This window comes from Oncorhynchus gorbuscha, linkage group LG19 (genome assembly GCF_021184085.1).
Source record: "Oncorhynchus gorbuscha isolate QuinsamMale2020 ecotype Even-year linkage group LG19, OgorEven_v1.0, whole genome shotgun sequence".
Taxonomy (NCBI): Eukaryota; Metazoa; Chordata; class Actinopteri; order Salmoniformes; family Salmonidae; genus Oncorhynchus; species Oncorhynchus gorbuscha.
In genome coordinates, this window is record NC_060191.1 from 10,814,792 (window position 1) to 10,958,970 (window position 144,179).

General features: G+C 43.0%; 6 protein-coding genes across 7 annotated transcripts in view; 5 read left to right on the plus strand and 1 right to left on the minus strand.

Annotated features, from left to right (window-relative positions):
• Window positions 1-7,154: 7,154 nt before the first annotated feature.
• On the minus strand, window positions 7,155-10,250 carry LOC124006309 (uroplakin-1a-like). Its single transcript, XM_046316245.1, has 7 exons — window positions 10,074-10,250; window positions 9,593-9,793; window positions 9,343-9,417; window positions 9,102-9,209; window positions 8,198-8,374; window positions 7,824-7,907; window positions 7,155-7,626 (listed from the first exon to the last, which is right to left on the minus strand). Exons 1-7 carry the CDS (start codon window positions 10,137-10,139, stop codon window positions 7,582-7,584), a joined length of 756 nt encoding a protein of 251 aa, XP_046172201.1. The 5' UTR covers window positions 10,140-10,250; the 3' UTR covers window positions 7,155-7,581.
• A 5,004-nt stretch (window positions 10,251-15,254) lies between these two features.
• Window positions 15,255-17,393, plus strand: zmp:0000000951 (interferon-inducible GTPase 5). Its single transcript, XM_046316244.1, has 2 exons — window positions 15,255-15,898; window positions 16,119-17,393. Exons 1-2 carry the CDS (start codon window positions 15,426-15,428, stop codon window positions 16,927-16,929), a joined length of 1,284 nt encoding a protein of 427 aa, XP_046172200.1. The 5' UTR covers window positions 15,255-15,425; the 3' UTR covers window positions 16,930-17,393.
• Window positions 17,394-17,505: 112 nt separating this feature from the next.
• Window positions 17,506-26,400, plus strand: ppox (protoporphyrinogen oxidase). The gene is made up of 13 exons (XM_046316243.1): window positions 17,506-17,661; window positions 19,241-19,348; window positions 19,504-19,638; window positions 19,787-19,902; window positions 20,041-20,173; window positions 20,266-20,410; window positions 20,539-20,732; window positions 22,408-22,468; window positions 22,615-22,733; window positions 22,857-22,970; window positions 23,798-23,947; window positions 25,015-25,057; window positions 25,217-26,400. The coding sequence occupies exons 2-13, from the start codon at window positions 19,262-19,264 to the stop codon at window positions 25,348-25,350; spliced, it is 1,431 nt and encodes a 476-aa protein (XP_046172199.1). The 5' UTR covers window positions 17,506-17,661; window positions 19,241-19,261; the 3' UTR covers window positions 25,351-26,400.
• Window positions 26,401-53,069: 26,669 nt separating this feature from the next.
• On the plus strand, window positions 53,070-84,423 carry LOC124006239 (G protein-activated inward rectifier potassium channel 4-like). Of its 2 annotated transcripts, XM_046316126.1 has the most exons (5): window positions 53,070-53,226; window positions 53,358-53,490; window positions 69,665-69,812; window positions 75,320-76,199; window positions 83,337-84,423. In XM_046316126.1, the coding sequence occupies exons 3-5, from the start codon at window positions 69,723-69,725 to the stop codon at window positions 83,690-83,692; spliced, it is 1,326 nt and encodes a 441-aa protein (XP_046172082.1). In that variant the 5' UTR covers window positions 53,070-53,226; window positions 53,358-53,490; window positions 69,665-69,722; the 3' UTR covers window positions 83,693-84,423. The 2 variants fall into 2 exon arrangements, with proteins under 2 accessions (XP_046172082.1, XP_046172084.1); XM_046316128.1 differs by lacking the exon at window positions 53,358-53,490.
• A 15,589-nt stretch (window positions 84,424-100,012) lies between these two features.
• fbl (fibrillarin) lies at window positions 100,013-103,917 on the plus strand. The gene is made up of 8 exons (XM_046316129.1): window positions 100,013-100,167; window positions 101,036-101,167; window positions 101,396-101,533; window positions 101,712-101,977; window positions 102,107-102,239; window positions 102,326-102,438; window positions 102,658-102,803; window positions 103,420-103,917. The coding sequence occupies exons 1-8, from the start codon at window positions 100,158-100,160 to the stop codon at window positions 103,442-103,444; spliced, it is 963 nt and encodes a 320-aa protein (XP_046172085.1). The 5' UTR covers window positions 100,013-100,157; the 3' UTR covers window positions 103,445-103,917.
• Window positions 103,918-105,146: 1,229 nt separating this feature from the next.
• LOC124006238 (dual specificity tyrosine-phosphorylation-regulated kinase 1B-like) overlaps window positions 105,147-144,179 on the plus strand; it is an 80,886-nt gene continuing 41,853 nt past the window's right edge. The window contains exon 1 of the mRNA XM_046316125.1: window positions 105,147-105,886. The gene's annotated coding sequence lies outside the window, so the exon portion shown is untranslated. The remainder of the gene's footprint in view (window positions 105,887-144,179) is intronic.

The window sequence follows — 144,179 nt, forward strand, 5'->3', positions numbered from 1 at the left end:
CTCTACTGGGGCCCAAAACACGAAGAACTGGACCAGCACAGACCTGGATGGAGACTCTCCACAGGATTTTGAACCTCTTGCCTTGCCAAACGATCCCCCTCCCCCAGAGGACCAGAGACAGTCCTCCCCCCGCCTGGCCCCTGACCAGGCAGGCTCTACCAGCGTCAGCCTCACGCCCTCCACTCCAGACAGCCCAGCCGCCCACAATGACTCTCCAGCAACGACCCCAGGGAGCATCCAGGAGAGCGACTTCCTCCCAGCGCCCACAGCGTCTACATCGACAGGGATCCACTGCCGCAGCCGCTCAGACCCCCAGAGCTCCAGCTGTAGTACGGAGCCCATCCAGGGCCTGTCGGGGAAGGAGATTGCCTCCCTGCTGATAGAGAAGCTGGCTGAGGAGGAGAGGGCTGAGGGTCCCTCCACAGTCACCTCGTCCTCTGCCTCCACCAGCTCCTCCCCTGCCATGGAGCACCCTGCCAACCCCTACCCCAGCCAGCAGCACAACCAGTCCCCGCCTGCCTATAATGTCTACACCCCAGGCCCCTCACGGATCAGGGCTCCTCAGAGGGCTGGGGCAGGGGGCTTCCAACGCCAAGACCCGCTCCGGAGGTCCTCGCCCGGGGGCCAGTACAGGCAGGCCTTTGACGTCATGCCCTCAGGCGATCAGGTGCTCAAATACTACCGGACCCAAGACTTTACCCAGGGAGAGCACCAGAGCTCTGGCACTAACCCCTACCCCCCATGGCAGCACTACCAGGAGCCCCACTACCCCATCCAGAGCCCCCAGGACCCCTGCTCCTCCAGCTACCCCAGCCAGCCCCTCTTGGAGCCCTCAGACTCCCCGTCTGCAGCCTTCTCCAACCTGCCGCTGGGGGCCCCCAGGCCCTACCCCGGCCAGCCAGGAGGCCTCCAGTACAGCCGGTACCCATTCCATCCTGGCCCGATGCTGGGCCAATACCCCAACCCTCCCCCCCGCAGAGATGTGGTCCACGAGCCGGTGCTGCGGCCGCAGGGTCTGAGGAACCAGAGAGGGCTGGCACGGCAGGGCAGCTTACCTGGACCATCACCCAACTGGACCATCCATACTGAGGGTCAGACACGCAGCTACTGCTGAGGAGGAGCACAAAGTAGACTTTTACACACGGTACCCTATCAGACTGAATGTGAAAGAGAGGAAAGAGCTAGGAAGAGACCATGTAAAACTCTCATGGTCCACAGAGAAAGGGAACAGGACGATAGAAAGTCTTCCTGGAAGCGTGAGACAACAGGTCATGTCTAGAAATGGGACCAAGGGCAAGGCATTCTGGGGTAGCTAGACATACAGTCCAGTTTCTTGTTTGAACATTCCCTGGGGCCTATCACCACTTCCCACCTGCAACCACTGGACCAATGAGAAAGAAGGGAACAATGATGGAAGGTGATAAAGAGATGAACCGAAAAGTGGCTTAGATTTGAAAACATTCCAGAGCAGACTGTTGTTGTGAACATTGAGAAAGAATGGCGAATAGCTGCCAGGGTCTTTTCTGGATTAAAATGGGGCTTACGTGGTGGGCGTGGCCAATGGTGCGGTGGCCGAGCGACAATTTTAGAGGCCCTTCTGTTGGCCGCTGTGACAAAATGTAGCTGTTTTCAAGCAAATTTTGTGCAATTCTACTCATTTTGCCATGTGACAGAGATACAGTTTGACAGTTTAAAAAAATATTTTCTCCAATTCAAAAAAATCTGGTGGCCCCCATGCTATGATAAAAATTCCTGAATGCATAATTTTGGGAATTTTAAATTCTCCCTGATTGTCTAGCTTTTATTTAGGTGATGCTTAGTTCTCAAAGATGATCTTATTTTAAAAAAAATATATATATAGGTTCATTATCTTTTCTACGTACTTCACATCTCATTTTAGTAATTTAAGTTTACAAATTGAAAAATGTTTTCCATTCCGAAAATTATTTATTATATATATACACACACACAGTACCAGTCAAAAGTTTTGACACAGCTACTCATTCAAGGGTTTTTCTTATGTTCTACATTGTAGAATAATAGTGAAGACATTGAAACTTTGAAGAATCTTGAATCTGTTTAACATTTTTTGGTTCCTACATTATTCCATGTGTTATTTCAAAGTAACCACCCTTTCCCTTGATGACAGCTTTGGCATTCTCTCACCTGGAATGCTTTTCCAACAGTCTTGTCATTCTCTCAACCAGCTTCACCTGGAATGCTTTTCCAACGGTCTTGAAGGAGTTCCAACATATGCTGAGCACTTGTTGGCTGCTTTTCCTTCACTCTGCGGTCCAACTCATCCCAAATCATCTCAATTGGGTTGAGTTCGGGTGATTGTGGAGGCCAGGTCATCTGATGCATCACTCTCCTTCTTGGTCAAATAGCCTTTATACAGCCTGGAGGTGTGTTTGGGTCCTTGTCCTGTTGAAAAACAAAAGTATAGTCCCACTAAGCGCTTGAAGAAACGTTGAAAGTTCTTGACATTTTACGGATTGACTGACCTTCATGTCTGAAAGTAATAATGGACTGTTGTTTCTCTTTGCTTATTTGAGCTGTTCTTGCCATAATATGGTCTTTTACCAAATAGGCCTATCTTCTGTATACCACCCCTGCCTTGTCACAACACAACTGATTGGCTCAAATGCATTAAGAAGAAAATAAATTCCACAAATTAACATTTTAACAAGGCACACCTGTTAATTGAAATGCATTCCAGGTGACTACCTCATGAAGCTGGTTGATAGAATGCCAAGAGGCACAAAGCTGTCAAGGCAAAGGGTGGCTACTTTGAAGAATCTAAAATATTTTGATTTGATTAACACTTTTTTGGTTGCTACATGATATGTGTTATTTCATAGTTTGGATGTCTTCACTATTATTCTACAATGTAGAAAATAGTAAAAAATAAATAAAAACCCTTGAATGAGTAGGTGTCCAAACTTTTGACTGGTACTGTATATATCATCATTTTGAGTCTTTTTCTTTTTTTACATAAGTGGCCTGGAAAAGCACTTAGGCAGCCCGCCCAAGTCTTTTCTATGCAGAAAAAAAACCCTGGCTGCTGTACTTTTTAACGGAGTATTAGGTATTCTGCACAGTGGCTGTTAGACTGGCTGTGGGTTTGGTTTGATTGGGTTTGCCTTTATTTTTTACAATGTTGTAGTACTGAAAAAGGACTACACAGGGAAATAACCTCAGTCTGTCTCCTTTAAAAAAAATAAGAACCTCAAAAGCTGCTGAGTTGGTTTAGTGGTTTTCAGAAGCTTGATTTTACATGTTATATTTATTTTATTTTTAGTTTCGAGGAATGCATGTAATATAAATAATTTGTTTGAAATAATAAGTCTGTCGTTCCACCAATTCGGTGCCTTTTGAGATGTGTATTATTTGTTGATATCACCTACTTTAGACATAGTCATAAAGATCACATGTTCAACTTTCCCATCTCAAGGTTACATTTTAAAAAATGACTAGCAAGTGCCAAATATAGTAGCATGGTTGACAAGTTCATCTTAAATCGGCCATAAATCCCCTAGTGGCAGAGGAAATGTAAGCTTGTTGTGTGCAACAGGGAGGGGCAATTGAATGCACACTTCACAAAATAATACAATTATCTAGCCTAGTTATCTGTGGTTAACAGGGTTATGCTCGGCCTGCTCAGTTTTCCACCACAAAACACCAGAAATGTTTTCAGAAGAACCAGCTCAACTGCTCTTACTCAATTATTTGGACTAGTAGATGTTCAATGTTTATTAGTATTTAAAAAGGAATATTATTTTAAAAGTTTCACCATATGTTGGAACTCCAAGTTTCACCATAAAACGAGTTCAGTTCACATAACCGGGTTGCGCTTAAAATTAGGGAAAGGTTAATTTTTTTCTTAGATGAATGACTAATCACATTTTAAATGAATATGAATCAAAATGACTGTCAAAGCAACAGAATGACTAGGGCTTTACAATGATGGATACATTTTAATGTTCTTGGAAGTCACAGAGGGACACGTCAAATGCAGAATTTTGTCACTTTAGCAAGTCTTTATTCATATAAAAAAGATATATTTATTGAATTCTCCATGTGGTCTATATTAAAGGCCACTTCATTAAATATAACTCTTTTAAAATTCAGTATTGGTGCACAATTTTGTACTTAAAATATCAAAAGGACGCAAAAGGCACTTATTTCGTGGAACGACCCAAGTAGAATTTGATTGTTTTAATTTTTATCCCTGGACAGAATGTGAGTGTGTGAATGTATGTACGCATGTCTAAATGTGTCCATGTAACCAATGATGAGTGTCTCTTATGGTGAGCTAAAAAGCACATAATTCAGCAAATGAAAAACTGAATCAAAACATTGCCTTCTGTTTTTGGGGAATCTGTTTTTACAGACAGTACTTTGTTGTTTTCGGATTAGTGGTACTACACTAGTTTGCGCTTTCATTCTGAATGCTGTGTGTGTCTCTCTCTGTCTGCCTGTCTGACTGCAGAAAGTTTGTACTGTGTGTCTTATCTAATGTACTTATCCTTGAAGGATGTTTTTGTACATGTTAAGTTTAACAGATGCTTTTATCCAAAGCAATGTACTGCGCTGATAATACAATACCACTCACAGTGGTCCTCGGTTGTTTTTCTGTATCCGTGTTGGTTGAATACAACAGAAGCACCCCAGATGTCCTTACCTCCATTTTGGGAGTTATACTCACTGCCTGCCCCTATGCAACATATACCTGACATGTACAACACATTACTAAAGGTGTGATGTGATGATTCAGTGGAGGCAGAAACCAATTTCATTCCATTAACAAACCACCATGTCTTAATTCATGCATCTCCCCCATTCTGGTGTTGGGACTGCAATACTGTTATTGGACAGCAGGGGGAGACACTTCGTCTCTGTAGATCATTACCTATACTGTAATGGTTTTTGCACAGACTTCCACTATATTGAACTGGGTGTGTGCACATGTATATCACTTCACTTCTGTCCCTATGACTGTGTCGGTTACGAAACTGGTTCAATCCTTTCCCAGTCGTTGGTATGTCTCACTAATGTCTTTGTGGATACTTTTCCATCACAGATAGACAAATGTCCCAGTGTAGTTGTATTGTAGGAGAGATAAACAAAGGACAAGGTTCTATTAGGCTAGTTTAGCAGTGCTGTCCATTGAACATTGGGAACTATACATCTTTCAGGGGTGTTTCCTCAACTGTGTTTTAATGCTGTGATACCACTGTAGTGAAGTGCGAGGGAAGGAAGAGCTGTTTTGTAACGGGGGTGAGAATGTGAAAAATGGTGCCACTGCTGAGATGTACTTTGGTTTTTGTTTGACGTGCCTTTTTGATGAACAATCATTTGGTTCCATAAAGCATGTTAAGGCGGTAACTTTCTCTCTAGGTCCGGGCTGGAAACATTGTGAATGGTATCTTGCCACGTGCACTATAGCTCTTTACTATGACGGTACAAAGCAGCATACAGGACCTGGTACTCTTTGTGTCCCTAAACTCCTTAGATTAAAGAAAATTGCACATTTTTCATTGAACTCCCTAATGACTCTGGACTTGGGCTTTTTGAAGGATAATTGTTTGTGTGAACGCATGTGTGTTCTCTGTTACTGTGTGGGTGTGTGTGAGTATGGTCCTGTTGTGTGAGCAAGCATGCATCCCTCCCTCCCTCTTCTCTTTTATATCTATGCAGTGACCAAGTACATTGAAGTCCATATAAGTTGGAAATACTTCAAATGGCTATACTACCTATGTGTGTATTACAGGTGTGTGTGGGTGAACCTGAATTCAGTTAATACGATTCCTTTCAGCCTTATAGCACTTGGCAAAAGGCAGTTAATCTTATTTTGTAATATTTTCCAAGGTGTGAATTAAAAACCTGATGGTTACATCACAGATGAAACAATTTGTCCTTGTTTTTTTCCTAAACTGCAGATTGTCATTGAATAGAATACTAAAATAAGAATTGTATAAACATACAATAGACATTTTTGAAGATCAATACAAATATTAAATAATACATTAGAAATTCCCCAATAAAAACTGTTCTATCAGATCTTTCAGCACTCTGGCAAAGTTGATCTGATGCGTGGGACCGGTACAGGTGGCACCGGGCTGATGACACGCACCTCAGGGCGAGGGTGGAGAGGAGGCACAGGACGTACTGGACTGTGGAGGCGCACTGGAGGTCTGGTGCGTGGTGCCGACACTAGTGGTATCGGGCTGGTGACACGCACTTCAGGGCAAGTGCGGGGAGCAGGCACAGGACGTACTGGACTGTGGAGGCGCACTTGAGATCTGGAGCGTAGAGCTGGCACAATGGGTCCTGGCTGGATGCTCACTTGAGCCTGGGCTGGGCTGTGCAGACGCACCGGAGACAGTACGCAGAGCCGGCGCAGGATATCCTGGTCCAAGGAGGTGTACTAGAGACCAGGAGTGCTGAGCCGGCACCATCCGTCCTGGCTGGATACCCCCTCTAGCCCGGCAAATGCGAGGAGCTGGAATAGAACGCACCGGGCTATGAATGCGAAATGGAGACACCGTGCATACCGGTGTCTGACCAGTCACACGCTCCCTACGGTAAACAAGGAGTTGGCTCAAGTCGCCAACCTGACTCAACTAATCTCCCTGTGTGCTGCCTCATGCTTGTCTCGTTGGTACAACTCCTCGTAATATCGCCGTTCCGCTTTCGCTGCTTCTATCTCCTCCTTCGGACGGCAATACTCCCCCTCCTGCGTCCAGGGTCCTGCTTCATCCAGAATCTTCTCCCAGGTCCATTCCTCCTGAACACGCTGCTTGGTCCTTTGTTGGTGTGATCTTCTGTCACGTTCGTCGTATGAAGGAGACCAAGGCGCAGCGTGATATGCGTACATTCTTCTTTTTTTTTTAAATGAACACTGAACAAAATAACACAACTAACCGTGAAGCTATACAAACGAGTGCTGACAGGAAACTACACATAGACAAGATCCCACACCAGAAAGTGGGAAACAGGGCTGCCTAAATATGATCCCCAATCAGAGACAACGATAAACAGCTGTCTCTGATTGAAAACCATATCAGGCCAACATAGAAATACAAAAACCCCTAGACCTACAACAACCCTAGACATACAACACTACATACAACATATAGAATCATGTAGTAACCCAAAAGGTGTTTTTATGTTTATACATATGTGCTATTTCATAGTTTTGATGTCTTCACTATTATTCTACAATGTAGAAAATAGTACAAATAAATAAACAGCCTGTAATCAGTAGGTATGACTGGTACTATACAATTAATGACAAGAACTATATATATATCCCATTACCAAAGCAGTTAGGACATTGAAATTCTCAGGCCAATCCACATTTGTTCATCTAGCATTTACAGTACAATAAACCATATAGATATATATATACATTTGAATCCCTACACAGTGTTCATTCTCTACATATCAGAAAACATTTCTGTTATCATTCCCACAGTCATTTGTTATTTAAGAAATGAGGTAGTTGCTGAAGTGAGGGTTGGTGTTGCTTCAGCAGAAAGTATAAAACATGGTTAGAGACAGACACCTCCAGACTTCTCACAGCATCAGGTAGTACACCATGGCCAGGATCAACAGCCAGAACTGAATCAAATAAAGACAAGGGAACGTTAGACTTACAGCAAGAAAGTGCAAGTGTTGTTGGACTTTATGTTCTGATAATGTCTCTACTATATGTTGTGGAGTATACAAAAGTGTCCGATTTTTCATTTTCGGGTAATAAATCTTGCAACTGAATACAGAACTATTTACCAACCTAAGGAGACCAACTGAAAACTCACCATAAACATTAGCACAGAGAAACCATACCAGCTGATAGCCCATGTATATCGACTGAACACAGACTCAATGTGGTTGAAGCAGCCCTGGGTAGAAAGATAGAGGATATAAACAGGATAGCCTGTGCCAAGGTGGTTCAAGGACAAGCAACAATGTGCTTACTTCAAGTGGGAGGTATAAATGACCCCTAACCACTGATACTGTACAGGGTCAGATATTTTCCATACTGTTATTAGTTACAGTACAGTTATAATTCATGGCAGGTACTGTATAATCAGATCCTAAATCTGTGGTTATGAGCTACTTAAATCTTGAGCCTACAAGTGAGAACCAGAGAATCTCTTAGGTTTTAGGCAATGGGAATGTGTTTTCTCACCTTAGTGAACACGGTGGTGTTCTGGCCGTTCTTGCAGACCTCCACATTCACCACCTCGTAGTTGTTTTTCCTCTTGCAGCAGTGGGTGGGCCAGGGGTAGTCTGTACCAAACTTCTCCCTTAAGGTGGAGTTGTACTCTATCCAGTCCGCTGGGCCATCCGTTCCACAACACTCCACCTGAAATAGGAGAGGAGAGGATACAATACATGGGTGAGGAATACTCTTCAATCAAACAGGAATAGTTTAGTTAGTCAGTGGACAAACTGATGTTGTGACAGACTGAACTCACTTCACTCAAACTGAGCGAGCTACTGTATAAGTATTTGTAGAACGTGCAGCTCTACATTCTTTATCCTAGTTACATCAACACAGCCTGCAATGGTTGTTTCTGTCTCTGTGCAGCAAACTGATCCCATCCCTTGTCCTTCACACACTATGGGGCTGTCCAAACCGGTTCACACAGCAGAGACACATCGGGACTCTGGCATCGATGATGGAGAGAGAGGGACATGCTATGTCATGTCAGAGCTGACAACTCATCTGCTACTCCCAAGGGTGTGTGTGTGTGTGTGTGTGTGTGTGTGTGTGTGTGTGTGTGTGTGTGTGTGTGTGTGTGTGTGTGTGTGTGTGTGTGTGTGTGTGTGTGTGTGTGTGTGTGTGTGTGTGTGTGTGTGTGTGTGCCCGCGTGTGTGTGCGTGCCCGCGTGTGTGTGCGTGCCCGCGTGTGTGTGCGTGCGTGCGTGTGTGTATGTGTTAGTGGAATGTGATACCTTTCCCTAACAGATACTCCACACAATAACCTAGGTTTAGTTGGTCTTCGTGCTAGTCATCTGTTTGGAATGTGTGGTGTGACTCTGATTAGTCAGATTATCCTGACAGATTCCTTTGATTTGGTGACCAGTCACCTCTTTCATCACTTTGTTCCATGTCAGTGTGATCTGACTGCCAGAGTCACCATCGGCTGCATAGTACTTCAGCATCTGCTTCTTCACCAGATTACTGTTTCCAACCAGCTACAAACAGCACATAGCAGAGGATGAGAGAAAACAGGAGAATACGTTTCAAAGTGGAGTTTCTAGAATGGTGCTGTTCAAGCAATGTGAAGATCTGAAGGTATCCCAAGGTGCCCATTTCCCATGTACTCACATAGTCTCTGTGGGTGACTGCAGTGATACACGAGGCACACTCAAATATGTAGATGATCAACATCAGGATCAGATACTGTCAAAATTCCAAAATAAATATTATCCTTTACTTGAAAAGAACAACAGGGAAAGAGATATAGACATATCATATATTCCACTTGAATTATATATTTTGAATCAGTGTTCAGATGAACAAATGAAGAACTTCAGTGACCAAAGAGATTGTGATGAATTTAGTATCAAAGTCTTACTGTTAGCATTAAGGCACGGCTCTTCTTCGCAGCAGCCAAGATACCAAAGACACACATGCAGAAGAAGGCAAAGCCTGTGAAAATGGCAATCCAGGCCCCGGCAAAGATGTCATCTTTCCCCGACACACCAGATATAGGGTAGAGCTTGAATTGATCTACTGCAACCCAGATGGCCAGAGCGCAAAGGGCAAGACCTGCTGCCTATAATAAGGTAATAACATGTATATTAAAAGTTGTTATAACAAATTGTAAACATTATTATAACAGGATCCTACATTACAATTGAAAGTGTCAATAACCCGTACAGTGTAGTGCTGAAAAGGACCAGAAATCTAATGTACTGTAGTAAACTTCTGGATTTTAATGTTAAGGACAACACCATAGATCTACACACCATTTGTCTACTATATGATAACATATGATTAATCAAATACTTTTAAAATACAGCTACTATAGGAATCAAATCAAGTGCAACTCTTACAGCTCCAAATATATTCCCCAGGATGAGAATGACCATAAGACAGGAGAATCCCTTTCCATCAGCCATGGTAGCAGTCCTTCTGTCAGCTCCTTCTAAACCCACTGCTCCTGAGCAGAGAAGAAGAAGACCGTGAAGAAATAACAGTGTTCCTAACAGATCCAAGAGAATGTAGGGTCTGGCTGGATGTAATGAATTGTAGACATGTGTCCAGGGAGGGGCTTGATCTTATTCACACTAGCAGCAACAGAAGTGGTCCAACCAGTTAGGCTCAGCAAGAGATTGCATTGTGGTCCTTTTGAATGGCAACACTGAGATATTGACTACAAAATATGACAAAATAAATGAATTCATGATAAACCTAGACTACATCTGGCCCAGACAGAAAGTGAGCAGTTCTGCATGAAGCCATCAATCTTCAGTCTACCCCTAGGCTGTATAATGTTACACCTATAGCAACCAGTATTTAACCATTCTTGACCTTTTTAGGTTACAGCAGTCTCTTAAATTAGCAGGTTTAAAGACTGTCAGAGTCTTGGTTGAGGAAGTCTTAGAGCAATCATCACATCATCTATTTTTTCACACAACAAACATTACCTCCCCTGCAGTGATGTCAGGCCCTGAGCATCTTTTTCTGTTGACCAAACAGCTGTCGTTCTGTTGTGCCTGCTCAGCACCTGTCTCAGCTTGCTGTTAAATGTAGTCTACTTCCATGATGTCATGGGGCAAGTCTGCACATGTCTTGATCCCAAGTTCCTAAAAAAAATAATACAAATCTTTGTACAGTATGTTTACATGCATCTTCATTGTTTTGTATGTGTGTACTGTATATTTACTTATTGAGGTGTTTCCAACATTGAATTTATTGTCAACAGGCCTATTTGACATAGCTCAATAGTACACTATTCCAGTGGACTGAGTGGCGTTACTATTAGTACTCTGGCAGTCTCTATGGGGGTGCCACAGGGTTCAATTCTCAGGCCGACTCTTTTCTCTGTATATATCAATGATGTTGCTCTTGCTGCGGGCGATTCCCTGATCCAACTCTACGCAGACGACACCATTCTGTATACTTCTGGCCCTTCCTTGGACACTGTGCTATCTAACCTCCAAACGAGCTTCAATGCCATACAACACTCCTTCCGTGGCCTCCAACTGCTCTGGCCGGTTCCCCTCTTTCCACTAGGATTCTCTGCCTCTAACCCTATTACAGGGGCTGAGTCACTGGCTTACTGGGGCTCTCTCATGCCGTCCCTGGAAGGGGTGCGTCACCTGAGGGTGTTGATTCACTGATGTGGTCATCCTGTCTGGGTTGGCGCCCCCCCTTGGGTTGTGCCATGGCGGAGATCTTTGTGGGCTATACTCAGCCTTGTCTCAGGATGGTAAGTTGGTGGTTGAAGATATCCCTCTAGTGGTGTGGGGGCTGTGCTTTGGCAAAGTGGGTGGGGTTATATCCTTCCTGTTTGGCCCTGTCCGGGGGTGTCCTCGGATGGGGCCACAGTGTCTCCTGACCCCTCCTGTCTCAGCCTCCAGTATTTATGCTGCAGTAGTTTATGTGTCGGGGGCTAGGGTCAGTTTGTTATATCTGGAGTACTTCTCCTGTCCTATTCGGTGTCCTGTGTGAATCTAAGTGTGCGTTCTCTAATTCTCTCCTTCTCTCTTTCTTTCTCTCTCTCGGAGGACCTGAGCCCTAGGACCATGCCCCAGGACTACCTGACATGATGACTCCTTGCTGTCCCCAGTCCACCTGACCGTGCTGCTGCTCCAGTTTCAACTGTTCTGCCTTATTATTATTCGACCATGCTGGACATTTATGAACATTTGAACATCTTGGCCATGTTCTGTTATAATCTCCACCCGGCACAACCAGAAGAGGACTGGCCACCCCACATAGCCTGGTTCCTCTCTAGGTTTCTTCCTAGGTTTTGGCCTTTCTAGGGAGTTTTTCCTAGCCACCGTGCTTCTACACCTGCATTGCTTGCTGTTTGGGGTTTTTGGCTGGGTTTCTGTACAGCACTTTGAGATATCAGCTGATGTACGAAGCTATATAAATAAATTAGATTTTATTTTATTTTGTTTTGAAACGCTAGTAAAACCAAATGCATGCTTTTCAACCGTTCGCTGCCTGCACCAGCATGCCCGACTAGCATCACCACCCTGGATGGTGCCGACCTAGAATGTGGACATCTATAAGTACCTAGGTGTCTGGCTAGACTTTAAACTCTCCTTCCAGACTCATATCAAACATCTCCAATCTAAAATCAAATCTAGAGTCGGCTTTCTAATCCGCAACAAAGCCTCCTTCACTCACGCCGCCAAACTTACCCTAGTAAAACTGACTATCCTACCGATCCTCGACTTCGGCGATGTCATCTACAAAATAGCTTCCAATACTCTACTTAGCAAACTGGATGCAGTTTATCACAGTGCCATCCATTTTGTTACTAAAGCACCTTATACCACCCACCACTGCGATCTGTATGCTCTAGTCGGCTGGTCCTCGCTACATATTCGTCGCCAGACCCACTGGCTCCAGGTCATCTACAAGTCCATGCTAGGTAAAGCTCCGCCTTATCTCAGTTCACTGGTCACGATGGCAACACCCATCCGTAGCACGCGCTCCAGCAGGTGTATCTCACTGACCATCCCTAAAGCCAACACCTCATTTGGCCGCCTTTCCTTCCAGTTCTCTGCTGCCTGTGACTGGAAAGAATTGCAAAAATCGCTGAAGTTGGAGACTTTTATCTCCCTCACCAACTTTAAACATCTGCTATCTGGGCAGCTAACCAATCGCTGCAGCTGTACATAGTCCATCGGTAAATAGCCCACCCAATGTACCTACCTCATCCCCATACTATTTTTATTTATTTACCTTTCTGCTCTTTTGCACACCAGTATCTCTACCTGCACATGACCATTTGATCATTTCACTCCAGTGTTAATCTGCTAAATTGTAATTATTTGCCTACCTCCTCATGCCTTTTGCACACAATGTATATAGACTCTTTTTTATTTTTCTACTGTGTTATTGACTTGTTTATTGTTTACTCTATGTGTAACTCTGTGTTGTTGTCTGTTCACACTGCTATGCTTTATCTTGGCCAGGTCGCAGTTGTAAATGAGAACTTGTTCTCAACTAGCCTACCTGGTTAAATAAAGGTGAAATAAAAAAATATTTAAAAAAATAGTAGGTTGAAATGAAAAGCAATGAGGACATCTGCTGGGGAGAAGTGCCATTGCTCTTCTCAACTGTTCACACTCAAACAGGATACAGGACAGTTTTATTAGGTAGTAGGCTACATTGTTGAGAATGGTGTTTCTCATGAATGGATCATTAAAAACCTCTAGAAAGTCATTTCATTGCACACATGTCATAATAATGATTTTGTTTGGCTCTACATTACATTTGGCCTATGAAGGAAATCGTAGGTTATTGTCTTAAACGTACAGTGAAATAAGTGTCATTTGTAATTGTATTGTAATAATTATGATCTGAATATCAAACAACAAATTGAATATTGTTTCATACCAAGTAATATTATTCTCATGGTTTTTTTTCATGTTTCATATCAAGTAATATTCATGTCATAAAAGAAGAAGAAGAAGTTCTTGTGTTTTCCACACACCGTAGTCTTGCTAACAGCAGCCTCTCTAGCTCGTTGTGTTGTCCCGTGGGTCGTGGCCAGCCAGACTACACACACCTTGCTCCACCTGAAAAAAAATCTATATCCTGGAAGCAGGTTCTGTGGTTTATTTACAATGCAGCATGTGACTGACTTGGTCAACATTGAAGTGAATGGGGTTCAGATGTTATTCCTAAAGAACTTACCACCTCGGCAAACCTCCAGAAGACAAGGATTACACAATACAAGAGGACAAAACAGTGATATTAGCCTTAAAATCAAGTCTGCATAGAATTGTATTTTATCTCTGCAAGGTAAGTAGTCTGTCATTATTTATGCTTAAGTATTCTCCATCCTCCATCCAACTAAATCAGTATCTCTTTACATTACAGTAGATGGAATAAAGTGCTGTAATGTAAAATGCAACCCTCAAATCGGATTATTTCTTACTCCATTGTGTTATGTAGTAGGTAGTGTAGTGTAAGCACACAGTTAGGCAACACATTGACAGGATACACTTCCAAACTCCATTTCCCCAGGAGACAGCAGGTGCTGTCAATGAAGGTGATAGTCAGTTCAGTAGGTGTCAGGAATGGAACATAAAGTTGGATGCCAACCGCCAAAAAAGTATTGTTGGTGGTTGTGGTAATGCTAGATTAAAAAACATGAGCTGGCGCACACCCAGAAAAAAAGTTTGTGTGGAGGTGCTGACTAATGGCGAATAAACTATAAACTATCAAAATAAAGAAAGTCACACACAAATTGCTGGGAGTTTATATATGGAGTGTGCAAATACCCATGAAATTACTGGGAGTTTATGTATGGAGTGTGCGACTTTCTTTATTTTGATAGTTTATGTTGGTGGTATTGCAACCGCCGTTAAACCTCATTGAAGAAGAAGAAGAAGAATATGAAGAATGTGATCGTCAGTCAGTATCCCAGCTAGCAAGCCATAAAGGCTGTGGGTTTTGTTTGGTGGCCATGAGGCCTTTTGTTTGTTTTTAGCCTTTAGTTTGGGCACCTTTGGTATTTTTCCTTTTGGTACATATTTATGTTTAGTCACCAACTGAAAAAATATATAATACGCTTGGACTGGCTGACCAAGAGGTCAAGAGCCTAGGACCCCTAGACAAAGAAAGTGCAACAATATTCGTAGGCTAGTTATTGGTTTTGTAACAAGAGCATCTTGTACAATATTAAGTCTTAGGAACACATAATTGTGACAAATACCTTTATACTCGTTTGTTTTTTCTCAGGGAGATGAACTGAGCTCATGATGACTGGGAAACTGAGTGAAGAAATGGTAGAGCTGCTGCTTGCACCATGGCGATCGTCTCCACGGGTGACGGGACTGGAGGGCAAGCTGGTGGCGGCGTTGGAACTGTATGACCACTTCCCTTTAGATGTGGCTGTTACTGGGGGAACCCAGGAGGCCAACACTCAACTGGCCAGAGCACTGTGTGGGTTAGGAAATGAGGAGGAGGAGGAGGAGGAGGAGGAGGAGGAGGAGGAGGAGGAGGAGGAGGAGGAGGAGGAGGAGGAGGAGGAGGAGGAGGAGAAAAGTGAGGATGAGGAAGCTAGTGATGATGATGAAATTGAGATTTTGGAGACTCTGACTAAAGTGTTTGAGAGAGAAGGAAAAGGACAGGTTAAGGAAAGTGAGCAGGACGACAACAAGAGAGATGACCCTCCCACTGAGAACCAACCGATCGTCCTGCACCCCAAATCACCAATGGTCCTGCACCCTAAAATCCCCAACATTCGGATTTGGACAATTCCAAGCCTCGATGGCCAAAACCACCCTATTGAACACTTCGATGTGTTGGTGGTCCTCACGTCAGTGCAGCACCAGGACAACCTCCCAGGGCCTATCATGGAGCTCCGCGACAGGGACCAACCGCTGTTCTTAGTCAGAGCTGAACAGGAGTGGGACCTGGTCCAGGAGAAGCTCATAGGACCCTGTAAGACCTGTGCCTGGGAGAGAATGAGAGCCCGTCAGATGGAGATTGAGAGGAAGAGGCTGGCAGCCACAGCTGGAGATGCTGAAGTCCCAGAGGATGTGAAGCAAACGTTACTAGAGTTAAGGGAAATTGGAGCGACCATGACTACAGCTCTGCCTGAGCTGAGAAAGAAAGCCTTCTGTCAGTTCATGGTGGATGTTTTCAGAGAAAACAGTGTTCCAAAACTGCTGAGGAATAACGAACAGTGAGTGTGTGTTTAGTCTTATGTTATGGTTAATTGTGCAAACAGTGTGTGTACAGATAATTCATATTAATGAAGCTACATGGCAATTTTTCAGATTCAGAGTAAATAATCAAGTTTGTACCTTGAGGAGATACTGTAAAACAAACCATTATTATTATTTTTTACCCAAATCACACTTCTTTGTATCATTGCATCCTTTTGCTCGTATCCTTCCCTGCAGGTCTCTGCTGTCAGCTGGACTGAGAATGGATAAGGTGCGTCCGGGGGACATTGATCGGAATGGACACCTGTTCCAGTCCAGAGATCTGACCAACCCCCCATCCAGACTTCTCTCCGCCCTCACGGCCTTGGAGCACCTCCGACTGGACCTGGGGGTCCTGGGGCAGACGGGTTGCGGAAGCTCCAGCCTAGTCAACTCCCTCCTGGGCTTGAAGGACCAGGACGAGAGGGCGTCTCCCACTGGAGTCACTGAAACCACCATGGAGGCTCTGGGGTTCCCACACCCTGAGCTGCCTAATGTCTGGCTGTGGGATCTACCAGGCATGGGCAGGGTGGGGGAACTGGCTCCCTCATCGAACAAGACAGATCAGAAGGCTCTTTCATCTTCTCCGCAACCTCCATCTCCATTCCCTCTGATGTCGCTGACTCCTCTGCACCCACTATGTGATGTCTACATCCTGGTCTCGCCTCTCAGGCTTAGCCAGGTCTGTGTCCAGCTGCTGCAGAGTCTGTCAGCTCAGGGGAGGATGTGCTACCTGGTCCTCTCCAAGGCTGACCTAATGGGGGAAGGAGCTGTTGAAGAGGTTAGAAGGTGGAGTGAGGAGGCCCTAGGTCGACTAGGCCTCAAACATACCACTTTCCTGGTGTCAGCTTTCCACCCAGGGGAGCTGGACTTCCCCAGGCTGCAGGAGCTGTTGTGTAGTGCACTGGCTTCCCACAGAAAGGCTGCCCTTGTTCATTATGTTGTAGAACTTTTGGAATCAGAGGTGTGGGGGGGAAAGGACCAGGCAGACCCTTGTAAGCTTCAGTGACGTAATTTCAACAAACTGTATTTGTTTTGTTTTATTTAACCTTTAATTAACTAGCTATATAGCTAGGTACATTATTTTTTTTATCTGTCTCCTGTTGTATCAAAGCCATGATGTGAGACGTCAGAGGCTCTGGATAATCTGAATGACTGGGTCCATGTTCTATATTAAAATCTAAATCAAATCTAAGTTTATTGGTAGTCTACATGAATTTAAAATTAAATCAAATTGTATTTATCACATATGCTAAATACAACCTTACAGTGAAATGCTTACTTACAAGATTTGCAGGTGTTATGGCAGGTGCAGCAAAACACTTATGTTACTATCTCCAACAGTGCAGTAGAATGTCTCACAAATACAATACAAATGTACAAATAATCATTGTATGGTAATGTTGTATCCAGTTTATGAAGTTATGGGTCATTGTGGTTTTAAGCAAATAAAAATAAATACATTAAATACAATTACCGGTATTCAAATGAGTCATTGTATTTATGGACGGTTATGAACTCCACGTAGCAATAAAAGAAAGCAGCCATGTTGTAAAGTGCTTTCCCATACACTAGATGGCAGCCATACAGAAAACAGAAAGAACAAGCAAAGGATTCCCAGCAAAAAAGACGAAATCGGTGATTGTAATTGGTTGTTCAAAGCAGCGACGAAGTCCTCTGTCATCAACGTTATGTCACGGAGGTTCATATGAGTCGTGACTCCAACTTTTGATCGCAAAAGGTAAATTCTAGACATTTCTACATTTATTCCAATAAGCATATCGAAATGTCTGTTTACCTCTCGTGAAGTTGTGCCTTCCTTTGCAACGTATGCTACACTTTTTTCCCAGTTGTGTTGCTTGCTAACCGGCTAACAACGTTTACGTTTATTTTGAATGCATTGGATAACATCTGACAACAGGTGTTGTGAGCGAAGACTCCTTCAAAACAACTAACGTTACTTTGTTGAATTAGATATATTGCGGGTGTATTGTCATTTACAGTAAACCTGCCCACAACCGAATGACTGCCTTTGGCCAATCATGCCTTTGCACCGTTCACTGGCCTTACTTATCAAACTAGATAAATAGCTAGCAAATCAAACTTTGTCACATACGCCGAATACAAGTGTAGACCTTACCGTGAAATGCTTACTAACAAGCCCTAAACCAACAGTGCAGTTCAAGAAGAGTTTAAAAAATAAATATATTTACCAAATAAGCTAAAGTAAAACATTATTTTAAAAAGTGTTCACAATAAAAATATAATATTCAAGCTATCTGTATTTAGGCTATTGCTGTATCCAGCTACTGCTAGACATATGCTCAACTGTTTCCCGAGTGAAAACTGTCACTGACTGTACAAGAAAGTATTTATTTCAATAGTACATTTATTTTGTCTCTCTGAGTCTCCAGACAGCAGATTAAAAGGGGCTGTCGTTATGTCATCTTATCAGGGGCCACCACCCAGACCCAACCCTCCTTCTCCACTCAGATTAGTGGGAGACATGGGCTACAACTCTCTGTCAGTCATCTGTTTGATGAGTGAGAGACACCGTCATATTGTTTTAGTAACGGGCCCTTGTAGCTAACTAAACTCAACTCCGTGGTGAAGGAAGTTTCTGATTATCTCCACCAATGGAGTTGAGCAGGGACCAGGCTTTGTGGAAGTCAGTCACTGACTACATCGGCCAAAAATTTAAAATTATGAAACACTTACCTTGTACCTATGTTTGTCCTCTGTAGTTGGGTGCCTTTGTCCATACATTTTACCAAAACGTTTGTCAAATACAACCACTGACCATTTCCACATTTTCTATTGTTCAAAGATTGCTCTAAAAACGTACATTATCCTGCCTAATCTGAAATTCAATTGGCACATGACATACCATTTTAGAGCAACAGAAAATAGGAAACGGTTGGTGGTTGTATTTAATGAACGTTTTATTAAAAAGTATGGTTTTCAGCGAACAGGCACAGAACTACAGAGGACAAACATAGGTACAAGGTAAGTGTTTAACAATTACTTTTTAGAAGTATTGACCTTGAGCAAATCGATGTAGTCATAGCTGAATTCCACAAATCCTTGTCACTGCATCACCCTGTGGGGCTCATCTTCAAAAACACTTCCTCATGGGGTCAAGTAGGCTTGGCCAGGCCACTTGACAGTTACCGGTCTGATAGTGTGCAGCTGTCCTTGTTTCCCCCCTCGTTAACTTCACTGAAGTTTCTACTAACATGACTTGGCTTGCTCAGTTGCTCTTAATGCCATTTGTAGGGTACAGAATAGACACTACAGCCCTGTTCTGTCCCATTGCACAGAGCTGGGCATCGTAGGGCTAAATGCAGAAGACAGTGGCTGTCCTGGGAGGGGGGATCGGGGGCCTGTCAGCCTGCTTCCACCTCAGCAAGAGCCCCCAGGTCTCCAAGGTAAATATCATTACCACAACTATCTCCACATATGCTACATGCAGGTAGACTACATCTCTACTGTAAGACCAAACATACTGTAATTAAGCTGTTATTACACTATTATGAAATGCCCACTAGGCCCTGCACAGGTACAACATTCTCTGTCTGTGTAGATAGTGCTGCTGGAGAGGGCTGGACGGTTCGGAGGCTGGCTAAGCTCAACTCGTAGGGAGGATGGAGCTGTGTTTGAACATGGACCCAGAGGGATTCGACCTGCAGGAGCCGTGGGACGAAACACACTCAACATGGTAGGCACTGTGTGTGTGTGTGTGTGTGTGTGTGTGTGTGTGTGTGTGTGTGTGTGTGTGTGTGTGTGTGTGTGTGTGTGTGTGTGTGTGTGTGTGTGTGTGTGTGAGAGTGTGAGTGTGAGTAAAAATCGAAGTCTGTTTTCTACAGGTGGAAGAGTTGGGGCTGGAGAGTGAGGTCCTGCCAGTCACCTATGATCACGTGGCCTCTAAGAACCGTTACCTCTACGTGGGAGGCCAGCTACACAAGATGCCTTCTGGCTTAGGGTAAGGGGGGGTAAGGATGAGTGATAAAATAGTACCATGTTAGACACAAACAGCTATGTTCATGCATTCACAACATGGTGAAATGAATCAACTGTAGGTAGTCAGTCACCCTCTGTCCCTCTCTGTCCCTCCATCCAGTGGAGTAGTGCGTACAGTCCCTCCGTTCTCTCGTCCTCTGGTCCAGAGCGTACTGAAGGAGATACTGATCAGCAGAGGAAAGGAGGAGGATGAGTCTGTTCATTCCTTCGTGTCGAGAAGGCTGGGCACTGAGGTGTGATGGTGTTTAAAAAAAAGACCCTAAATGATGTCCACACAACTTCCACATCAGTTCAGAGTGACAGTATGCTCCTCTTCCCTCTGCAGCTTGCAGACATTGCCATCGACAGCCTGTGCAGGGGAGTGTTTGCAGGGGACTGCAGGAAGCTGAGTGTGCGCTCTTGTCTCCCGCCACTCTACAACGCAGAGAAGGCCAGAGGTTCCATCGTCCTGGGGATGTTGCTGGGCTCAGGTGAGAGAGAGTCCGCCACCACACCGAAGCTACATAGGAATTCTGAGAGTCTAAAAGGTCCCCATAACAGTCCTATTGCTGACCTGTCTAAATGAGTAGATGAATAACAAGTGTGACTGTCACCCCAGGCCCTGAACCAGACGTACCCCCCTCTACTCTGGCCAAGAGGGCCGCTCAGGAGAACTGGGCCCAGTGGTCACTGAAGAGGGGCTTACAGAACCTTCCAGAAGCCCTAGAGGAGAGGATGAGGAATGGGGGACATGTAGAGGTGCACAAAGACACCCCTGTGATGGGGCTAAGTACGAATGGCACCGGCTGGGAGGTGAGACTGCTGGAGACCTGGGGGTTGGGACACATGTATGTGTACTGCCATTGCACTGGAGTTGTGGTGGTACAGTGGGGCAAAACATTATTTAGTCAGCCACCGATTGTGCAAGTTCTCCCACTTAAAAATATGAGAGAGGCCTGTAATTATCATCATAGGTACACTTCAACTATGACAGACAAAATTAGGGGTAAAAAATCCAGAAAATCACATTGTAGGATTTTTAATGAATTTATTTGCAAATTATGGTGGAAAGTAAGTATTTGGTCACCTACAAACAAGCAAGATTTCTGGCTCTCACAGACCTGTAACGTCTTCTTTAATAAGAGGCTCCTCTGTCCTCCACTCGTTACCTGTATTAATGGCACCTGTTTTAACTTGTTATCAGTATAAAAGACACCTGTCCACAAACTCAAACAGTCACACTCCAAACTCCACTATGGCCAAGACCTGTCAAAGGACACCAGAAACAAAATTGTAGACCTGCACCAGGCTGGGAAGACTGAATCTGCAATAGGTAAGCAGCTTGGTTTGAAGAAATCAACTGTGGGAGCAATTATTAGGAAATGGAAGACATACAAGACCACTGATAATCTCCCTCGATCTGTGGCTCCACGCAAGATCTCACCCCGTGGGGTCAAAATGATCACAAGAACGGTGAGAAAAAATCCCAGAACCACACGGGGGGACCTAGTGAATGACCTGCAGAGAGCTCGGACCAAAGTAACAAAGCCTACCATCAGTAACACACTACGCCGCCAGGGACTCAAATCCTGCAGTGCCAGACGTGTCCCCCTGCTTAAGCCAGTACATGTCCAGGCCTGTCTGAAGTTTGCTAGAGAGCATTTGGATGATCCAGAAGAAGATTGGGAGAATGTAATGTGGTCAGATGAAACCAAAATATTACTTTTTGGTAAAAACTCAACTCGTTGTGTTTGGAGGACAAAGAATGCTGAGTTGCATTCAAAGAACACCATACCTACTGATCCGTGTAAAGGAAAGAATGAATGGGGCCATGTATCGTGAGATTTTGGGTGGAAACCTTCCATCAGCAAGGGCATTGAAGATGAAACGTGGCTTGGTCTTTCAGCATGACAAACACACCGCCCGGGCAACAAAGGAGTGGCTTCGTAAGAAGCATTTCAAGGTCCTGGAGTGGCCTAGCCAATCTCCAGATCTCAACCCCATAGAAAATCTTTGGAGGGAGTTGAAAGTCCGTGTTGCCCAGCAGCAGCCCCAAAACATCACTGCTCTAGAGGAGATCTGCATGGAGGAATGGGCCAAAATACCAGCAACAGTGTGTGAAAACCTTGTAAAGACTTACAGAAAATGTTTGACCTCTGTCATTGCCAACAAAGGGTATATAACAAAGTATTGATAAGACAGATAAGTCTAAGTTTGACCAAATACTTATTTTCCACCATAATTTGCAAATAAATTCATTAAAAATCCTACAATGTGATTTTCTGGATTTTTTTCCCTCATTTTGTCTGTCATAGTTGAAGTGTACCTATGATGAAAATTACAGGCCTCATCTTTTTAAGTGGGAGAACTTGCACAATTGGTGGCTGACTAAATACTTTTTTGCCCCACTGTATATGCATTTTTAAGTTGATTATTAAATTGAGTAAATTAATCAACTTATGTCTGTGGAATTGATTTTTTAACAAAGATTCAACTGGAGGTCGGCACCATCAAAGCTGATCATATCATTTCTGCTCTACCCGCAAAAGGTAAATTAACTTTTACTAAACTTGACCTCTGAACCTACATCTTTTAACTTCAAACAGTGATTCTAAATTCAGTCCCTGCCGTTCTGCCTGTGGACCTGGAAGCCTGTGTGGTGTTGGTCTTCAGTTGTGAGTGTGTGTTGTTTTAGCTCTGGCCTCAGCACTGCCTTCTGCTGCACAGCCCCTGTCACAGCAGCTACTGGAGATCGCCACAGTGACCGTTGCCGTGGTAAACCTGGAGTACGAGGGTTCCGTCCTGCCTGTCACTGTGAGAACACTCAATGAGAATGAAGCAATTTGTTTTAAAAGATTCTCTGTTATTTTGTATGGGTATGCGTGTGTTTCAGAATGTGTGTGTATCTAATATGAGTGTTGTCTTGTGTGGCCTCAGGGCTTTGGCCACCTGGTGCCATCCTCAGAAGACAGAGGTCTCCTAGGGGTGGTCTATGACTCTGTGCCCTTCCCCCAGCACAACCGCACTGGAGGACACACCACCAGACTAACAGTAAGAGACACACAATATATATGTACTATATTCTCTCTCATACACAAACAATTACATAATGTGTGTGTTATAGGAAAGTATTCTTGCAAGGCCTATGTTAATAATGCACAGCATGGCAGGGACCAACCTTCCATGTATAAACCAAAGTGGAACCCATCAAGATATACAGGATTACGCTCAGCGTAAATGATTCATGCTTTAGACGTGAGGATGACAGATCCCCATGTCCCTTACACAGTCCAGCCGCATCCTCATTTAGGCTTATTGGGTCATGTCACAGGAAGGTTGTGGAGGGAGTTTCTGTTTGGAATACCCTGGTGTGGAAGACATACTGTATAACTAACTGCAAATAGCCTCTGGTGCCATGTGACTTGACTTCTACAACATATGTCACTCCATTATTGATGTTCCTCCTCACCTTCTTAAGACATTATTTGTTTACTGGGCAGATGCCTGTTTCTCTAGACACGTCAGTTTATGCAAACAGACAAGCTGCTGGCCAAGGCAAATATGATGCAGCCATCCATGGGTCTTCAACTCAGTAGCCCTGAACAAGGCTGTTGTTGGAATGTAGTTCCATTTCTTCACTGATGGTCTTATAGGTCCTTTAGGACAAAGGATGTTTGATGTTTTATTTATTATTAAGCTGGCTGGCAGACAGACAGACAGTTTTCTAAATCAGGGCTTCCCAAACCCAGTCCTGGGGCCTCCCCTGGGTGTACGCTTTAGTTTTTGCCCTAGCATTACACAGCTGATTAAAATAATCAACTCATCATCAAGCTTTGATGATTTTAATCCGCTGTGTGTGTACTGTCTGTGTTCCCTAGGTGATGATGGGCGGGGCCTGGTTCCAGGAAGTGTTTGGGAATCCAGAGAAAGTGACTGAGCAGCTCCTCCTGGATAGGGCTACCCAGGCCGTGACATCACACCTGGGCGTTACCGCACCACCTATCTGGAGCATCGTTGCATTACTCAAGGTAAGGTGTGTGTGTGTGTGTGTGTGTGTGTGTGTGTGTGTGTGTGTGTGTGTGTGTGTGTGTGTGTGTGTGTGTGTGTGTGTGTGTGTGTGTGTGTGTGTGTGTGTCCGTGTGTGTCCGTGTGTCCGTCCAGGTGGGAGATATCCTGTCAAAGGCCTCTTCTTGTTCAATTTCATTCATTAATCACTATGTGTCACCAGAGGTCCTCATTGGGCCCTGGATTCAGTTAGTATTCGAACCAACCACCGATGTATTCAGTTGAGCTCCACTATGTCATAACTTAGCCCTGTGCCAGGGGAGCAAGACTGGAGCAAACAGATCAACAAGCCTGTTGATGATCACCATCTCACCAGATAGATGGCTCCTCTCTGTTTCTGTATTGGTTTTTTTCCCTCTTTGCTTCTATGGAACTAGATAGGCAGGATGGAGAGAGGGACTGGGATGTTAGATCCTCTTCCCCTACTCCTACACACACATCTTCACAGACACGCACTACCCCAAGTCAGCTACATCAGTATTCATAGTGCTGCGTCTCCCTGATTCTAGCTCAAATCCTGATGTTTCCCTTGCACCAAGTCATTCCCCCTGTTGTATGCTCAGATGGTCTTGTCATTTATTTCATCAGCACCAACAAGTCCTTTTCCATTTGTGTTATCTCTCTGCGCTCCCATGTCAACCAACAACCAAGCAGCAGAGATAGCAGGAAGTTTTGAGCAAGACAAAGAGTTGAATTTGAATGGTGTGGTCTGTATAGATAGACGACGCGATAATCACTTCCGAACTGACACTGTAGAGGAACAAATGTCCTATTTTTTAAAATTTGTTGACAGGATGGATTCATCTTTCACTGCTATCTTCCATAAATGTGTTCTGAGTGCCTGCTTTCCTGTCCAATCACTCTTAGTTTTAACGTCCTCCACCATTTGTCATCTGGTTCGAGGTCTGTATGTGCTTAGCCAACTCCTTGGCATTACGATGATAGTTAAGCGACGGCTTTAGCTCATACAGGTCTGGGATCAGGACAGCTAATATAATTGTTGTCTTAATATGTCATTTATCTTCTCTAGGACTGCATTCCTCAATATTACCTTGGACATTGGAAACGACTTGGTAAGATGAGGACAGTCTTCATTTAATAGATTTGACTTTTGCTTTTGTGCTGGGTATCTCTGATCTCTGTGCCCTGTATCGAAAAATAGGTTTAGTTTTTTAAATATACCTATCTACTGTGAATATCTGTTGATTTGGGCTTGGTTTTTCTATCAACAGAAAATATGAGACAGTACATCAGAGACCACAATCTACCCCTTAGTCTGGCTGGGTCCTCTTATGATGGCGTCTCGGTCAATGATGTCATCTTCAGTGGACGTATGGCAGCAGAGGGCCTTGTGGGAAAAGTCTAACCAGACGTTCAGGTTCCAACCATTGATATAAGCTTATATTGTTAAGAGATCTTGTTTTTTTCCCCAATCGCATTGCGTTCTACATTTAGTTTTGCTTTTACACAACTGTATCACAACCGGCCATGATTGGGAGTCCCATAGTGCGGCGCACAATTGGCCCAGCGTCGTCCGGGTTTGGCCGTCATTGTAAATAAGAATTTGTTCTTAACTGACTTGCCTAGTTAAATAAAAATACTAATAAAATGTACACACAACTTACTAGTCACCCTCTGCATTTAAGCCCTCTGCAAAGGGATGTCATTTTCATGCAATATCCTTGATTTATAAGCAGCATATTTATAAAGTTTTCCATTTCTATCTCATTTCGACAAAGTACAGCTTGAACCTCGAGATGATTCTATCAGAAACAATACTCTGTCTGAGACATCACCACTAGCCTGGAAATCACAGGTAACCCACAGAACAGTTCTCGCTCTAATAAAATATTGTTTTTGAAATAAAGGGCTGAATGAAGTCTTATGTAGTCACTACGTAAAAGGGAACCACGATCTGAACTGTTTTAGGGTGATCTGTCCCCATAAGCTTACTTCAAGGATTTAATTTTCAGAATGTAGAGGTAACATTTTAAATTCAGGATGAGATTTCATCTTTTAGTTATGGTGCCTTTTTGCTAACAGAAATCACCGCCCCTTCATGAATGTACAGGCATATTTGATGTGGGAGACATGTAAATGATGTGATAATCAGTGGTGTGTATATCCCTACTCTAACTGTACTTTGCAGCCATCTATTTTTTACCCTATCCTCTCTGAATATAGCAGACAAAAATCTATTATTAATATTATGGTAAAGTATGTGCGCTGATGTTTCATCACCGTGGTAACAACCACACACACGGATGTGATGATCTCGATAATGGAAACTTTTAATTTATAGAGTGCACGTACAGTGGCAAGTGGATGGCTTGATAATGTATTTTTATACACATTTGTTAAATAAAACTTTATTATTTGGAGAATGTTGCAGAGCAATAAATATGATGCTTTATCATCTTGTTGTCTATGTCATGGACTGTCTTAGTGAAGGTCAAAGTGTTTGTTAAAAAAAAGAAGAGATTTTTTGACTTGCTTCAGGTCCTTTTCAACTGACATTGAATACCAATATTGTTTACTGCCCATAGCCAGAGTCAGAGGAATGATCCTGCAGAGAAACAGCTTTACAACAGTGAGCTGATGACAGATTTAGGCCACACGTCACTTCCCTCTGTGATCTACTTCACAGAATTAAATAAGAAAGCAACTTGAGGCATTGAATGTCAGTCGCATAAACAAGAGAGCAAGCAGGAGAGAGAGAGAGAGAGAGCTTTTCTCACTGCTGCCTCTCCTTAAAGCTATCTTACGGACAGTTTAGGCGCCAAATTTATGGCGAGTTGAACTGAATAGAAATTAAGAGCGGCCTGGCACGGTGAAGACCTTTGCTTGACATACCAATTGGTTTTATACAACTGCTCTCAACACCCAAAAAAAGCCGGGCTCCGACTTGGAAAATAATTTCGGAAACTCTGGCGTCTTTCTAGAACTCCCGACATTCCGACCCGAAGATAACAAACATGATTTGACCTCGTTTTTTAAATTGAGTTCTCACCTTTCGATCTTTCTCACCAAGGCCAATCACATCGCACCGAATGTGGATCTAGCGTTCGTCTGCCGATCGTTCAGCGCGATGTAGACGTCTGAATGCTGACATTTTTCACGCGATTCTATGTATAAAAATCAGTGCTCAAATTACATTCTGAGGTGCTAAGTACTCTCGGCCAGCAAACGCTATTGGTGTGTCTAGGCTGATGCCCCAATGACTCAGTATTTATTGTACTCAAGTCATTATTCTTCCAATTCTACATTGTTGAACAACAATGATATATGAGTGTTCTTCCTGTAGCAGTAATAATGCATTTTAATAATGCAATTTAAATTATTGTATTTGATGATTATTGATAATTGAGTGATGGAAGGCCTTTGCTGCTATAGCAGCCAAACTCTTCTGGGAAGGCTTTCCACGAGATGTTGAAATATGGCTGCGGGGACTTGATTCCATTCATCCACAAGAGCATTAGTGAGGTCGGGTACTGCGGTTGGGCGATTATGCTTGGCTCGCAGTTGGCGTTCCAATTCATCCCAAAAGTGTTCGATGAAGTAAAGGTCAGGGCTCTGTGCAGGTCAGTCAAGTTCTTCCTCACCGATCATGACAAACCATTTCAATTTGGACCTCGCTCTGGGCATGAATGTCATTGTATGCTGTAGCGTTAATATTTCTCTTCACTGGAATTAAGGGGCCTCGCCCGAACTGTAAAAAACAGCCCCAGACCATTATTCCTCCTCCAACAAACTTTACAGTTGGTTTGAAACTCGATAGTGAGTGTTGCAACCAAGGACAGACGATTTTTACGAGCTTCAGCACTCGGGGGGTCCCGTTCTGTGAGCTTGTGTAGCTTACCACTTTGCAGCTGAGATGACGTTGCACCTAGACATTTCCACTTCACAAGAACAGCATTTACAGTTGACAGGGGCAGCTCTAGTAGGGCAGAAATTTGATGAACTGACTTGTTGGAAAGGTGGCATCCTGTTGTATGATGGTGCCATGTTGAAAGTCACAGCTCTTCAGTAAGGTCATTCTTCTGCCAGTGTTTGTCTATGGAAATTGCATGGCTTTGTGCTCAATTTTATACACCTGTCATACCCAAATTTACTCATTTGAAGGGGTGTCCACATACTTGTGTGTGTGTATATATACAGTTGAAGTCAGAAGATTACATACACTGTAGCCAAATAGATTTAAGCTCATTTTTTCACAATTCCTGACATCTAATCCTAGTACAAATTCCCTGTCTTAGGTCAATAAGGATCACCACTTTATTTTAAGAATGTGAAATGTCAGAATAATAGTAGAGAATTATTTATTTCAGCTTTTATTTATTTCAACACATTCCGAGTGGATCAGAAATTTACATACACTCAATTAGTATTTTGTAGCATTGCCTTTAAATTGTTTAACTTGGGTGAAATGTTTCTGGTAGCCTTCCACAAGCTTCCCACAATAAGTTGTGTGAATTTTGTCCCATTCCTCCTGACAGAGCTGGTGTAACTGAGTCAGGTTTGTAGACCTTCTTGCTTGACCACACTTTTTCAGTTCTGCCCACATATTTTCTATAGGATTGAGGTCAGGGCTTTGTGATGTCCACTCCAATACCTTGACTTTGTTGTCCTTAAGCCATTTTGCCACAACTTTGGAAGTATGCTTGGGGTCATTGTCCATTTGGAAGACCCATTTGCGACCAAACTTTAACTTCCTGACTGATGTCTTGAGATGTTGCTTCAATATATCCATATAATTTTCCTCCCTCATGATGCCATCTATTTTGTAAAGTGCACCATTCCCTCCAGCAGAAAAGCACACCCACAACATGATGCTGAAAACCTCCGTGCTTCATGGTTGGGATGATGTTCTTCGACTTGCAAGCCTCCCCCTTTTTCCTCCAAACAATAACGATGGTCATTATGGCCAATCAGTTCTATTTTTGTTTCATCAGACCAGAGGACATTTCTCCAAAAAGTACGATCTTTGTCCCCATGTGCAGTTGCAAACCATAGTCTGTTTTTTTTAATGGCGGTTTTGGAACAGTGGCTTCTTCCTTGCTAAGCGGCTTTTCAGGTTATGTCAATATAGGACTCGTTTTACTGTGGCTATAGATACTTTTGTACCTTTTTCCTCCAGCATCTTCACAAGGTCCTTTGTTGTTGTTCGGGCATTGATTTGCAGTTTTCGCACCAAAGTACGTTCATCTCGAGGAGACAGAACGCGTCTTCTTCCTGAGCGGTATGGCGGCTTTGTGGTCCCATGGTGTTTATACTTGCGTGCTATTGTTTGTACAGATGAACGTGGTACCTTCAGGCATTTGTAAATTGCTCCTAAGGATGAACCAGATTGTGGAGGTCTACAAAGAAAATTCTGAGGTCTTGGCTGTTCCTATGATGTCAAGCAAAGAGGCAGTGAGTTTGAAAGTAGGCCTTGAAATACATCCACAGGTACACCTCAAATTGACTCAAATTATGTTAATTAATCTATCAGAAGCTTCTAAAGCCATGACATCATTTTCTGGAATTTTCCATGCTTTTTAAAGGCAGTCAACTTCGTGTGTTAAACTTTTGACCCACAGGAATTGTGATACAGTGAATTTTAAGTGAAATAATCTGTCTGTAAACAATTGTTGGAAAATTTACTTGTGACATGCACAAAGTAGATGTATTAATCGACTTGCCAAAACTTTAGTTTGTTAACAAGAAATTTGTGGAGTGGTTGAAAAACAAAACAAGTTTTAATGACTCCAACCTAAGTGTATGTAAACAGGTCAGTGACACAATTTTCCAGTTCAATAATTCCTGCTTGTTTATCATCCCCGGGGCGCTGGCTTCTGAATGAAAATAGACAAGCATATTGCCACAGACAATTCACTGTTGGAATGTGACATGGCGGCGGGGTAGAACATGGAATGGCATGAAAGGTGCCCTACAATTGTTGTTGAGTCATTTCATGTTTGACGGTCTTCAAATTCCATCAGGACCGTTTGGCGGACCGATCGTCCTCTCTTGGATTCCAGACACAACCTGCTTAACTAGCCTACTACTTCTGGCATCTACTGTATGGAGAGCAGTGACAGATGCCGCTGCTGTTGAAAACTTTTGAATGGTGCTTGACACTGGCTTCCTCCACAGCAGATGGCCCTCATCTCAAAGAGGAGGAGAGAAGTTATTGTGCTTCTATTTGATTAAAAAATCTATTGAGGAGGAAGTCAAATCAAATTTTATTTGTCACATACACATGGTTAGCAGATGTTAATGCGAGTGTAGCGAAATGCTTGTGCTTCTAGTTCCGACAATGCAGTAATAACCAACAAGTAATCTAGCTAACAATTCCAAAACTACTACCTTATAGACACAAGTGTAAGGGGATAAAGAATATGTACATAAAGATATATGAATGAGTGATGGTACAGAGCGGCATGGGCAAGATACAGTAGATGGTATCGAGTACAGTATATACATATGAGATGAGTATGTAAACAAAGTGGCATAGTTAAAGTGGCTAGTGATACATGTATTACATAAGGATGCAGTCGATAATATAGAGTACAGTATATACATATACATATGAGATGAATAATGTAGGATATGTAAACATTATATTAGGTAGCATTGTTTAAAGTGGCTAGTGATATATTTTACATAATTTCCCATCAATTACCATTATTAAAGTGGCAGGATTTGAGTCAGTGTGTTGGCAGCAGCCACTCAATGTAAGTGGTGGCTGTTTAACAGTCAGATGGCCTTGAGATAGAAAATGTTTTTCAGTCTCTCGGTCCCAGCTTTGATGCACCTGTACTGACCTCGCCTTCTGGATGATAGCGGGGTGAACAGGCAGTGGCTCGGGTGGTTGTTGTCCTTGATGATCTTTATGGCCTTCCTGTGACATCGGGTGGTGTAGGTGTCCTGGAGGGCAGGTAGTTTGCCCCCGGTGATGCGTTGTGCAGACCTCACTACCCTCTGGAGAGCCTTACGGTTGTAGGCGGAGCAGTTGCCGTACCAGGCGGTGATACAGCCCGACGGGATGCTCTCGATTGTGCATCTGTAGAAGTTTGTGAGTGCTTTTGGTGACAAGCCAAATTTCTTCAGCCTCCTGAGGTTGAAGAGGCGCTGCTGCGCGTTCTTCACGATGCTGTTTGTGTGGGTGGACCAATTCAGTTTGTCTGTGATGTGTACGCCGAGGAACTTAACTTACTACCCTCTCCACTACTGTTCCATCGATGTGGATAGGGGGGTGTTCCCTCTGCTGTTTCCTGAAGTCCACAATCATCTCCTTAGTTTTGTTGATGTTGAATGTGAGGTTATTTTCCTGACACCACACTCCGAGGGCCCTCACCTCCTCCCTGTAGGCCGTCTCGTCGTTGTTGGTAATCAAGCCTACCACTGTTGTGTCGTCCGCAAACTTGATGATTGAGTTGGAGGCGTGCGTGGCCACACAGTCGTGGGTGAACAGGGAGTACAGGAGAGGGCTCAGAACACACCCTTGTGGGGCCCCAGTGTTGAGGATCAGCGGCGTGGAGATGTTGTTGCCTACCCTCACCACCTGGGGGCGGCCCGTCAGGAAGTCCAGTACCCAGTTGCACAGGGCGGGGTCGAGACCCAGGGTCTCGAGCTTGATGACGAGCTTGGAGGGCACTATGGTGTTAAATGCCGAGCTGTAGTCGATGAACAGCTTTCTCACATAGGTATTCCTCTTGTCCAGGTGGGTTAGGGCAGTGTGCAGTGTGGTTGAGATTGCATCGTCTGTGGACCTATTTGGGCGGTAAGCAAATTGGAGTGGGTCTAGGGTGTCAGGTAGGGTGGAGGTGATATGGTCCTTGACTAGTCTCTCAAAGCACTTCATGATGACGGAAGTGAGTGCTACGGGCGGTAGTCGTTTAGCTCAGTTACCTTAGCTTTCTTGGGAACAGGAACAATGGTGGCCCTCTTGAAGCATGTAGAAACAACAGACTGGGATAGGGATTGATTGAATATGTCCGTAAAAACACCAGCCAGCTGGTCTGCGCATGCTCTGAGGGCACGGCTGGGGATGCCGTCTGGGCCTGCAGCCTTGCGAGGGTTGACACGTTTAAATGTTTTCCTCACGTCGGCTGCAGTGAAGGAGAGTCCGCATGTTTTAGTTGCGGGCCTTGTCAGTGGCACTGTGTTGTCCTCAAAGCGGGCAAAAAGTTATTTAGTCTGCCTGGGAGCAAGACATCCTGGTCCGTGACGGGGCTGGTTTTCTTTTTGTAATCCGTGATTGACTGTAGACCCTGCCACATACCTCTTGTGTCTGAGCCGTTGAATTGAGATTCTACTTTGTCTCTATACTGACGCTTAGCTTGTTTGATTGCCTTGCGGAGGGAATAGTTACACTGTTTGTATTCGGTCATGTTTCCGGTCACCTTGCCCTGATTAAAAGCAGTTGTTCGCGCTTTCAGTTTCACGCGAATGCTGCCATCAATCCACGGTTTCTGGTTTGGGAATGTTTTAATCGTTGCTATGGGAATGACATCTTCAACGCACATTCTAATGAACTCGCTCACCAAATCAGCGTATTCGTCAATGTTGTTGTCTGACGCAATACGAAACATATCCCAGTCCATGTGATGGAAGCAGTCTTGGAGTGTGGAATCAGATTGGTCGGACCAGCGTTGAACAGACCTCAGCGCGGGAGCTTCTTGTTTTAGTTTCTGTCTGTAGGCAGGGATCAACAAAATGGAGTCGTGGTCAGCTTTTCCGAAAGGAGAGTGGGGCAGGGCCTTATATGCGTCGCAGAAGTTAGAATAGCAATGATCCAAGGTTTTTCCAGCCTTGGTTGCGCAATCGATATGCTGATAAAATTTAAGGAGTCTTGTTTTCAGATTAGCCTTGTTAAAATCCCCAACTACAATGAATGCAGCCTCCGGATATATGGATTCCAGTTTGCAAAGAGTCAAATAAAGTTCGTTCAGAGCCAACGATGTGTCTGCTTGGGGGGGAATATACACGGCTGTGATTATAATCGAAGATAATTCCCTTGGTAGATAATGCGGTCGACATTTGATTGTGAGGAATTCTAAATCAGGTGAACAGAAGGACTTGAGTTCCTGTATGTTGTTGTGGCCACACCACCTCACGTTAACCATGAAGCATACGCCCCCGCCCCTCTTCTTACCAGAAAGATGTTTGTTTCTGTCGGCGCGATGCGTGGAGAAACCAGCTGGCTGCACCGACCGATAGCGTCTCTCCAGTGAGCCATGTTTCCGTGAAGCAAAGAACGTTACAGTCTCTGATGTCCCTCTGGAATGCTACCCTTGCTCGGATTTCATCAACCTTTTTGTCAAGAGACTGGACATTGGCGAGAAGAATGCTAGGGAGTGGTGCACGATGTGCCCGTCTCCGGAGTCTGACCAGAAGACCGCTCCGTTTCCCCCTTTTACGAAGTCGTTTTTTTTTGGGTCGCTGGCTGGGATCCATTCCGTTGTCCTGGGTGAAAGGCAGAACGCAGGATCCGCTACACGAAAGTCATATTCTTGGTCGTACTGATAGTGAGTTGACGCTGCTCTTCTGTTCAGTAGTTCTTCTCGACTGTATGTAATGAAACCTAAGATGACCTGGGGTACCAATGTAAGAAATAACACATAAAAAAACAAAAAACTGCATAGTTTCCTAGGAGCGCGAAGTGAGGCGGCCATCTCTGTCGGCGCCGGAAGTCAGGAAGACGATGAGATTTTTCCATCTATCTGCTGTATTTCTCTCCAAGAACAGGCTGAAGGTAATTTCCTCGCTTTCTGTTCCCTGTCCATAAGTCTTAGGGCAGTGTGTCAGCATTTAGAATAATGTAGGCTATGAATATTTAAAATTATGTAGGCCATCAAGAAAGTAAGATTTCATTTTAGATTTGGGAAGAAAGTTTAAAGTTGGTGGCTTGATTTTTGTAGCCAGTGTTTGTCATAAGTTTCTACTCTTTCTTTACTCTTTCTCCCTCTGACCCCTCTTCTTCCGCCTCCTCTCCTTTTGAGTGCTCTGTAATTCACACGTTGGTGGAGTAGCGGGAAGCCAAGAGGGGAGAAGACTGAGAAACAGGGATAATTCTCTCCCCACCACCCTCCTCTTAAAGGAATATTCCACCCAAAACGATCATTTGGTATTTGTTTCATTAGTCCATGGTTGACATAGTCCCAAAATGTTTTGTTTGTCAGCAATCAAGTTTTCAAGATATGTAACTATCAAAATACGGGGACAATTTCTGTATTTTGAAAGTTACATATCTTGAACACTTGATTGCTGACAAGCAAAAACATTTTGGGACTACACTCTTAAAAGAAAAGGTGCTATCTAGAACCTAAAAGTGTTCTTTGGCTGTCCCCATAGGAGAACCATTTGAACAACTATTTTTGGGGGTTCCAGGTAGAACCCCTTACATGGAACCCAGAAGAGTTCTACCTGGAACCAAAAAGGGTTCTCATATTGGACAGCTGAAGAACCCTTTTGGAACCCTTCTTTCTAAGAGTATATGTCTCTCACCATTGCCACCTGCTATAGACCACCCTCTGCCCCCAGCTGTGCTCTGGATACCATATGTAAACTGATTGCCCCCCATCTATCTTCAGAGCTCGTGCTGCTAGGTGACCTGAACTGTGACATGCATAACACCCCGGCCATCCTACAATCTAAGCTTGATGCCCTCAATCTCACACAAATTATCAATGAACCGACCACGTACAACCCCAAAGCCGTAAACACGGGCACCCTCATAGATATCATCCTAACCAACTTGCCCTCTAAATACACCTCTGCTGTTTTCAACCAAGATCTCAGTGATCATTGCCTACATCCGTAATGGGTCAGCGGTCAAACGACCTCCACTCATCACTGTCAAACGCTCCCTGAAACACTTCAGCGAGCAGGCCTTTCTAATCGACCTGGCCTGGGTATCCTGGAAGGATATTGACCTCATCCCGTCAGTAGAGGATGCCTGGTTATTATTTAAAAGTGTCTTCCTCACCATCTTAAATAAACATGCCTCATTCAAAAAATTTAAAACCAGGAACCAATATAGCCCTTGGTTCTCTCCAGACCTGACTGCCCTTTCCCAATACAAAAACATCCTGTGGCGTTCTGCATTAGCATCGAACAGCCCCCGTGAAATGCAACTTTTCAGGGAAGTTAGAAACCAATATACACAGGCAGTTAGAAAAGCCAAGGCTAGCTTTTTCAAGAAGAAATTTGCATCCTGCAACACAAACTCAAAAAAGTTCTGGGACACTGTAAAGTCCATGGAGAATAAGAGCACCTCCTCCCAGTTGCACACTGCACTGAGGATAGGAAACTCTGTCACCACCAATAAATCCACTATAATTGAGAATTTCAATAAGCATTTTTCTACGGCTGGCCATGCTTTCCACCTGGCTACCCCTACCCCGGTCAACAGCACTGCACCCCCCACAGCAACTCGCCCAATCCTTCCCCATTTCTCCTTCTCCCAAATCCAGTCAGCTGATGTTCTGAAAGAGCTGCAAAATCTGGACCCCTAAAATCAGCCGGGCTAAACAATCTGGACCCTTTCTAAAATTATCTGCCGAAATTGTTGCAACCCCTATTACTAGCCTGTTCAACCTCTCTTTCATGTCATCTGAGATTCCCAAAGATTGGAAAGCAGTTGCGGTCATCCCCCTCTTCAAAGGGGGGGACATTCTTGACCCAAACTGCTACAGACCGATATCTATCCTACCCTGCCTTTCTAAGGTCTTCGAAAGCCAAGTTAACAAACAGATCACCGACCATTTCGAATCCTACCGTACCTTCTCCGCTATGCAATCTGGTTTAAGAGCTGGTCATGGGTGCACCTCAGCCACGCTCAAGGTACTAAATTATATCTTAACCGCCATCGATAAGAAACAATAGTGTGCAACCGTATTCATTGACCTGGCCAAGGCTTTCGACTCTGTCAATTACCACATCCTCATCGGTAGACTAAACAGCCTTGGTTTCTCAAATGATTGCCTCACCTGGTTCACCAACTACTTCTCAGATTGAGTTCAGTGTGTCAAATCAGAGAGCCTGTTGTCCGAGCCTCTGGCAGTCTCTATGGGGGTAATCTAGAAGAAAAAGAACACCTATTTAGGCAAGGTGCTGGCTAGCGGAGTAGAAAACTTGAAAATGAAAGAGCACCGCACACAAATTTAATTACCAAGGTTCCGACAGCCAAGCTGCCACGGTTCAATTCTTGGGCCGACTCTCTTCTCTGTATACATCAATTATGTCGCTCATGCTGCTGGTGAGTTTCTGATCCACCTACGTAGACGACACCATTCTGTATACTTCTGGCCCTTCTTTGGACACTGTTAACAACCCTCCAGGCAAGCTTCCATGCCATACAACTCTCCTTATGTGGCCTCCAATTGCTCTTAAATACAAGTAAATCTAAATGCATGCTCTTCAATCGATCGCTGCCTGCACCTGCCCGGCCGTCCAGCATTACTACTCTGGACGGTTCTGACTTAAAATATGTGGACAACTACAAACACCTAGGTATCTGGTTAGACTGTAAACTCTCCTTCCAGACTCACATAAAACATCTCCAACCCAAGTTAAATCTAGAATTGGCTTCCTATTTCGTAACAAGGCATCCTTCACTCATGCTGCCTAACATACCCTTGTAAAACTGACCATCTTTCCGATCCTCGACTTCGGCGATGTCATTTACAAAATCGCCTCCAACGCCCTACTCAACAAATTGGATCTAGTCTATCACAGTGCCATCCGTTTTGTCACCAAAGCCCCATATACTACCCACCACTGCGACCTGTACACTCTCGTTGGCTGGCCCTCGCTTCATACTCGTAGCCAAACCCACTGGCTCCAGGTTATCTACAAGACCCTGCTAGGTAAAGTCCTGCCTTATCTCTGCTCGTTGGTCACCATAGCAGCACCCACCCGTAGCACGAGTTCCAGCAGGTTTATCTCACGTGTCACCCCCAATGCCAATTCCTACTTTTGGAGCAGACACCGTCTATGTTAATCAACAGCCTCTTCAATGTTTGTCCTCCCTCATCTGAATGGTTATACTGAAATGAGAATACTTGAAAGGTTATACTTTATTAGTTGATTTCATCTTCAGACACTCTGCACAAGTTTTATGTCAACTTAATTGGTTGTTTTGCCTCCCTTTGAAGCGTTTTGTTTTCCATTATCACAATCTGGTGGTTAGGTGTTTTCTTTCGCCTCGAGGGGTTAACTGTTGTTTTTTTAGACGTTTTCAATACATTGAAGTGAAGCACCTGTTAATTAATTAGGCGCAAACCCTCTATCTTCAGAGGCGTTGGCTAAATGAGCAAAATGTAATGGTCTACTGTCTCTCCTCTGTGACTGTCAATCAAATATGTATCCTTTCACTTTGCCTGACTATATTCCCTTACTGTATCTCAATGAGAGAGATTTATACTGTATGTTTACTATTTCTTTACTAAAGCCTGTTGTAACACATTCAGCATGATGAGAGAATCATTGAGGTTCAAGATGATTGTCATCACGCTGTTAATTCTGACTCCCCACGTGAAGGTGAACATTTGAAATTTACTGCCTTTATCCAAAATGAGTTTTCCTTCCCTTTTATTTAGAATACAAATATTGATAGCAGTTGGCCAATGTTGTCGACCTCCAGGTTATTGCGCTCGAGTTGATATCATTATGAAGTCTGCGTAGGTGATTGATAGCTGGTGTATTTGCACTGTGTTCCTATGAAAGTCAAAGGTCATAAAACGGTCCTCAGGTGTTGTGCACTTAAGATTATCTGAGTACTACAGTAATTATGGGTGCAAAAATATTTTCAGGGTTATACACTGCTCAAAAAAATAAAGGGAACACTTAAACAACACAATGTAACTCCAAGTCAATCACACTTCTGTGAAATCAAACTGTCCACTTAGGAAGCAACACTGATTTACAATACATTTCACATGCTGTTGTGCAAATGGAATAGACAACAGTTGGAAATTATAGGCAATTAGCAAGACACCCCCAATAAAGGAGTGGTTCTGCAGGTGGGGACCACAGACCACTTCTCAGTTCCTTTGCTTCCTGGCTGATGTTTTGTCACTTTTGAATGCTGGCGGTGCTTTCACTTTAGTGGTAGCATGAGACGGAGTCTACAACCCACACAAGTGGCTCAGGTAGTGCAGCTCATCCAGGATGGCACATCAATGCGAGCTGTGGCAAGAAGGTTTGCTGTGTCTTTCAGCGTAGTGTCCAGAGCATGGAGGCGCTACCAGGAGACAGGCTAGTACATCAGGAGATATGGAGGATGCCGTGGAGAACGTTCTGCTGCCTGCAACATCCTCCAGCATGACCGGTTTGGCGGTGGGTTATTCATTATGTGGGGTGGAATCTCTTTGGGGGACTGCACAGCCCTCCATGTGCTCGCCAGAGGTAGCCTGAATGTCATTAGGTACCGAGATGAGATCCTCAGACCCCTCGTGAGACCATATGCTGGTGCGGTTGGCCCTGGGTTCCTCCTAATGCAAGACAATGCTAGACCTCATGTGGCTGGAGTGTGTCAGCAGTTCCTGCAAGAGGAAGGCATTGATGCCACGTTGCGCCACAGACTGTCCAGGAGTTGGCGGATGCTTTAGTCCAGGTCTGGGAGGAGATCCCTCAGGAGACCATCCCCCACCTCATCAGGAGTATGCCCAGGCATTGTAGGGAGGTCATACAGGCACGTGGAGGCCACACACACTACTGAGCCTCATTTTGACTTGTTTTAAGGACATCACATCAAAGTTGGATCAGCCTGTAGTGTGATTTTCCACTTTAATTTTGAGTGTGACTCCAAATCCAGACCTCCATGGGTTGATAAATTTGATTCCCATTAATAATTTTGTGTGATTTTTGTTGTCAGCACATTCAACTATGTAAAGAAAAAAGTATTTAATAAGAATATTTCATTCATTCAGATCTAAGATGTGTTATTTTAGTGTTCCCTTTATTTTTTTGAGCAGTGTATATCACTCTCCCTGTTTCCTTTCATGTTAGGGATCATATTAACACACTTATTACCACTGCATGCAATTACCCGGCTATCTGCGAGGAACATAAAAAAAACACAGCTGTCGAGTTTGCATCCAACCTCTTCATAAACATGATCCACAGGAGTCTAATTAATCAGCTAATTGCACTATCTCTGTCTGAGAGTGAGAGGTGCCATTCATATGTGACAATCTTTCTGCTTTTTAGCCAAGCTGCCAACACTCACTCTGGTAGATCTGAAATAATAATGGATTGCCCTCATCTTTAAAGCGTGGTTTTACATCCTGTTAATGAATGTGTTATCATCACCCTTCACCCTCTCATCCAGCGCCCCTCCCACCACGCGTTACTAATGGTCCCGAATCATTACTCCCTTTTCCCTCCTCCTCCACTCATCTTCTCCACTCACCTTTATCTATCTTTTAGAGGCCATAAGTGACTGATGGAAAGGGAGACTAATTGAAGGGATAGACATTCGGGATGTTTCCCTGGGTATTCAGATGGGAATATGGGGAAAAGATATGGACAGTTTCAATGAGACTGCCTAACACTCACCCTAGCCAACAGCCCCCATCAGGACTCATGGAGTTTAACACTGGTGTGGAGGTGAAGACCGTGATACCATACATTACTAACTCACTATCTCTCCTTTATGTCCTTTGAATCAGGATTCTGCCTGTAAGAGGGTCTATTGTGTGTGTGTGTGGCAGCGGTACTCAAGTACTATTTGAGAAGGTCTGGTCACACAAATGTCCTAAGTGGCAAAGATCCGAATGGATAGTCATTTATCAGCATAGTAACAAGCCTCCACCTCACAACCCATGCAACCTCAAATTGTTCACACCCACTTGTTTAAAAGCACATTTCCTGCAATTCTACACATTTTGCCATTCCTTATGTGTGTTCATATACCAGGAGTCGAAGCTCAACTGAGTTCCCCAAAAAATGACAAAAGTGTCCGCAGTCCAACTGTTGAGCATGGCTGTAATGGTCTTCATGTAAGACTCCATGGACTGTAGAGTAGTGCTTTTAACAGCCATATAATAACTCCAGCCGTGTGGTTGGAATATAGGAGCAGCTAGGACATCAATAGCAGGCATTATAGTTAATGAGTGGTGTATGTCTCTCACTTTAAATGAATCCTGAGACCCTGAGTATCCTACGTAATGCTGCTGTGGTAATCTTGCTCCACACCGTACGAAATGGATACTGTACTGAGTGTACAAAACATTAGGAACACCGTCCTAATATTGAATTGCACCCCATTTTGCCCTCAGAACAGCCTCAATTTGTCAGGGCATGGACTCTACAAGGTGTCAAGCATTCCATAGGGAAGCTGGCCCATGTTTACTCCAATGCTTCCAATAGTTGTGCCATGTTGGCTGAATGTCCTTTGGGTGGTGGATCATTCTTGATACACATAGGAAACTGTTGAGTGTGAAAAACCCAGCCGCATTGCAGTTCTTGACACACTCAAACCGGTGCACCTTGCACCTACTATCATACGCCGTTCAAAGGCACTTAAATGTTTTGTCTTGCCCATTCACTCTCTGAATGGCACACATGCACAATCAATGTCTCAGGGCTTAAAAATATTTTGTTAACCTGTCTCTTTCCCTTCATCTACACTGATTGAAGTGGATTTAACACGTGACAATAACGGATCATAGCTTTCACCTTGATTCACCTGGTCAGTCTGTCATGAAAAGAGGTGTTCCTAAATGTTTTGTACACTCGGTGCATATGACTGTGGGAAATGGATTTAGGTATACGCACACACACACACACAGGTATACAGACGCAGACACACAAAGGTGTACGCACAGACACTATGCAGACACACATGGTATGCTTAAATCCACCAAATGCTATAGATTTCAATCTTTTTATTTTGAACTACAGCAGAATTGTTTCAAGTCACCCACTTGAGCACTGCATTATATTACTATGGGATTAAACATTTATTACATTTTCTTGCAATGTTAACTCAAAAGTCAGAAAGGGTCCAATTTAAATGCTGTTTTGTATTTTCCTCAAACTGGACCGTCCCGAACATGACTAATCTACATCAAACAGCCTCTGTGAGTTGAAGCAGTGACTAGCTTTCAAGTCTTTGAAGATATTTCTGAAAATACTCTCCTAAATCTGTATCTCCTGAGAAGCTGTGCTAGCAGTGGGTTTTCTGTTGACTTTGTGCTTAGCCTGGAGTCTTTAAGTGCAGTGCTGCAGCTGCCTCCCCCAACCTCTCCTTAAGCCCTTCTGTGGCTTCAATTCAGTTCCTGTCTAGCTTGCGGGTGAGGTTAAAATGGCTATTCTTAATCTTTAAGTACCTCTGATATCAGCCAGGGATTTTTAATAAAACTCACTGTGACCTAAAGGCTTTATAAAACACCCACTTTTTCTGTTTTCATATCTGGCCATTCTAGTTTCATTACTTCATTCAAAGTATTATAATGGGGTAAAGTAAGGCCAAACCAAGCCTCCTGATGATCTCTTCTATTGTCTCATTTGTTTGAATGAAATGTAGCCCAGTGGGTGTTTTCATCCGTGTAATTACTTTGTAAAATTGTTATGAGTATGAATTGTTATAAACATAAGACGTGTTATATTATGGTCTGTATCTTTTGCCATGGATGGCATTTTCTGAGGAGGCATTCATGGATGAAGTGCAGTAACAGTACAGCATGTCTGCTTCCTTAGAGAGCTGTAGTTGCTTAACATCTATCCACGTCCTTAGCGAAATCATGAGGAGGACTTGGGCCTCACCAAAGCCCCTCTTCAAATATATTTAACTATGTACCCATGTGCAAAGTAACAAACTGGAGAGGTTGTCAGGGTTTATGTGAATTCCTTTGTGTCCTGTTGGCTTTCAGACCAATGGCTCAATTTCATGGCATCATGTTTTGTTTAACCTGCACTCAATCTGTCTGTTTTACAAATAGATCTAAAGAGTTTGTAATGTGTGACAGTGGGGTGATGTTAAATCACATATATTACTTGGACTTGTAATCAGCTAAGGGGATCCGGAAGAATCAGAAATGGGAGGGGGGGCAGAAACTCAAGGGGAGAAATGTTTGCATAATTTGCCACTAGTCTGTCATTGATTTCAAGATTAAACATTTGAGGGGCATTGACAAGAATAAATAGCAGCTCTTTCCCTGGTAATCACTGGTCATTGGCATTTACACTTAACTGGGTCTCTCTGAAGTGACTGGGACGCGGCTGGGAATAAACGAGACCGCAGAGACCTTTACTGCTCTCTCTCACTGGTTACATCAGGAGTCTATTGAGAAGACTGAGAGGGTAGGAGAGGATGTATGTGAGAGAAATTTACATCTAATCAGAGATTTATGAGGTCCTGAGAGAGGCATTGATTTAACACCAGTAGCAACACCAGGACAGTGTTTTTCCTAGTAAGAACCATTGACTGTAGGGTATACGTGTCTAAGTAAAATAAAGGTTAGATTACTTCTTCTTTTGTATACGGAAGGACATACTATCTGAGAATGACTTTTCACATCAACCAAACTATATAAGTCCAGGTGGTAATGTCCATTATTAGATGACTCCTGGGTTTTACTCCTGTGCTATTTCATACAACCATCTGGACTCTTGGTATGAACCATTCCCTTAGCTGCGATTGGACTTTTGCTCTTCATTTCCAAAGGTTAGCGTATTCAGTAATGTTAGTAACAGTGTTTAGATCCCATCTTTCCACCCACACTGTTGTCAACTTGATTAACAAGGCTGATGAACGTCATGCCTTTTACTAAGAAATAGTAATCCACCTGGTATGAAGTGTATCTTCCTACAGACCTGAATGTACCACCTTATTTTATGATTTCTGTGAGAGAACGATGAGGAATGGCGTCTCTGAATGTGCTCTCATGAGAACTGAGATACAGGGGAGGGGAAGTTGAATAAGGGATGGGATGGGGGAGGGGGAATGGTAAGGAGAAGGAAAGGGGTCAATGGAGGGAAAGATCAAATAAAATATTAGTGGAGTGTTTGTGTGCACTGCACTAAGCTGACTGTCTGGGTCCAGTGGCAGTGAAGTGTGTGAAACAGAGAGAGGGAGAAGTACAAGCTGAATAATGTTTTGGCAAAGAGATGAAAACAAGAACATAACTGAAGACAGTGGTGTCTCCAGTCCTGAGTGTGCAAGGTAAATGATCTGAAGCTTAAGTGCATATAGCCAACCACACAAAATGAAACATATGTCTCATATCAGCTCGCTATTTGCATATAGCAGGACAAGAAATACAAATGAATTATCAGGGTTGTGTGGAGGAAGGAAAAACACATTCTACCCCAATGGATTGTTCTTTCAAATTGAATAAATGTGCTTAATGCAAGCAAACATGCAAATTAGAGTGTAGATAGTTTGTTTGTGTGGGGGGTCTTAGGACTGAGATGTCATTTTGTAGCTCCCCATTAGCTTCCAGTGAACAGTACAGAACAACAGCATTGTGGCATGAGGTGGCAGCTCGGTCTCTGAATGTACAAACACATCCTGCCAGCGCCCCTCTGATCCCTACTCGAGTAAATGGAGAGTGGGCAATTTCCCACCCGTGTGTACGTGTTAGATGTTTTCTTTTTTTTCCAGAGCATAAAAACACAGCACAAATGGAGACCAATCATGCACTGGGAATTTATGGAGTGCTTTTAACATGGCTGGTTTTCAGGCATTTAGAAGGACCAAGTGAGACAGACCAGAGGGTAGGAGGATGAGGGGTGGAGAGAGAGTTGGGAGGTAGTGGTGAAAATCAAATCAAATTTTATTGGTCACATACACATGGTTACCAGATGTTAATGCGAGTGTAACAAAATGCTTATGCTTCTAGTTCCAACAGTGCAGTAATATCTAACAAGTAATCTAACAATTCCCCAACAACTACCTAATACACACAAATCTAAAGGGAAGGAATAAGAATATGTACATATAAATATATGGATGAGCGATGACCGAGTGGCATAGGCAAGATGCAATAGATGGTATAAGATACAGTATATACATATGAGATGAGTAATATAAGATATGTAAACATTATTAAAGTGGCATTATTTAAAGTGACTAGTGATCCATTTATTCAAGTGGCCAATGATTTGAGTCTATGTAGGCAGCAGCCACTCTGAGTTAGTGATTTCTGTTTAGCAGTCTGATGACCTTGAGATAGAAGCTGTTTTTCAGTCTCTCGGTCCCAATTTTGATGAACCTGTATTGACCTTGCCTTCTGGATGGTAGGGGGGTGAACATGCAGTGGCTCGGGTGGTTGTTGTCCTTGATGATCTTTTTGTCCTTCCTGTGACATCAGGTGTTCTAGGTGTCCTGGAGGACTGTCAGTTTGCCCCTGGTGATGCGTTGTGCAGACCGCACCACCCTCTGGAGAGCCTTGCAATTGAGGACGGTGTAGTTGCCGTACCAGGTGATGATACAGCCTGACAGGATGCTCTCATTGTGCAACTGTAAACGTTTGTCAGGGTTTTAGGTGACAAGCCTAAAGAATGGGAGAGGGGAGGATAATTGAGCTGTACATCATATCTACTGTATTTGCAGTGTAAAACTAGCTTCCTGGAAGAGTTGAAGATGCTTTAAACCTAGAATCTGCAGTTGAAACAATAACAAAGCTTCCACCCCACCTTGGTTTTGGTAAAAATTGAAAGATGGTCTTGGAGAAGTGTAACCACTCTCAAATTCATAGACGGAGCTATGGATGCAAGGACTGATTAACCATGGTATAAAAATGATAGTTTCAACCATGTTTGAGGCTATACAGTGTTAGTTATTTACAAACATTGGAGTAAAAAAAGCTTATATTGTAGGTTCTGATGGGGTTCGACAGTTGAACTAAGCTCATGAGGCATGTACAAGTTATATTCTTGAAGAATCAATGGGTATACACTATATAATTAATTTATAAGTAAAAAAAATGGATGTAGCAACTAAGGATTCTAGCTTGAAATGAAACAAATAACAGCTGCAGAGTGAGCAGGAGAACAGAGAGACGAGAGGGGGTGGGAGGATGGGATAGTGGAACTCAATTTGAGGTCAGTGCTGTAGTGCTAACAAGGTTGTCATGGAAGGTAAATCAATGGTATACTAGAGCCTATTGCAAGTCTGTCTGTGTCTGGGACATTTGTGTTCCAAGGGAAGTTTGTCTGTGTTGCTAGTACCAATACTTTTTTACAGAGCAATATAATGTGTTTCTCTATACAAGGCTCTAAAGTTTTTGGTATTTGATGTTGTCACTGCCATAGTTAATTTTGTGCGGCACTGTTGACATTAGTTATTTAATTCAAACACTCTGACTCTCTCTCTCGCTCCCTCCCCCCTTCTCTCTTTCTCTCTCCCTCTCATCTCTATTGCACTGCTCTATCCTGCCCCGCCTGTCTTCTGTTCATCTTGTCTTTTCCTCCCCTCCTCTTCCCCCTTTCACTCTGTAATTTTAAAGGTGCAATTCCACACACACACCAGCGCTGGCAAGATTTCTTCCCATCCATTACTGACCAAAGTGTTCTCCCCTCACAACGCAACTTTGCAGATTAGATAATGCATGAACTACCTCAAGACAAGTTCTTTCAACACTCATCATCCCTTTAGGAAAAGGAACAGATGCTAATGCTTAGTGGAAGGAGATGGATGAAATGAGACCAAAGGTATTCTCAGCATGAAAGTGTAGGTCTTAATTCAAACAAAAACAAAAATGTGTAGCATGTTACAACAAGAAGAAGAAGATTGGGCAGCTGTACCACCAGAGACTCTGGGTTCGTGCCCAGGCTCTGTCGTAACCGGCAGAGACTCCGGGATGTCCGTGGGGCGACGCACAATTGGCCTAGCATCGTCCAGGTTAGGGAGGGGTTGGCCGGTAGGGATATCCTTGTCTCATCGCGCACCAGCGACTCCTGTTGCGGGCCGGGCGCAGTGTGCGCTAACCAAGGTTGCCAGGTGCGCGGTGTTTCCTCCGACACATTGATGCGGCCTGCTTCCGGGTTGGATGTGCGCTGTGTTAAGAAGCAGTGCGGCTTGTTTGGGTTGTGTATCGGAGGACGCATGACTTTCAACCTTTGTCTCTCCCGAGCCCGTACGAGAGTTGTAGCGATGAGACAAGACAGTAGCTACTAAAAACAATTGGATACCACGAAATTGGGGTGAAAACGGGGTAAAATTCAAACAAAAAAAGAAGAAGAAGATTGGGCAGGGGAAAAAAACTGCCTGACAGCACTTCAAGTTGCCAGAAGCACCGGCTCCTCTGTGAAATAGAATACAATCATTTTGGAGAAAACTACCAGACTGCATCCTCAATTAACTTGCATGAATGCATCGATGTACTTGAGATTCTGCAATTAATCATCTCGGATCAGAGGTGATGTCACTGTGACATGGTGCCAGAACTTCTGAGGCTGCATCAAAGGCCATCATCCAATAAAACGACGGCTTCATAAAGACATAAAATTCATCCCTCAAACTTCTTCATTGATTGCCATCTTTCTTCACTCTCTCCCTCTCCCCATCTCTCCCTCTCCCAATTTCTCTGTCTCTCTCAACCTCATGATGTCTCCTCACACTATGGAGCTTCAAACACTGCATATCCTTCACAGGAACCTCCTGGAGGCAGGCACTGTAATAGCCTCATTTCCACCATTTCGGCATTGTACAGTCATTGTGATGGGTACTTTGGTGGTAATTTACGCTGGGCTGTGGCCCCTGAAGGAATCACATTTCACAGTGATGAAGGCTGTCTCCGGGATGACTATGTGCCTTGCTGAGCCACAGAATGGTCTACCCCCCCCCCTCTTGCATTTTAGCAGGGATAATTGGCAGTAGCCAAGGCTTTTCCACTGGCCTTGAAAACAAAGTAGAGCAGAGGGTTATACCTACAGTACTATATGTAGCGTTAGTGTGTAACTCTGGAGGACATTCTCAGCACAACTGTCTCATTCCATCAGATGGAGATATTAAGAATGGATTGTGGTCATGGATCATACCCTGCAGACAGGCATCCTAGCTAAGTGAGCCTGCTGGTATTATAGTTCCTCTGTGTGTGGAGCTGGTCTCTAATAATGACATCCATGGAGAATGGTAGCAAATGGCCACATCATTGATTGTAAGTTGAGTGTTTGGCTCAGTAACAGGGAGGCAGAAGCAGGTGTGTATTCTGTAAACCACGTTAAGATGCCATTTTCATAATTATTCTCAGGTTGGGTGCAGTTACATGTAATGTTGTGTGGAGCCGGAGCGGGCAGAGGGCCCTCTTAGTGCTCTTCAAAAGGCCCTCGTCACTCATGATTAGGGGAGACATTTGAAGACGCGCTGAGAAGAAGAAACAGCACCACAAGCTCCTCACGGGGGACGGCCTCAGAGAGAGAGAGAGAGAAAGCGAAAGAGAGAGCGAGAGAAAGAGCGAGAGAGAGAAAGAGAGCGAGATATATATATATATATATATATGAAAAGGACCACTTCTTGTTTGTTATGTACAATGACAAATGTCTGTTGCACTATTGAGTGTTAGAAAATAATTTGGCTAAATAATGCTCATGGCAAGAGACAGCAGATCTCTCTGGACCTTAACAGTTTTTCTCTTTAAAAACAGGGTTTATTCCCACATAAACTACTTAACATTACTCAAGCTACAAATTACGGACACACACAGAGAGCACTGTCCTCACCGTTAAGGTCATTGTAGATGCAGTAAATTGGAGGGAGGTATGAGGGAGGTTTGAACAATGTGAAATTTAGGACATGAGAAAAATGTCTGACTTTGTCAATTACTAATCTGGGTAAATTATGCGCTAGAGATTAATAAAATATGACACCTGCTTGATTACCCTGTCATTCAGTCTATCACTCAAATATCTATTCCTTAACCATGAGGAAATATACTTGAATCAAAAGATTTGTTTTAAACATACCACACATGCGAATTGCTATTCCTTAGTCTAGAATTGACTCCACAATTGTTTGGTCATGTATCACATTCATTACCTCTCATGAGCAGTCTCTCTCCATCACTCTGTTCTCACTCACACACTCTTGCCACTCCTCTTCTCTCCCTCTTTCTCCTTCTCCCTCTCCATCCGATGCCCCCCCCCCCATCAGTGATGTAAAAATACTATTTAAGTAATTTTTTAGGGTGTCTGTATTGAACTTTACTATTTATATTTTTGCCAACTTTTACTTCACCACATTCCTAAAGAAAATAATGTACATTTTCCCTGACACCCAAAAGTACTTGTTACATTTTGACAGGAAAATGGTCCAATACACATACTTATCAAGAGAACAGCCCTGGTCATCTACTGCCTCTTATCTGGCGAACTCACTAAACACAAATGCTTCATTTGTAAATTATGTCTGAGTGTTGGAGTGTGCCCCTGGCTATCCGGCCATAAATAAAATAAATACAATTGTGCTGTCTGGTTTGCTTAATATAATGAATTTAAAATGATTTATAAGTTGTACTTTTGATACTTACCCTGTAAATACATTTGAGCAATTCCATTTACTTATGATACTTAAGTATATTTAGAGTAGACCAAATACTTTTACTCAAGTAGTATTTTACTGGGTGACTTTCACTTGTACTTGAATCATTTTCTATTAGGGTATCTTTACTTTTACTCAAGTATGACAATTGAGTACTTTTTCCACCACTGCCCCATAGCTCTCTCTTCGACCCCCTTGCCATCTCTTTCTTCATCTCTCTCTGGCTTGATTCAGTGAGGTTATCATTTACCAACTATATGAGTTCTACTAGCTGCTCATCTCTGGTCTCCTGAGGATGTGCTTGTGCTGAAGGGAGTGATAATGACCACACCACACTACACTACCTTTTCCCGGAGCGCCACAGGATTTACCGTCCTCCTCTCCTCCCTTGGCTGTCACTATCGCCCTCTCTCCCCTCAGCCAGGTGATGTATAAATAAAGCCATGGATCAGCACCGACCAATGGGAGAAATGTATCATTAAGTCTCCTCACCCCCCGTAACCTCTTTGACCTTTAGAAGATCAGTTCAGCGTACTTCTCTACACCCAAGCTCCACTCTGTTCCCTACTGAGGACATGGTCTATACTGTGTATCTAGTACTGTGAACAGCCTTCTGAGGACATGGTCTATACTGTGTATCTAGTACTGTGAACAGCCTTCTGAGGACAAGGGTCTATACTGTGTATCTAGTACTGTGAACAGCCCTTTGAGGACATGGGTCTATACTACTGTATGTATCTACTACTGTAAACAGCCCTCTGAAGACATGGGTCTATACTGTGTATCTAGTACTGTGAACAGCCCTCTGAGGTATGTGTGAATTGAATGTGAGGCTGGACTGTCTGAGGACATGGTCTATACTGTGTATCTACTACTGTGAACCGCCCTCTGAGGACATGGGTCTATACTACTGTATGTAGCTACTACTGTGTTTCCCTCTCTGAGGACATGAGTCTATACAGATGAATGATCTTAATTTGAGCCAGTTTGCTACAGCAGCAAAATAATTATGCAACAACAGGTAATGTGAATTATCATATGAATTATAATTCATGGGCATTTTTGTCTGGGTTGATACATTTTTTGTAAGGGAAAATTACAAACTTCAGAAGCCTTTTTAAAACCTCAAATACACTACACATTTAACATTTCCTGCATATACTCTGTAGCTAATACTGTGAACAGATTAGGAGCCCTAAATTAGCCTTTCCACACTGCTTTCACCCAGTGTGATGGAATGGAGTCATTAAACAGATTGTGACAGTGCTTTGGGGACTCGTGTGCTGCACGACTTCAACTGGGAATGGAAAAGACGGTAAGCCTTGAGTGAGCAAGATCACTGATTTACTCTTGTGGGTATTAGGAGGACTGATGGCATTCAACTTCAACACTTTTTTGGGAGTGTACAATTGGATAGATGGTCTTTAATACTGTCTGTGTACAGCATTGCGAGGCTGAATAAGCATTAAAGCCCTCTGACTCCTCTGTGAGAGTCTAATTCCATATTCCATATCTGCAGCAGGCATACAGTGCCTTGCGAAAGTATTCGGCCCCCTTGAACTTTGTGACCTTTTGCCACATTTCAGGCTTCAAACATAAAGATATAAAACTGTATTTTTTTGTGAAGAATCAACAACAAGTGGGACACATTCCTGAAGTGGAACGACATTTATTGGATATTTCAAACTTTTTTAACAAATCAAAAACTGAAAAATTGGGCGTGCAAAATTATTCAGCCCCCTTAAGTTAATACTTTGTAGCGCCACCTTTTGCTGCGATTACAGCTGTAAGTCGCTTGGGGTATGTCTATCAGTTTTGCACATCGAGAGACTGAATTTTTTTCCCATTCCTCCTTGTAAAACAGCTCGAGCTCAGTGAGGTTGGATGGAGAGCATTTGTGAACAGCAGTTTTCAGTTCTTTCCACAGATTCTCGATTGGATTCAGGTCTGGACTTTGACTTGGCCATTCTAACACCTGGATATGTTTATTTTTGAACTATTCCATTGTAGATTTTGCTTTATGTTTTGGATCATTGTCTTTTTGGAAGACAAATCTCCGTCCCAGTCTCAGGTCTTTTGCAGACTCCATCAGGTTTTCTTCCAGAATGGTCCTGTATTTGGCTCCATCCATCTTCCCATCAATTTTAACCATCTTCCCTGTCCCTGCTGAAGAAAAGCAGGCCCAAACCATGATGCTGCCACCACCATGTTTGACAGTGGGGATGGTGTGTTCAGGGTGATGAGCTGTGTTGCTTTTACAGCAAACATAACGTTTTGCATTGTTGCCAAAAAGTTCAATTTTGGTTTCATCTGACCAGAGCACCTTCTTCCACATGTTTGGTGTGTCTCCCAGGTGGCTTGTGGCAAACTTTAAACAACACTTTTTATGGATATCTTTAAGAAATGACTTTCTTCTTGCCACTCTTCCATAAAGGCCAGATTTGTGCAATATACGACTGATTGTTGTCCTATGGACAGAGTGTCCCAACTCAGCTGTAGATCTCTGCAGTTCATCCAGAGTGATCATGGGCCTCTTGGCTGCATCTCTGATCAGTCTTCTCCTTGTATGAACTGAAAGTTTAGAGGGACGGCCAGGTCTTGGTAGATTTGCAGTGGTCTGATACTCCTTCCATTTCAATATTATCGCTTGCACAGTGCTCCTTGGGATGTTTAAAGCTTGGGAAATCTTTTTGTATCCAAATCCGGCTTTAAACTTCTTCACAACGGTACCTCGGACCTGCCTGGTGTGTTCCTTGTTCTTCATGATGGTCTCTGCGCTTTTAACAGATCTCTGAGACTATCACAGTGCAGGTGCATTTATACGGAGACTTGATTACACACAGGTGGATTGTATTTATCATCATTAGTCATTTAGGTCAACATTGGATCATTCAGAGATCCTCACTGAACTTCTGGAGAGAGTTTGCTGCACTGAAAGTAAAGGGGCTGAATAATTTTGCACACCCAATTTTTCAGTTTTTGATTTGTTAAAAAAGTTTGAAATATCCAATAAATGTTGTTCCACTTCATGATTGTGTCCCACTTGTTGTTGATTCTTCACAAAAAAATACAGTTTTATATCTTTATGTTTGAAGCCTGAAATGTGGCAAAAGGTCGCAAAGTTCAAGGGGGCCGAATACTTTCGCAAGGCACTGTATATCTCTTCCATAGAATTATCATAAAATCTATATTCTGTCAGCTCCCTGGTGCCATAATTTGGTTCTGAAGTATATTCACAAATAAGGTGCATGTAGATTTGAAGATGTAATGTGTTTTTTTTACTGGGGAAAAATAATAATTCAGTCACTACTACACAGCAGTCATTAAAAAATAGATGTGATTTCAGTGAAAGCCCCACGAGCCAATTAGCAACGGTAGTTTGAACGGGAGAGTGGGTCGATTGCTCACAGAGAAATGTGTGGGAGGGGTTGGGGACATTCATATACAGAGAGAAGTGTAATTTCCAGAAAATAAAATTGTTCCAACCTTGATTCATTGTCAATAGTTACTTGTCTGCACCTGTGATTCAATATGGAATCTTTCTTTCTCTCTAAATTATTAGGCTACACAGGAATACACTGGCATCTCTTTCTTTCTCTCTAAATCATTAGGCTACACAAGAAGACACTGGCATCTCTTTCTTTCTCTCTAAATCATTAGGCTACACAGGAAGACACTGGCATCTCTTTCTTTCTCTCTAAATCATTAGGCTACACAAGAAGACACTGGCATCTCTTTCTTTCTCTCTAAATCATTAGGCTACACAAGAAGACACTGGCATCTCATTCTTTCTCTCTAAATCATTAGGCTACACAAGAAGACACTGGCATCTCTTTATTTCTCTCTAAATCATTAGGCTACACAAATGACTGTAAGTCGCTTTGGATAAAAGCGTCTGCTAAATGGCATATATTATTATTATATTAAGAAGACACTGGCATCTCTTTATTTCTCTCTAAATCATTAGGCTACACAAGAAGACACTGGCATCTCTTTATTTCTCTCTAAATCATTAGGCTACACAAGAAGACACTGGCATCTCTTTCTTTCTCTCTAAATCATTAGGCTACACAAGAAGACACTGGCATCTCATTCTTTCTCTCTAAATCATTAGGCTACACAAGAAGACACTGGCATCTCTTTATTTCTCTCTAAATCATTAGGCTACACAAGAAGACACTGGCATCTCTTTATTTCTCTCTAAATCATTAGGCTACACAAGAAGACACTGGCATCTCTTTATTTCTCTCTAAATCATTAGGCTACACAAGAAGACACTGGCATCTCATTCTTTCTCTCTAAATCATTAGGCTACACAGTGAGAAAAAATGATTACTCTTATTAATGAAAGTAAATCAGAGGGAATGATTTGCACGGAATCAAATGGGTCTACTGATGCCACTGCAGAGAGCAGTCAAAGCCGAATAGTAATGTTATCATACTGAGCACTGAACACAGCACGGAAGCACATATATTAGATCATACATAATGAGAAAAGCTTAGTAGTCTGTAAAGTACAGGGGGTGGATGAGAGGGATGGGAGTTTTGCATTACTTGTAGGTGTGGCAAGTCAAGTCCGTTCCTTCGCGCACAATGAACTGTAGGCCACAGCTGGCTGTTACGTCTAGTCTATGAGACCAGGCGGAGCTACAGGACGAACAAAAAAAGTGGCAGTTTACTGTAGTGGTCTTACCTACTGTTTTAAAACCGCCACCTGATCTGCTATGGCAGCGATCACGGGACTCTCAAATCCAGTTCGGAAAGAAGGTAAGCACAGCGCAAACAGAGGATGCCTTGGATAACAGCCAATATAACCAGACGTGTTCATTCCAAACTACTATAGCGATAGTAAATGCAACTTATTATTTTTAGCAATTCCGTTTTCTGTCAATTTACAGGAATAAGATGTGTTGATATGTGGACCCGCACTGGCGGCGCGCTCTGTGGTCGTGTTTGAAGTAACCTACCTTTAACAGTTACTGGTTAGAGCTCGTGCAGACGTGTCGAACCAAGCACGGTTGTAGAACCGAGGTGAGGTATTTTATTAACTACATAATTATTAAATGCTTAATACAGTAGTAACCCTGCCAACGCTGTATATATGTCTGTAGTAGCCTATATGACTGAATAGACAAGGCTATTAGGCAACCAAACTGGGTTCATGTATGCTCGGGTCTGTTAGGGGTTGCAAACTTTATTTGCTTCAGTTTTGCGTAGCCTTTATGGCGCCGGGTTGTTAGGCCATGTGTCTATTAAACCAGATAAAGTCAACATGCGGACAACTTCGTTTATTGAGGTTTCCATTTTTTGTGGTTTTAATTCCAATCAGCGGGTAATGTGAGCTAACCTAACCATGTCAATCAGTTAGGCTCTTAAAATGAATACATTTTAACAGTAACTAGTAGGCAACTAGAAGCCTAGCATAAAACATTTTAACAAATGATTGCGAAAGAAATCCACTTAAATTTGGGTATAAAATTTGACTAATTACAGATACAATGTTGACGTCAATTTAAAACATTGTAATACATTGTTCATTTATAGTGTATTTATTTTCTTATCCTCATTCATCCATCTCCAATGTGTCTACGCTCTTTCTTTCACTCTCTTCCCCGCTCTCTCTCTCTCTCGTCTCCGGTCTCCCCTCCCGTTTTTATTCTCTCGGCGGCTTTTGGTGTGTTGCGTTTTCGCCCTGTTTTCATGTTGTTTTTCAGCAAATGAGTGAAAACGTGCCCATATGTTCGTTCCTCTTATGCTCCAACGCGTTTCACGCACGACTAGAATTTTGACAGCTAGTCCAATTATTTAGCCTGCCCAGTACCCACTTGTAAGCTACAATTTTAAACAGGCCCACTCTTCCCAACTGCACAGCGTGAAGTATTCGTGCATTATTTGTTACCCCATTATTAACGCGCCTTGCAGCTGTTCGTCATCAACGATTCACGTTCTGAATAAATAATCATTCCAGAACTAACAGTCAACTGCGACTGTGCCCTGTGTGTTCAACACATCCTGTTATCCATGTCAAAGATGTTTAGAATAGATTTTCTATAACTATTCACACGTTGTCAAATTTGTTATATTTTTTACATAAAGTATTCTAGAAATTCTAAAAGGAGGGCATGGCTGCTCAAGAGCAATTGACATGCTTCAAATTTGATGACAGCAAATTTGATATGGAACCATTGGAATAGGATATGGGCGTCAGATGGAATGGTTTAGATTTGTTCTTGAATATTAAATATGACTGGGAATTGCTAGATGGTTATACTACTTACCCAGCTTAACCACTATTCATGGCTCTGAAGATGACCCTAAGGTCAGTGGGGTGTTCATCTACCAAGGCTTTGTAATGGGTTGAATTTAAAGCCTTAATGAAATTAACCTTGAACATATTGCGAGAATCTATTTTCAGTATGTTTTACCTACGTTTAATATCTGTTTTAGTTCATAAGATATGATATTCCAAAAGTGAATGTGTGTTTAATAATTCTATCAAGAACTTTCAGCTAAAATGCATTAGGAAGCTCCCAAGAAGTATATGTGAGCTCTGAAAATGTTGTTTCTTTAAGGCCATTTCAGACATAACATTTTCTGGCCAGTGCAGAAATAGCCTCTGTTTTATTCTAGGGATGTATACCTTTCCAATCAATTTGTTTTGTGTCTTTGTTTTACAGCATCGTGATTTGTATTCTATTGCTAATTTAATTAAATGACTTGGCATGCATGCCTACACCTAAGGGGTAATCAATTGAGGGGCTATGCGTTCTATGGAAAATAATGAAGGATGTGGAAAGTGGAACTGACCTTCTGTGGCGTTGGATTCTTTTCCAGAGAACATATAGCATTACAAAGCCTTGGTAGATGAAAGTGGTATGACAAAAAATTGTGCAAATGTACTGTGCGTTATAGGGAAATAATGCACGCTCTAGAATGCCCTTCAAGCCAATCAGAAACAAGTATTCAACAATTCCATGGTATAATTAAGCAATAAGTCATGAGGGTGTGTGGTATATGGCCAATATACCATGGCTAAGGGCTGTTCTTACGCATGACGCAATGCGGAGTTACAATATACCACAAACCCCTGAGGTGCCTTATTACTATTAGAAACTGGTTACCAACGTTATTAGAACAGTAAAAATACATTTTTTGTCATACCACTTTCAGCCAATCAGCATCCAGGAGCCAAACTATCTGGTTTATAACATTATGTTAACACCAGTTGGAGAATTTTTCATTTTTCAAACACCTAAACCAGCTTTTTCCTGCAATCTAGAGTCATAATCATTATGCTTAATTCTATTTTAAATAAATTGTCCTGCATATTCTAAGCATACCTCTTAAACTGTATCTTCCTGAATGGGGGTTATTTTTTTAAAGAAACAAAATATGCTTCTCTGCATCTCTGCACAAATCTGGGTAAAAGATTGAAAGGAATGTGATCCGAGGGCCACGTGCCACTGTGTCCCCTATGGGCATGACTCCTCTGACTATTACCATGTCAGGGGCATGAAGCATCTGACTCTAACCATGTCAGCCTGCCAGGTTTGGCTTTGGACATTGTTCAGTTCACCAACAGCCGTAACCTCATAATACATTTTTCATATTTACTTTCCATTAATGCTGTTAACTACAAATCTCTGCATACATTTTTTGTGATTCTAAACTTAACCTATATGGTTCACAGAGAGAACATTTGTTCCATTCAAGGTTTAAAACATTCTCTCTCTCCCACCTCCTTATCCCATCATCATTCAACCTATCGCTGGTTCTATTTCCCTAACATAAATTAAAGGGTTTGCTTGTATCCCTCATCTGCCTGAACTTGTCAATTTGAGTTCATTGGGGTGGAAACGAGGCAGCGAGGGAGAAAGATTGAGAGAATATTAGGGCTGTAGGTGTTGGCAATGACAGTGATTTGATTAAGAATACAGAGGTGCTGCTCTAGCTTACTGCTCATGCTCAGCCACCACAGCCCATTATCAGCCGCACTCAGCAGAGTACTGTGCGTTGGCGGAGGAGAGGATCACGTATTGAGTTGTCCTTTTCACTTTCAAATTGCCCTCAAATGAATGTCAGAAGTGGTTTACGACACAATCGCTGTGAAGAGCAAATACGTTTATACCATTTCATTCTGTCAATTTGTATTCTGTGTGCGGAGGAAGTGTAGACTAAAACAGGACAGAACCTAACCTGAGGCTTTAATTAAAGATACTAAACGCAGGAAGCGGCAGGACCTCCCACGGTACCGTGCTTATTTACTCAAGGGAACACCAGGATTGTTTATTGTAAAAGAAGCTCCCATAGTGGGTTTGAAACAAGTGCCAATTCTAGAGCAGTAAATCACTCTCAGGTATCAACCATCTTCCTGAACAAACAAAAACATCCCTTCTGAACGCTCATTAGTCTTCTCTGCAGTGCATTTGTAGCTGACCATTACATCCCATGCCCTGGGACAATATCAAGGGGGCGTGCGGTATATTTGAGGAGGCCAAAGATGTTGAGCAAAGCCCCTGGAGACCCGCTACACAGAACCTGACTCCCTCTGCCCCTCAGTCCAAACTAAAGCCAATCTACCATGATGTGACTGTGACTAGGGTTGCAAAATTCTGGAAACTTTCAATAAATTCCCTAGTTTTCCAGAAATCCATGTTAGAGGATTTTGGATTTCCTGCTTATTCTTTCCTGATTTCGGGAATCCTCCGACCAGGATTTCGGGAAAATCAGGGAATTTATTGAAAGTTCCAGGACTTTTGTAACCCTAAATTAGTCAGTGTGTCACGCACTACTGTCAATGGCAAATGTATGGAGCGGGTTGAATCATGGTCTGTTGGCCTTTTATGGAGAAGCAAATGTATGTTGCAGTATGTATATTTGAAATATGTAACACCCAGGGGGGCTTTACTGTCAGTATTCATCAGTAATGATGTACAGAACCTGTCACGTTCTGACCATAGTTCTTTTGTGTTTTCCTTATTTTAGTGTTGGTCAGGATGTGAGCTGGGTGGGCATTCTATGTTTTGTGTGTCTAGGTTGTTTTTCTGTGTTCAGCCTCGTATGGTTCTCAATCAGAGGCAGGTGTCGTTAGTTGTCTCTGATTGAGAATCATACTTAGGTAGCCTGGGTTTCACTGTGTTTTTGTGGGTGATTGTTTCCGTGTCTGTGTTTTACACCACACGGTACTGTTTTCGGTTTTGGTTATTCACGTTACGTTTATTGTATTTGTATGGAGTTTTCAGTTTATGTGTTTAAATAAATACTATGGACACTTACCACACTGCGCTTTGGTCCTCTCCTTCAATGGAAGAAAACCATTACAGCATCAGTTAAAAGTTTGCACACACGTACTTATTCCAGGGTTTTTCTTTATTATTATTTTCCACATTGTAGAATAATAGCGAAGACATCAAAACTATGAAATAACACATATGGAATCATGTAGTAACCAAAAAAGTCAGGAAAATTTAAAGAACTTTGAAAGTTCCTTGAATTGCAGTTGCAAAAACCATCAAGCGCTATGATGAAACTGGCTCTCATGAGGAACGCCACAGAAAAGGAAGACCCAAAGTTACCTCTGCTGCAGAGGATAAATTCATTAGAGTTAACTGCATCTCAGATTGCAGTCCAAATAAATGCTTCACAGAGTTCAAGTAACAGACACATCTCAACATTAACTGTGCCGAGGAGACTGCTTGAATCAGGCCTTCATGGTCGAATTGCTGCAAATAAACCACTACTACTAAAGGACAGCAATAGTAAGAAGAAACTTGCTTGTCCAAGAAACACGTGCAATGGACATTAGACCTGTGGAAATCTGTCCTTTGTTCTGATGAGTCCAAATTTGTGATTTTTGGTTCCAATTGCTGTCTCTTTGTGAGACGCAGAGTAGGTGAACGGATGAGCTCCGCATGTGTGGTTCCCACCGTGAAGCATGGAGGAGGCGGTGTGAGGGTGCTTTGCTGGTGACACAATCTGTGATTTATTTAGAATTCAAGTCACACTTAACCAGCATTGCTACTACAGCATTCTGCAGTGATACGCCATCCCATCTAGTTTGCGCTTAGCGGGACTATCATTTGTTTTTCAACAGGACAATGACTGAAAACACACCTCTAGACTGTGTAAGGACTATTTGATCAAGCAAAGTAATGGAGTGCTGCATCAGATGACCTGGCCTCCACAATCACCTGACCTCAAGCCAATTGAGATGGTTTGGAATGAGTTGGACCACAGAGTGAAGGAAAAGCAGCTAACAAGTGCTCAGCATATGTGGGAACTCTTTCAAGGCCCAGTGCAGTCAAAACTGTACTTTCCTGTGTTTTATATATATTTCCACACTAAGAGGTTGGAATTATTCTGAAATTGTGAAAATAATGATCATGCACATTCAGCTTAACAGCGGTTTGAATAGACAGCCTGAAATGTCAGCCTGTTTTGGTGGGAGGTAGTTTTGGTGTGCCTGGTGGCATCACCAGGCAGTCAATAACAGCTGGTGCGCGATGTCTAATATTAAGGTAGTCTCGAGGTGTTGCTCGCCTGAGTTATAGTACCTCATGATAATCTGTAGATCACACTATCTACCAAGATAGTTTTCATCTATATTTTTCGTAGCTGTCTATTTACCACCACAAACCGGCGTTGGCACTCAATGAGCTGTAAGGCCAATAGCAAACAAGAAAATGATCATCCAGAAGCGGCGCTCCTAGTGGCTGATTATTTAAATGCAGGCAAGCTTAAATCCATTTAATCTCATTTCTACCAACATGTCACATGTGCAAACATAGGGAAAAAAACTGTAGATCAGCTTTACTCCACACAGAGTACAAAGCTCTCCCTTGCCCCCCATTTGGAAAATCTGACCATAATTCTATCCCCCTGATTCCTGCTTACAAGCAAAACCTAAAACAAGAAGTACCAGTGACTCGCTCAATACGGAAGTGATCAGATGACGCAGATGCTATTGTACAGGACTGTTTTGCTAGCACAGATTAGAATATGTTCCGGGATTCATCCAATGGCATTGAGGAGTATACCACCTCAGTCACCGGCTTCATCAATAAGTGCATCGACAACGTCGTCTCTACAGTGACCGTATGTACATATCCCAATCAGCAGCTATGGTTTACAGGCAACATCCGCACCAAGCTAAAGGCTAAAGCTGACACTTTCAAGGAGCGGGACACTAATCCGAACGCTTAAAGAAATCCCGCTATGCCCTCTGGCGAACCATCAAACAGGCAAAGCATCAATACAGGACTAAGATTGACTCTTATGACACCGGCCCTGATGCTCGTAGGATGTGGCAGGACAACAAGGGAAACCCAGCCGTGAACTGCCCAGTGAGGGGAGCCTACCAGACGGGCTAAATGCCTTTTATGCTCGCTTCGAGGAAAGCAACACTGGGCTGCAGGCCCAGACGGCATCCCCAGCCGCGCCCTCAGAGCATGCGCAGACCAGCTGGCCGGTGTGTTTACGGACATATTCAATCAATCCCTATACCAGTCTGCTGTTCCCACATGCTTCAAGAGGGCCACCATTGTTCCTGTTCCCAAGAAAGCTAAGGTAACTGAGCTAAACGACTACCGCCCCGTAGCACTCACTTCCGTCATCATGAAGTGCTTTGAGAGACTAGTCAAGGACCATATCACCTCCACCCTACCTGACACCCTAGACCCACTCCAATTTGCTTACCGCCCAAATAGGTCCACAGACGATGCAATCTCAACCACACTGCACACTGCCCACTGCCCTAACCCACCTGGACAAGAGGAATACCTATGTGAGAATGCTGTTCATCGACTACAGCTCGGCATTCAACACCATAGTACCCTCCAAGCTCGTCATCAAGCTCGAGACCCTGGGTCTCGACCCCGCCCTGTGCAACTGGGTACTGGACTTCCTGACGGGCCGCCCCCAGGTGGTGAGGGTAGGCAACAACATCTCCTCCCCGCTGATCCTCAACACGGGGGCCCCACAAGGGTGCGTTCTGAGCCCTCTCCTGTACTCCCTGTTCACCCACGACTGCGTAGCCATGCACGCCTCCAACTCAATCATCAAGTTTGCAGACTACACAACAGTGGTAGGCTTGATTACCAACAACGACGAGACAGCCTACAGGGAGGAGGTGAGGGCCCTCGGAGTGTGGTGTCAGGAAAATAACCTCACACTCAACGTCAACAAAACTAAGGAGATGATTGTGGACTTCAGGAAACAGCAGAGGGAACACCCCCCTATCCACATCGATGGAACAGTAGTGGAGAGGGTAGCAAGTTTTAAGTTCCTCGGCATACACATCACAGACAAACTGAATTGGTCCACTCACACTGACAGCGTCGTGAAGAAGGAGCGGCAGCGCCTCTTCAACCTCAGGAGGCTGAAGAAATTTGGCTTGTCACCAAAAGCACTCACAAACTTCTACAGATGCACAATCGAGAGCATCCTGGCGGGCTGTATCACCGCCTGGTACGGCAACTGCTCCGCACTCACCCGTAAGGCTCTCCAGAGGGTAGTGAGGTCTGCACAACGCATCACCGGGGGCAAACTACCTGCCCTCCAGGACACCTACACCACCCGATGTTACAGGAAGGCCATAAAGATCATCAAGGACATCAACCACCCGAACCACTGCCTGTTCACCCGCTATCATCCAGAAGGCGAGGTCAGTACAGGTGCATCAAAGCTGGGACCGAGAGACTGAAAAACAGCTTCTATCTCAAGGCCATCAGACTGTTAAACAGCCACCACTAACATTGAGTGGCTGCTGCCAACACACTGTCATTGACACTGACCCAACTCCAGCCACTTTAATAATGGGAATTGATGGGAAATGATGTAAATATATCACTAGCCACTTTAAACAATGCTACCTTATATAATGTACTTACCCCACATTATTCATCTCATATGCATACGTATATACTGTACTCTACATCATCGACTGCATCCTTATGTAATACATGTATCACTAGCCACTTTAACTATGCCACTTTGTTTACTTTGTCTACATACTCATCTCATATGTATATACTGTACTCGATACCATCTACTGTATGCTGCTCTGTACCATCACTCATTCATATATCCTTATGTACATATTCTTTATCCCCTTACACTGTGTATAAGACAGTAGTTTTGGAATTGTTAGTTAGATTACTTGTTGGTTATCACTGCATTGTCGGAACTAGAAGCACAAGCATTTCGCTACACTCGCATTAACATCTGCTAACCATGTGTATGTGACAAATAAAATTTGATTTGATTTGATTTGAAGCACCCATGAGAGCACCCGCTGTTCCGGGTGACTTTGTGATCAAGATCTCCGTAGCTGATGTGACCAAGACCTTTAAACAGGTCAACATTCACAAGGCCACCGTGCCAGACGGATTACCAGGATGTGTACTCAGAGCATGCACGGACCAACTGGCAAGTGTCTTCACTGACATTTTCAACCTCTCTCTGACCGAGTCAGTAATATCTACATGTTTCAAGTCGACCACCATAGTTGCTGTGCCCAAGAAAGCGAAGGTTATCTGCCTAAATGACTACCACCCCGTAGCACACACGTCTATAGCCATAAAGTGCTTTGAAAGGCTGGTCATGGCTCACATCAACACCATCATCCTGAAAACCGTAAACCGACTCCAAATCGCATACCGCCCCAATAGATCCACAGATCTCAATCAATCTCAATCACACTCCACACTGCCCTTTCCCACCTGGACAAAATGTTCACCTATGTGAGAATACCATTCATTGACTACAGCTTAGTGTTCAACACAATAGTGCCCACAAAGCTCATCACTAAGCTAAGGACCCTGGTACTAAACACCTCCCTCTGCAACTGGATCCTGGACTTCCTGACGACCCACCCTCCAGGTGGTAAGATTAGGCAACAACACATCTGCCACGCTGATCCTCAACACTGGGGCCCCTCAGGGGTGCGTGCTTAGTCCCCTCCTGTACTCCCTGTTCACCCACGACTGCGTGGCCAAGCATGACTCCAACACCGTCATTATGTTTGCTGACGACACAACGGTGGTAGGCCTGATTACCGACAACGATGAGACAGCCTATAGGGAGGAGGTCAGAGACCTGGCAGTGTGGTGCCAGGACAACAACCTCTCCCTCAACGTGAGCAAGACAAAGGAGATGATTGTGGACTACAAGAAAAGGAGGGCCTAGCATGCCCCCATTCACATCAACAGGGCTGTAGTGGAGTGGGTCGAGAGTTTCAAATTCCTTGGTGTCCACATCACCAACAAACTATCATGGTCCAAATATACCAAAAAAGTTGTGAAGAGGGCAGGACAACAACTTTTCACCCTCACGAGACTTAAAAGCTTTGGCATGGGTCCCCAGATCCACAAAAAGTTTGACAGCTGCACCATCAAGAGCATCACCGCCTTGTATGGCAACTGCTCGGCATCTGTTCGTAAGGAGCTACAGAGGGTAGTGCGTACAGCTCAGTACATCACTGGGGCCAAACTTCCTGCCATCCAGGACCTATATACTAGGCGGTGTCAGAGGAAGGCCCAAAAAATTGTCAAAGACTCCAGTCACCCAAGTCATAGAGGGGTGCAGCAGTCTAAGGCGCTGCATCTCAGTGCAAGAGGTATCACTGCAGTCCCTGGTTCGAATCCAGGCTGCATCACATCTGGCTATGATTGGGAGTCCCATAGGGCAGCACAATTGGCCCAGCGTCGTACAGGTTTTGCCGGGGTAGGCCGTCATTGTAAACAAGAATTTGTTCTTAACTGTCTTGCCTAGTAAATATTTTTAAATATATACCTATAAAAAAAAGTCTGTTCTCTCTTCTACCGCAAAGGGGGGTCAGAGCAGACTGTTTTTTCTTGTGACCCCATTTGTTTTTACGCTACTGCTACTTGCGGTTTATTATCTATTTCATGGTCACTTTATCCCTACTGTACCTACATGTACAAATTACCTCGACTAACCTGCACATTGACTCGGCACCGGTACCATCTGTATATAGCCTCGTTATTGTTATATATTTTTTTTAACTTTCGTTTATTTAGTAAATATTTTCTTAACTCTATTTTCTTAACTGTATTGTTGGTTAATAGCTTAGTAAGTAAGCATTTCACGGTAGGGTCTACACCTGTTGTAGTCGGTGCATGTGACAAATCTAATTGGATTTGATTTCAAATTAGTTAAAGACGTCCTCCAGCTAACTTTAACTGTTGAAAAGTCTCAAGTATAAATACTGTAAAGTACACACACTAAGGGGTAAAAAAAAGTCTGTTTTGAGCAATATAGTGTTTTTTAGACAAAACTGAAAACTTCAAGGAGTAGGGCATTCAAGGAGTTGGTCTAATGGGAATCTGTGATGTCATCATCCTCCCCTCTTGCTTGAGGAATAATAGAGGAGCAATAGAGAACAAAATAGGGACATTTAAGATCATGTCTAGCCATGTAAATGATTATGCTCATATCTAATGATGCTACCTACACAAGCTGTTTTAAAATAAAAATAGACATTATAACTAATTCTCTGCCCTCCTAAGAGGAAGTTCTCTCAAGGGCAGAGTGTTTAAGTGTGGTACAAGCCTTTAAAGATGGTGTGTAGACTACAGTGTGAAGTGGGAATGCAGTGAGTCTGCCTGGCTCTCGTTTCAGCCTCACCACTTCCTAATTATCTCCACCCCATTCTCTTTCTTTTCACCTCTTATTTCTTGTAGTATTCTTTCATTCCCGTCTACTCATTCTCTCTCCCAACTACTGTTCTCTTTGGCTATGTAATTTAATGGCTGAGGGGAGTGAGCTCAAGCATCCTCTCTCTGTCTGGCACGTCTGTCGGTCTCTGTCTGTCTGTGGCTCTCAGTTTGTGCTGGACAGGTCATTTCATCATTATAAAGCATTAGTCTTCAATGAGGCCATTATACCCTCATCATCCTGAGCCAAAATGGGAACCCAGATGAAATGAGAAAAGTGACTATTGAAAGAGACTGAGGAGCAGGGGAGAGTGATAAATGGAGTGTGAAAATAATAAAGAAAAAGTAGAGAATCACTGGTGCTCATGACAAGATTCTCACATAGGCGACACAGAGAATGAGACTTCATCTTTTCCTCATACTGGTGACATGACATTTCAACTCAGAAGGCTGGCCTCCATCCCTTATCCCTGACATAACTATTCTTTATTCTGGGTGGCATTAGTGCTGTAACATGCTGTGCCAGTGGAGCTGTGCTGAGGAAGCAGATGCTGCCTGGCTACTCTGAACTGAGGTCAGTCCTGTCTTTAGGATTAAGCCATGTTGGTTGACTGAGCCTCTGGGGAAGCTACTGTGATCAGAATGCAAACTTGGAGAGAAGCCTGTAAAAACACACACACTGACACTAGCAGTAGTGGTACTGGTGTCAACACTAAGTCTAGCACTCACCGATTCACTTCACACCTGGCTGCTCCAGCCTCTACAACCAGTCATCATCTTCCCTCTAGCCTCTCTTCTCTGACCTTTCCAACCACACCTGTCATTTCCTTTCAAACCATTAACCCCTTCTCTCAAGCTCTCTTTCTGGCCCTCATTCCCTTGCTCTCCGTCCCCTGCCAGTCCTTGGCTAATGTCTCTCTTCCCAGTCATACATGTATGCAGCATGTTGTCCCCTTGTCTCTTTAATCTTCTCTCGTCAGGCGGGCCCACCTCTAGATGGATCAGTGGCTGATTTGTGGCCTCCCAGCGTGTTCCGTCTGTCTCTGCCTGTCCTCCCCCCACGTACCCCACAGAGATCTGCATCATTAATATGGCTTTCAGCTTTCACACATTTGCTGCTGACTAACAGGCAACACCTCATCACACCCACACCTACTGCCAGTGTTCTACCACTGGACAGAGCATGGGGAATGGAGGCTGATCGTTTTAAGCGTATAACTTCAAAGAGGTTTAATCGGGAGTGTGTGTGTGGCAGAGAATGTTTTCATCTCAACATCTAAACTCAGGGACTTAATGAATCTCGGCTGTCAAATAGGGGTCATAGGGGAAATATGCTGAGAGTAGGTGGTGTTGGTAATGATTAATTATTTGTCAATTATAAATGCTGGATGGTAGTTTATAGAACGGGGGCAGTCTGGCTCAAAAGAAAGATGACTTGAGCATTTACCTTCAATGTACCCCCCGACCATTACTTTGCCACTCTACTCTATAATTAAGATCTATTTATTTCAAGTGTTGGGTGTTTTGTTCCAGAAGCTCTGTGCCCTGTAGAGATGTTTTAAGCTATGACACTGCTGAACTGAGAGAAAACAATTGAGAAAGGTGGGAATGAAAGGGCTACTTCCACTCTGTTGGAAAGGGATCACAGCAGTGATTGAATGAGGGTGTGAGGCATGAGTTGATCAGAGGCTTGACTTCAGTGCCGGACAGGGGTTGAGGTGTTCATAGCCTTCAGTGCCGGACAGGGGTTGAGGTGTTCATAGCCTTCAGTGCAGGACAGGCTCATCATGGATGGATGGATGGTGTTGGAGAAGAGCTCAACTCTTCCACTGAGGGCAGGACAGGATTTGACTGGGAAGCCAAAACAACAACACAATACACTACACAGTTAGACAACATAGCTAAGAATGAGTTAGTCCATACAATGAGTCAAATCATTGATGTTTAATAATGTGATTGTTTTTGTGTATGTGATTGACTCTACATACACTAATGAGAGAAAATTGACAGGGCAACTCAGTGCCTGGAGAGGAAACATTCAATGTGCCAGTGAGTGGGCACATGAGACATGGCTTCAGTTCATGTCAGGAAAGAGTTGGCAATGTTAATGGAGTGTTCAATACCTCTTAATCAGGGTACAGGAGGGGACTTAGCTGTAAATAGCATATACATTCCATTACAGCTGCGCCATCGTAGGTTTGGACAACAAGTTTCTCCATGAATTCACAAAGTCAAACACAGACTGTGCATCTCGCCCATTTGACACAAAGTAGCCCAAGAAACATTCCTGAATAAAGCCCTTGGAAAAATGGTTCTCCCTGGGGCCTGGACCTTATAGGGTATGACAGTGATTACATCTGGTCTATGAGACCAGGCTGAGCTACAGGACTATTGTAAAAAGGTTTTATATGGGCTATGATGGGACCAGTTTTTCTAATCAGGTCACATGTTTGTTTTTTTAATTCATGAAGAAAGCCCTGTCAAACTACAGCAACCTTACACTTGTTCATAGTAATTATACTTACACTAGACTAACAGGGGAGTTTCCTCTACCCAGACACAGAGACAACAACTGATAGACAATAGAACTCACAGGGCTGATGTAACGGTTGTCGTCGGTGGAAGAAGGAGAGGACCAGGGTGCAGCGTGGTACGTGTCCATGATCTGTTAATTACACTAGAACAAAAAGGAACAAACGAAACAGTCCTGTCTGGTACAGAGACAGAAAAACACTACCCACAACTCAAGGATGAAAAAAGGCTGCCTTAAGTATGGTTCTCAATCAGAGACAATGATTGACAGCTGCCTCTGTTTGGGAACCATACCAGGTCAAACACATAGAATTACAAACATAGAACAAAACATAGAATGTCCACCCCAACTCAGGCCCTGACCAACCTAAAATAGAGATATAAAAAAGGAACTAAGGTCCGGACGTGACAGCTGAGCTTTTCTTTATGCATGTTTGCAACTGTAGGCCTCATTAAAAATTGACTCACGGTCTATGTCATCACTATTATGTTGATTGATTCATTCCAGTCAATCATTTTGGATTGAAAAGGTATAGGCAGCATAGCAAGCCCAAGTTTGAATATAAATCAAATTTGTTCACATTCGCATTTTCTTCTGACGAACAAATGGGCTATATATACATAACATTACCAATTTGTTTACCCTGACCAGATGGACAGGGCGCATAGGCTGTATGCACCTGCTATTTTTATTAGCCTACAGTTGATCAGACTGAAAAAAAATCTAATTTTCATCCCATACAGCATGTCAAATCTCTAATGTTTAGGTGTAGCCTAGGCTGCTGAAACATTTATGTAATGAGTTTTTGCTTGTGCCTGTCCGGAGTGATTATGTGTATTTTTTAATGTGTATTTTTTGATAAATAGCCTAAATACCGGATCAGAGTATTTTCATTTAAAAAAATATATATTTCACCTTTTTTTTAACTAGCCAAGTTAATTAAGAACAATTGATATTTACAATGACGGCGTACCGGGGAACAGTGGTTTAACTGCCTTGTTCAGGGGCAGATTTTTTTTTCTTTTTCTTTGATCCAGCAACCTTTCAATCCCTGGCCCAACACAATGACGGTCTACCCCGGCCAAATCTAACCCAGACAACGCTGGGACAATTGTGTGCCGCCATATGGGCCCCCTGAATCACGGCCGGTTGTGATACAGCCCAGTATCGAACCAGGGTCTGTAGTGACGCCTCTAGCACTGAGATGCCTTAGACCACTGCACCACTCGGGAGCGATGTTAGTACTTGCTACTAAAGTTAGCAAGGCAAATTGAAATAAATTGCACTAACTCCACACAAAAATAAAGTTCTAAAACCAAGAAAACAACATATAATCTACCTCCTCTATCTCCTGTAGTTTGAAAAAACGAATTTGAATGGAATAATATCCTAAAAATGCTCAACTATTACTCTTCACTGTCAATCTCTATCCAATATGTCACCAACTCACCAACTTTCTCAACACATAGAACCCCCATAATGCTCTGTGGCACAACCTCGATACAACACACTAGGTTCGTTCTCTGATCCTAATCCTATGATTTGATAGACAACATGTCTGTTCATATTGCAAAAGTGTTGATTGGTTGGAGGACGTCCTCCGGAAGTGGTCATAATTACCATGTAGGTCTATGGAAGGGGGTGAGGCGTTCGAGCCTCCTAGGTTTTGGATTGAAGTCAATGTTGCCAGAGGAAGATGGGGAATAGCTGTCCTCTGGCTACACCATAGTAATAGCCTAAAGTGTGTTGTTGAGACAACTGTAGCCCTTCATTGCAAAACAGTGTGTTTTAATCAGGTATTTGGTGACGTGAATATATTTAGTATAGTTTTGTCTAAAAGGATACCTTTTTTAATGTTTCATTATTTAAACATTTTCTGAAATTCACTGAGTAAGATGGTCCTCCCCTTCCTCCTCTGAGGAGCCTACACTGGTACACACATACGTACACACGCGGACACGCATACTCACTCTTGTCATTAGTTTATCTTAAACGCTGCTTGTAGACCTTTATAACAACAGCAGTGCAACGAGCTGACATGAGGTCAGTGAGATTGTGAGAGTGTTGCTGAGGGAGAGAGAGTGTGGCTTTCTGCCCTGTCCCCTCCCCTGCCCCCCACACTGACCACAGGAGACTGGAACTAGGAGCTTAGAACTCCTGTCAATACAAAGGAGCACATGGCCATGGAGCAGTATCCTTGGACTATCTAAGTAACCCTGAAGCTCACTCCCTCTCACATTACATCTCTTATACTCCCTCAAATCTACATAACGACAAATGAGGAAGCTGAGTTGTTTTGTTTTGCTGGTGGCAGACATTGCAAGCCGCAGTGCAACTAACTGAGATAAGTCTTAGGTTGCTGATCATGCAATCTACATTTCCAGTAGGCTACAACCCATCTGAAGTTCAGTCGTTCAATCTTGAAAGTCACACACCGCGGTGGTGGATAGATCTGGATTGACTGGAGTGATTTGGGAGGATGACAAAAGGCATAGTGAGGCAGATTCACTTAAAAGGGTTTCACTTGATCCTTTCTACAGTGAGCCAGGAGTCACATAGTTAGCTGTGAAAAAGAGAGGGTCATGTGGTGTGTGTGTGTGTGTGTGCGTGCGTGCGTGCCAGTGTTTGTGCCCCAGTGTGTATGTGGGAAGATGGGATTTAAAACTGTGAAGTGGTTCTGAGCATAATGAATTACTGGCGTGTTCTCTGTTTGGCTTGAGGGTGTCTGCTGTTGCCGATCAATGGCAGAAATGAACCATGTCTCTGACCCTTGCCTGTCCAGGCTGACAAAGGTGAACAGCAATAATGAGTTGATATGGAGAGCTGTTCATAAAAGCTTGCGTTGGCTCTTTTATATTTTATGATGGATTTCTGGTGTTACTAAAAAAACACCACACCTCATTTCAGTTTGACGTGAAATGTCACAGGTTTGTCGCTAGTCCGCTACACAGTGGACTTTGAATAATATTTCATGTAAATATGCTTTTATGTTTTGCAGCTAGAAAGCGTACTGTTTGGGGCCAGAAACAGCGACTGTGGCCCAACGCGTCGAGGCCATGAATTGCTTCAAAGGGCGTTTTGGACAGGATGTGGAGAAACAGGACCAAAAGCTGTCAAAACCAAGATGGGATAGACCCAAAAACAAGGTGATGGAAGTTTTGATGGAAGTGATCAATTTAGCAATAACTTTGTCATGCAGGTGAAAGAGGACCCAAAAGCGACTTGGCGAAAACAGAGTCTTTAATCCAGTAAAGTAAACACAATCAAAAAAACACAACTTTCACTCGAAATGACGAGGACAAACTGGAGACTCGATCTTGAACAGCAGGTGAACAGCAGGTTGCCTCGGGAAGGCACTTGAACCAGACAGACTCAGACACCTGCTCACCACGCAGCATCTGAGGAAAACACGACACGACAGGGCGATACACAAACACAGCACGGTGAATACTAAACAAGGAACCGACAGGGCAGGTACGGGAAACAAGGAGTGAAATAGGGACTCTAATCAGGGAAAAGGATCGGGAACAGGTGTGGGAAGGCTAAATGATGATTAGGGGAATAGGAACAGCTGGGAGCAGGAACGGAACGATAGAGAGAAGAGAGAGCGAGAGAGTGAGAGAGGGAGGGGGAGAGAGAGGGATAGAAAGAGGGAAAGAACCTAATAAGACCAGCAGAGGGAAACGAATAGAATGGGGAGCACAGGGACAAGACATGATAATAAATGACAAAACATGACAGTACCCCCACTCACCGAGCGCCTCCTGGCGCACTCGAGGAGGAATCCTGGCGGCAACGGAGGAAATCATCAATGAGTGAACGGTCCAGCACGTCCCGAGACGGAACCCAACTCCTCTCCTCAGGACCGTAACCCTCCCAATCCACTAAGTATTGGTGACCCCGTCCCGAGAACGCATGTCCATGATCTTATGTACCTTGTAAATAGGTGCGCTCTCGACAAGGACGGGAGGGGGGAGGGAAGACGAACGGGGTGCGAAGAAAGGGCTTAACACAGGAGACATGGAAGACAGGATGGACGCGACGAAGATGTCGCGGAAGAAGCAGTCGCACAGCGACAGGATTGACGACCTGGGAGACACGGAACGGACCAATGAACCGCGGAGTCAACTTACGAGAAGCTGTCGTAAGAGGAAGGTTGCGAGTGGAAAGCCACACTCTCTGGCCGCAACAATACCTTGGACTCTTAATCCTGCGTTTATTGGCGGCTCTCACAGTCTGTGCCCTGTAACGGCAAAGTGCAGACCTCACCCTCCTCCAGGTGCGCTCACAACGTTGGACAAACGCTTGAGCGGAGGGAACGCTGGACTCGGCAAGCTGGGATGAGAACAGAGGAGGCTGGTAACCCAGACTACTCTGAAACGGAGATAACCCGGTAGCAGACGAAGGAAGCGAATTGTGAGCGTATTCTGCCCAGGGGAGCTGTTCTGCCCAAGACGCAGGGTTTCTGAAAGAAAGGCTGCGTAGTATGCGACCAATCGTCTGATTGGCCCTCTCTGCTTGACCGTTAGACTGGGGATGAAACCCGGAAGAGAGACTGACGGACGCACCAATCAAACGACAGAACTCCCTCCAAAACTGTGACGTGAATTGCGGGCCTCTGTCTGAAACGGCATCTAACGGGAGGCCATGAATTCTGAATACATTCTCGATAATGATTTGTGCCGTCTCCTTAGCGGAAGGAAGTTTAGCGAGGGGAATGAAATGTGCCGCCTTAGAGAACCTATCGACAACCGTAAGAATCACAGTCTTCCCCGCAGACAAAGGCAGACCGGTAATGAAGTCTAAGGCGATGTGAGACCATGGTCGAGAAGGAATGGGGAGCGGTCTGAGACGACCGGCAGGAGGAGAGTTACCCGACTTAGTCTGCGCGCAGTCCGAACAAGCAGCCACGAAACGGCGCGTGTCACGCTCCTGAGTCGGCCACCAAAAGCGCTGGCGAATAGACGCAAGAGTGCCTCGAACACCGGGATGACCAGCTAACTTGGCCGAGTGAGCCCACTGAAGAACAGCCAGACGAGTGGAAACAGGAACGAAAAGGAGGTTACTAGGACAAGCGCGCGGCGACGCAGTGTGCGTGAGTGCTTGCTTAACCTGTCTTTCAATTCCCCAGACTGTTAACCCGACAACACGCCCATAAGGAAGAATCCCCTCGGGATCAGTAGAAGCCACAGAAGAACTAAACAGACGGGATAAGGCATCAGGCTTGGTGTTCTTGCTACCCGGACGGTAAGAAATCACAAACTCGAAACGAGCGAAAAACAACGCCCAACGAGCTTGACGGGCATTAAGTCGTTTGGCAGAACGGATGTACTCAAGGTTCTTATGGTCTGTCCAAACGACAAAAGGAACGGTCGCCCCCTCCAACCACTGTCGCCATTCGCCTAGGGCTAAGCGGATGGCGAGCAGTTCACGGTTACCCACATCATAGTTGCGCTCAGATGGCGACAGGCGATGAGAAAAATAAGCGCAAGGATGAACCTTATCGTCAGACTGGAAGCGCTGGGATAGAATGGCTCCCACGCCTACCTCTGAAGCGTCAACCTCGACAATGAATTGTCTAGTGACGTCAGGAGTAACGAGGATAGGAGCGGACGTAAAACGTTCTTTTAGAAGATCAAAAGCTCCCTGGGCGGAACCGGACCACTTAAAACACGTCTTGACAGAAGTAAGAGCTGTGAGAGGGGCAGCAACTTGACCGAAATTACGAATGAAACGCCGATAGAAATTAGCGAAACCTAAAAAGCGCTGCAACTCGACACGTGACCTTGGAACGGGCCAATCACTGACAGCTTGGACCTTAGCGGAATCCATCTGAATGCCTTCAGCGGAAATAACGGAACCGAGAAAAGTAACGGAGGAGACATGAAAAGAACACTTCTCAGCCTTTACGTAGAGACAATTCTCTAAAAGGCGCTGTAGAACACGTCGAACGTGCTGAACATGAATCTCGAGTGACGGAGAAAAAATCAGGATATCGTCAAGATAGACAAAAACAAAGATGTTCAGCATGTCTCTCAGAACATCATTAACTAATGCCTGAAAAACAGCTGGCGCATTGGCGAGACCGAACGGCAGAACCCGGTACTCAAAATGCCCTAACGGAGTGTTAAACGCCGTTTTCCACTCGTCCCCCTCTCTGATGCGCACGAGATGGTAAGCGTTACGAAGGTCCAACTTAGTAAAGCACCTGGCTCCCTGCAGAATCTCGAAGGCTGATGACATAAGGGGAAGCGGATAACGATTCTTAACCGTTATGTCATTCAGCCCTCGATAATCCACGCAGGGCGCAGAGTACCGTCCTTCTTCTTAACAAAAAGAACCCCGCCCCGGCCGGAGAGGAAGAAGGCACAATGGTACCGGCGTCAAGAGACACAGACAAATAATCCTCGAGAGCCTTACGTTCGGGAGCCGACAGAGAGTATAGTCTACCCCGAGGAGGAGTGGTCCCCGGAAGGAGATCAATACTACAATCATACGACCAGTGAGGAGGAAGGGAGTTGGCTCGGGACCGACTGAAGACCGTGCGCAGATCATGATATTCCTCCGGCACTCCTGTCAAATCGCCAGGTTCCTCCTGAGAAGTAGGGACAGAAGAAACGGGAGGGATGGCAGACATTAAACACTTCACATGACAAGAAACGTTCCAGGATAGGATAGAATTACTAGACCAATTAATAGAAGGATTATGACATACTAGCCAGGGATGACCCAAAACAACAGGTGTAAACGGTGAACGGAAAATCAAAAAAGAAATAGTCTCACTGTGGTTACCAGATACTGTGAGGGTTAAAGGTAGTGTCTCAAATCTGATACTGGGAAGATGACTACCATCTAAGGCGAACATGGGCGTAGGCTTCTCTAACTCTCTGAAAGGAATGTCATGTTTCCGAACCCATGCTTCGTCCATGAAACAACCCTCAGCCCCAGAGTCTATCAAGGCACTACATGTAGCACCCGAACCGGTCCAGCGTAGATGGACCGACAAAGTAGTACAGGATTTTGATGGAGAGACTTGAGTAGTTGCGCTCACCTGTAGCCCTCCGCTTACAGATGAGCTCTGGCTTTTACTGGACATGAATTAACAAAATGTCCAGCAACTCCGCAATAGAGGCACAGGCGGTTGGTGATCCTCCGTTCCCTCTCCTTAGTCGAGATGCGAATCCCTCCCAGCTGCATGGGCTCAGTCTCTGAGCCAGAGGAGGGAGATGGTTGCGATGCGGAGCAGGGAAACACCGTTGATGCGAGCTCTCTTCCACGAGCCCGGTGACGAAGATCTACCCGTCGTTCTATGCGGATGGCGAGAGCAATCAAAGAGTCCACATCTGAAGGAACCTCCCGGGAGAGAATCTCATCCTTAACCACTGCGTGGAGTCCCTCCAGAAAACGAGCGAGCAGCGCCGGCTCGTTCCACTCACTAGAGGCAGCAAGAGTGCGAAACTCAATAGAATAATCCGTTATGGACCGTTCACCTTGGCATAAGGAAGCCAGGGCCCTAGAAGCCTCCCTACCAAAAACTGAACGGTCAAAAACCCGAATCATCTCCTCTTTAAAGTTCTGGAACTTGTTAGAGCAATCAGCCCTTGCCTCCCAGATAGCTGTGCCCCATTCTCGAGACCGGCCAGTAAGGAGTGAAATGACGTAAGCAACCCGAGCTCTCTCTCTAGAGTATGTGTTGGGTTGGAGAGAGAACACAATCTCACACTGCGTGAGAAAGGAGCGGCACTCAGTGGGCTGCCCGGAGTAGCAAGGTGGGTTATTAACCCTAGGTTCTGGAGGCTCGGCAGGCCAGGAAGTAACAGGTGGCACGAGACGTAGACTCTGGAACTGTCCAGAGAGATCGGAAACCTGAGCGGCCAGGTTCTCCACGGCATGGCGAGCAGCAGACAATTCCTGCTCGTGTCTGCCGAGCATGGCTCCTTGGATCTCGACGGCAGTGTAACGAGCGTCTGAAGTCGCTGGGTCCATTCCTTGGTCGGTTCCTTCTGTCATGCAGGTGAAAGAGGACCCAAAAGCGACTTGGCGAAAACAGAGTCTTTAATCCAGTAAAGTAAACACAATCAAAAAAACACAACTTTCACTCGAAATGACGAGGACAAACTGGAGACTCGATCTTGAACAGCAGGTGAACAGCAGGTTGCCTCGGGAAGGCACTTGAACCAGACAGACTCAGACACCTGCTCACCACGCAGCATCTGAGGAAAACACGACACGACAGGGCGATACACAAACACAGCACGGTGAATACTAAACAAGGAACCGACAGGGCAGGTACGGGAAACAAGGAGTGAAATAGGGACTCTAATCAGGGAAAAGGATCGGGAACAGGTGTGGGAAGGCTAAATGATGATTAGGGGAATAGGAACAGCTGGGAGCAGGAACGGAACGATAGAGAGAAGAGAGAGCGAGAGAGTGAGAGAGGGAGGGGGAGAGAGAGGGATAGAAAGAGGGAAAGAACCTAATAAGACCAGCAGAGGGAAACGAATAGAATGGGGAGCACAGGGACAAGACATGATAATAAATGACAAAACATGACAAACTTACCTCTTCTTTCTTTCTTTCTTTCTTTCTTTCTTTCTTTCTTTCTTTCTTTCTTTCTTTCTTTCTTTCTTTCTCTAACACGAACAACACACAGGTGCCCACAGACCGGACCATGTTGGTGGGCGGCAGGCAAGGTGGGGGCGGTAAAGGTTCCAACCGTTCAGGACGTACCCTGAGGAAACCGCGCCAGCGCTACGTGGAGAAGGACGGCAAGTGCAACGTGCATCACGGCAACGTGCGCGAGAAATACCGCTACATGACAGACATATTCACTACCCTGGTGGACCTGAAGTGGCGCTTTAATCTGCTGGTGTTCACCCTGGTCTACACAACCACCTGGGTGTTCTTCGGTCTCATCTGGTGGCTCATCGCCTACATCCGCGGAGACCTGGACCACACCGACGATGGAGACTGGATCCCCTGCGTCAACAACCTCAACGGCTTCGTCTCCGCCTTTCTCTTCTCCATCGAGACGGAGACCACCATCGGCTACGGCTACCGGGTCATCACTGATAAATGCCCAGAGGGGATTCTCCTGCTTTTAGTCCAGGCCATCCTGGGCTCCATCGTCAATGCCTTCATGGTGGGATGCATGTTCGTCAAGATCTCCCAGCCCAAGCAGCGAGCCGAGACTCTCATGTTCTCCCACAAGGCGGTGATCTCTGTGAGGGACAGCAAGCTGTGTCTGATGTTCAGGGTCGGAGACCTGAGGAACTCACACATCGTGGAGGCCTCCATCCGGGCCAAGCTGATCCACTCCAAGCAGACCAAGGAAGGGGAGTTTATCCCTCTCAATCAGACGGATATCAATGTGGGCTTCGATACGGGGGACGACAGGCTCTTCCTGGTGTCGCCACTCATCATCTGTCACGAGTTCAACGAGGGCAGTCCCTTCTGGGAAATCTCACAGGAACAGCTGGGGAGAGAGGAGTTTGAGGTAGTGGTCATCCTGGAGGGCATGGTGGAAGCCACAGGTGGGTTCTTCTAATTTAAGGTCAGATTTGCATTTCCTGCCTAATGATGAAGATTCATTCTGGTGGAGGGTAAGCTGATCCTAGATCTGTGCCGACAAACTTCTACCTGGAGAGATTTTTATTGTAAACATAATGATGTAGAAAATTATTATTAAAATAACATTAATAACACTATAATTACAGGTACTTTAACATATAATATGAGAATCTAATGCAGGTTTGTGTGACCCTGTTTATAAGCATTCATTCACTTGGTGGGATAAAGAGGATGCAGTTGACAGGAATAACTTGAGACTTGCAGGGTATCACCAATTAACGTTGGCTGTGAATGCACTTGACAAGGACTGCAATTACACTGTCCTAAATGGCCACAGCATTGTCCTGTATGCTAATATCCTCTATTAGGGTCTTCTGGCTGCTGTGAGAAACAGGAGGGACTCCAGGGAAGCCCGTCTATGTGTTTGTGAGAGAATCCTAAACCTGTCAATAGTACAGCCTCTGGGAAATTAAACGAGTAGAAGGCGTTGAGGGAATTCAGGTTGGAATGGTGATTGAATTGGGTCGTTCTACCAATTTGGTGCCCTTTGTGAAGTGTAACTTGGTCAAAAGAAATGTTTGATTTAACCTAATTCTGTCATAAAGAGCACATTTTCAATTGAATAAAAACTTGTTTTCCCATCTCAAGAGGATAAAGAAATATACAGTGCCTTGCGAAAGTATTCGGCCCCCTTGAACTTTGCGACCTTTTGCCACATTTCAGGCTTCAAAATAAAGATATAAAACTGTATTTTTTGTGAAGAATCAACAACAAGTGGGACACAATCATGAAGTGGAACGACATTTATTGGATATTTCAAACTTTTTTAACAAATCAAAAACTGAAAAATTGGGCTTGCAAAATTATTCAGCCCCTTTACTTTCAGTGCAGCAAACTCTCTCCAGAAGTTCAGTGAGGATCTCTGAATGATCCAATGTTGACCTAAATGACTAATGATGATAAATACAATCCACCTGTGTGTAATCAAGTCTCCGTATAAATGCACCTGCACTGTGATAGTCTCAGAGGTCCGTTAAAAGTGCAGAGAGCATCATGAAGAACAAGGAACACACCAGGCAGGTCCGAGATACTGTTGTGAAGAAGTTTATAGCCGGATTTGGATACAAAAAGATTTCCCAAGCTTTAAACATCCCAAGGAGCACTGTGCAAGCGATAATATTGAAATGGAAGGAGTATCAGACCACTGCAAATCTACCAAGACCTGGCCGCCCCTCTAAACTTTCAGCTCATACAAGGAGAAGACTGATCAGAGATGCAGCCAAGAGGCCCATGATCACTCTGGATGAACTGCAGAGATCTACAGCTGAGGTGGGAGACTCTGTCCATAGGACAACAATCAGTCGTATATTGCACAAATCTGGCCTTTATGGAAGAGTTGCTAGAAGAAAGCCATTTCTTAAAGATATCCATAAAAAGTGTTGTTTAAAGTTTGCCACAAGCCACCTGGGAGACACACCAAACATGTGGAAGAAGGTGCTCTGGTCAGATGAAACCAAAATTGAACTTTTTGGCAACAATGCAAAACATTATGTTTGGCGTAAAAGCAACACAGCTCATCACCCTGAACACACCATCCCCACTGTCAAACATGGTGGTGGCAGCATCATGGTTTGGGCCTGCTTTTCTTCAGCAGGGACAGGGAAGATGGTTAAAATTGATGGGAAGATGGATGGAGCCAAATACAGGACCATTCTGGAAGAAAACCTGATGGCGTCTGCAAAAGACCTGAGACTGGGACGGAGATTTGTCTTCCAACAATACAATGATCCAAAACATAAAGCAAAATCTACAATGGAATGGTTCAAAAATAAACATATCCAGGTGTTAGAATGGCCAAGTCAAAGTCCAGACCTGAATCCAATCGAGAATCTGTGGAAGAACTGAAAACTGCTGTTAACAAATGCTCTCCATCCAACCTCACTGAGCTCGAGCTGTTTTGCAAGGAGGAATGGGAAATATTTTCAGTCTCTCGATGTGCAAAACTGATAGAGACATACCCCAAGCGACTTACAGCTGTAATCGCAGCAAAAGGTGGCGCTACAAAGTATTAACTTAAGGGGGCTGAATAATTTTGCACGCCCAATTTTTGAGTTTTTGATTTGTTAAACAAGTTTGAAATATCCAATAAATGTCGTTCCACTTCATGATTGTGTCCCACTTGTTGTTGATTCTTCACAAAAAAATACAGTTTTATATCTTTATGTTTGAAGCCTGAAATGTGGCAAAAGTTCGCAAAGTTCAAGGGGGCCGAATACTTTCGCAAGGCACTGTATATATACACTATAGTAAGTGCTTATTAAGTGCAAAATAAAGTAACAGAGTTGAACATAACAGGGTTGTGTCACGGATCCCACTGGAACTTTCATTGCGCACACCTGGTCCCTATTCCCACTGATTGTATTTGTATGTATGTGCCCTTTGTTCACCATGCTGGGGTTGATTATTGTTACCATGTCCGTTGGTGCGTGTGAGTATCTGTGCTGTGTGTTTTGGGCTTTCGTGCCCTTGTGGAATGCACAGATGATTACAGGTCTCGTCCGTGTGTTAAATCATTGTTTGAGTGTGCTATTTATTCGAGGTGCTCCTCGCTCTTTTGTTTTGAGTTTCTACCCTGTGTTTTGTTACGTGTTTGTTTGGTCTTCATCCCCGTGCCTTTACACGGAACACAGTAATTTGGGTAAAATACAAAACCCTATTACACATTCCTGCGTCTGTCTCCTGAATCTCTTTATACCAACGTGACAGGTTGACCATTTCTTCTTAAATCAGCCATAAATCCCCCTGTGACAGGGGGAATGAGGCTTGTTGTGTGCAACATGGAGTGGCAATTGAATGCAAGCTGTACAAAAAAATGGTTTTGTGAAAACATTTCTAGCCTGCCTATCTATGGGTAACAGGGTTGACGTGTTATGATCGACCCTTTCAGTTTTCCACCACAAAACACCAGAAAATGGCTAAGAAGATTAGAATCAGCTCACCTGCTTTTACTCTAGGATTTGACTATTAGATGTTCAATGTTTCTGTTTAAAAGGGAATAGTTTCACCATTTTAAAATGAGAGTTCAGTTCACGTAACAGGGTTGACCTTAAAATGCAGGATAGACCTAAATGAATCACTAGTCATATGAAATGAATAATAATCTTCAGAAATGACTAGGGCTTTATAATGATGATGAAACTTGGAGACATTTTGGGGATAAGTGGGTTAAATCTTCCTAGAAGTGACAGGGTTGACAGATTTTGGATTTTGGCACATTAGCAAGCCTTTACTCATTTTAAAATGTGGATTAATTTAATTATCCATATGGTCTATATTAAAGGGCACTTCATTTAATATAACATGCTTTTAAAATTCAATATTGATGCACAATTTCTACTTAAAATATCAAAGAGACGCAAAAGGCACTCTTCATGGAATGACCCAATTCCCTTTTCCATCCCACCCACTGTCAATGATTCTCAGGCCAGGAGTGGGCGGGGGCAGTGAACTGAACTACTGCTCAAAGACATACTGCTTTTTATACTGTTCAACATACCTTGTCAATTGAAGCTTATCCTCAATACTGACAAAACTAAACTAATGGTGTTTTCTAATGCAAGAAATAGACCTCTGAACCATTCACCTATTACTACCTGTCAGGGCAAGGAGATTGAGGTTGTAACCTCATATAAATATCTTGGAATTTTAATTGATGACTGCCTCTCTTTTAAATTGCATATTCAACAACTTAAATAAATTGAAGCTGAAATTGGGATTTTATTTTAGGAATAAGGCCTGTTTTTCTATTGAAGCCAGAAGGAGGCTCGTATCAGCTACATTTATGCCTTTACTAGACTATGGTGATATTTTATATATGAATGCTTCCGCTCAGTGTTTGAGATCAATTGACACCTTTTACCATGGCACTTTGAGATTTATTTTAAACTGCAAAACCCTGACGCACCACTGCACTTTGTATACCAGGGTTGGCTGGCCTTCTCTAGTCACTCGTAGGCTCAGTCACTGGTATGCTTTTATTTACAAAGCCATTTCGGGTTTACTACCTTTTTATTTGTGGATTTTTATTGTTCAGAAATGTGGTGGGTACTCTCTTCGTTCGCTGGACTTTATCCTGCTAACTGTTCCAAATGTCTGAACTGAATTTGGTAAAAGGGCATTTATGTACTCTGCGCCATCGTCTTGGAACACCTTACAAAATACTTTTAGACTGGAAGAACTTGTCCCGATTGGTGTTTTTAAATTACTGATGAAGGATTTTGAGGCTGATTCCCTGACCTGTCAATGTTTTTAATTTGCTGTTTTATACTTTTGTGAATTCAATGGTTTTTATTAGATTCCTTGTAGTTTTTCATGTTGTCTGTCTGTAATTTTTTTGTAATGATTTAGTGCTGCCTATCTTGGCCAGGGCGCTCTTGAAAAGGAGATTTTAATCTCAATGGGCCCTTCCTGGTTAAATAAAGGTTAAATAAATAAAATAATACTGCAGGCAATTTAGTTTCGATTTTGTTTATGAGGATGCAGACCGTGTGGGTGTTATTGCTTCAGATTTGGTTTTGATATTCTACTCAATATATAGACTTTGATTTAACAGAAGGAGAATGTTTGATCCATCACACAGCAAGGGCTGTTTTTTCCTCAGTATCCCATGTCAATATTGACGGTTTAGTCAAAGGATAAACTAAAAGCTGATGCTTTATTGAAGTTTTTGAATCTATCGACAACAGTTTGTTGTTTTTCTCTTTTCCCTTGGGGATCAAACCCAATCAGGCCTTGAAGTGGGATTTGCCTGAAGTAGGAAAGAGTTTACTGGTTTGCTGTTAATCTTGTAACTACCCATCCCGGATCTGGGAGCGTAATCATCAACTGACACTAATTAGCATAACGCAACGGACATAAATATTACTAGAAAATATTAATATTCATGAAATCACAAGTGAAATATATTGAAACACAGCTTAGCCTTTTGTTAATCACCCTGTCATCTCAGATTTTGAAAATATGCTTTACAGCCAAAGCAAGACAAGCATTTGTGTAAGTTTATCGATAGCCTAGCATAGCATTATGCCTAGCTAGCAGCAGGCAACCTGGTCACGAAAATCAGAAAAGCAATCAAATTAAATTGTTTACCTTTGATGAGCTTCGGATGTTTTCACTCACAAGACTCCCAGTTAGATAGCAAATGTTCCTTTTTTCCAAAAATATTATTCATTTTTGTAGCCGAAATAACACTGTTAGTTCTTCACGTTTGGCTGAGAATTCGACCAGAAATTGCGGTCACGACAACGGCGAAAAATATTCCAAATTAGCTCCATAATATCGACAGAAACATGGCAAACGTTGTTTATAATCAATCCTCAAGGTGTTTTTCAAATATCTATTCGATAATATATCAACCGGGACAGATGGCTTCTTAGTAGGAAAGAGAGAAACAATGGCCGCATTTGTCTCTTACGCACAAAACACTCTGAGAGACTCCAGCTGACCACTGACGCAATGTTGACGTTCAGGCTCATTTTTCAAAATAAAAGCCTGAAACTATGTATTGTGACACTAGACACATTAGGGAAGCCATAGAAAAAGGAATCTGGTTGATATCTCATTCACTGCTCAATAGGGACGCATAGGAACGCAGAGGTTTCTAAATAAGAGTCACTTTCTCAGGCTTTCGCCTGCAATATCAGTTCTGTTATACTCACAGACAATATTTTTACAGTTTTGGAAACTTTAAAGTGTTTTCTATCCTAAGCTGTCAATTATATGCATATTCTAGCATCTTGTCCTGACAAAATAGTCTGTTTACTTTGGGAACGTTATTTTTCCAAAAATGAAAATCGTGCCCCCTAGATTCAAGAGGTTTTAATCTCTCAGGTGCTTAAAGAATGGGAGCAGGGAGTCAGGAAACAAGTGCAGTTGGTGAGTTTAATAAGAAAGAACATGATGATATACAAAACAAGAGTAGCGTACTGGGCATGAAAACCAAGACTGCCTGAAGACTGAGGGCTAAATAAAAGGGAAGTAATCAAAGTACTGAAGTCCAGGTGTGCGTAATGATGGTTGTCAGGTGTGCATAATATGGGTTGCCAGGACCGGTGGTTAGTAGACCGGCGACGTCGAACGCCGGGGCGGCAGAAGGGGTGACAGCTACTTTTATCTCTTATTCACACAATGCTCAAAGGCTTTGTTTCATTTTTCTAAATGCTTCATGAAAATACGTAGGCTTATCGGTATGTTAATTGTATATTAAATATCATCATCAGGCACAGTATGTAGGTATCCCACTGTATACATGATACCATTGAATTGCCAGTATTTTTCTTATTCATTTAGCGTGCTGTTTACATTCAAAGAATTACAGCTATATCATTATAATTTAATACATTTGCTGCAGGTGAAATGCAAATTAAGATATACAGTATATATTTACATTATGGCTGCTGAAAAAAATAACTGTTGATACATCATAAGGTTGTGAATCATCCAACCCGGAACCCCTTACTTCTCTTAGTGTGTGTGTGTGTGTGTTTGTACATTGGTCTGTCTGCTTTGATATACCCCTGGTGCTGGCTGTGCATAGTCAGTTGGTTTGTTTCAGCATTCCTGTGGATAATATGTACTGTAATTGATGTGGCTCTTCAAGGTTCACTTGAGCATCGGATGAAAATGCTCACAAGCTTTCTATAGGCAATCCACAGATATATATTCAGAAAGGTGTTTGTGTGTGTTTATCTATTTATCTGTATGTGTTTCTGCATCTGTGTGTTTGATGTGTGTACATGTGTGTGATTGAAAGAGAAGATGCACATCTCTGTATTAGAACCACTCTTCAGCCTATTTCCAAAAATGTTTGTTCAATGAAAGGAGTACAGCTCATTTAAAGTAGAGGAGACAAAGCATAGTGAATCTTAATTAGATCCACAAATCACAACAACGCAGCTTGAGTCCAGGTCTTAGTATAGTTCCATGACAAGGGCTTTAAAATAAACATTTAGATCATACCCAATCACACAGTCATTTAAAGTTCCTATCCTCTATTTCATGTCAGTATTGTCTGTCTCCCTCCCCCTTCTCTTTCCCGCCAGGAATGACATGCCAGGCGCGCAGCTCCTACCTAGACTCAGAGGTCATGTGGGGGGAGCGCTTCACCCCTGTGCTCTCCCTAGAGGAGGGCTTCTACGAGGTGGACTATGAATCCTTCCACCACACCTACCCTACCCCGACCCCCACCTCCTCTGCCCGAGAGCTAGTCGAGCTGGCCAAGAAGGGAGAGGCTATCACCCTACCTCCCCGGTCCCCACCTCCAGTCCTGGAGCCGCCCCCACCACATCCAGAGAAGGAGGAAGACAGTGGGGAGGAAGATGTGGAGGCGATAGGGCATGGAGAGGGGGATAACGTTAGCAATGGGGATGCTAACAGGATGGATGATGGGCATGAATGAGTGTGCATTGGTGAAAACACAGACCGTGTCATCGGATGATCCTGCTCACTGGTTTAAAACAAGCTCATACATGGAACAGAGGCTACAAGAGGCAAGATTTAAAAACCTCAACATCATGAAGATAGGCAAGAAGTACTTGTGCAAGTGACTCAATGTCTCAAATGGCTTTGATATCAAACTTCATCAACTGATGAAGTGTCGAACATAAACTATGATATCCTATAGTTTTTGACTGCTATTAGAGGGACCAAAAGTAAGTCTTCACTCTGACTCATAATTTCTTTAATACAGCATTTAGTGCCAATATTCTGATCTAAAACAACTTGGATAACTGGGTGAATATGATTTTAAAAGTTTCAAGTAATGGGATGTAAATGATTGAATACTTTGTACTAGACTAGATGTGTGTAAGAATGACTAAAAGAGGATGAATTAAAGGAGGCCTGGCCAAATGCCCATCCATTTCAAGTATTTTGATACTCACATTTTTCTTACATGTGTTCATTTTCGTGAATTACTATTTACCTTTTATTCAAATCTTAAATCACTAAGTATGAAAGGCCTTTGCCTTTGAATGAATTGTTTAAAGTTATGGTTTGGATTTCTTGCACCATTTTGTTGGCTTCACAAATGGTTCTGTTCAAGGCATTTTGGAAGGGTTTGATATTAGTATGCGTTGCCAACAACCTAATAAATAATTGAGCGCTTATCATAGAAATTGAAATGATTGAAGCCTTTTTTGTTTATTTTTTCATTTTACATCGACACAGATAGGTTTTTAGAGGTTGACAGGTGTTTAGAGGAAGTTCTGCCATACTTCCCTCTACTGGCTGTAGAACGTCATGACAAGCACAACCTGGTCCTCTCGGGTCTCTCTCCAACTTCTTCCAAGCCTGATAAGAAAAATATGAAGGGAAGGGAATAATCAGTCTAAATTGTTATGTAATCATATATGTCAGTCATTAATCATTAACCCAAACACAAGCAAATTGTGATATTGTCAAGTATGATGAAAGGTGTGTTTATCATAATGAAGCAGCAGGGGTCCCTTAAAACTGCACCCATTCTAATTGTAAACAAGGAATACTGCACTGCCACTGAAAGCAAAATGACATAATACCGTCAAATCACATAGAAATCAAATTATACATAAATCAAATCATACACAATCAAAGTCCTACATGTGATCGCTAAGGTGACAGGCATACTACATGTTATACAAATTGTTGTCATGTAGTCCAGGGCAGAGGTAGCTCATTTGAACCATTGACCACATTGCGGTCAATGTGTACGAGGCGAAGCCGAGTGGCGTAGACCACCTCAGCCATGATAATGCCATTTATTTGGATACATCCATAACAATGAGCTAATGGTGTGCGATTTCACCTGACATAGAAAATGTGCTCTCTCATCAGGACACTGTTGTTGAGAGAAGCTAGCCAACAACACATCTAACACAATCTCTTCAAACTGAAGCTGGACAGACTGCAACCGAGCTGCACTTCAGTTCGTTTGACCTGTTTTCTATTGATATTTATTTGTATACATCCATAAAACATTATGCTGATTCATGATTTCGACTGGCTGAGAAAAGCTGCCTGCCTGTCTGTCTCATCCCAACACGTTCATTACTGTGCATGCTACATCGAATGGGAATATTGAAACAATTTTGCAAATGTCAGACAGCAATGTTAATATAAATCTCTGCTGTTGAAAACTAAATGTTAGTCTAAAAGAAATGTGAGATAATGTCTAGATGCTTTTTATAGTGGAGAGTTTATAAATTGCCTGGCTGGGTTGATGAGACAGTGGATTGCGCAGTTAGAGAGAGGAACGTTGTAAATAGCCATTTTAAAGTCATAGATTTAGCTGGTGGTATTAGTGGAATAGACATCGGCTGGAATGAGGTTTTAACCAATCAGGATTCAGTATTAGACCCATGTGTTGTATAACCTTTATTATAAACTAAGTGATTTGATCCCTGTGGTATACCACGGTCTGACAGTGTCACGACTTCCGCCGAAGTCGGTCCCTCTCCTTGTTCGGGCGGTGCTCGACGTCCACAGACCTTCTTGTCATCGCTGATCCATTTTTCAGTTTCCATTGGTTTTGTCTTGTCTTCCTTCACACCTGGTTCCAATCCCATCAATTACATGTTGTGTATTTAACCCTCTGTTTCCCCTCATGTCCTTGTCGGAGATTGTTTAAATTGTATGTTATATGCAAGTCATGTGTCGGGGTGCGACGGGTTTTGTACCCACTTATGTAACGGCGTTCGTCTGACGAAAGAGAGTCGGACCAAAATGCGGTGTGGTGGTTACTCATGTTCTTTCATTCAAAATATGTACGATACAAGAAATAACTTAAATTACAAAACAACAAATGAAACGCGAAAACCTATACAGCCTATCTTGTGAAAACAAACACAGAGACAGGAACAATCACCCACAAAACACACAGTGAAACCTAGGCTACCTAAATATGGTTCCCAATCAGAAACAACGAGAATCACCTGACTCTGATTGAGAACCGCCTCAGGCAGCCAAGCCTGAGGCAGCTCTGGCAGCTCTGGCTGCTCCATGGCCGCACACCTAAACCCATAGGGGAGGGTCCGGGTGGGCGTCTGTCCACGGTGGCGGCTCCGGCTCGGAACGTGGACCCCACTCCAACCAAGTCTTAGTCCCCCTGTAACACGTCCTTTGATTGGCGACCCTCGCCGCCGACCTTGGCCTAATAACCCTCAACAAGGACCCCACTGGACTGAGGGGCAGCTCGGGACTGAGGTGGAAGCTCGGGACTGAGGGGAAGCTCGGGACTGAGGGGAAGCTCGGGACTGAGGGGGAGCTCGGGACTGAGGAGAAGCTCGGGACTGAGGGGAAGCTCGGGACTGAGGGGAAGCCTGGGACTGAGGGGAAGCCCGGGACTGAAGGGAAGCCCGGGACTGAGGGGAAGCTCAGTACTTAGAGGAAGCCCAGTACTGAGAGGAAGCTCAGGCAGGTAGTTGGCTCCGGCAGATCCTGGCTGGCTGGCGGATCTGGAAGAGTCTGGTTGACTGGCAGATCTGGAAGAGTCTGGTTGACTGGCAGATCTGGAAGAGTCTGGTTGACTGGCAGATCTGGAAGAGTCTGGTTGACTGGCAGATCTGGAAGAGTCTGGTTGACTGGCAGATCTGGAAGAATCTGGCTTACTGGCGGATCTAGCTGCTCTGGCTGCTCCATGCAGACTGACAGCTCTGGCTGCTCCATGCAGACTGGCAGCTCTGGCTGCTCCATGCAGACTGGCAGCTCTGGCTGCTCCATGCAGACTGGCAGCTCTGGCTGCTCCATGTAGACTGGCAGCTCTGGCTGCTCCATGCAGATTTGCAGCTCTGGCTGCTCCATGCAGACTGGCAGCTCTGGCTGCGCTAAACAGGCAGGAGACTCCAGCAGCGTAGGAGAGGAGGAAAGCTCTGGCTGCGCTAAACAGGCGGGAGACTCCGGCAGCGCAGGAGAGGATGAAAGCTCTGGCTGCGCTGAACAGGCGGGAGGCTCCGACAGCGCTAGACAGGTGGGAGACCTGACAGCACTGGAGAGGAGAAAGGCTCTGGCTGAGCTGAACAGGCGAGGCGCACTGAAGGCCTGGTGCGTGGTGCTGGAACTGGTGCTACTGGACCGAGGACACGCACAGGAAGCCTGGTGCGGGGAGCTGCCACCGGAGGACTGGTGTGTGAAGGTGGCACAGGATGGACTGGACCGTGAAGGTGTACTGGAGAGCCTGAGAGCAGGGCTGGCACAGGACGTGCAAGGCTAGGTAGGTACACAGGAGGCCTAGTGCGTGAGGCTGGCACAATTTTCACCAGCTGACTAACACGCACCTCAGGACGAGTATGGAGCGCTGACCCAGGTGCCATCAAATCCCCGACACGCTCCATCGGACGAATATCGTACCTAAAGCACCATACTAGCAACTCTCTCATTACTCTCTCCTCCACTTTCCCCATTAACTCCTTCACAGTCTCTGCTTCGCTCACCTCCAACACCGGCTCTGGTTCTGGTCTCCTCTTTGGCACCTCACGATAACCAGGGAGAGTTGGCTCAGGTCTGACTCCTGACTCTGCCACACTCTCCCTGAGCCCCCCCCAATACATTTTTGGGGCTGACTCTCGGGCTTTCTTCTGCACCGTCGTGCTTGTCTCTCCAACTCCATTCTCCTATAACCCTCTTCGCACTGCTCCAGCGAATCCCAGGCGGGCTCCGGCACTCTCTCTGGGTCGACCGCCCACCTGTCTATTTCCTCCCAAGTAGTGTAGTCCCTATATTGTTGCTCCTGCTGCCGCTGTTGCTTCTCCTCATACCAGCGCCTCTCAGCTCTCAGCGCCTCTCAGCTCTCTCCGCCTCCAGTTCTTCTTTGGGGCGGCGATATTCTCCAGGCTGATCCCAAGGTCTTTCACCGTCCAGTTCGTCCTCCCATGTCCAGTCCCTCTCTCGCTGCACCTCGGTGCGGCTACACTCCCCTGGTTTAGCCCAGGGTCCTCTCCCGTCGAGGATTTCCTCCCAAGTCCAGAAATTCTTGTCGCGCTGCTCCTGCTGCCGCTGTTGCCTGTTACCACGCCACTTGGTCCGGGTGGGGTGGGTGATTCTGTAACGGCGTTCGTCTGTCGAAAGAGAGTCGGACCAAAATGCGGCGTGGTGGTTACTCATGTTCTTTAATTCAAAATATGTACGATACAAGAAATAACTTAAATTACAAAACAACAAACGAAATGTGAAAACCTATACAGCCTATCTTGTGAAAACAAACACAGAGACAGGAACAATCACCCACAAAACACACAGTGAAACCTAGGCTACCTAAATATGGTTCCCAATCAGAGACAACGAGAATCACCTGACTCTGATTGAGAACCGCCTCAGGCAGCCAAGCCTATGCTAGACACCCCTACTCAGCCGCAATCCCAATGCCTACTAAAACCCCCATACGAAACACAACAAAATAAACCCATGTCACAACCTGGCCTGACCAAATATATAACGAAAACACAAAATACTAAGACCAAAGCGTGACAACTTATATATATATATTTTTTTGTATATTTTGGTTTTGGGAGTTTTATGAGCACTTATTAAACGACTCCGTTTATACCAAGTTCATTTTCCTGCGCCTGACTTCCCTTCCACTGACATGCACCCATTACAGACAGTTGTGGTATACCACGGGTATGACCAAATATTTATTTTTACTGCTCTAATTACATTGGTAACCAGTTTATAATAGCAATAAGGCACCTCTGGGGTTTGTGGTGTTTTACCAAAGGGCTGTATCCAAGCACTCCGCATTGTGAAATGCCTAAGAACAGCCCTTAGCCATGGTATTTTTGCCATATACCACACGCCCTCGTAATCCTTGCATGCAATATGCATTTGGAAACTTCCCTAAACTATACTTTCATAGCACACAAATAGTTTTCAGGTGTCACGTTAGTGCAGAATTCTGCCTTTTTTCAGCAAGAAATATCTTGCTACAATGCTTATTGTAATTTCTGCTTGGCACCAGACAAATACTGTGATTGACTTGCATTTCTCCAGTCGGATGAGAATTCACCAACGTGTACCTCTGGTATATTTCTTCGTTGTTGCCTACTATCCTCTGGTGAAATGCATGATCAACTTGGGGTGGCAGGGTAGCCTAGTGGTTAGAGCGTTGGACTAGTAACTGGAAGATTGCAAGTTCAAATCCCTGAGCTGACAAGGTACAAATCTGTCGTTCTGCCCCTGAACAGGCAGTTAACCCACTGGTCCTAGGCTGTTGACTTGCCTAGTTAAATAAAGTTTTTTTTTTAAACATTAGGAAATGTAGCTGGCTACATTCTTTCTATGATTAACATAAATATAATGCGTTGTTTTTGGAACGAAAAAAACCTTGCCTTTTAATTGTAAGTTAGTTTACTTGTCGCTGCTAGCCAAATAGCATTTAATTTCTGTTGTCATCTGATGAAAATGAAGTTATTATCTGCCAAATGTGTTGCACTAACGCATTTTCTGTGAAGGAGAACAATAGTTGCACACCCCTGATCACTCTATGATCAGATGGGGGGGGGTTCAGATTTATTGATGTTTTGAAAATGCATTTATTGCGTTTTGAAAATGCAGATTTCTGAACACTATTGTGACTGCTGGGAGTCAGGAAGCAGAGGGTGAGTTTAATAATGATGGTGGCCATGGTGTGTGACAAATCAAGAGAAGGGTCTAAACATGAAACCAGAACCAATGCTGCCTGATGACTAAGGTTGGTAAGGGAGCGTAATCAGGGTGGTGATGAAGTCCAGGTGTGCTAACTATGGGGAGCAGGTGTGTGCAATGATTGCCAGGTGTGCACAATGTGGGTTGTCAGGACCAGTGGTCAGTAGACAGGTGCCGTTGAGAGCCGGAGGGAGCAGGAGTAGGCGTGACAGATACACTTACTGTCTGCTGTTTTAACACAGAATCCCACAGAGGTATTTTGCGTTGCACATTGACCTGAACTACAAATGGTAACTTGGGAACAAAAAACCTTGTCTTGAAGCTGTGCTACACAAAAAACCTTGTCTTGAAGCTGTGCTACACAAAAAAACCTTGTCTTGAAGCTGTGCTACACAAAAAACCTTGTCTTGAAGCTGTGCTACACAAAAAACCTTGGTGGAAATCTGTGGTAAAACATCGAACAGTAGCCAGTGTATCTTTTCCAGTTCATTTGTAAAGTTTTTTGGGGGTGATAAATAAGTTGAGTGTTCAAGGTTTCCAAAACCGTATCAGAATCAAGGATCAGTTGTTTAAGGTAGAGCGTTTCACATTTTGATCAGTTCCCCTCAGTTAAATCAAAAGAACGATTCAATAACTCTAATGCATTGTAGTCAGAAGGGTAAAGCCGAGGATAGGCTCCTTCACACAGAGCTAAATCAGAAGCCAGTGGCCTACGTGTAGTGTCTAAGAATGCATATAATCTTAAAGAAAAAATTCAGTTGGATCGTTAGAATTGACACTAAATGCAATTGAATATCCATGGAGAACAACTTTTCGATATCTTGTATGTCGTCACCATAGTCCCTATGGCAGGGGTCATCAACTACATTCAGCCACGGGATGATTTGAGTGGATGGTCGGGGGGCTGGAACATTATTATAAATCATTTGTACGCCGCAAATTGACCACATGAAGCTCAAATAATTATAGTATTTGACAAAAACATCATTTAAAATCTTGATTACTTATTCTTTGGTATCATGGAGTTTGCACATTTTGTTTGCATGCTGCCGCCTACTGTACAGTAGTGTGTGTTCAATCCTGTTACATTTTGTGATAGAAAAATGTAAAAGGAGGGGAAAAAGGAAAGAATTGCAACCAACTAACCCTCCACCTACATATACCACTATTTCATAAATGCATACAAATCACCACTCCATTCCACTACTTTGACCCTAACTGATCCTACACCAGGCCGATGGCTTGGGCGGACGGGACTCTTTCATTCAAAACACCTTGTAACTCTTCTGTACACCCAAGTACTTCTCCGCAACTGCCACCACAAAATAATGTTTCTGTGATTTACGTTCCATTTCTGAGGTACAATTGATAACCATGGCAATGAATGCTAAGAAGTTAACTTTACTGAAGCTCAAATTTGTATCACTCTGTACTGGCCTAAGCCTACTACTCACCCTTGACAAATCATCCTCTACTCTCTTCACTGCCTCAGTATATGACACCTTCTGTTCTACTCTGACCCTGGCAATCTCAAACTGTCTCTCTCACACCGGTCACTTCTGATCCCCAGCAACATGGGCACCCCCATAATTGACACAGTTTTTTCCACCGATACTACACATTACTTTGTCCCATGCCCTCTTCACACTTCTCACATCTCTGAATCTCCCTCCTACACACTGCTACAATATGACCATAAGCTCGGCATCTGAAACACCTTAGTGGATTTGGCACAAAAGCCGTCAATGTTGACTGATATATCCTAACATGACTTTGTCAGGTGAAGACTCTGCTTCAAAACCCAAAAGGAAAGACAGTGTCTTCTCAGTTTCACCACGCTTGCCACCGGGTCTGCGTCACACAAAACGGCAGGCGTCACTGACACAGGGAATTTTCAATTTCAGTTGCTCTACAACACTTAACATCACCCCAGTAATCACTCTTTTCAAAGGCGCACTGCTCTGGAGAGCAAAGCAAGTCACAGATCTTGTCCCTAGTCACGTGATGCTCCCTCTGGATAGAAGAAATACAGAAAATAATCACAAGTCCACTTCGAGCTACCTTCACCAATTTAACAGTACCCAACCTATTTTCTACCCAGCCTGAGACAACTATCAGCCAAAAGGCAGGGATCCACTTTCTCCAAAAATGTCTCTCATTCTGGGCCCGAATCATCATTTGGATGACCATTGGGGCGAGACTCTGAGGTCTTCATCACACCTGCCACCACAGGTAATTCATCCTCACGCTCCTCAGGTTCAATTTCTGAGCCATCAGAGTCAGTCGAATAGGGTTTGTACTTGGCCCAATTCTTAATAAACACACATCTTCCCACTACACTCGGCTCTTCTTCTTCCTCGCTGTACATAACCCTGTCTATATTTTCACCACACACACTCTTGCCACGCTTTCATTGCTTGCAGAGCATACACTGATGGCATTTCTCTCAGGCCAGGGGCACAACAATGTATGTATTAATGGTTGAATCAGAAACGCTGTTATAATCATTGGCCAGTAGGGAGAATTAAGTAAAACCACAAATACAAATCCCTATCTCTATCCATGGCTAATTTAGGAAAGGGACAATTTTAGGTAGCTAGCTAGCCACCGAAGGACAACAATACAAACAGCTGCAACAATTCAAGTTCTTTCTGTACAGTGCATTCGGACACTTTGACTTTTTCCACATTATGTTGCAGCCTTATTCTGAAATGGATTGAATAGTTCAGAAATCTGCATTTTCAAAATGCAGACCATAAAAAAATCTGCGTTTTAAAATATTTCACCAACATTTTATATTGAAAGTCAGTGTTTTTTTTTGCTTCAATAGAGAGATCAGGGGCGTGCAGCTATCATATTACTTTACAGAAAATACATCAGTGCAACACATTCTGCAGAAAATAGCTTAATTTTCATCAGATGACAACAGAAGCGCAACTCTATTTGGCTAACATGAGCTTAGAATGTTTGTTTGAAGTTAATCTAGCATTTTACTGTAGAAAAGTAGGCTACCCCGAGAAAAGTACTGGAAAAAAGTTGCTACGCACCAGTTAGAGCTGATAGAATGCCCTCATGAATTCTCATCCAAATGGAGAAGTGCAACTGAAGCAACAAATTAGTCTGATGCTGAGCAAAAATTACAATAAAAGCATATTAGATTTGTGTTTATAAAATGCAGAAAAATATGTCTTATGTGTTTTGTATTTTTGTATCCTGAATAGGTACACAAAGGTAGAACTATGCAATATCCTTATTTTGCATATTATTGTAATGAGTTCCGCCCCTAAACAAGGCCACATATGTTTTGTCCGGACAAGACCAAATCTGAAACAATCATAGATTTCTATGCTTCGCAAATTTGGGAATTACAGTACAGCAAAGTGGAGCACACTAGAGTACAGCACAGTAGAGTTTGTGCTCTACTGTACTCTACTGTATTTCTAAAAACACGTTTTTGCTTTGTCATTATGGGGTATTGTGTGTAGATTGATGAGGGAAAGAAATATTTTGTCAATTTTAGAATAGTACACCATCCAAGTACACCGTTTGGAATTTTGTTCCCAAGAATCTGTTTGAACAGTTCAGAAGAATAGCCAATTTTTATTTTCTCCCACGTAACCAAATGTGGAAAAAGTCAAAAGGTCTGAATACTTTCCGAATGCACTGCATGTATTTCTGTATATGTCTGTCCCTTCTTTGGACACTGTTAACAAACCTCCAAACGAGCTTCAATGTCATACAACACTCCTTCTGTGGCCTCCTCTTGCTATTAAATGCAAGTAAAACTAAATGTATGCTCTTCAACCGATTGCTACCCACACACGCCCGACTAGCGTCACTACTCTGGATGGTTCTGACTTGGAATATGTGGACAACTACAAATACGTAGGTGTCTGGTTAGACTGTAAACTCTCCTTCCAGACTCACAGTAAGCATCTCCAATCCAAAATTAAATCTAGAATTGACTTCCTATTTCGCAACAAAGCCTCCTTCACTCATGTTGCCAAACATACCCTCGTAAAACTGACTATCCTACTGATCCTTGACTTTGGCGATGTCATTTACAAAATATCCTCCAACACTCTACTCAGCAAACTGGATTTAGTCTTTCACAGTGCCATCCGTTTTGTCACCAAAGCCCCATATACTACCCACCTCTGCGACCTGTAGTCTCTCATTGGCTGGCCCTCGCTACATATTCAATGCCAAACCCACTGGATCCAGGCCATCTATAAGTCTTTGCTAGGTAAAACTCTGCCTTATCTCAGATCACTGGTCACCATAGCAACACCCACCTGTAGCACACGCTCCAGCAGGTATATCTCACTGGTCATCCCCAAAGCCAACACCTCCTTTGGAGGCTTTTCCTTCCAGTTCTCTGCTGTCAATGACTGGAACGAATTGCAAAAATCACTGAAGCTGGAGTCTTATATCTCCCTCTCCAACTTTAAGCATCAGCTGTCAGAGCAGCAAACTGAGAATTGCACCTGTACACAGCCAATGTGTAAATAGCCCACCCTACTACCTCATCCCCATATTGTTATTTATCTTTTTTGCTCTATTGCACCCCAGTATCTCTACTTGCATATCATCATCTGCACATCTATCACTCCAGTGTTAATGCTAAATTGTCATTATTTCACCTCTATGGCCTATTTATTGCCTTAACTCCCTAATCTTCTACATTTGCACACACTATAAATAGATTTTTCTATTGTGTTATTGATTGTACGTTTGTTGATCCCATGTGTAACTCTGTGTTGTTTTTGTCGCACTGCTTTGCTTTATCTTGGCCAGGTTGCAGTTGTAAATGAGAACTTGTTTTCAACTAGCCTACCTGGTTAAATAAAAAAGGAATAAATGTGATTTGATAGGTGACAGAAAAATCCAAGCTGGCTTCCCTTGACACTTTTTTTTAGGTGCACCAGGACCATTCACAGTTGAGCTCAACACTGATTAGCTAATTTGTTCAACTTTATTTATCAAGGGAGGTCAAATGCTTGCTGGCTTCCCTTGCATTTAATTCAGCAACAATGTCATACTCGTTTGGACCAGACAGCATCAGATAGGTGGGCTACACGTAGAGAGACAGAGGGGCACTGTTTTGCTCACTCAGATGCTTTCTCTGATGAGATACATTCAGCCAGCCTCTTGCGAATTGAAGGAAAATTATGAAACACAGAGAGACGAAAGATATATTACTTTATGTGTTCTTATTTTTTTTCTTGGTCAAATTTTTGGGGAAGCCTGGCTTCTCTTGGTACCCATGAATACATGTCACTTATAGAGTGGGGTTCAAATTTGTATATATTCATTTTTTATTATTATTAAACAGTAACATGCAAAACACAAAAAAAAACAGAATAGCCAGAGGGATTACACAAAGAAATAAGGAAAAGGAAAAAATATAAATAATAATAACACAAATCCACATTATACCAAATTAAATAGACATTTTGTTTTGCATTTGTTTTAATGATTCCAGATAGTTTTGCAAATCAGATTTTTTTAAATGAAAAAGACCCCTTGTGAAAACATATGCTGGTGCGGTTGGCCCTGGGTTCCTCCTAATGCAAGACAATGCTAGACCTCATGTGGAGTGTGTCAGCAGTTCCTGCAGCAGTTGCTGCAAGAGGAAGGCATTGATGCTATGGACTGGCCCGCCCATTCCCCAGACCTGAATCCAATTGAGCACATCTGGGACATCATGTCTCGCTCCATCCGCCAATGCCACATTGCACCACAGACTGTCCAGGAGTTGGCGGATGCTTTAGTCCAGGTCTGGGAGGAGATCCCTCAGGAGACCATCCCCCACCTCATCAGGAGTATGCCCAGGCGTTGTAGGGAGGTCATACAGGCACGTGGAGGCCACACACACTACTGAGCCTCATTTTGACTTGTTTTAAGGACATTACATCAAAGTTGGATCAGCCTGTAGTTTGGTTTTCCACTTTAATTTTGAGTGTCACTCCAAATCCAGACCTCCATGGGTTGATAAATTTGATTTCCATTGATAATTTTTGTGTGATTTTGTTGTCAGCACATTCAACTATGTAAAGAAAAAAGTATTTAATAAGAATATTTCATTCATTCAGATCTAGGATGTGTTATTTTTAGTGTTCCTTTTATTTTTTGGAGCAGTGTATTTAGAACTCAAGTTATTACACAGGCAGAATCTACGGACAATCTTAAAGAAGATTTCCTTTTGAGGGGCGCAGGTAGCCTAGTTGTTAGAGCGCTTGGCCAGTAATCAGAAGGTTGCTAGATGGAATCCCCGAGCTGACAAGGTAAACATCTGTTGTTCTGCCCCTGAGCAAGGCAGTTAACCCACTGTTCCCTGGGCGTCGTGGATGTCGATTCGGAGGGGTTGGGTTAAATGCGGAAGACCCGTTTAATTTGAAACCAATTTGTGTGGAGTGAGCCAAGCACGGCGCCAGTTTACATCAAACAATGAAGCCCAACAACATATAGCAGAAGGAATAGAATTCCTGTAGAAAATATCCCATATTAAACGATTGCTGAATTTCTTATCTAGTAAACCTATGCCATTCACCTGGATATCACTTACAATAGATGTTCCAAAATATGCATTATTCTGAAGTAAAGATTTTATCCCACTTTTCCATATGAAGTTTTACAATAGCCTATCTAAAGTGTATTTGGGAAAAAAGATAGCCCCTCAGCTTTAGGTAGAAGCCCTCTCCCCCGAAGATTTAAATCCCTCCCTAAACATGAGGAAAATTTATTTCTGATAGATTCAGTAACAGGATTCAAATGAAGTTTTTCTGATCTGTTTCACCTTTCCACCCCCCTCCAGGTGTCGCCCATCTTCTCCATTTCCCCCAGTGTATATATATACCTGTGTTCTCTGCTAGTTTGTTTTGTTCTTTATGTCTACCAGTTTTTTCCCCTTGCGCCTGTCTTTTTCTAGTTCCCGTTTTCCCCCTATTTTGCCTGCTGTTCTGTACCTTGTCACACCACTCTGGATTATTGACCTCTGCCTGCCCTGACCCTGAGACTGCCTACCTTTCTGTACCTCATGGACTCTGATCTGGATTACTGACCTCTGCCTCCCCTTGACCTGTCATTTTGCCTGATATTAAGATCATTCACAGCCTTTAGATTTTTGGTGATTATTACACTGAGGTAGGTTATAGTTTATTTTTCAGAGATGTTAATCTGCTGGATTGACAGCTCCTTTCAGAACAAACATCACACATTTGGAAAGATATAATACCAAACAACCTCTCTCTCTGTGAGCAAGACAAAGGAGCTGATTGTGGATGATAGGAAAAGGAGGGCCAAACAGGCCACCTTTAATATCAACGGGACTGAAGTGGAGCGGGTCGAAAGTTCCTTGGCATCCACATCACCAACAAACTATCATGCTCCAAACACACTAAGACAGTTGTGAAGAGGGCACGGCAACACTTTTTCCACCTCAGGAGACTGAAAAGATTTGGCATGGGTCCCCAGATCCACAAAAGGTTTTACAGCTGCACCATCGAGAGTATCCTGACCGGTTGCATCCCCGCCTGGTATGGCAACTGCTCGGCATCTGACCATAAGGCGCTACAGAGGGTAGTGTGTATGGCCCAGCACATCACTGGGGCCAAGCTTCCTGATATCCACCTATAAACGAGGTGGTGTCAGAGGAAGGTGTAACGGATGTGAAACAGCTAGCTCGTCAGCGGTGGTGCGCGCTAAATAGTGTTTCAATCGGTGACGTCACTTGCTCTGAGACCTTGAAGTAGTGGTTCCCCTTGCTCTGCAAGGGCCGCGGCTTTTGTGGAGCGATGGGTAACGATGCTTCGAGGGTGACTGTTGTTGATGTGTGCAGAGGGTCTCTGGTTCGCACCCGGGTATGGGCGAGTGGACGGTCTAAAGTTATACTGTTACAAAGGCACAAAAAATTGTCGGAACTAGAAGCACAAGCATTTTGCTACACTCGGATTAACATCTGCTAACCATGTGTATGTGACAAATAAAATTGCCAGACTCCAGTCACCCAAGTCATAGACTGTTCTCTCTGCTACCACACGGCAAGTGGAACCAGAGCGCCAAGTCCAGGACAAAAGGCTCCGTAACAGCTTATTCCCCCAAGCCACAAAACTGCTGAACAACTAATCAAGTGGCCACCCGGACTATTTACATTTTAGAGAACTGCTTCACAATATCCAATGCTAATCTAGTTTGTGACACATTTTTCCCAAAAAAGTGAGGCGTCATGTGCCAGTTGGGAATATCTTGATCTTTGGCCTAGAATGTCATGCCTTCAAATTGACTTTGATAAACTAAAGAGCATAATGTTTAAGATACTAACAAAAAAGGTGAGATTGGACAACTTTGTAAATGTTAAAACCTTAGGGATCCCCCCCCCACACACAATTTTCACCTAAAATGACATGCACAAATCTAGCTGAAGCAAGGATATGCATATTCTTGATACCATTTGAAAGGAAACACTTTGCAGTTTGTGGAAATGTGAAAGGAATATATGAGAATATAACACATTAGATCTGGTAAAAGATAATACAAAGAAAGAACCAACTTTTTTTGTACCATCTTTGAAATACAAGAGAAAGGCCATAATGTATTAATCCAGCCCAGGTTAAATTTAGATTTTGGCCACTAGATGGCAGCACTGTATGTGCAACGTTTCAGACTGATCCAATGAACCATTGCCATTCTGTTTACAATTTTGTATCAAGACTGCCCAAATGTGCCTAATTTGTTTATTAATAACTTCATGTTCAAAACTGTGCACACTCCTCAAACATTAGCATGGTATTCTTTCACTGTAATAGTTACTGTGAATTGGACAGTGCTGTTAGATTAACAATAATTTAAGCTTTCTGCCAATATCAGATATGTCTGTCCTGGGAAATTGTTACTTACACCTCATGCTAATCGCATTAGCCTACGTTAGCTCAACCATCCGGCAGGGGACCCACCAATCCTGAAGGTTTACCTTGATGATGTTCCATGACAGTTTGATACAGCTATTGCCACCATTATAAAATTATAATAGCATCAACAAAAAAATGACCAAACTTAATGCTTAAGATAATCAAAGATAAAATTGTGACTTACGGTATCAGATGCTTTCTGAAAATCCAACAGGGAAGTCATCCACTAGATCACAGTACTCAACCAGATCTAACACCAGCCTCACATTATTAGATATATGGTGCCCTTTCATAAACCCTGATTGACATTCAGCAATCAGATCATTCAAACACGATTTTAACCTTTTCGCAAAGCTTGAGGCTATAATTTTGTATTCGTTATCTAGGAGTGTGATTGGACACCAATAATTAAGAGATCCTTGTGTGGTTTAGGTATAAGAGTAATAACCCATTGCTTCAGAGAGGCAGGTTTATAACCTCTTTGTTCAAGTAAAAATGGCACTATTTTGTCAGAGAAAGTTTTGTAAAATTCAGAGGTTAATCCATCTCATCCTGGAGATTTTTTAATTGAGCAACCCCATATTGGATGTCCATAATGGATAAATCTTGACATCAAGACCGATTGGATTCTTCACTGAGTTAACATTCTCTAAAAATTCAAGGAGATCCTTCGTCACTCAAACTGTTATCGAAGGAGTAAAGATTCTCTTAATTTAGTGGTAAAGTCTGATAACTCTATCCCCATTAATCTTACATTTCTGGAGTGTGTTGAGTTCCCTCCTCTTTTCCAAATGAAAGTATGTGCTGTTCTTTTCAAGCCATTATTTTCTGGATCTTATAGAGGCTCCTCTAGCTTTTTCCTCATAAAGTATATCTAGTTGATTCTGTAAATCATTCAATTTAGCGTTCTAATTAAGATCAAGCTTCTTAGAGAGCTCAGCTACCTCACATCTTCTTAAACCAAGCCGTTTCCCTTAAGTAGTACAGGCTGAGCAGATTTTAAATTTAAGCAGTTCCCAATAGAGTATTTCGTATCATCATTACTGCACATTCTTAGTCAGCCATATGACTTTATGATCCGTCAGGACTGCAGGCAGTATTATTTTATATTTTTTTAACTCTGTAGTCTTGGGCTCAAGACTAGAACGTCCGAAATTATTGACACCCTTGAAAAAGATGAGCGTCCAGACCGTGGTGTATCATGGGAAGGAGGAGTCTGATGACGCATGGCCACATTGCTAGGTAGTGTGTGCTGCGTGTTCAGGAGAGGAAGAGAGAGAAGACCGAGCAAAACAATTTCGAGCTGTTTTAGATTGAGAGCACAGCAATTTATCAAATATGACACCAGGTAAGTTTATTTGACCAATTGAGTAGACATTTACGTCTAGACGGGGATACATAATGCATATGCCCGTAAGTCTTACTATTATGAAGGACAAATTTTATTGTGAAGTTTCATCTTCCGGCCTGGTGTTGCGAGCATTAACGTTAGCCATGATTTCTCTCACACAACTTGAACAAGTCAATCGTGCATGTAGCTAACTATACAGTTACACGTACGACGTGTTTGTGTTCGATTTCATTATTGATCATTAATATTAGTGTTTGGACTCTTTGCTGCTTCTGTGATTTAATGCACATTTTTCGCAATGGTACAGCCCGCATGGCACAAACTAAACACGTGTTCATACGCACTAACTTTAGCTAATTAGCTTTCAAGCAATCTATGTAGTTATTTTTCGCACACAACACACCTATTGTTATTTTGCCTGAACGTGATTTTGGTTTGAGTGCCTAGCCAAATATCGGTCAAACGTTATTGGCACATGTGCTCGCAACATGCTAGCATTGGTAACCAGGTCACTAACTAGCCCATTGCATTATCTATATTCATTGCCGGCCGTGTCATGCTGTTTACCCATTATCTTTGGTTTACCACTCAAGCTCAAATGCAGTCTTCTAGTTTGCTGGCAAACTTAACACCTAGACATTCAAAAAATATTAACTATCCTATTCCATTTCCAAGTTATTTGTAGCCCTTTGAACCGCTATTAGGGTATCAATTCCACCATGCATTAGTTGTTGGCATCTATGATTCTAGGAAGTAATTTATACTATAACCTGTACCATCAATCTGAAGCATCTCATTCATTTGTTTGCACCATGTCATGTGCCATATTTGAAGGTTAATCTAAAAAAAATAATCATTCTTTAAGGATTCAGCCCCCGGGGTGGTGATCGAGGCGGCAGAGGAGGCTTCCGGGGAAGAGGAAGCTTTGGAGACAGAGGTGGTGGGCGGGGGGGTTTTGGAGATAGAGGCGGACGAGGAGGATTCCGAGGCAGAGGTGGTAAGTCAAACATAGCTAGATTTTATTTGACATGTTATAGGTACATGCCTGTTCCGTCTTGTGTAAGTTTACCTGACTGATGAGCATTATCACATATTTGAGGTCACAAGACAACCTAATGTGACAGAACACATCAAGTTTTGCGCTATTGCCATGGATGAAAGTTGTTTACTGCACGTGGTTGATTTGTGTACAAACTGGACATTACTTGTTATTTCCCTGTTACAGGAGGTGGATTTAGGTCTCCAAGCGGTGAGGGTGGCTTCAGAGGCCGTGGAGGTGGTCGTGGCACCCCCAGGGGTAGAGGTGGACGTGGCGGCTTCGGGGCTGGCAGGAAAGTCACTGTGGAGCCTCATAGACATGAAGGTGAGTGGAAAAGTTGGAGCTGTGCAATACAAGCTGTCTCCAGCAGAGGCCTGTAGTTGCACTATTGTTTGTGTTGTTCAGCAGCACCCACTCTGTGCAAAATGTTTCTTCTGCACTGTAAACTTCCCAATATATTGGAGTGTTGTAATTTCACACATCTCCATTTTGCTGCCCTCAGGAGTGTTCATCTGCCGTGGTAAGGAAGATGCCCTGGTGACAAAAAACATGGTGATTGGAGAGTCCGTGTATGGAGAAAAAAGGATGAATGTCGAGGAAGGAGAAACTAAGATTGAGTACAGAGCGTGGAACCCTTTCCGGTCAAAGCTGGCAGCAGCCATCTTGGGAGGAGTTGATCAGATCCACATCAAACCTGGCTCGAAGGTCATGTACCTGGGTGCCGCATCAGGGACGACAGTGTCCCATGTGTCAGACATCGTTGGACCTGTGAGTATATATTTTTTCCCCACATAATCAGAACTGTCATTGGTTTAGTTGGGCTACTTGATAATTCTCACAATGAAGTGTGGTCCTTCACCCCTGTACATGTAGTGAGGCTTTTCCTCTGTTTTGCAGGAGGGTCTTGTGTATGCTGTGGAGTTCTCTCACAGGTCAGGGCGTGATCTGCTCAATGTTGCTAAAAAGAGAACCAACATCATTCCCATCATTGAGGATGCCCGGCATCCACACAAATACCGCATGCTTGTTGGTAAGTCATCAATCATACACTGATGCAAAAATACTGTGGAAGTTTATGTATATTTTACAAGCTCTGTCTGTACCCTCTTTATGCAGGCATGGTAGATGTCATCTTCGCTGATGTGGCCCAGCCTGATCAGACCAGAATTGTTGCACTCAATGCTCACAATTTCCTTAAGAACGGAGGGCACTTTGTCATCTCAATCAAGGTGAAATATTGAAACTGTTCAAAACGGTGTTATTCTGAATTAGTGGTGCCATCTTCTGGAATACTATTCTTAAGCAGGCAAATTAAGATATTAGACGTTGAACATTTTGCATTGAACTGCAAAGCTTTTGATTTTTAGGAGCAACCTAGATTGCTGTTACTGGGGGCCAGTGCCTCAGTTGCAATGGGATTAAAGTACGTTTGTCTCTTCTCCCTCCAGGCAAACTGCATTGATTCAACGGCAGCACCGGAGGCTGTGTTTGCTGCGGAGGTGAAGAAGATGGGCTCGGAAAACATGAAGCCCCAGGAGCAGCTGACATTGGAGCCTTATGAGAGAGATCACGCCATCGTAGTAGGAATCTACAGGTGAGGAAATGCTTGTTTCTAAATATACACGGGTCACGTTAATGAAATAATAACGTGTAACAAGTATCTTGCTGCGTTTTGTAAACGTTGATCTAAAATACTGCTTATTGCAATTTTCTGCTCAGACTAATTTTGTTTCAGTTGCACTTTTCCACTCGGGGTGACATATTCAGACAGCGTTCTGGCTGATGTGTAGCTACTTTTCTCTGGTACTTTTCTTGGCATAACCTACTTTTCTCTGGTAAAATGCAAGATAAACGTCAAGCAAAACATTAGGAAATGTAGCTGGCTAACTTCTATGATAAACATAGCAAAAAATACCTTGCTTTTTCATTGTAAGCACATTTACTTGTGTGGCTGCTAGCCAAATAGCATTGCACTTCTGTTGTCTGATGAATTAAGGTATTTTGTGCCGAATGTGTTGCTTTAGTATATTTTCTGTGATGGAAAACTGTAGTTACATGCCCCAGTCACTATTGAAGCAACAAACAAAACTTGCTAAATTTAAAATGCAGATTTTTCTATATGGTCTGCATTTGGAGAATTCTGACATGACCACCATGTAGAATGTATTTTGTCTTTATAGTATGAATTCATCAAATATTCCTTCCTACAGACCTGCTCCCAAGAATAAGAAGTGAACTGGCCAGTAGCAGCTGTGGCATAGTGACTTTTTGTGGATCCACCTCTGCCATGGGGGGTGCTCAGCACTGGGATTTATCAAGGCACTGATTGGACCCCCACATGCTTACACCCATATCCAAACTGACCATTTCAGTATTCCTGTCTCCAGAGCTTAGACGGTTTAGAAGTACATGTTTTTTTTGGTCTGGGGAGAGGGTTGTTGGGGTAAAATTAACGTCGCTAATAAACTCTGTAGTGCCATGTAAAGTAGTGTACAGAGGGAAAGCCTGAATGATTTAACTGTGTTTTTTGTTTATTCACATTCATTTGAAATCTAATGCTTTTAAAGAACTGTTTCAGTTTATCATTGAAGTCACATAATTATTTTCCCTTGATGTTAAAAGAAGTCTGGCTTACACCTATGTATGTTTCACTTTGACTTAAATGTGATTTTGTACCTTTACTTTTTCATTAAAACATTGTGGTTGTATATTTTATTTAGTTCTGTGCTTTTAAGACATGGTTGGAGGAACAATATGTTGTCATGACTTAAATGTAAATGACATAAGTAATGGTCATGCTGACTGCAGGAATGTCCACCAGCTGTTGCCAGGGTATTGAATGGTCATTCTCTACCATGAGCTGCCTCAATGTTTTAGAGAATTGAGCAAGTATGTCTGGTCTCACAACTGCAGACCACGTGTACCCAGGACCTCTACACCTGGCTTCCTCACCTGCTGGATCAGCTGAGGGGCATATCTGTCTGTAATAAAACCCCTTTGTTGGGGAAACATGTTCTGATTAGCTGGGCCTGGCTCCCTACTGAGTGGGCCTAAACCCACCCATGGCTGTGCCCCTGCTCAGTCCTGTGAAATCCATAGATTAGGGCTGAATTAATTTGAATGTAGCGTTTATTTTTGTTCCGTGTGGTTTGATATGGGTGAACTTCATGTGAACGCGCTTCTGAATAATATCGAAATTGTATTCACCATTACAAAATGACGGTGACTAACTGCTATAGTAGTACTTAAACAGAACCGACACGCCGATTGTCAGTTCGTGCGACAAAATACAATTTTCATCCCAGTGGTGACCGCCGCCATTTTGAGTGAGTGAATGACCATACAGATTGGTCAATGGTTTTCGTCAACGCGGGTAATTTGAACATGATTGACGGTTAGCCGATGCGTTATGATTAACTGATAACTATTTAGGTGCCGATAGTTTCAGAAAATTAGGTACCGTTATACAGTCATGCGAGTTAAGCACATGTTTGAATTAGGTGCTATTTCTAATTTACCAATATTAAGAGCATATGTAACGGCACGTCCGTGAATCTACATGTACTCATTTAGCTTGTTCGTTAAGGTGCTAACCGTATTGGTGATAACGTCAAGGTTGGCTGTTCAGGAAACATGCACGATCTTGCTAGCTATGTTACGGCTAGCTAGCAACGTTGGCTTGGTAACTACCTTAGCTAATTTACCCAATCACATTTAATACCAGTTTAAGTGCCGAGGTAGTTTGTATAAAAATGTATTACCGCTGCGTTAGATTATGAACGGGCTTTCCATGTGATGTTGAAATTCACACCAAGGGTAGTAGATAGTTTGCCTGTCGCAGGTTTGTTTTGGCGGCCATTTTGTAGGGGGAATTGCAACTCAAACAGGCGGGAACGAGCTTCGTGTCGAGGGCGCGCTTTTCGTGCAGACCCTCATCTAAGCGATAGCTAGTGCAGTCTGGTGTGATCGAGATTAACGGCCAGAGAGGGGGGGTCCCTTGCGAATGCACATCGCTAGTTATAGCGGTGCACCGGAAATACCCCAAATTTATTTTAATCGTTTATTTTTTTACTTTAAACACTCATCCCCTCCACCTTTCCGTTCATCACAACATGCAACACGTAGTTGGATATTAGTAGTAACTGTTACAGTGAAAGCTAGCTAGTTAGTTAGCCAGCTAACGTTAGCTAGCCTCCCAGACTCAGCAGCTACGATAAACCCAACGTTGCCAGTTTGCTACATGGTTTCCTGAGTGAAAATATAGGCCACGAAAGAATCAACCATCAACGGCGAGATACGGTCTATTTTGGATGACAACATAGCCATTGCCATGGTACCACATATGTTACCTGCGAACTGTTCAATTAGCTAGCTTGCACTGCGCCGGGCGGACGGTGCCGGACCTCCGAGTTCATCCTGCGCTCTTGCTGTACTGCGCTTTGGAGTCTAACCTCACTGAAGACCCGAGTTTTGACGGGGATTTATTGCAAAAACGACACTACCCTCTCGTTATTAGGATATCTCACCCATCAGAGGGGTGACAGTTTGGGGGTGGGGGGGGAATTGGTTTGCCGGTTGTTATTTTGCCCGGTACCTGTGGTGGAGGCTTGGACGGAGGGAGAGAGGGAATGCTGATAATGGCTGCTCCGGGAAGCTGGAAACGAACCGCCGCCTGAGGTAAGAGATAAGCTTGGTTTATTCACTCACTGGGTTTTAACTAATTTGTTGTGAAGATGCTGTTTTTGTCATCAGTCGTTATGTGTTTGAAGAAGACCATGATGATAAACTGACATCCATACAAACAGCACCTTCTGTACCCTCCCATGTCCTCCAACCTCAGCATCAATAAGCCATTTTCAATCACAATGGTGCTAGTTAATTGTACAGGACATTCACTTGGCTTGTAACATTATTTATCGATTCGTACACGTTGTGTATATTTTAGCTAGTAGTTACATTTTCCCCGTAGTGATGCCTTGCAATGAAGATCATCAACGTTGGTTGTGATTCGCCATGATGGAAAACTGCGATAGACAGCTACAATGTATCCGAGGCTAGTTCAGACTATCCTTTAACATCTTTTAGAAGTCACATTCTCAGTTGCAATGTAGGAATGACGTAGGATTATCAGAAGTCACCCTGCCCAGTAGTCTCAATATTAGTATGGGCAGTGTTGGCCATGTAAGCTGTCGATGAGCAAGCCTCATCATGGACTTATTACGATTTGATGTATGACTGGGATATCCTCCCTTTTCAATGCATCACACAGCCACTGTTCCTACTCGTGGTAAAATTGAGAAATGATGGATGCCATATTCTAAATCACTCCTGCCTAATTTTATCTGCAGTGTTTTCTTTAACTAGCCAATGCAAATATTTTGAAGAGAATGCCCAAAAGCCACTGCATCGCTGCATTTTAGAATTCACAGCAAGACAGTGAGGAAGGGTATTGTAATCTCTGATGAATGGTGATTCAAGAAAAAACGATACATTAAAGAATGTCATAATTATATATGTTTTGATTTCCATATGAAGGATGACAATACAACCCTTGGATCTTCATACGTTCACACGTGTGTGAATTGGGAGTGACATGCAGTTTCTGACGAAATTGCCACCTAAGACTATGAAAAGCAGTCTGTTTATAGTGCATTTGTTGGAGTATATTTTCCATTTTGAATAACCTTTGTCGCAAAGTCATACCTTGGATAAATCTCAGTGCCTACACCCTTGATTTCCATGTAGCATTATGAGCAAGCCCTTGCTATGGTGCTGAAGTAGAAATGCCGGTTCAAAATGGATTCACTTTCCTCTGTCCTTACCATGTTGTCTTCATTCTCTTACTGTTACCACTGCACCGAAGTGAAACAGTTATTACACGTTAATGCATATGTCGTTAAGATTTGTACACCATCAGAATTTGATGTATTTTGATCTTAATGAATTTATCCCTCATCCACGTCCATCATGTTTGTTAACCCTAACCAGAAAAATAATTCCCTTTAGTTTTTAGGTGAAAGGTTGGGTGCAGTTTGACATTGTCTCTAAGCTACTGAGTCATGATTCTTTCTTGTAGTTTTGCTTGTCCTCATACATTTGGAGCATTAAAATGGATGATTCTCAGTGAATGCTGTATTTCCAAGTTGCATGGGTGATTTCCATTTAGCATTCTGAACCACATTATGAGCATTTGACTGCATGTGACAATGACACATTTATTTGGTCAAAAGCTTTGCTGAATACACAGTTGTGATACATTCTCTTGCCAAGATATTGAAAGACCAATTTGAGTGTGCATTACATCCCTCCATACCATAGCTTCATGTTGTAGGCCTGTACACCCCCTCTCCAGTTCTCTTTCCCTCTCAATTTGGGGTGAGAGAAAAGCTCTGTTCAAGATTTATTTTGGTACCGGTAGCAGAGTGACACGCTGTTGTGAATGGACTGACTGACTGACTAACTTCATTGTATCGAACCTTGACATAACTGAAGTGCAGCAAGCTGGTGTTGACTGGTCACCAAAATACTGACTGTGTGAAGAGGTGCTGTTTTATGTGTCAGTCAAGCTGAGTGTTTGTGGGAGTGTGATTCCGGAATTATGAGATGCTCGCCTACAAGGATGACTTTCCGGTCATGTTGCAAATATGTATTAGAGCTCATGAGCACTTGGTCCAGTCAAAGGGCATGCCACTGTTTTACCGGTGAGCATGTGTCAAAAGTTTGTGCTGGCATTTGCAGGTGCAAGTCAGTGAGTGTGCGTGTCTTGAAGCCTAGTAGGGATCATTATGATGGTGGGGGTGGCTGTCTGTAATTTGGACTCTTATTTGAATCTAGTAACTTGAACCTAGGTAGTAGCTTGGCCCCCTACTCCCTTCCCATGCTCTTTTTCTAGTGACCCTGGCACTGGTGAGGTAACCTATCGCTTGTTTGTCTTTGGAGAGACCACTTGAGGGGGCCTTCAGCATTCATCTATTGATTTACACCTGAGTTTGATAGCTTAGGGAGGGGAAGCAGGGGATACCTACTCGCACACAAGTTCATAGTTCCCCACCTCCCACGCCTAGCGTTTACACGGTGGAAAACTTGATTTACAGTGTAAGCAGTGTCTTGCCTGTTACAGAGAAGGCAGAGTCCATAGCCCACGGTTTTCGAGGCAGTCCCCTTTGAGCACATGCCCTTAAAGTGTGTTAGAGGGGGACTGGAAGGAAACAGGTTCAGTGAGTTTACTCTAGAGTGAAAGTTTGCTTGTGGGCTTTAGTAGGGCCTGGAACGCTACTCGGACCGGGGTTGATTGAACTGCAGCCTGTCAATCCCGTATTAAACCTGCCCAACACGCCTTTCCCCCTCCCTATTCTATTCCTGTCCAGCAGTCCCAATGTGACTTTGTCCTCAGTGTCTCTATCTCTCTCTGAGAGGACAACCCCACCCCACTTCTCAGCCCTCTAAAAGTACATTTGATTTTGATCTGGCTCTGAATGAACCCATTTCCTGATGCACAGCAACTTCACTACCTCATCAGTACTCAAGTTGCCCACGTGCGTTTTCCCCCCCTAAAATCACCCTCATCTCAGCCTAGATAAGATACAGGGTAACATATCTTCAATTAGTTTCTATCAAAAATGTTGTTTTTAGGTGCCACTGGATACTGATTTTGGGGCCTTCAGTGTCCATCTGAAGATACAATCTGGGGGACACACTGGTGAGTGTACCAGTACGTTCAATGATGCTCTCTTGGTTACAGACTATATGCTTGCAACCTTTGGTTCATTACCACCCCACCTTGACTGGCACGTGTCTCAGCGAAGTTTGAGTTTCAGACTGGGCTACCTGCACAATGTAACCACATAGTTGGCTACTAAACCTCTCCTTCTTCAGCCAATTCAACATCTGATCATGTCTGATCAGCTTTGTGTTCTTAGAATTGTGTTTAACTCTCAGAACCTCTCAGGTAATGTTATGGAAACTGGAAAATGTTGAATGTGAGAGAAGGCAAAGGATATGCTAGGTCAGTCAGTAAAATCTGCATCAAGTGAATGGCTAGATCAATTTGCAATGGAGGAATGCTTGGAATGGATTCGATCAATGGCATCGCATGTACATTTGTCATCAGTCATTTAAGTGAGCGAGCATAGCGATCATAATTACATGTAACGATTCAAAGAGGAATCAACTACAGTGATTAGCATACTAATACATTTTTTTCATCTAGTTTTGAATGATAACTATTGGGGAAAGCACAGCATCTAAAAAAACCGAAGGACACAACTGTAATCCCACAGTTCCAATTTCTCCCCTTGCTGTAGCCAGAAGCAACCAGGCAAGCTTCAAGAAACCAACAACCTTTCCTCTCTCGCCCCCCTTCTCTCCTTCCATTTAACCCATATCCTCCTTTTCAGGATACCTTTTTTTTTCTTGAACAGATGTGAATCAAAGTATATTTCATGAACTGAGGTGAGGGTTGTCATCTATAAATCAATCATGATACCCACCAAGTCAGAATTAAAGCACAGCCTTGTGGTACAGACCAGTAACTGAAGTGGAATTGCTCAGTCTGTTTGAAAACTAGTGCGTCTCTTCTAGGTTAATTGACAGCTGCAGACAAGACCACTAGTAGTTGATTACTAGTAGTTGATTGGTGGTTACTATACAGTACCAGTCAAAAGTTTGGACACATCTGCCCATTCCAAGGTTTTTCTTTATTTTTTACTATTTTCTCCATTGTAGAATGATAGTGAAGACATCAAAACTATGAATTAACACATATGGAATCATATAAACTCAGCAAAAAAAGTCCTCTCTCTGTCAACTATGTTTATTCTCAGCAAACTTAACGTGTAAATAGTTGTATGAACATAAGATTCAACAACTGAGACATAAACTGAACAAGTTCCCCAGACATGTGACTAACAGAAATGGAATAATGTGTCCCTGAACAAAGGGGGGTCAAAACCAAAAGTAACAGTCCGTATCTGGTGTGGCCACCAGCTGCATGTAGTACTGCAGTGCATCTCCTCATGGATTGCACGAGATTTGCCAGTTTTTGCTGTGAGATGTTACCCCACTCTTCCACCAAGGCACCTGCAAGTTCCCAGACATTTCTGGGTGGAATGGCCCTAGCCCTCATCCTGTGATCCAACAGGTCCCAGACGTGCTCAATGGGATTGAGATGTGGGATATTCGCTGGCCATGGCAGAACCCTGACATTCCTGTCTTGCAGGAAATCACACACAGAACGAGCAGTATTGCTGGTGGCATTGTCACGCTGGAGGGTCATGTCAGGATGAGCCTGCAGGAAGGGCACATGGAGGAGGATGTCTTCCCTGTAACGACTGTGTTGAGATTGCCTGCAATGACAACAAGCTCAGTCCGACGAAGCTGTGACACACCGCCCCAGACTACGCCCCAGATCACCTCCAAATAGATCCCGCTCCAGAGTACAGGCCTCGGTTTAACGCTCATTTCTTCGACAATAAACACAAATCCGACCATCACCCCTGGTGAGACAAAACCGCAACTCGTCAGTGAAGAGCACTTTTTGCCAGTCCTGTCTGGTCCAGCGACGGTGGGTTTGTGCCCATAGGCGACGTTGTTGCCGGTGATGTCTGGTGAGGACCTGCCTTACAACAGACCTACAAGCCCTCAGTCCAGCCTCTCTCAGCCTATTGTGGACAGTCTGAGCACTGATGGAGGGATTGTACGTTCCTGGTGTATCTTGGGCAGTTGTTGTTGCCATCCTGTATCTGTCCCGCAAGTGTGCTGTTCGGATGTTCTGATCCTGTGCAGGTGTTGTTACATGTGGTCTGCCACTGCGAGGACGATCGGCTGTCCATCCTGTAGCGCTGTCTTAAGCGTCTCACAGTACAGACATTGCAATTTATTGCCCTGGCCACATTTGCAGTCCTCATGCCTCCTTGCAGCATGCCTAAGGCACATTCACACAGATGGCCAGGGACCCTGGGCATCTTTCTTTTGGTGTTTTTCAGAGCCTGTAGAAAGGTCACTTTGGTGTCCTAAGTTTCCATAACTTTGACCTTAATTGCCTACCGTCTGTAAGCTGTTCGTGTCTTAACGACCGTTCCACAGGTGCATGGTTCATTAATTGTTTATGGTTCATTGAACAAGCATGGGAAACAGTGTTTAAACCCTTTGCAATGAAGATCTGTGAAGTTATTTGGATTTTTACGAATTATCTTTGAAAGACAGGGTCCTGAAAAAGGTACATGTCTTTTTCTTTTGCGGAGTTTAGTAACCAAAAAAGTGTTGAAAAAATCAAAATGTATTTTATTTTTGAGATTCTTCAAAGTAGCCACCCTTTGCCTTGATGACAGCTTTGCACACTCTGGTAAAATAGTTTACCATGGTCTCCAGCCATCAATCAGTACGTCTCTGCTCTCTTTGCTTTGTGTTTATGTTTTAGCTGTGTTGTTCTAGCTTGCTGACCATAACCGTGGTGGTTGGCTAGGCTAATAGCTAGCTAGCCAGCCAGCTAATGTTATATGTTTTAGCTAAGATTACTCCATATATCTAATCCTCTTTGATAAGAATTAGATGGTGTTTTGTATTTCCAAAACTTTGGTTTACTTTAATGTAGCTGTAAGCTGGGTGTTAATATCAGCTGGCAGACTCATGTAGTGCTAACGTAATGTTAGCAGGCATGTAGGGATAACGTTATCAGGCTAGTGGAGCTAACATTAGCAGGCTAGTTGGCTAGCAACCTTGCAAGTTGATATGTAACAATAAATTCCTAAAGTATTTGGTTGTAAATTGGCTGAAAATGTCATTGAAACCAGAGGTCATTGGTGATTGGTTTCATTTGAAATTACTGTATTTCTGTTAGAGTTTAAATTATAGGGAATAGGCTGGCTTGCCGGGTCCTCCATATTACATCACCACCCCTGAAAAATCTTTTTCCGACATGACTTGGGCATTCTTTGGAATTCTGATCGGTTTTATAGAGTAAATAACTAATGCAAATCCATATGTTACATGTGGTTGCGTTTGTTACTTACACTTTTTAAAACGGAATTCAACAATATTAAAACATTTATTGAACTTAGTAGGGAATCAACACAAATGTATTAATCAGCCCAAGTTTATCATAATACATAAACCGAATGCAATAGTGATTCGTATTTCCTGCAACTTTCTAAGGAGGCAACAAGAATTCCCAGTTTGTGTATGTGCGCCACTTTGTGTAGCCGTTAGCGATGATGCTAATGAAAAGTCTTCTGGTAGGTAAAGGTTTCCCAAAAACCTTCTCAATTAAATGTTAACTACAAAGTAGCCTATGCTTGGCAGAATATCATGATTATTTGCATCAATCGAGTGGGTATTTGTTTTTGCAAACTTCACCATCACATGTGCTACAAAACACACTTAACAGCCTCATTCTAGGTATGCACTGGAATTAAATAAACATTTCTCAAACTTTTCCTGTGATTTTCCTGTAATTTAAGCATTTTTGTGTACATAGAAAATCCTATTTAGTAGTTTTTCTATTAAAAAAGGTGATTTTGATAGTTAACCTGAAAATATTGGGGGAAACGGAAACCTTGAAAAACAAAACGGAGAACAGGGATTTTGGGGAGAGAACCAAAATGTAATCAGGCAAAATATATAACCGATTTTATGGGGCCCTACTTTCGGCGCAGATCTAGGATCAGTTTACCCTGCCCAAGCTAACCTTAAAATGCAGAGCTGCTTTAGTACTTCATTCATTCACTCACTCATTGACCGATCTCCCTACATGTCTGTCCGCCATCCTCTTTCATTCATCTGTACCGAAGGAAAGCCACCTGTTTACTGATCAGTTTGGTAGAATCGTACCAGAGGTGTTTGTGCAGTTCGAGGAATAAGACACCTGACCCCAGATCAGTGTTTTTGATTAGGAACTTCCAGAAATGACCACGCCAGGCTAATTCTCACTTTCTCTTGCCATGAGTTTCCCGTCCCCTTTAATGCACCTTTCTCTGCTTTTCGAATATTTCATAAATTACTAATGAAAGGCAACACACTACCCTGGTTCCTTCACCACTGGCTGGCAGGTAGAGGAGTGCTCAGCCCTGGCTCCTGACTAGGGGATGGAGAGGGGAGCCTTTAACCATCATCATTCAGGTGACCTGCCAGCCAGGGATATAAGGTGAAATGGTTAGTGGTTGTAATCTTAAACTTGTCCCGTAATGAACAGTTTTGATTTATATTAAAGCTCCTTGAGAACTGTTGGTAGGCCTACTACTGTGGATTGTTGCAGATCTGTTGATTGTCTTCATGAATCCTGAATAAATTCCAGAAAGCTTACCTCCCTCCACAATTTCAGAATGTTGGCTCTTGAGGAGGCGCTGGGTCATTTCCAGTATGTAGGTGTATTTACACTATATATTAGAGGTCGACCAATTAATCGGAATTGCCGATTTCTAGTTTCCATAACAATCGGAAATCTGTATTTTTGGGCGCCGATTTGCCGGTTCTTTATTTATTTAACTAGGCAAGTCATGTAACCTGTTACTCCTACCCCCTACTTTTTCGAACATTCTGTTAAAAATCGCGCAACATTTCAGCGCCCTGCTACTCATGCCAGGAATATAGTATATGCATATGATTATTATGTGTGTATAGAAAACACTCAGACGTTTATAAAACTGGTTAAATCACGGCTGTGACTATAACAGAACGTGTGTTTCATCGGAAAGTGCAGGAAAATCTGATCACTGAAAATGGGAAAATATATCCATGCGCCACTTCAACCAATTGTTAAACGTGAACCACATTACATGGGGCCGAGGTTGCAATACCTACAGCTTCCACATGATGTCAATAGTCTTGGCATTTGCCTACGATTTGTTTCTTGGTCAAACAGACACAAGGCAGCGCAGTTCTTCCGGTCTCCGACCGGATATTTTGGTTGAGATTTACCCGGACATTATTTCCAGACGTACAGCTATAGAATATACATCGCCTCGTGATCAATTTGATCGCTTATTAACGTTTACTAATACCTAAAGTTGCATTACAAAAGTATTTCGAAGTGTTTTGTGAAAGATTATCGTCAACTTTTTTCATTTAAAAAAATGACGTTACGTTATAAAACGCTATTTTTTTCGTTGATCACACAGTCTTCATAGATCGATATCTAGGCTATATATGGACCGATTTTAATCGAGAAAAAGACCCAATAATGATGTTTATGGGACATCTAGGAGTGCCAACAAAGAAGATGGTCAAAGGTAATGAATGTTCTATATTTTATTTGTGCGTTTTGTGTAGCGTCGACTATGCTAATTATTTTGTTTACGTCCCCTGTGGGTCTTTTGGGGTGTTACATGCTATCAGATAATAGCTTCTCATGCTTTCGCCGAAAAGCATTTTAAAAATCTGACTTGTTGCCTGGATTCACAACGAGTGTAGCTTTAATTCAATACCCTGCATGTGTATTTTAATGAACGTTTGAGTTTTAACGAGTGCTATTAGCATTTAGCGTAGCGCATTTGCATTTCCAGATGTCTAGATGGGACGCCTGCGTGTCAGGTAGGAGCAAGAGGTTAAGAACACATTCTTGTTTTCAATGATGGCCTAGGAACGGTGGGTTAACTGCCTTTTTCAGGGGCAGAACGACAGATTTTCACCTTGTCAGGTCGGGGGATCCAATCTTGGAAACTTACAGTTAACTAGTCCAACGCAATAACGACCTGCCTCTCTCTCGTTGCACTCTACAAGGAGAATGCAGTAAGCCAAGGTAAGTTGCTAGCTAGCATTAAACTTATCTAATAAAAAACAATCAATCATAATCACTAGTTAACTACACATGGTTGATGATATTACTAGATATTATCTAGCGTGTCCCGCATTGCATATAATCTGACTGAGCATACAAGTATCTAAGTATCTGACTGAGTGGTGGTAGGCAGAAGCAGGTGCGTAAACATTAATTCAAACAGCTCTTGTGTGTTTTGCCAGCAGCTCTTCGTTGTGCGTCAAGCATTGCACTGTTTATGACTTCAATCCTATCAACTCCAGAGATGAGGCTGGTGTAACCGATGTGAAAGGGCTAGCTAATAGCGTTTCAAACGTCACTCGCTCCAAGCCTTCTAGTAGTTGTTCCCCTTGCTCTGCATGAGTAACGCTGCTTTGATGGTGGCTGTTGTCGTTGTGTTCCTGGTTCGAGCCCAGGGAGGAGCGTGGAGAGGGACGGAAGCTATACTGTTACACTGGCAATACTAAAGTGCCTATAAGAACATCCAATAGTCAAAGGTTAATGAAATACAAATGGTATAGAGGGAAATAGTCCTAGAATTCCTATAACTACAACCTAAAACTTCTTACCTGGGAATATTGAAGACTCATGTTAAAAGGAACCAACAACTTTCATATGTTCTCATGTTCTGAGCAAGGAACTAAAATGTTAGCTTTCTTACATATTGCACTTTTACTTTCTTCTCCAACACTTTATTTTTGCATTATTTAAACCAAATTGAACATGTTTCATTATTTATTTGAGGCTAAATTGATTTTATTGATGTATCATAGTAAGTTAAAATAAGTGTTCATTCAGTATTGTTGTAAATGTCATTATTACCAATATTTTATTTAAAGTGGCCGATTTAATTGGTATCGGCTTTTTTGGTCTTTCAATAATCGGTACCGGCGTTGAAAAATCATAATCGGTCGACCTCTACTATATATGGGTCTACATGGGGTTATTAGGGTGGTTGATTTTGTGTGTGTTTGTGTTTTATTTATGAGTGGTTTATGAGGCATGATGCCATGTTCCCCTGCCCTTGTTTGTGTAGTGGTAGGCACAGTGGCCTTTCTGAACAGTACTGGACCTGTTGGAGAGCTGACTGTGTGGTGGACAGGGCACTGGGTGTGTGCCCTCCCTGAGGTGAGTCACTGCTGGGCTAAGCCTGGCTGGTCCTGGGCTCCAGTCTGTCCATTTACCTTTACTGGAGGTAGTGGACTGGAGAAATTAAATGTTGTTCAAGCCTGGGTCTGAAGACTCACAGAATGTGAAGGGCAGACTTTTGCTAAAGCCCAGCACTAACACACCTGACTCAACTAATCAATATATCACCAAAACCTTTTTCTTTATTTTAATGTGTTAGCACTCGTCTGGAACAAAAGCCTTTGCTTCCTACTAACCAGGATGGAAGAACTCTGGACTTGAGGGAGCAACTCCACTCATCACAGTCAACATCTCACTGTCACTCTGAGAGGACCAGACTTTTATGTTGTTGTCAGAGCAGTCCATAATCACTGTGTAAGGTGGACTCTGTAATCATTGGATCTTGTGGACAACCACAGATGCTAGTTGTTCTGTTGCACAGCTCCCTCCCAACTGAACAGGAATATTATGGCTGGTTAGTTTATAGTTTAGTATTCACTTTGAATGTTGATCAGCTTTATGGTTAGAAAATGTTTGACATCACTATGACTAGGGCCAGTACATGTGTCCGCCTGGCTAGGAAAAATTAACGTGACCACCTGGCTAGGGCCTTAATCATGACACCTTTCAGTCCGTAATGGGTGCTTGTTTACTTATGGTATAACCAACTTTGTCAGTGGCTCTGTGGTCTACTTCCATGTTACTGAAAAACCATCCTGTGGAAAAAGCCACAGGATGGTTTTTTCAATACCATTAACTATTTCTTTATTTATGTATACGTTTTTAAGTAAATACCTGCAGTCAACTTGTGCAATACATTAGGAGAGAAAGAACATTCCGTTCTTCATTTCACCTGTCATGTTATTATGAAGATTATGGTAGTCCCCAGTCACGTGGTGTTTGTTTACAAGCACACAACAACTCGAGACTAAATCCTTGTGAGTCACTCACTGTTGTGCAGCATGCACCAGGTGATCTAATTACATTATGGAATTCACAACTAAATGTTTGCTAGCCAGATATCTTTTAACTATTAAGCTGACTGTCTAAAATGTGCTAAATGCTCTGCAGTTGTGCATTTGGTTCGCGATTTTGTAGCTAGTTAGTGTCTTCCAAAATCAAGCATTTGCTTGGTAACAGCAGAGAATCCCCTTCTGGTTTAAGAGCCTTGCTGGCTAAAATTTGATTTGTGCTTTCAGAAAACGGTGACTATAATTTTTGAGTTACTTGTATAGTTTAGGTAAGAAACTGTACAAAATGTTCGCAATGCGCTCGATAGCATTCTCTATGGGATTTTACATGTTAGTCTGTAATCCGAAGGTTAGCAATGCTATCAGTGGGGTTTGAAGACAGCGGCCTTTGTGTTCAGTGCCGGGATTACCGAATATCTCGACATGGCACAAGGTCAGTATGAAGGTACACTATATATACAAAAGTATGTGGACAACCCTTCAAATTAGTGGATTTGGGCTATTTCAGCCACACCCATTGCTGACAGGTCTATAAAATAGAGCACACAGCCATGCAATCGCCGTAGACAAACAGTAGTAGAATTGCCAGTACTGAAGAGCTCTGTGACTTTCAATGTGGTACCGTCAATTGTTAAGTGACTGTCCCACTGGATGTCATAAGGTGAATGCACCAATTTGTAAGTCGCTCTGGATAAGAGCGTCTGCTAAATGACTTAAATGTAATGTAAATGTAAAGGATGCCATATTTCCAACAAGTCAGTTGGTCAAATTTCTGCCCTGCTAAAGCTGCCCCAGTCAACTGTAAGTGCTGTTATTGTGAAGTGGAAACGTCTAGGAGCAACAGCGGCTCAGCCGCGAAGTGTTAGGCCACAAAAGCCCACAGAACGGGACTGCCATGTGTTGAAGAACATAGCCCGTAAAAATCGTCTGACCTTGGTTGCAACTCTCACTACCGAGTTCCAAACTGCCTCTGGAAGCAACGTCAGCATAATAACTGTTCGTCGGGAGCTTCAAGAAATGGTTTTCTATGGCCGTGCAGCCTCAGAGAAGCCTAAAACCACTGTGCAATGCCAAGCGTCGGCTGGAGTGGTGTAAAGCTCGCCGCCATTGGACTCTGGAGCAGTGGAAATGTGTTCTCTGGAGGGATGAATCGCGCTTCACCATCTGGCAGTCCAATGGGCAAATCTGGGTTTGGGGGATGCCAGATGAACGCTACCTGACACAATGCATAGTGCCAACTGTAAAGTTTGGTGGGTCTGAGATTTAAACCAGCAACCTTTCAGATACAGGCCCTAAGCTCTAACCACTAGGCTAATTGCCACCCTGGGATGATTTGGAACGCCGACTGTGAGCCAGGCCTAATCGCCCAACATCTGTGCCCCACCTCACTAATACTTTTGTGGATGAATGGAATCAAGTCCCCGCAGCAATGTTCCAACATCTAGTGGAAAGCCTTCCCAGAAAAGTGGAGTTTGTTATAGCAGCAATTCCATATTAATGCCCATGATTTTGGAATAAGTTGTTGGACAAGCAGGCGTCCACATACTTTTAGTCATGTAGTGTATGACAATCTGGATTTCGCCCAAGCCTAGTGAACATGTTATTGATGCACCAGGAAAATGCAGAACGGTGTGAGAGAGGTGGGTGGGTGTGTGTGTGAGAGAAATGCATGTTTCTGTGTGAGTGTGTTTGCAGTGAGCGGTTGCTCTCCTTGGTGCTGCTTTTTCCTCGGGAGCCTGCTGACCTGCTTAACTCAGCTGAGAGGGAGCTAATGGAGGAGGAGACAGAAAGACACTGAAAAGCAAGGTAACAGAGGAGGAAAATAAATAAGGAGACGAATCAAGTTAAGTGGAAAGATTGTTTTCAAGGTGAAAGAAATAGGGAGAAAGATGACAACATTATAGCATGTCAAGATAAGAAAGTGTAGGTAGCTACACTATGTCAGTGTAGGTGAGGGGAGGGAAGAGTGACAGCAGCTGTTAAAATGGACCTTACTACTTCATCACTTAAGCAAGCCTTGATCCGTGCCTGTATTGTACTAGATTATCCTCCTATGAATAAAAACATCTCTTCATTATGCATATTTTATATATGATGAGCTTTATAGATTTGTCTTATGACTGGGAGGGGAGAGCGTACAGAGACACAACTTGACTGATGGATTGGTTAATGACTGTTCTGCTGTAGCTTTTGTACATTTCTACATGACCCAAGGCTTGGAATTCAATCAAACCCACCAAAGCAATGTTTACATTGTTTGTTTACAAACTACTATCCCTGTACTCACCTAAACTGAAAGCATATGGTCATTTCCAAATAAAAGGACCCATGACCATCAACATGTGAAGTTCATAGGAGCATTTCAAATGAAAGCCAAGGCTATTTTTTTAGAAAGTAAGGCATATATACATTTTTCAACCATATTCCACCCTAAACATTAGGGATACGCAAAGGCTTTGTTTTCTGGTCAAATAGACGGAAAATGGTTCTTCAACAATATCTATCAGAAAGTCTTAAAAGGTATTGGAAATGCACCAAAACACAATGTGAAAGTAAAGACCCCTGCCAACTTATATTTTATTTAACCATTATTTAACTAATTAACATCAGCACTTATATTTTGTTTTCGAGAAATGATTTACCTTGCCTTGCAAGGCACCTTGCCTTGTGCGTTTTTGGTAACGGAATTACATCGGTGTAAGATATTTTAAAATTTGGGGGGAGGATAATGAAAGTTCACAGAAGTATCAAGTAAAGGTAGACATATCAATTTCATTCGTGTTGTTACTGATATCAAGTTTGTTTATGAATTATCATGTGACTAAAACTATTAACTCTGTTAAAAAATTATAGTCACCAAACCACAGTTGGGTCACCTGCTACTGTTCTCCCTTCCACTGGCATACTGTTATTCAGCTCAGCTCAGAACAGTTATTTTATCTTTCTGTCGTCTGGTGATCAAAGCAAGACTGTGAAAACAGTCTGGACAACCCTTCCCTTGCACTCTCTTGTCTCTCCAGATGTCACCTCTCCCAGCCCTTACTGACACCTACCCTGTGTTTCCATCTACTGTAACAAGCATCCTCGCCCACTCATCACCGACAAATACCGCATGTCCATGGACGTTGAAACGTAGTTGAAATTTGGTCAGTCCGCCCTGGCCAGACCAAATCTGAGTTTGGACTATACAGCACAGTAGAAAACAGTAAAGAAAAGTACACTACTGTACAGTAGCGCACACTACTATAAACTCTGCTGTGCTGTACTCTAGTGTACTCGAGTTTGCTGTACTGTAATGTCCAAACCTGCGAAGCATAGAAATCTATGATTGTTTCAGATTTGGTCTTGTCCGGACAAAACATATGTGGCCTTGTTTAGGGGCGGAACTCTTTACAATAATATGCAAAATAAGGACATGGCATAGTTCTACCTTTGTGTACCTATTCAGGATACATCCCCATGCAGGGGTTCAGCGTCAACTCTGAATTCTGTTTTTTCACGCAGAACATTAAAAACATTTTAAAAAAAAATCTTGCTGCATTTATAAACACAGGTCTAATATGCCTTTTGTCATTTTTGCTCAGCATCAGATTAATTTTGTGCTTCAGTTGCACTTCTCCACTCGGATGTGAATTCACGAACAGGCTTTCAGTCAGCAGACTGCGCTCTAGCTGGTGTGTAGCAACTTTTCTCTGGTACTTTTCTCGGTGTAGTTTACATTTCTCCAGCAAAATGCAAGATTAACTTTAAAAAAACATTACAATGTATCTGGCTACATTATTTCTGTGATTAACATTAGAAATATTAGGTTTTGCAAAAGAAACCTTGCTTTATCATTGTATGCTCATTTACTTGTGTGGCTGCTATTCTAACACCATACCCAAGCCGGCCGCGTGCAAATTAATTTTGCGCACACCAAACACAATTACGACACGCAGGTTAAAATATCAAAACAAACTCTGAACCAATTGGATTAATTTGGGGACAGGTCTAAAAGAATTAAACATTTATGGCAATTTAGCTAGCTAGCTTGCAGTTACTAGCTAATTTGACCTATTTAGCTAGCTTACTGTTGCTAGCTAATTTGTCCTGGGATATAAACGTTGACTTGTTACTTTACCTGAAATGCACAAGGTCCTCTACGCTGACAATTGATCCACACATAAAACGTTCCAACCGAATCGTTTCTAGTCATCGCTCCTCCTTCCAGGCCTTTTCTTCTTTGGACTTTATATAGCGATTGGTATCTAACTTTCATAGTTACCATGACGACCGACCGAACTCAGATCTTTCAATCACCCACGTGGGTATAACCAATGAGGACATGGCACGTGGATATCTGCTTCTATAAACCGAGGAGATGGGAGAGGCAGGACTTGCACTGCGTTCAGAGTCACAAATATAACTTCTATTTTAGCGCTTGGCAACGCAGACGCTCGTTGACACTGCCCTGTGTAGGGTGCCGTCTTTCGGATGGGATGTTAAACGGGTGTCTTGACTCTCTGAGTTCATTAAAGATCCCATGGCACTTATTGTAAGAGTAGGGGTGGTAACCCCCGTGTCCTGGCTAAATTCCCAATCTGGCCCTCAAACCATCACGGTCACCTAATAATCCCCAGTTTACAAATCCCCCTCCTCTCCACTGTAACTATTCCCCAGGTCATTGCTGCAAATGAGAACGTGTTCTCAGTCAACTTACTTGGTAAAATAACGGATAAATAAATTAAAGGGTCTGCGTTTTGAAAATGCTTATTTCTGAACTATAACGTGACCCCTGCCATGAATAGAATGATATTCATATCCGTAATTATGCATTTCTGAATATTACAGGTCAATGACTCATGATGTAAATCCACTTTACCCACTGTATTTCAATAACCAAAATGTGTTTTTTTTTTCAAACACGAGGGGTCATGTCATAGCTGACACCCATTCTTTCTGCAGACCTCATTGGTTCTTAATTCTGAGTTTCTGGGAAACGGTCACACAAACAGAAAGGTAAAAAAAAGAAATTGAAAATGGCATCTGCATGGTTCTTTCAGTAAATGTGTTTTAGTGAAATTTTACTTTAAATAGTTCTAAGTAGTCCTTATGCATAGTTGTATGGTTTGTTAATCTTTGAAATGTGTTTTTTGTTGTTGTTTTTTTTGCATACATTTTAGAATTAAACATCTGAGTCAGTGTAATTCCTTTACTGTGGTAATTCCCATCTACAAAAAAGCTGTCTACAAAAAAAGCTAATGTGTAGGCTAAATACACCATTGCAGATTTTATTGAATTGATCCATAACCTCTTTACTTTAATGGTTTACCTGGAATGTATTGCTGCTGTGGATGACTTGGCACTTGTGGAATGCACTGTACTGTATTAGTTAATGATAGGTTGGTGTTTGAAGGACAGGATTGTGACCTCTTATCCCGGCAGGTTCACATATTGCTCTTGTACTCTTACAGTGCATTCGGAAAGTATTCAGACCCCTTTACCTTTCCCGAATTTTGTTACGTTACAGCCTTGTTCTAAAATGGATTACATAAAAATGTTCCTCATCAATCTACATACAATACCCATAATGACAAAAAGAAAACAGGGTTTTTAGAAAAAAATTCTAAAATGTACCTTATTTACATAAGTATTCAGACCCTTTGCTATGAGACATGACATTAAGCACAGTTGCATCTTGTTTCCATTGATCATCCTTGAGATCTTTCTACAACTTGATTGGAGTCCACCTGTGGTAAATTCGATTGAATATGATTTGGAAAGGCACACACCTGTCCATATAAGGTCCCACAGTTGACTGCACGTCAGAGCAAAAAACAAGCCATGAGGTTGATGGAATTGTCTGTAGAGGCTTGTGTCGAGGCACAGATCTGGGGAAGGGTATCAAACTTTCAGCAGCATTGTAGGTGCCCAAGAATACAGTGGTCTCCATCATTCTTAAATGGAAGAAGTTTGGAACCACCAAGACTCTTCCTAGAGCTGGCCACCCGGCCAAACTGAGCAATCGGGGGAGAAGGGCCTTGTTCAGGGAGGTGACCAAGAACCCGATGGTCACTCTGACAGAGCCCCAGAGTTCCTCTGTGGAGATGGGAGAACCTTCCAGAAGGACAACCATCTCTGTAGCACTCCACCAATCAGGCCTTTATGGTAGAGTGGACAGACGAAAGCCAAAAGGCACCTAAAGAACTCTCAGACCATCAGAAACATTTACATTACATTTACATTTAAGTCATTTAGCAGACGCTCTTATCCAGAGCGACTTACAAATTGGTGCATTCACCTTATGACATCCAGTGGAACAGCCACTTTACAATAGTGCATCTACATATTTTAGGGGGGTTAGAAGGATTACTTTATCCTATCCTAGGTATTCCTTAAAGAGGTGGGGTTTCAGGTGTCTCCGGAAGGTGGTGATTGACTCCGCTGTCCTGGCGTCGTGAGGGAGTTTGTTCCACCATTGGGGAGCCAGAGCAGCGAACAGTTTTGACTGGGCTGAGCGGGAACTGTACTTCCTCAGTGGTAGGGAGGCGAGCAGGCCAGAGGTGGATGAACGCAGTGCCCTTATTTGGGTGTAGGGCCTGATCAGAGCCTGGAGGTACTGAGGTGCCGTTCCCCTCACAGCTCCGTAGGCAAGCACCATGGTCTTGTAGCGGATGCGAGCTTCAACTGGAAGCCAGTGGAGAGAGCGGAGGAGCGGGGTGACGTGAGAGAACTTGGGAAGGTTGAACACTAGACGGGCTGCGGCGTTCTGGATGAGTTGTAGGGGTTTAATGGCACAGGCAGGGAGCCCAGCCAACAGCGAGTTGCAGTAATCCAGACGGGAGATGACAAGTGCCTGGATTAGGACCTGCGCCGCTTCCTGTGTGAGGCAGGGTCGTACTCTGCGGATGTTGTAGAGCATGAACCTACAGGAACGGGCCACCGCCTTGATGTTAGTTGAGAACGACAGGGTGCTGTCCAGGATCACGCCAAGGTTCTTAGCGCTCTGGGAGGAGGACACAATGGAGTTGTCAACCGTGATGGCGAGATCATGGAACGGGCAGTCCTTCCCCGGGAGGAAGAGCAGCTCCGTCTTGCCGAAGTTCAGCTTGAGGTGGTGATCCGTCATCCACACTGATATGTCTGCCAGATATGCAGAGATGCGATTCGCCACCTGGTCATCAGAAGGGGGAAAGGAGAAGATTAATTGTGTGTCGTCTGCATAGCAATGATAGGAGAGACCATGTGAGGTTATGACAACAAAGAAACAAGATTCTCTGGTCTGATGAAACCAAGATTGAACTCTTTGTCCTGAATGTCAAGTCTGGAGGAAATCAGGCATTGCGCATCACCTGGTCAATACCATCCCTATGGTGAAGCATGGTGGTGGCAGCACCATGCTGTGAGACTGGGGCAAAGGTTCACCTTCCAACAAGACAATGACCGTAAGCACACAACCAATGCAGGAGTGGCTTTGGGACAAGTCTCTGAATGTCCTTGAGTGGTCCTTGCTATCCAGAATTGGAATATTACAGACCAGCCGTCTGAATAATGAGACCCATAAGTTATAGCTAGAGTTAAAGCTCCCAAATCCAGTCCAGTCCTCCTTTCAGCATGCAACAAACACATCTTTCATCAGAGATGACCCTCGAGGCATTGTCTGTGTACCGCTATCACAGTGTCTATGGGGAAAGTTTACAAGAGAGGAAGGGGTATCAGGTGGTCCGTTTGACTATAGTTAGTAGGCCTACTTGTTTGTTACTATCACTTTAAGGCTGTTGCTATGGCAGTATCCATCCACACAGTCACTTGCTTGTTGTGAATATTGTCCATTCACATCTCCCACAGCAGGGTGTTTCACTGACGCAGGTCAGGTCTAAGGGCAAACTCCACAAGTGAACCTTCTTCATTCCATGGAGTATCTCTTACCTCTTACTCTCTCTTAACGTCTCTCCTTGTGCCCTTCTCTCCCACTTTCTATATCTACCTCATCTCACTCACCCTCTTTTCCTTTCTCCCCTACCTTCTTCAGCTTGCTCTCGCTCCCACCTCCCTCCACCTTTCTACCTCTTCCTTTCTTATTCCACCCTCAGCTCTGTTTCTCCACCCCTCTCTTAGTTTTCATTCAGCCTCAAATGTTAAGAATTGATTCGGCCCACTGGGTTTCAGGCTTGCCGTGCTGTGTAAAATAAAACATTTAAATAATAATTCTGTGTGTCTGCATACCTTTTACTACTTCGCTCTCTCAGCAGCTGCAGCCACTAGCTGCTCCAGGATTCCAATATTGTCTGGACTAGAGAAATTTGTGACTATGATGAAACAAATTTTTCTGGGGATTTCAATGTTTCATTACAAATATGCTGGAGTGTACTCGGGAGAATGATGATCCACAAGACCATGACTGGCAGCGCATCACAGAATTAGGAGAAACCCCTAATCCAATGGCATCTGTTAACCACTTGCTCCTACCTGGCACGCAGGCGTCCCATCTAGAGCTCTGGAAATGCAAATGCGCTACGCTAAATGCTAATAGTATTAGTTAAAACTCAAACGTTCGTTAAAATACACATGCAGGGTATTGAATTAAAGCTACACTCGTTGTGAATCCAGGCAACAAGTCAGATTTTTAAAATGCTTTTCGGCGAAAGCATGAGAAGCTATTATTTGATAGCATGTAACACCACAAAAGACCCGCAGGGGACGTAAACAAAATAATTAGCATATTCGGCGCTACACAAACCGCACAATAAAATATAAAACATTCATTACCTTTGACCATCTTCTTTGTTGGTACTCCTAGATGTCCCATAATCACTATTGGGTCTTTTTTTCGATTAAATCGGTCCATATATAGCCTAGATATCGTTCTATGTAGACTGTATGATAAACGGAAAAAAAGAGCGTTTCATAACGTAACGTCATTTTTTTAAATTCAAAAAGTTGACAATAAATTTTCACAAAACACTTCGAAATACTTTTGTAATGCAACTTTAGGTATTAGTACACGTTAATAAGCGATAAAATTCATCAGGAGGCGATGTAACTTCTATAGGTGTCGTCTTGAAAAAAACATGGCCGAGAGCTCGACCAAAACATCCGGTCGGAGAACGGAGGGAAGGAGTTCCCTTGAACCGGTTAGATCAAGAATCAATTGCGAATCAAATGACAAGACTCTAGACAACGTGTGGTAGCTGTAGGCGCTGAAACCTCGGTCTCATGTAATTCGGTTCACTTTGAACAATTCCTGGAAGTAAGCGCAAGGATATTTATTTCCATTTTCAGTGATCAGGTTTTCCTGCGCTATTCGATGAAACTCACGCTCTGTTAAAGTCACAGCCGTGATTTAACCAGTTTTAGAAACGTCAGAGTGTTTGCTATCCACACATACTAATACTATGCATATACTATATTCCTGGCATGAGTAGCAGGGCGCTGAAATGTTGCGCGATTTTTAACAGAATGTTCGGAAAAGTAGAGGGTCGACTTAACAGGTTAACACCGATACATCCTAAGAAATTACACCCTATGACTGCCCTGCTACTGTGCCTTGCTGGACCTTGTAAACTATCAAAAGTAGACCCAATACTGATAAATGTTTTCCTAATCAGGTATAGGCTTCATGCAGTTATTTTGGAATAAAACACGCATCGATGTTTGGCAGAAAATCTATTTATTGTTTAATTATTAAAAGCTCACATTTTTATTTTCAAAAGAAAATGGTTAATACACTTGATTTATGCTACATAATTGAATACTAAATATTTCTGATCAGTGATAGATGACCAAATGAAAAAATGAGCTACCACCTCCACTTGTTTGCCCAGCCATGTAGAGAGAAATTAGTTAAACCAAATCACATTGATTGATTGTCAGACAAGTCACAGGCTTTTGTTTGGGAGTAGGACAGGTTGCAACTATGCGAGTGAAGAACAAAATCTACTTAAGCTACATAAAATTAGGGAATAAAATATTGGAATCGTCCGATTTTAACTAAAAATGCCGTCATCAGCTCGATCTCTGTCTAGTTTATCGCTGATGTGCAAAACCGATGTCAAAGCTGACGTGGATACCTATATAACAAGTAGATGACGTAATAACCCCACAAAAAATACAGCGCTACACAGAACAAAATCAGAAAAATACTATGGCATTTGAGAACATGTTTGTAACTTGGAAACATGAACACACTCCTAGCACCATTTGAACAACTGACTCAAGAAATAAGCTAATCAACTGCATCTGCATCAGACGTGATACCCTCTGTCATGGCATTGAAAGCCTACTCAATAAAACTTCCGACACAGACCGTGGGGTTAAAACGTACAAAAGTACTCAAGGCTGTGAACAAGCGATTAGGTGACATTCTCTCTGAGCCTCTTTACTTTGTCGCCACCATGCTCGATGCTAGGTACAAGGACCGCTACTTTGATACAGACCAGAAACACGGTTTACGTGAAATGTTACATACACAGCTGGACAAGATGGAAACGGACAACGTGGAAGAGGCCACGGACAGACAGATTTGACACTTCACTGCTTGACATGTATGATGAAATCCTGGTTGAGAATGAACAAATGAACAACGAAACAGCACAGCAAGTAAGTGAAATGAATGGGTTTTGAATATGTTTTACTGGTAATGGGCACATGCGTAAATGCCAACAAAATAACTGTGTGTAACCTTTTAACTAGGCAAGTCAGTTAAGAACAAATTCTTATTTACAATGACGGCCTACCCCGGCCAAACCCGGACGACGCTGGGCCAATTGTGCGCCTCCCTATGGGACTTCCAATCACGGTCGGATGTGATACAGCCTGGATTCGAACCAGGGACTGTAGTGACGCCTCTTGCACTGAGATGCAAATCAAAGTTTATTTGTCACATGTGCCAAATACAACTGAAATGCTTACTTACAGGCTCTAACCAATAGTGCAAAAAATGTATTAGGTGAACAATAGGTAAGTAAAGAAATAAATTAAAAAACAATCAAAAGACAGTGAAAAATAACAGTAGCGAGGCTATAAAAGTAGCGAGACTACATACAGGCACCAGTTAGTCGGGCTGATTGAGGTAGTATGTACATGTAGATATGGTTAAAGTGACTATGCATATATGATGAACAGAGAGTAGCAGTAGCGTAAAAGAGGGGTTGGTGGGTGGCGGGACACAATTCAGAGCCCGGTTAGCCAATGTGCGGGAGCACTGGTTGGTCGGGCCAATTGAGGTAGTATGTACATGAATGTATAGTTAAAGTGACTATGCATATATGAAAAACAGAGAGCATCAGCAGCATAAAAGAGGGGTTGGGGGGGGCACACAGTGCAAATAGTCCGGGTAGCCATTTGATTACCTGTTCAGGAGTCTTATGGCTTAGGGGTAAAAACTGTTGAGAAGCCTTTTTGTCCTAGACTTGGCACTTTGGTACCGCTTTCCATGCGGTAGTAGAGAGAACAGTCTATGGCTGGGGTCTTTGAACATTTTTAGGGCCTTCGTCAGAGGAATCGATGCATCCTCTACTAGAGGTCGACCGATTAATCAGACTGGCTGATTAATTAGGGCCGATTTCAAGTTTTCATAACAATCGGAAATCTGTATTTTTGGACACCGATTTGGCGGATTTTTAAAATGTATATATATTTGATTTATTTAACTAGACAAGTCAGTTAAGAACACATTCTTATTTTCAATGACGGCCTAGGAACGGTGGGTTAACTGCCTTGTTCAGGGGCAGAATGTCAGCTCGGGGATTCAATCTTGCAACCTTACGGTTAACTAGTCCAACCATAAACATCAATGCTGTTCTTAAAATCAATACACAAGTACATATTTTTAAACCTGCATATTTAGTTCATATTGCCTGCTAACATGAATTTATTTTAACTAGGGAAAATGTGTCACTTCTCTTTCAACAGAGTCAGGGTATATGCAGCAGTTTGGGCCACCTGGCTCGTTGAGAACTGTGTGAAGACTTTTTCTTCCTAACAAAGACAGCCAACTTCGCCAAACAGGGGATGATTTAACAAAAGTGCATTTGCGAAAAAAGCACAATCGTTGCACAAATGTACCTAACCATAAACATCAATGCCTTTCTTAAAATCAATACACAAGTATATATTTTTTAACCTGCATATTTAGCTAAAAGAAATCCAGGTTAGCAGGCAATATTAATTAACCAGGTGAAATTGTCACCTCTTGCGTTCATTGCACGCAGAGTCAGGGTATATGCAACAGTTTGGGCCGCCTGGCTCGTTGCGAACAAATTTGCCAGAATTTTACGTAATTATGACATAACATTGAAGGTTGTCAATGCAACAGGAATATTTAGACTTATGGGTGCCACCCATTAGATAAAATACGGAACGGTTCTGTATTTCACTGAAAGAATAAACGTTTCGTTTTCGAGATGATAGTTTCCGGATTCGACCATATTAATGACCTAAGGCTCGTATTTCTGTGTGTTATTATGTTATAATTAAGTCTATGATTTGATAGAGCAGTCTGACTGAGCGATGGTAGGCACCAGCAGGCTCGTAAGCATTCATTCAAACAGCACTTTTATGCGTTTTGCCAGCAGCTCTTCGCAATGCTTCAAGCATTGCACTGTTTATGACTCCAAGCCTATCAACTCCCGAGATTAGGCTGGTGTAACCGATGTGAAATGGTTAGCGATGGGTAACGCTGCTTCGAGGGTGGCTGTTGTCGATGTGTTCCTGGTTCGAGCCCAGGTAGTAGCGAGGAGAGGGATGGAAGCTATACTGTTACACTGGCAGTACTAAAGTGTGTATAAGCAATCAAATAGTCTAAGGTATATGGAATACAAATCGTATAGAGAGAGAGTCCTATAATAACTACAACCTAAAACTTCTTACCTGGGAATATTGAAGACTCATGTTAAAAGGAACCACCAGCTTTCATATGTTCTGAGACATCCAACCAGAACAAATAGCAGGCCAAACTATCCCTCTCAGCACTGCCTTATATTAGGTTTTATTTTCATCGTTAGCTTTCTTACATGGCACATATTGCACTTTTACTTTCTTCTCCAACACTTTGTTTTTGCATTATTTAAACCAAATTGAACATGTTTCATTATTTATTTGAGGCTAAATTAATTTTATTGATGTATTAAGTTAAAATAAGTGTTCATTCATTAGTGTTGTAATTGTCAATATTACAAATACTTAAAATAAAATTGCCTGATTAATCGGTATCGGCTTTTTTGGGGGGGGGTCTTCCAATAATCTGTATCGGCGGTGAAAAATCATAATCGGTCGACCTCTAATCCCTACATAAAATGCTATTACAATGTTCTGATCAGTGATAGGCCTATATGAGCAAACTAGAATAAAGATGATCATGAGCACACCTCAATTTAGCTAACATTTTCCCAGCCTAATTGTAAACAGATGTCCAAAGATTCAGTGAAAAGAAAAGTCTGACATTGATTTATCGAGACGAGTCCCCACGCTTGTCTCAAAGTAGCGTGATTGCACTGTCCCAATCAAAACAGTGTAGAAATGATCATCTTGTTGACCACACACTGCTCTTACTTTAAAATTTGTGTAATGGTTGGATATGACTTTGGGAGTTTCTGTATAAGAAACAATTTGATACATGCATTGTCCTCAATTGCATTAGCGTACTTTATTCCAATATTTTCCATCATTCAGTTGCTCATAACTACAGTGAGTTTTCCTTTCCTCGCTTTTCTAAGATGCGGGCTGTTTCATCTCCTCACTCAGCTGCTTCCCGCCTCCGCTGCATTGTTCTCAACACCAGTTTTAAATCAATATACAGTTCTATAAATCAGGCTTTTTTTCCCGGGTTCGCCTTAATACATTTCTGTGATGTAGGACCGGGACTGGGTTCAGGTTTCAGTTCACCAGGCTGGGGTAAGACCGGGCTCTACTCTCTATACCCCTCACTCTGTCTTTTACCCATCCCCCTAACATCCCAACTCATGCTTCCCAATGTTTGTGACTTATGCAACTCATCCCTCTCCCCTTCCAGTCTGCAGATCCCTGCCTGCATGATGTTGGGACACTAATGCTACGGTGGTGGACAGCGGGGGGGGGGGTTGTGCTGTTGCTAGGGCTCCCTCCCAGCCCTCTTATGGAGAGAAAATAGAAAAGTAGAATGGATTGATTTCTGTGGACACACTGTACCCTTCTGTGTATCGGGAAAAATGTCAGTGTTAGGACTCAGGAAAGGCCAGCATCCCATTTAACTTGGAACGAGGGGGTTTGAAAGAATTGAATGGTGTAACTGTATATGTAATGTGTCTTCTCTTAGCAGGACGTTTACAGAGCGGTTGTGCATGGTGCCACTGACATGTGTGGCATTGTGACCTTTCTGAGATGAACTGATTCCTGCACTGAGGGGTCTTACATCACTGTGAAGGTAAATCATAGAGGCCATCCCCTCGCATGTGAAGTAGCATTGCTCATTTCCCCCCAAATGAGGACTGTATGTCAGCATAAGTATCGTAATCTACATAGTAAAAATGTTGCGTCTCCCTGGCCACACAATAGTTGTAAGAGAGGGGGAAGCTATTTAGTGTGACACCTGCTTATTCCTCAATAGCTCTAAATGGGATGTCGCTGATGGTGACTGTGGTTCCTGGGCTTCACTTTAGCTCTAGTGGGTGGTGGTGGGGATGTATCAGTGACCATTGACAAGTCTGCAGTTTTTCTCTCCGTCTCTCTATCTTTCTCTCGCTCTTTGCCTCGCCCTCTCTGTCTCGCTCTCTCTGTTTCTCCCTCTCACAGCCTGGCTCTTCAGGCGCTGAAGAAATTACTGTGATGTAATTTGACTTATGGAACAGGGTGGCAATGTGTGTCTAAGGGCTGTGTGTTGTGGCGTAGGATGGCTATAGGATAGGATGTGCACTGTGAGTAGTCCGGAAAGTGTATAGGATCTGTATCAGGGACGATGCTGGCTGGGTCACTCTCCTCACAGGGAGCAGAAAGTGGGTCAGCACTGGGGGAAGAGAAGAGAAGCTTTACACTGAAAACATGCCACACAGAGACAGCCATGGATGGAGTGGGCTTCTTATTTCATCATGATGCTCTCAAACACAGACGTGACCATGGTGGTCAACTTTCCACACCCAGGTTGACACGTGAGAAGACCCAGAAGACCCAGTCGAGGAACCGAAAGATACCCTGATCCCTTTCAGGCCAACCCAGGGGCTGTGTCCCCAAACTGATAAATTGTCTGCTTGCCTCACAGCCTTTGATCCCTGAAATAAAAACATCAGGCTACAGTTATGGGCTTTAATCATAATTGAAAAGGGTTCGATGGAACGGATACGAGGAGAGGATACCAACTTTTTTCAGGGACAAAGTAAAAGGGGCTTAGGAGAGGGTAGAAGAGCCTATGATGTGTGTGAACCTGTGTGACATATGGCCTACTCAAACATTTGACCAATGACGTATACACTGCTCAAAAAAATAAAGGTAACACTAAAATAACACATCCTAGATCTGAATGAATGAAATATTCTTATTAAATACTTTTTTCTTTACATAGTTGAATGTGCTGACAACAAAATCACACAAAAATGATTAATGGAAATCAAATTTATCAACCCATTGAGATCTGGATTTGGAGTCACACTCAAAATTAAAGTGGAAAACCACACTACAGGCTGATCCAACGTTGATGTAATGTCCTTAAAACAAGTCGAAATGAGGCTCAGTAGTGTGTGTGGCCTCCACATGCCTGTATGACCTCCCTACAACGCCTGGGCATGCTCCTGATGAGATTGTCTCCTGAGGGATCTCCTTCCAGACCTGGACTAAAGCATCCGCCAACTCCTGGACAGTCTGTGGTGCAACGTGGCGTTGGTGGATGGAGCGAGACATGATTTCCCAGATGTGCTCAATTGGATTCAGGTCGGGAACGGACTGGCCAATCCATAGCATCAATGCCTCCCTCTTGCAGGAACTGCTGACACACTCCAGCCACATGAGGTCTAGCATTGTCTTGCATTAGGAGGAACCCAGGGCCAACCGCACCAGCATATGGTCTCACAAGGGGTCTGAGGATCTCATCTCGGTGCCTATTGGCAGTCAGTCTACCTCTGGCGAGCACATGGAGGGCTGTGCGGCCCCCCAAAGAAATGCCACCCCACACCATGAATGACCCACCGCCAAACCGATCATGCTAGAGGATGTTGCAGGCAGCAGAACGTTCTCCATGGCGTCTCCAGACTGTCACGTCTGTCACATGTGCTCAGTGTGAACCTGCTTTTATCTGTGAAGAGCACAGAGCGCCAGTGGCGAATTTGCCAATCTTGGTGTTATCTGGCAAATGCCAAACGTCCTGCACGGTGTTGGGCTGTAAGCACAACCCCCACCTGTGGACGTCGGGCCCTCATACCACTATCATGGAGTCTGTTTCTGACCGTTTGAGCAGACACATGCACATTTGTGGCCTGCTGGAGGTCATTTTGCAGGGCTCTGGCAGTGCTTCTCCTGCTCCTCCTTGTACAAAGGCAGAGGTAGCGGTCCTGCTGTTGGGTTGTTGCCCTCCTACGGCCTCCTCCACGTCTCCTGATGTACTGGCCTGTCTCCAGGTAGCGCCTCCATGCTCTGGACACTACGCTGACAGACACAGCAAACCTTCTTGCCACAGCTCGCATTGATGTGCCATCCTGTATGAGCTGCACTACCTGGGCCACTTGTGTGGGTTGTAGACTCCGTCTCATGCTACCACTAGAGTGAAAGCACCGCCAGCATTCAAAAGTGACCAAAACATCAGCCAGGAAGCATAGGAACTGAGAAGTGGTCTGTGGTCCCCCCTGCAGAACCACTCCTTTATTGGGGGTGTCTTGCTAAATGCCTATAATTTCCACCTGTTGTCTATTCCATTTGCACAACAGCATGTGACATTTATTGTCAATCAGTGTTGCTTCCTAAGTGGACAGTTTGATTTCACAGAAGTGTAATTGACTTGGAGTTACATGGTGTTGTTTAAGTGTTCCATTTATTTTTTTGAGCAGTGTATAAACCCTGGATAGTCGACAGTATGTCTTGGCCAATAAGAGCCTTTGAAGCCACTAGGTCGCCATATTCATACTCCTCCTTTCGAGGCTTTGCGTAATGGGAGTGAATTGGGGAAAAACTATATCTCCACATTAAAATACCCAACTTGTCAAAAACCCCACGATGTACGGCATATGGATGCAGCCAGCCCCAATTCAAGGGATGTGAGAAGACCTTTCATATGTAAGCATTGAAATTATTAGTGTAGAAAATGTAATTGTTGGTCTACTTTGAGAGACTACTCCTGACAGCTTGTGGTCCTGTGTAACCATAGTAACGCATGTATTCGTGGTTTAGCTAAATTACATTAGCAAGCTAGTATGCTAGCTAGCTTACAAAGCAATAACCCATTGTTGATGTTATTAAGCATTGATAAAGTGGTGATACGTGTACAATTTAACTGCTGTTATTGAACAAAAATTGTGACAATGGATGTAGTTAATGTTAGCAGCCAGTCTAGTAAGGCCACCAGTGAACCAGTTCCTAGGTTTATTACACTAAGAGTAATTTATTAATCTCGACTCTATTGTGATTTCTTTTTACTGCCTTTGTGGGGGAGTAAATTTACATCTGATTGATCTTAAATTGGTCAACAATATTTAAAACATTTTATGGGATCCTGCATTATGGGATCCTGCATTATCTTCTCCAGCTTTACATTCTAGTAATTAACATTGTGTTGCTTTGTAGGGTAGAGGGGTGAGCTACATGTATTCACTTCAATCAACTGTTTTCACCATTACAAACACTGTAATGCATACTTTTTTTAAACGATACATAATATTGTATGAACTGAACAAAGTCAATAATTTCTCAATAAATATTTTGTGAGTTTGTATGTTGCCGACCCCACTACAACAAATAAATACTTAAATTTGTGTATTTCTGTCCTTGAAGTACTGTGAATTCCTACGGAGTCTGTGCCTTATGAGGAGTATCCATATGGTGGAACAACCTCTAAGTCATCAGAACAACCTCTAAGTCATCTAATGAATTCATATAGAGTACCAGTCAAAAGTTTGGACACACCAACTCATCCAAGGGTTTTTCTTTCATTTTACTATTTTCTACATTGTAGAACTATGAAATAACACATACTACATCATGTAGTAACCAAAAAAGTGTTAAACAAATAAAAAATATAATATTGATTCTTCAAAGTAGCCACCCTTTGTGATCTCTCAACCAGCTTCACTTGTAATGCTTTTCCAACAGTCTTAAAGGAGTTCCCACATGCTGAGCACTTATTGGCTGCTTTTCCTTCACTCTGCTGTCCAACTCATCCCAAACCATCTCAATTGGGTTGAGGTCAGGTAATTGTGGAGGCCAGGTCATCTGATGCAGCACTCCGTCACTCCTTCTTGGTAAAATAGCCCTTACACAGCCTGGAGGTGTGTGTTGGGTCATTTTCTTGTTGAAAAACAAAAGATAGTCCCCTTAAGTGCAAACCAGATGGGATGGAGTATCGCTGTATAATGCTATGGTAGCCATGCTTGTTAAGTGTGCCTTGAATTCTAAATAAATCACTGACAGTGTCACCAGCTAAGGACCATCACACCTCCTCCATGCTTCAAGGTGGGAACCACACATGCAGAAATCATCCGTTCACCTATTCTGTGTCTCACAAAGAAAATCTCCAATTTGGGCTCATCAGACCAAAGGACAGATTTACACCGGTCTAATGTCCATTGCTCGTGTTTCTTGGCCCAAGCAAGTCTCTTCTTATTTGTGTCTTATTATTTAGTAGTGGTTTCTTTGTAGCAATTCGACCATAAAGGCCTGATTTCACGCAGTCTCCTCTGAACAGTTGATGTTGTCTGTTACTTTAACTCGGAAGCATTTATTTCGGCTGCAATCTGAGGTACAGTTAACTCTAATGAACTTATCCTCTACAGCAGAGGTAAGTAACTCTGGGTCTTCCTTTCCTGTGGCGGTCCTCATGAGAGCCAGTTTCATCATAGAGCTTGATGGTTTTTGCAACTGCATTTGAAGTTCTTGAAATGCTCCGTATTGACTGACCTTCATGTCTTAAAGTAATGATGGACTGTTGTTTCTCTTTGCTTGTTTGAGCTGTTCTTGCCATAATATGGACTTGGTCTTTTACCAAATATGGCTATTTTTTTGTATACCACCCCAGCCTTGTCACAACACAACTGATTGGCTCAAATACATTAAGAAGGACATACATTCCACGAATGAACTTTTAACAAGGCACACCTGTTAATTGAAATACATTCCATTCATGACTACCTCATGAAGCTGGTTGAGAGAATGCCAAGAGTGTGCACAAAGGGTGGCTACTTTGAAGAATCTAAAATATTTTGATTTGATTAACACTTTTTTGGTTACTTCATAATTCCATATATGTTATTTCATAGTTATGATGTCTTCACTGTTATTCTACAATACTAGAAATAAAGAAAAACCCTTGAATGAGTTGGTGTATGCAAACTTTTGACTGGTACTGTGTGTCATTGCATTTGACCATGTTTGACCAAAAAAATTAGCAGGAAAGACATGTATTTTTACCATGTCATTTCAGCAAGCCAAGACACCCGCCATCCCAGATTCTTCTGGCATTGTGGAGAACTAGTTGTTGGGGTGGAATTGGTGTGGGGGGGTCTGCCGGTGGCTTTTGATCATTTTATTGGATTCCTCATGTCTTACTCATTATTAGGAAGAATTATGGCCCATATCAAATTTTTGCTGCTATATGTATTGAAGATATTAATCCTATGAATTAAAATGGCCAATTTGGATGCAGTCTATATATTTAATTTATCAAATCAAATTATATTTCAACAAAATGTTTCAGGAATGCTAATTTTATCTGTTTGTAATTACAGAAACAATTTCAGCACAATCTGAGATGATGGGTGTCAAAATTCTCTTTCTTGTGCTTTTATTAAGGTGGAACGACCCTATTACAATTCATAAATCGGACACCATCAATGCGGAGTAGAGTAGTGTTGTCAAGATACTATAATTTTGACTTCGATACCAGGTTTAGTATCACGATACTCTATACCAAAACAATACCACAGCATAAAAAGAAAGCATATTATCCAAAGTCACAGAATAGCACTTGATCCAGACACACTCAACTACTTCTTTATTCAATCGTTAGGCATCTTTTGAGTTCAATATCAGTACATTTGCATTTTTTTACATCAGCGTATGTATAAATCAATTATACAATCATACAATTTTACTTTGTTTTTACTAATCTCATTACATAATGGTAATCACTTATTTGAATGGTAAATCATTATTGATAAACTGGGTAAATCAATATGTAGCCTAGGCCTATCCATAATACAGGTGAATGCATATTCAATAATAGTGTGTGCATGCATTGAATTATTCATTAGCCTACTAAATAAACTTTCCAGTGACACACCCAAAGATGAAGCATAGGCAACTCACCGGGGATGGCCGATGCACTTGTGCCAATATCTCAAGATAAGCTACTTTGAAAGACAGTGCTGTTCGCTCTGACTCGCTCAAAAGTTGTTGAGAAAAAAATGGTTAGCTTCCACAGACAGATTAGTCTTCTCTTTTCAGCAGTAGGCATTTGCTTTACAAACGGTAGGCCTAATGTTTTTCTCGCAATTATATTTTGAAATGTGTGAAAGGCAAACTGACAGCTGCAACCAACCATAAAAATATGTTCCCATTCAAGTCAGGTGCACGCAGTCCGACACACAAAGTGCCAGGGTTAGAGCTTTCTAAATCCTTCTATGGATTATCTCTATGACCACAACGCAACAAGCTGTTCTACACTGAGTGTACAAAACATTAAGGACACGTGCTCTTTCCATGACAGACTGACATGGTGAATCTAGCTGAAAGCTATGATCTCGTATTGATGTCACTTGTTAAATCCACTTCATTCTGTGTAGATGAAGGGGAGGAGACAGGCTAAAGAATGATTTTTTTGTTTTTACAATTGGGACCTGGATTGTGTATGTGTGCCATTCAGATGGTGAATGAGCAAGACAAAATAAGTAAGTGCCTTTTTGAACAGGTTATGGTAGTAGGTGCCAGGTGCACCTGTGTCAAGAACTGCAACCCTGATGGGTTTTTCCACATACAACAGTTTTGCTGTGTGTATCAAGAATGGTCCACCACCCAAAGGACATCCAGCCAACTTGACACAACTTGGCGTCAACAATGGGCCAGCAAATCTTTGGAACGCTTTCAACACTTTTGTAGAGTCCATGCCCCGATGACTTGAGACTGTTCTGAGGGCAAAGGGGGGTGCATGCAAATCAATATTAGGAAGGTGTTCCTATTGTTTGGTATACTCAGTGTATATTTGGCACGCGTGCTGCCCAAATTGTGGCCTTTCCCGACTGTAGTAAAATTGTTTTTGGGGAAATTGTTTAAAGCTTAATTTTGGCAAAATTATTTCAATTTATCAGGGTGTGCTGCAGCACCACTACTTCACTTGGCTATGGTTGCATCTCAGACTCCCAGTGCAGGCTAGCTATGAGTAAGTGGAGCAGGCACAGTGTCGGCTGCGCTCATAAACAGGCTTAGTCCATCAGGCACATTTGACAGAAGTACAGAAAGTAACACAAATTCTAGTACCGACCTGTTTTTCATTTTCTAGTATCAAAAAAGTACAGAAGTTTCAGTATACCATTCGTGCAACACAGACCCAAGTCATATATTCATAACTGTGTCCCTTCAAACACTAAGGCTGCATTTATACAGGCAGATTAATTCTGATATTTTTTCCAGTAATTGGTTTTTCGACCAATCACATCAAATCGTTTCACCTCAGCTCTTTTTCCGAGCTGATTTGATTGGTCAAAAAGACCAATTAGTGAAAAAATATCAGAATTGGGCTCGATGTGTGAACACAGCCATAGAGATCCACTCACAATTATCCATACCAAAAAGATGTTCTGACACCTGAGGAACCACATTACCGTTGAGCATACTGAGCCCATGTCCATGCATGCGCTGAGCCCATGACAAGCAGACACATGCCAACCTGCCTTGACATATGTCCACCCACCCCCACACACACACACACCTCCATGTGCCCACATACCCGAATGCATCCATATGACACTTGCAAACAGTGGCAGGGTCCAAATCTTGCCGCCTGCCACAAAGATCCCTTGTTTGGACACAGGAGTGACCAGTAGATCAGCCAGACCACTCAGATCCGGTTTGATTACGGACATAGAGCACCATTCCTTAATCTCTTCCTTGAATTAAACTCAGATCAGCGATGGTATGGAGTGGTGAAAGCTCTCTCATCCAATCACATATAGATCTGTGATTACCTCTAGGAATAAGGGGGCTGCATCTCAATAACCTTAATAGAGCTCCATTTAATTAATCAGCTCATCTGCAGAGACACGATACCTGCAGCTGAACTATTGGAACAGGGCCCTAAGAGGTAGCGTTATGTGGGAGTGTCAGGAAGCAGTGTTTGGAATTTCCAGGTGTGGGGGGTAGGGGGGAAAAGGTGGATGTGCCCCCTCCGTTTGGTCTGCCCCAATGCAACACCCAGCACTTTACCCGGATTGTCCTAGAGATAAACCCCTACTACAGAAATGGGTTCCACAAAATGTAAGTGGCTTTGGATTAAAAGTGGCATCCAAATAAATACATTTGTTAGCTCGTCAGTCTGCCCAGTAGACTCTAGGCAATGGCTATCCGTCTGTGTTAATGATTGTGAATATTTACATATTTTGTCCCTTTTGACGACGTCCTGCGCGAGTACACCTTTTGTGTGCTCCCGTGACAAGGCCATTTGTGCTCGCATACGTGTGTTTGTTTGTGCATGTGTATGCTTGTAAGCGAAAGGCCCTGTTGTCTCTGTGGAAGTGTGAGACTGCTCCCAGCTTCAACAATGACAGCCAAAGTGACTGTCTGTGTGCCTGCATGCCTGCACATACCCTTTGCCAGCCACCATGCCAGCTCTAAACTGGCACAGCAAGAATTAAATAGCCAGAGCTTCTAGAGATTATGGCTGGCTTAACAGAAGCTTAATCACATCATATGTGCAGTATAGGGTGAATAGGAAAGGAACAGTGACCAAGAGGGGGAGGGCTGTATATATTTTACAGTGAAGACTGGGAGGGGACTTTAAAAGGAGTTGGGAAATTGTTATTTTAGGTACTTTGCAGGCTACAGTTCTACCACTGTGGATTTGAGTAGAATTAATGGTAGGCGTAGGTTCCCCTAATACAAGCCTGTTTTACCCTTAAGCCAACATTAACTACCTTCTGTTTTTAGGGTTTTCAACTCCGGTGCTCTTTGGGCTGTAACACATCTCACAAAGTTTTTTTCACTGCTGCTAGCCGAGTCACTGAAGTCAGAACTCTTCAGATAAACTTGATGACAGCACTCTTCACTCATACCGCAAAGCCAAATGTGCTTTTGTGAGGCAAACCAGTAACCACAGGAGCGACGTGGTCCTTGTTAATGACGGACGGTCAAGCATGATCCTTTAAATTACAGTCAGATCTTCTCTTGGACTTCCCTTTATTCCTAAAGTGTCTGTTGGAATTAAATTGTGCAGCTATTTGTAACCTGTGATCCATCTTTACCCATTTTGTCTCTGTAAGTAGTCTCATGTCCGGTGCTGTGTCAGTTACAGGGCAACCTGGTATCCTAGTGCCGACGCAGCGCTGGGCTGGCTGGATCCTTCTAAGTGAGGCAATTATTACCCAACGAATGTGATGATAAGTAGTTAGTATTGATTGGATTTGTATTTGACTACATCCCCCACAACCCCTCTCTCTCAAAGAGGCCCTCTGTGAAAGTTCCATGTCAATTAACCCACACTGGCCTGTTAACCCGTGTGCCTGAAGTTAATGAAACGTTATTCAATACTCAGATGTGCCTGGTGTGAAACACTGGACATGAGAGGAAGACCCTAATGAAATGCTCCTGCACAGGGTTGAGCTCCTGTGAGGAAAAGACCACCACATTTGAGACTGTACTTCTAGGGCCTTAAGAGGGCCTCTGCCCTCCAGTGCATTTTTGTCATCAGTTTAAAGGTGCAATGTGCAGACATCGCTCTGCTATTTCCTGGTCGCTAAAATTCTAATAATTTGCCTAATTTCAGTTTGTGACCCAAACAAGTGTAGAGAATCATTGTACCATCTAAACTAGTGATGCACCGATATTACATTTTTGGCCGATACTGATATCCGATATTTAAAATTTTTGCGGCCTTTTTAACACATACATATGGATCCAGCGGTCTAAGGCACTGCATCTCAGTGCAAGAGGCATCACTACAGTCCCTGGTTCAAATCCAGGCTGTATCACATCTGGCTGTGATTGGGAGTCCCATAGGGTGGCACACAATTGGCCCAGCGTCGTCTGGGTTTGGAAGGGGTAGGACGTCGTTGTATTGAATTGAATTTGTTCTTAACTGACTTGCCAAGTTAAATAAAGGTTACACACACCACACTCACCAAAAAGTTATTTTGTTGGCATTTACGTATGTCCCCATTACCAGTAAAATATAATCAAAACCTATTTTCTTCACTTACTTGCTGTGCTGTTTCGTTGTAAGTCGCTCTGGATAAGAGCTTCTGCTAAATGACTTAAATGTAATGTAAATGTTGTTCATTTGTTCGGTCGTTTCATTCTCAACCAGGATTTCTATGGAACGCCGTTTGGGTCTTTGCATGTCAAAAAAGATACATGGCAAATAACAATAAGCTTGTTGACCAATCAGGACCTGAATATAACTGCACGTCATATACTAATTTACATAGTTATTACACATTGATTACACTATCACTCGTATTTCATATGCCATGATTCATCGATACGTATGCTATGATGTTGGTAAAGTTGTCTCGCACACCTACAGTGCTGTCATAAAAAAAGCTAGCTAGCTCATGGATGCAAACAATTTTCATCCCCAGCAAAACAACATCTGTTTCAATAACAATAGTCAGAACCATCCAGAGTAGAGGTCGACCGATTATGATTTTTCAATGCCGATACCGTTTATTGGAGGACCAAAAAGAGCCAATACCAATTAATCGGAAAATGTATTTTATTTGATTTGTATTAAGACAATTACAAAAATACTGAATGAACACTTATTTTAACTTAATATAATACATCAATAAAATCAATTTAGCCTCAAATAAATAATGAAACATGTTCAATTTGATTTAAATAATGCAAAAACAAAGTGTTGGAGAAGAAAGTAAAAGTGCAATATGTGCCATGTAAGAAAGCGAACGTTTAAGTTCCTTGCTCAGAACATAAGAACATGTGAAAGCTGGTGGTTCCTTTTAACATGAGTCTTCAATATTCCCAGGTAAGAAGTTTTAGGTTGTAGTTATTATAGGAATTATAGGACTATTTCTCTATACCATTTGTATTTCATTAACCTTTGACTATTGGATGTTCTTATAGGCACTTTAGTATTGCCAGTGTAACAGTATAGCTTCCATCCCTCTCCACGCTCCTACCTGGGCTCGAACCAGGAACACATCAACTACAGCCACCCTCAAAGCAGTGTTACCCATGCAAGAGCAAGGGGAACAACTACTCCAAGTCTCAAAGCGAGTGACGTTTGAAACGCTAATAGCACGCACCCCGCTAGCTAGCCATTTCAAATCGGTTACACCAGCCTAATCTTGGGAGTTGATAGGCTTGAAGTCATAAACAGCGCAATGAAGAGCTGCTGGCAAAACGCACAAAAGTGCTGTTTGAATGAATGCTTACGAGCCTACTGGTGCCTACCATCGCTCAGTCAGTCTGCTCTATCAAATCATAGACTTAATTATAACTTAAGAAATACGAGCCTTAGGTCATTAATATGGTCGAATCCGGAAACTATCATCTCGAAAACAAAACGTTTATTCTTTCAGTGAAATACGGAACCATTCCGTATTTTATCTAACTGGTGGCATCCCTAAGTATAAATAATCCTGTTACATTGCACAACCTTCAATGTTATGTCATAATTACGCAAAATTCTGGCAAATTAGTTCGCAACGAGCCAGATGGCCCAAACGGTTGCATATATATACTCTACGTGCAATGAACGCAAGAGAAGTGACTGCTAACCTGGATTTCTTTTACCTAAATATGCAGGTTTAAAAATATATAGTTATGTGTATTGATTGTAAGAAAGGCATTGATGTTTATGGTTCGGTACATGTTCGAGCAACGACAGTCCTTTTTCGCAAATGCACACCGCATTGATTATATGCAATGCAGGACACGCTAGATAAACTAGTAATATCATCAACATGTGTAGTTATAACTAGTGATTATGATTGATTTGTTTTTTATCTGATAAGTTTATTACTAGCTAGCAACTTACCTTGTCTTCTAACTGCATTCGCGTAACAGGCAGGCTCCTCGTGAGGCAGGTGGTTAGAGCGTTGGATTAGTTAACCGTAAGGTTGCAAGATTGAATCCCCGACCTGGCAAGGTAAAAATCTGTCGTTCTGCCCCTGAACAAGGCCGTCATTGAAAATAGGAATGTGTTCTTAACTGACTTGCCTAGTTAAGTAAAGGTGTATAGAAAAATAAATAGGCAAAATTGTTGTCCAAAAATACAGATTTCTGAAACTTGAAATCGGCCCTAATTAATCGGCCATTCCGATTAATCAGTCGACCTCTAGTCCAGGGTAGTGATGCTAGTCGGGCGGGTGCGGGCAGCGATCGGTTGAAGAGCATGCATTTAGTTTTACTAGCGTTTAAGAGCAGTTGGAGGCCACGGAAGGATTAATGGTGGTTGGACTCATCGATGTGAAGCTAGCCACAATAAGGATTAGCCACAATAGTGTACTTTGCTGATAGCCTTCAAAATAAAAGTGTGCCATTGACAGTGATCTAAATGAATACAAATAGTAGAATTATGCCATAATTGAATAGATCATGCTAAAAGACGTTGGAATGTTGTTACATAAAATCTTAATTTTGTTAATACAAGGATTCCTACATCATTGCTAAGAATACTGAAAATGACTGCAGTTCCTACTGGTTATTTATTTTAGGCTGGTTGTATTGGTGCTAGCTAGGTACCAAGCTAAAACTAGCTAGCTACCCCAGAAGTTGCGGTCAAACGTAATGCTTTATTACCAAC

What these genes read in the sequence shown, in the direction of transcription:
- LOC124006309 (XM_046316245.1), bottom strand. Translation starts at nt 10,139, where the DNA reads ATGGCTGATGGAAAGGGATTCTCCTGTCTTATGGTCATTCTCATCCTG. An exon ending in TGGGGAATATATTTGGAGCT is followed by an intron (nt 9,794 to 10,073) that starts GTAAGAGTTGCA and finishes ACCTTATTATAG; the next exon opens with GCAGCAGGTCTTGCCCTTTG. An exon ending in GGAACAAAGTGATGAAAGAG is followed by an intron (nt 8,375 to 9,101) that starts GTGACTGGTCAC and finishes CTCCTATTTCAG; the next exon opens with GTGGAGTGTTGTGGAACGGA.
- zmp:0000000951 (XM_046316244.1), top strand. Translation starts at nt 15,426, where the DNA reads ATGGTCCTGCACCCTAAAATCCCCAACATTCGGATTTGGACAATTCCA. An exon ending in CTGCTGAGGAATAACGAACA is followed by an intron (nt 15,899 to 16,118) that starts GTGAGTGTGTGT and finishes CCTTCCCTGCAG; the next exon opens with GTCTCTGCTGTCAGCTGGAC.
- ppox (XM_046316243.1), top strand. Translation starts at nt 19,262, where the DNA reads ATGCAGAAGACAGTGGCTGTCCTGGGAGGGGGGATCGGGGGCCTGTCA. An exon ending in AGAGCCCCCAGGTCTCCAAG is followed by an intron (nt 19,349 to 19,503) that starts GTAAATATCATT and finishes CTGTCTGTGTAG; the next exon opens with ATAGTGCTGCTGGAGAGGGC. An exon ending in GCATCGTTGCATTACTCAAG is followed by an intron (nt 23,948 to 25,014) that starts GTAAGGTGTGTG and finishes TATCTTCTCTAG; the next exon opens with GACTGCATTCCTCAATATTA.
- LOC124006239 (XM_046316126.1), top strand. Translation starts at nt 69,723, where the DNA reads ATGAATTGCTTCAAAGGGCGTTTTGGACAGGATGTGGAGAAACAGGAC. An exon ending in GGGATAGACCCAAAAACAAG is followed by an intron (nt 69,813 to 75,319) that starts GTGATGGAAGTT and finishes AACAACACACAG; the next exon opens with GTGCCCACAGACCGGACCAT. An exon ending in GGGCATGGTGGAAGCCACAG is followed by an intron (nt 76,200 to 83,336) that starts GTGGGTTCTTCT and finishes CTTTCCCGCCAG; the next exon opens with GAATGACATGCCAGGCGCGC.
- fbl (XM_046316129.1), top strand. An exon ending in CAAATACCGCATGCTTGTTG is followed by an intron (nt 102,240 to 102,325) that starts GTAAGTCATCAA and finishes CTCTTTATGCAG; the next exon opens with GCATGGTAGATGTCATCTTC. An exon ending in ACTTTGTCATCTCAATCAAG is followed by an intron (nt 102,439 to 102,657) that starts GTGAAATATTGA and finishes TTCTCCCTCCAG; the next exon opens with GCAAACTGCATTGATTCAAC.